Genomic DNA, 144,179 nt, shown 5'->3' with positions numbered 1-144,179 from the left:
TTAAAGAGATAACGGGACTGCTTTTCTTTCTTTCTTTTTTTTTTTAAGTTTTTGGCCACACTCCTCGGCATGTGGGACCTTAGTTCCCTGACCAGGAATCAAACCCACGCCTCCTGCATTGGAAGGCAGAGCCTTAACCACTGGACCACCAGGGAAGTCCCGGGACTGCTTTTCTTTTTAATTAAACTCTTTATATTGAGATAATTTTAGATTCACATGCAGTTGCAAGAAATAATATAGAGAGATTCAATATGCCTTTTACTGTTTCCTCCAATAAAAACATTATGTAAAACTATAGTAAACTATCAAAACCAGGTTACTGACATTGATAGAGTCAAGATTCAGAACAGTTCCATCACCGCAGGGATCCCACATGTTGCCCTTTTATAACCACACCCACTTCCCTCCCATTCTTGCTCCCTCCTTAATCCTTGGCAACCACTAATCTGTCCTCCATTTCTATAATTTTGTTCAAGTATGTTATATAAGTGGAATTATACAGCATGTAAATTTTAGGATTGGTTTTTTTCACTTGGCATAATTTTCTGGCATAAGATTCATCCAGATTGTTGCATGTATCAATTGTCATTCTTTTTTAATGCTGAGTAGTATTCCATGATGTGGATACACCATGGCTTACATAACCATTTACCCATTGAAGGACATCTAGATTGTTTCCAGTTTGGGACTATTACAAAAAAAGCCGTTATGAACATTTGTGTACAGGTTCTTATATGATAAATGCCCAGGAGTACAATTGCAAGGTCATATAGTAGTTGCATATTTACGTTTTATGAAACTTCCAAACTATTTTCCAGAGTGGCTATACCATTTTACATTCCCAACAGCGACGTCTGAGTGATTTAATTTTTTCAAGTGCTCACCAGTGTTTGCTATTTTCACAATTTATTTTAAGCATTCTGATAGATGTATAGTGATATCTCATTGTGGTTTAGGCATAATTTGGGAATGGAAATCCCAAGCTGTTATGGGTTCATGCAGCCCCATCCCCTATACAGCTTCCTTACTCAGCCCAGGGCTCACACAGAGTCCCTGGCCATGCCAGGGACACACTCTGCTCCATACAGCACAGTGGTCAGGAATCGCAAGTGCCTGTCTTGTCTCTCCTAGAGACGGGGAAGGGGTTGGGTATTGTCATTCCTTAACACCCTCTTTCTCATGAATACTTGGAAATGAGGTGGATTACACTTGTTACACTTCCAGCTAACCAGAGCTCTTCCAAGATTAAATAAAATAAAAATCTCAGAAATATGTTACACACTTCCCTGCTTCACAACATTTTATTAAGGACTCAGGATCACTCATGTACTCACCCATGCCACAAATACTTGTTGTGGTCTTTCATACAAAAGTAATCACTACTATAAAGCATAATGTAACATGATGGTTAAGATTACATTGGAATGCCAATGGAAGCCAGTCTGCTTAGGTTTAGAGACTCAATTCCCACCTTCTAGCATATGACATTGGACAAAGTACTTAACTTCTCAATGCCTCAGTTTCCCCACAGCTCATGGCATTGCTGCAAGGGTTAAACTGGAATAATTCTGATGAACAACTTAGTGCAGTGCCTGGCACATATTAGGACTCAATGAATGATAGCTATTATGACCATTTTGGGGTGCTTACTCTATGCAAATCTCTGCTCTAGCAGATTGAACTTAAATTATCTCTTTTAATTCTCACAGTGAGCACACAGAGTTGACGCCAACTTTTCATAAAAAGTGTAAATGAATCTTGAGGAGACTCTTCTATGTGCTGGATTTGTGTTAAGTGATGCAAAGAGGGAGAATAAGATGCTCTCAGTCCTGTCAAGTTTGTGGAAGAGACAGAAAAAGAACACGGCAATGATCATCCAGAGTGATGGGTGAGTGGAAGTGAAAGCATAAACAAAGTGTGTTTTGGAGTCCCAGAGCCATTTATCAACCATTTCACTCTTTCCTCCTCTTGCAATGGCCCCCAGTAGCACATCTTATGTTTCCATGGACTGTGCTTCCGTTTCTGGCTCTTTTATGTTTCATCAGTCTAGTTTTCTCTCCCTGTGGCAATATCACATTGCCTTAATGACTCCAACATTTAATGTCTTGATATTTAGTAGAGCAGAACCTTACCACTACCTTGTTCTTCTCTGACAAGAGGATCTTGGCTATTCTTGGGTTTTTATTCTTCCATATCAGCCTGTTGGGTTCCAGAATAACTTTATTGGAATTTTTCCTGGAATTACATTGTATTTATAGCTCAATTCTGGGGAAATTGACAATTTTATGGTATTGTGCCTCCCTACCAATAAACATGGCATTTCTCTGCATTTGTTAAGATATTCCTTAATACCTTTCAATAAAATTTTATCATTTTTCCTGTAGTAAGTCTTGTTCTGACAGGTGAAAATCCTGAGTTTACATGGAAAGCCTCCTTATCTTAATTTCCACAGTGATCATATAGTTTTCACTGATTTTCTTTGGTAGTGGCTGATGCTATAGGACTTCAAGAAGAGCTCTTCAGTCTAGGTTTTCATAATGAGGTGCAAAGGCTGGGAGGAAACATCATCCCCAGGAGGTTTTTAATTAGTTAATTTTCTCATCCACTTTTTCATGGGGAAAAGAATATGATCACTGCTTAAGCAGTGTTCCAGGATTTAAATAGGTTTTCAAAAGTTATATTCTTTCACTTTTCCAACCAACACTTTTACTCCATGTGCTTGGCACCATGTTGGAGGCTACCAGGGAGGAGCAGGTAGGAAACATATTGTAATTGGTCCCTGTCCTTCTAGAATTTACAATGTCTCTATATTTTTTTAATTGAAGTATAGTTAATTTACAATGTGTGTTAGTTTCAGGTGTAGAGCAAAGTGATTCAAATATATATGTATATATTCTTTTTCAGATTATTTTCCATTATAGGTTATTATAGGATATTGAATATAGTTCCCTATGCTTTGGTAAACATAACTTTGTTTTCTATGTCTGTGAGTCTTTTACTGTTTTGTAAATAAGTTCATTTGTATCATTTTTTTAGATTCCACATATAAGTGGTATAATATGATATTTGTCTTTCTCTGTCTGACTTACTTCACTTAATATGATAATCTTTATGTCCATCCATGCTACTGCAAATGGCATTATTTCATTCTTTTTTATGGCTGAGTAATATTCCATTGTGTGTGTGTTTGTCTGTATATATACACAAATACTACATCTTCTTTATCCATTCATCTGTCAATGGGCATTTAGGTTGCTTCCCTGTCTTAGCTATTGTAAACAGTGCTGCTATGAATATTGGGGTGCATGTATCTTTTCAAATTAAAGTTTTCTCCTGATATATGCCCAAGAGTGGGATGGCAGGATCATATGGTAATCTATTTTTAGTTTTTTAAGGAACCTCCATAGTGTTCTCCAGAGTGGCTGCACCAATTTACGTTCCCCATCAGCAGTGTTCATTTTTCTCCACACGCTCTCCAGTGTTTATTATTTGTAGACTTTTTAACAATGGTCATACATATCCATATAGAGACAAATCACCATTTGTCATTTTAAGTTCCACAGTCCAGAGCTTCAAGCATTCCAACCACTAATTTCAGTTTGTTCCTCCCATTTGGCCCAAGAAAAAGTGATGATGTTGCCTGAAAATATGGTTCTTCTTCATCCCCACAACATACTTTCCAAAAAGCTTTTGCCACCCCTTTTTTATGAAACCAATGGCTTCCTTTCTTCTATCATCCTATCCCTCATAAAGAAGGAGATGAGCGTCTCCTCAATACACTGGTTGACTTTTTCTTGGCATGCGTGAGTTTCTTGTATTATGTCAGGTAGTACTATCTCTATCATAAGTCTTATATCTCTAACTGGAGAATAAAAGACTTCACCTGCTGTTAGAGGAATTTTATGTCAGCATTAAAGGAGATACTTTTTCGGAGGAGGGGACTTAACAAAGGAGAAGAGAGAAGTTGAAATCTAGTGGCCATGTACAGCCCAGAGGAGAAAAAGATTGAGGCTGTCCCACTTGCACTAATGAAAAATAAGCCTAGAGTATGGGATAAAGGAAGAGGTATACACATCCCCCTGCCTGTAGCTTCCCAAAGGAAAAATAATTTGAAACTATGAAATATGATAAAAACTTACCAAAGTGTATTGCGTATACCTTTTGTAGGCAGGTAAATTGTGAAACATAAGTTACATTTCCTTTCTGCAACAAAATAGAAGTTATAAATCTTCCATCAATGTAGAAAAGAAAATGTAAGGTCACTTTGGTGTAACTCAGCCACGTACATTGTTCAGATTATGCTATCTCTACATCCCTGCACCAACTCCTTCATGTTGACACATGTGCAGTTCTCTGTTGCTTGGTTCACACACTTTATATTTTCCCTTCAGTCACTGACTTTTTAGGCATGTTTGGCTGTGGTTTCCTTCCAGCACTGCACTGTCTAATACAGTAGCCATTAACCACACATGGCTATTTAAATTTTACCTAATTTAAATTGAGGACTTCCCTGGTGGTGCAGTGGTTAAGAATCCACCTGCCAATGCAGGGGACATGGGTTCAAGCCCTGGTCCAGGAAGATTTCACATGCCACGGAACAACTAAGCCAGAGCACCACAACTACTGAGCCTGCACTCTAGAGCCCGCGAGCCACAACTACTGAGCTTGCGTGTCACAACTACTGAGGCCCTTGTGCCTAGAGCTTGTGCTCCACAACAAAAGAAGCCACTCAATGAGAAGCCCGTGCACCGCCACAAAGAGTAGCCCCCGCTTGCCGCAACTTACAGAAAATCCTGCGCTCAGCATCGAAGACCCAATGCAGCCAAAAATTAATTAATTAATTTGTTTTAAATGGAAGACATTTAAAAAATTTTTTTAATTGAGCAAAATTTAAAATTCAATTCCTCAGTCACACGACACCACATTTCAAGTGCTCACCAGCTACATGTGACCAGTGGCTACTGTGTCAGACAGCACAAATATGGAACATTTTCTTCTCTACTGTACAGTGTTGTTCTTGATAATTGGAAAAATTTGAAAATCATGTTAGAACAGAAGTCTCTCTCTTTCCTCCTGACACCTCTCCTCCCTCCCTTTCTACCACAGCCTCTTCTTACATCTGGTTCAGAATTCCTAGAAGAGATTGGATAGGATTCTCCAGGGTTTGGGGCTGTGACGAAACACTGAACGCTACAGCAATGACCCCAAACTTCTTATAAAGCACTCCATCAATAAAAATACTTGAGCTGCAATCAAAGGAAATTTTAAAAAGATGAACTGAATAGGAAATAAACATTTAATAAATAGTTTTATAAATTCATTCATTAATAGGTTGATAGTTTATTGTAATAAATAGTTATTAATATAGCATTAAAATATGCTTATTGTTAGTATTTTGAATTAAACATAATTCAATACACTTTACTTTTTTTAATGTTGATTTAACATTTTGTGATAATATTATGGAGGGTCTATTTCTTTCAACACTTGTATTTGATTACTGTTGTATCAGAAGAAGACTTCTCATAAAAAGTAAATGTAGTAAGGACATCATTGGATGTGCTCCCCCAAATTGTGATACTCATTTTTCTGTCTCTTCCACCACCAAATATGTAAAAATTCACCATATTCCCTGATGTTCTTGCAGACTAGTCAGAAGGTGCTGTATTCTTCTGTATTTAGCAAAGTGTTTCAGTACATAACCTACCGAAATACTTCATTTGGAAAGTTTTAAACAGCTCAACAGTTCTGTTCCCAAGTCCCCCCACCCACATTTTTTATTGTGGTAAAAAACACTTAAGTAAAATTTATCATCTTAACCATTTTTAAGTGCACATACAGTTCAGCAGTGCTAAGTATATTCACATTGTTGTGACTGTATCTCCAGAACTTTTTCATCTTATAAATATGAAACTCTATACCCATTAAACAATTCCTCTTTTCCCCCTCTACCCTGCCCCTGGTAACCACCATTCTACCTTCTGTTTATATGATTTTAGCTATTTTAGATACTTCATGTAAGGTCCTCAAGATTTATCTATGTTATAGCATATGATGAAATTTTCTTCCTTCTTAAAGCTGAATGATATTCCATTGTATGTACACACCACATTTTGTTTACTCTTTCAACTGTTGACAGATGTTTGGGTTGCCTCTGTCTCTTAGTTATTGTGAATAGTGCTGCTATGAACGTGAGTGTGCAAATATCTCTTTGAGATTCTGAATTCAATTCTTTTGGATATATACTCAGAAGTGGAATTGCTAGATCATATGATAATTCTATTTTTAAATTTTTTTATTCCATTTTTCCATAGCAATTGAACCAGTTGCATCCAACAGTGTACTATGGTTCTAATTTTTCCACATCCTCACCAACACTCATTATTTTCTGTTGTTTTCGTTTGTCTAATAGTAGTCATCCTAATGGGTGGTAGGTAATATCTCATCGTGGTTTGATTTCTCTGATGATTAGTGATTTTTAGCATTTTCCAATATGCTTGCTGGCCATTTCTATATCATCTTTAGAGAAATATCTATTCAGGTCCTTTGTCCATTTTTTTTCCTTTGTCCATTTTTTAATTGGGTTATTTGAATTTTTGTTGTTGAGTTGTAAGAGTTCTTTATATATGCTAGATATTAACCCTTTATCAGCTATATGATTTATAGGTATTTTCTCCTATTCCATAGATTGCCTTTTCAGTCTGTTGATTGTGCCCTTTGATACACAAAATTTTTTAAGGTTGATGTAGTTCCATTTGTCTGTTTCTGCTTTTGCTGCCTCTGCTTTTGGTGTCATATCCAAGAAAATCCCTGCCACATCTAATGTCATGAGTTTTTCCTCTAGGTTTTCTTCTAGGAGTTTTATAGTTTTAGGCCTTAAGTTTAGACCTTTAATTGATTTTGAGTTAATTTTTGTATATAGTGTAAGATAAGGGTCCAACTTCATTCCTTTGTATATGAATACCCAGTTTTCCCAACCCCATCTGCTGAAAAGACTGTTCTTTCCCCAAGATCTTGGCACCTTTGTCAAATATCCTATGACCATAACACAAGGATTTATTTCTGGGCTCTCCATTCTATTCGGTTGTTCTACTTGTCTGTCTTTAAGCCAGTACCACACTTTTTTGATTACTGCAGCTTTGTAATAGGTTTCTTATTCACTTTATAGAAGTACAGTTGATTTACAATGTTGTGTTAATTTCTACTGTAAAGCAAAGTGATTCAGTTACACATATATATACATTCTTTTCATATTCTTTTCCATTATGGTTTATCACAGGATATTGAATATAGTTCCCTTCCTATACAGTAGAACCTTGTGGTTTATCCATTTTATTTTAAATTTTTATTGGAGCATAGTTGATTAACAATGTTGTGTTAGTTTTAGGTGTACAGCAAAGTGATTCAGTTATTCATAAACATGCATTTATTCTTTTTTTAAATTCTTTTCACATTTAGGTTATTACAGAATATTGAGCAGAGTTCCCTGTGCTATACAGTAAGTCCTTGTTTGTTATCTATTTCAAATATAGCAGTGTGTACATGTCAATCTCAAACTCCCAATCTATCCCACCCCCCACACACTCTTCCCCTTGGGTAACCATAAGTTCGTTCTCTAGGTCTGTGACTCTGTTTTGTAAATAAGTTAATTTGTATTATTTTTTTAGATTCCACATATAAGGGATATCACATGATATTTGTATTTTTCTATCTGACTTACTTCACTGAGTATGATAATCTCCAGGTCCATCCATGTTGCTGCAAATGGCATTGTTTCATCTTTTCAATGACAGAGTAATATTCCATTGTATATGTGTACCACATCTTCTTTACCCATTGATCTGTCAATGGACATTTAGGTTGTTTCCATGTCTTGGCTATTGTAAAGAGTGCTGAAATGAACATTGGGGTGCATGTATCCTTTCACACCATGTTCTTCTCTGGATATATCCCCAGGAGTGGGATTGCTGGATCATATGGTAGCTCTGTTTTTAGTTTCTTAAGGAACCTCCATACAGTTCTCCATAGTGGCTGTACCAATTTACATTCCCACCAACAGCATAGGAGGGTGCCTTTCCTCCACACCCTCTCCAGCATTTATTGTTTGTAGATTTTTATTTTTATTTTTATTTTTTTGCGGTATGCGGGCCTCTCACTGTTGTGGCCTCTCCCGTTGCGGAGCACAGGCTCCGGACACGCAGGCTCAGTGGCCATGGCTCATGGGCCCAGCCGCTCCACAGCATGTGGGATCTTCCCGGACCAGGACATGAACCCATATCCCCTGCATTGACAGGCGGACTCAACCACTGCACCACCAGGGAAGCCCTGTAGATTTTTTGATGATGACCATTCTGACTGGTGTGAGGTGATATCTCATTGTAGTTTTGATTTGCATTTCTCTAATAATTAGTGATGTTGAGCATGTTTTCATGTGCCTCTTGGCCATCTGTTTGACTTCTTTGGAGAAATGTCTATTTAGGTATTCTGCCCATTTTCTTTTCTTTTTTTTTTTTGGATTTTTTTTTATTAGTTTCTGCTTTATAACAAAGTGAATCAGTCATACATATACATCTGTTCCCACATCCCTTCCCTCATGCATCTCCCTCCCTCCCACCCTCCCCATCCCACCCCTCCAGGCGGTCACAAAGCACCGAGCTGATCTCCCTGTGCTCTGCGGCTGCTTCCCACTATCTATCTACCTTACGTTTGGTAGTGTATATATGTCCATGCCTCTCTTTCGCTTTGTCACAGCTTACCCTTCCCCCTCCCCATATCCTCAAGTCCATTCTCAAGTAGGTCTGTGTCTTTATTCCCGTTTTACCCCTAGGTTCTTCATGACTTTTTTTTTTTTAAATTCCGTATATATGTGTTAGCATACGGTATTTGTCTTTCTCTTTCTGACTTACTTCACTCTGTATGACAGACTCTAGGTCTATCCACCTCATTACAAATAGCTCAGTTTCATTTCTTTTTATGGCTGAGTAATATTCCATTGTATATATGTGCCACATCTTCTTTATCCATTCATCCGATGATGGACACTTAGGTTGTTTCCAGCTCCGGGCTATTGTGAATAGAGCTGCAATGAACATTTTGGTACATGTCTCTTTTTGAATTATGGTTTTCTCAGGGTATATGCCCAGTAGTGGGATTGCTGGGTCATATGGTAGTTCTATTTGTAGTTTTTTAAGGAACCTCCATACCGTTCTCCATAGTGGCTGTACCAATTCACATTCCCACCAGCAGTGCAAGAGTGTTCCCTTTTCTCCACACCCTCTCCAGCATTTATTGTTTCTAGATTTCTTGATGATGGCCATTCTGACTGGTGTGAGATGATATCTCATTGTAGTTTTGATTTGCATTTCTCTAATGATTAATGATGTTGAGCATTCTTTCATGTGCTTGTTGGCAGTCTGTATATCTTCTTTGGAGAAATGCCTATTTAAGTCTTCTGCCCATTTTTGGATTGGGTTGTTTGTTTTTTTGCTATTGAGCTGCATGAGCTGTTTATAAATTTTGGAGATTAATCCTTTGTCAGTTGCTTCATTTGCAAATATTTTCTCCCATTCTGAGGGTTGTCTTTTGGTCTTGTTTATGGTTTCCTTTGCTGTGCAAAAGTTTTGAAGTTTCATTAGGTCCCATTTGTTTATCTGTGTTTTTATTTCCATTTCTCTAGGAGGTGGGTCCAAAAGGATCTTGCTGTGATTTATGTCATAGAGTGTTCTACCTATGTTTTCCTCTAAGAGTTTGATAGTTTCTGGCCTTACATTTAAGTCTTTAATCCATTTTGAGCTTATTTTTGTGTATGGTGTTAGGGAATGATCTAATCTCAAGCTTTTACATGTCCCTGTCCAGTTTTCCCAGCACCACTTATTGAAGAGGCTGTCCTTTCTCCACTGTACATTCCTGCCTCCTTTATCAAAGATAAGTTGGCCATATGTGCGTGGGTTTATCTCTGGGCTTTCTATCCTGATCCACTGATCTATCTTTCTGTTTTTATGCCAGTACCACACTGTCTTAATTACAGTAGCTTTGTAGTATAGTCTGAAGTCAGGGAGCCTGATTCCTCCAGCTCCGTTTTTCGTTCTCAAGATTGCTTTGGCTATTCAGGGTCTTTTGTTTTTCCACACAAATTCTGAAATTTTTTGTTCTAGTTCTGTGAAAAATGCCAGTGGTAGTTTGATAGGGATTGCATTGAATCTGTAGATTGCTTTGGGTAGTAGAGTCATTTTCCCAATATTGATTCTTCCAATCCAGGAGCATGGTATATCTCTCCATCTATTTGTATCATCTTTAATTTCTTTCATCAGTGTCTTATAATTTTCTGCATACAGGTCTTTTGTCTCCTTAGGTAGGTTTATTCCTAGATATTTTATTCTTTTTGTTGCAATGGTAAATGGGAGTGTTTTCTTGATTTCATTTTCAGATTTTTCATCATTAGTGTACAGGAATGCCAGAGATTTCTGTACATTAATTTTGTATCCTGCTACTTTACCAAATTCATTGATTAGCTCTAGTAGTTTTCTGGTAGCATCTTTAGGATTCTCTATGTATAGTATCATGTCATCTGCAAACAGTGACAGCTTTACTTCTTCTTTTCCAATTTGGATTCCTTTTATTTCCTTTTCTTCTCTGATTGCTGTGGCTAAAACTTCCAAAACTATGTTGAATAAAAGTGGTGAGAGTGGGCAACCTTGTCTTGTTCCTCATCTTAGTGGAAATGGTTTCAGTTTTTCACCATTGAGGACAATGTTGGCTGTGGGTTTGTCATATATGGCCTTTATTATGTTGAGGAAAGATCCCTCTATGCCTACTTTCTGCAGGGTTTTTATCATAAATGGGTGTTGAATTTTGTCGAAAGCTTTCTCTGCATCTATTGAGATGATCATATGGTTTTTCTCCTTCAACTTGTTAATATGGTGTATCACATTGATTGATTTGCGTATATTGAAGAATCCTTGCATTCCTGGAATAAACCCCACTTGATCATGGTGTATGATCCTGTTAATGTGCTGTTGGATTCTGTTTGCTAGTATTTTGTTGAGGATTTTTGCATCTATGTTCATCAGTGATATTGGCCTGTAGTTTTCTTTCTTTGTGACATCCTTGTCTGGTTTTGGTATCAAGGTGATGGTGGCCTCGTAGAATGAGTTTGGGAGTGTTCCTTCCTCTGATATTGTTTGGAAGAGTTTGAGAAGGATGGGTGTTAGCTCTTCTCTAAATGTTTGATAGAATTCGCTTGTGAAGCCATCGGGTCCTGGGCTTTTGTTTGATGGAAGATTTTTAATCACAGTTTCAATTTCAGTGCTTGTGATTGGTCTATTCATATTTTCTATTTCTTCCTGAGTTAGTCTTGGCAGGTTGTGCATTTCTAAGAATTTGTCCATTTCTTCCAGGTTGTCCATTTTATTGGCATAGAGTTGCATATAGTAATCTCTCATGATCTTTTGTATTTCTGCAGTGTCAGTTGTTACTTCTCCTTTTTCATTTCTAATTCTATTGATTTGAGTCTTCTCCCTTCTTTTCTTGATGAGTCTGGCTAATGGATTGTCAATTTTGTTTATCTTCTCAAAGAACCAGCTTTTAGTTTGGTTGATCTTTGCTATCGTTTCCTTCATTTCTTTTTCATTTATTTCTGATCTGATCTTTATGATTTCTTTCCTTCTGCTAGCTTTGGGGGTTTTTTGTTCTTCTTTCTCTAATTGCTTTAAGTGCAGGGTCAGGTTGTTTACTCGAAATGTTTCCTGTTTCTTAAGGTGAGATTGTATTGCTATAAACTTCCCCCTTAGAACTGCTTTTGCTGCGTCCCATAGGTTTTGGGTCGTCGTGTCTCCATTGTCATTTGTTTCTAGGTAGTTTTTAATTTCCTCTTTGATTTCTTCAGTGATCACTTCGTTATTGAGTAGTGTATTGTTTAGCCTCCATGTGTTTGTATTTTTTACAGATCTTTTCCTGTAATTGATGTCTAGTCTCATAGCATTGTGGTCGGAAAAGATACTTGATACAATTTCAATTTTCTTAAATTTACCAAGGCTTGATTTGTGACCCAAGATATGATCTATCCTGGAGAATGTTCCATGAGCACTTGAGAAAAATGTGTATTCTGTTGTTTTTGGATGGAATGTCCTATAAATATCAACTAAGTCCATCTTGTTTAATGTATCATTTAAAGCTTGTGTTTCCTTATTTATTTTCATTTTGGATGATCTGTCCATTGGTGAAAGTGGGGTGTTAAAGTCCCCTACTATGAGTGTGTTACTGTCGATTTCCCCTTTTATGGCTGTTAGTATTTGCCTTATGTATTGAGGTGCTCCTATGTTGGGTGCATAAATATTTACAATTGTTATATCTTCTTCTTGGATCGATCCCTTTATCATTATGTAGTGTCCTTCTTTGTCTCTTCTAATAGTTTTTATTTATTTATTTATTTATTTATTTATTTATTTATTTATTTATTTATTTTTTGCGGGCCTCTCACTGTTGTGGCCTCTCCCGTTGCGGAGCACAGGCTCCGGATGCGCAGGCCCAGCGGCCATGGCTCACGGGCCCAGCCGCTCCGCGGCATATGGGATCCTCCCACACCGGGGCACGAACCCGTATCCCCTGCATCGGCAGGCGGACTCTCAACCACTGCGCCACCAGGGAGGCCCGTAATAGTCTTTATTTTAAAGTCTATTTTGTCTGATATAAGAATTGCTACTCCAGCGTTCTTTTGATTTCCATTTGCATGGAATATCTTTTTCCATCCCCTTACTTGCAATCTGTATGTGTCTCTAGGTCTGAAGTGGGTCTCTTGTAGACAGCATATATATGGGTCTTGTTTTTGTATCCATTCAGCCAATCTGTGTCTTTTGGTGGGAGCATTTAGTCCATTTACATTTAAGGTAATTATTGATATGTATGTTCCTATTCCCATTTCCTTAATTGCTTTGGGTTTGTTATTGTACGTATATTCCTTCTGTTGTGCTTCTTGCCTAGAGGAGTTCCTTTAGCATTTGTTGTAAAGCTGGTTTGGTGGTGCTGAACTCTCTCAGCTTTTGCTTGTCTGTAAACGTTTTAATTTCTCCATCAAATCTGAATGAGATCCTTGCTGGGTAGAGTAATCTTGGTTGCAGGTTTCTCTCCTTCATCACTTTAATTATGTCCTGCCACTCCCTTCTGGCTTGTAGAGTTTCTGCTGAGAGATCAGCTGTTAACCTGATGGGGATTCCCTTGTGTGTTATTTGTTGTTTTTCCCTTGCTGCTTTTAATATGATTTCTTTGTGTTTAATTTTTGACAGTTTGATTAATATGTGTCTTGGTGTATTTCTCCTTGGATTTATTCTGTATGGGACTCTCTGTGCCTCCTGGACTTGATTAACTATTTCCTTTCCCATATTGGGGAAGTTTTCAACTATAATCTCTTCAAATATTTTCTCAGTCCCTTTCTTTTTCTCTTCTTCTTCTGGAACCCCTATAATTCGAATGTTGGTGCGTTTAATGTTGTCCCAGAGGTCTCTGAGACTGTCCTCTGTTCTTTTCATTCTTTTTTCTTTATTTTGCTCTGCATCAGTCATTTCCACTATTTTATCTTCCACCTCACTTATCCGTTCTTCTGCCTCAGTTATTCTGCTATTGATCCCATCTAGAGTATTTTTCATTTCATTTATTGTGTTTTTAATTGATGCTTGATTCATCTTTAGTTCTTCTAGGTCCTTGTTAACTGTTTCTGGCATTTTGTCTATTCTATTTCCAAGATTATGGATCTTGGAAATAGAATCTTGGATCATCTTTACTATCATTATTCTGAATTCTTTTTCAGGTAGACTGCCTATTACCTCTTCATTTGTTAGGTCTGGTAGGTTTTTATCTTGCTCCTTCACCTGCTGTGTGTTTTTCTGTCTTCTCATTTTGCTTATGTTACTGTGTTTGGGGTCTCCTTTTTGCAGGCTGCAGATTCGTAGTTCCCGTTGTTTTTGGTGTCTGTCCCCAGTGGCTAAGGTTGTTTCAGTAGGTTGTGTAGGCTTCCTGGTGGGGGGGACTAATGCCTGTGTTCTGGTGGTTGAGGCTCGATCTTGTCTTTCTGGTGGACAGGTCCACGTCTGGTGGTGTGTTTTGGGGTGCCTATGGCCTTATTATGTTTTTAGGTAGCCTCTCTGCTAATGGGTGGGGTTGTGTTCCTGCCTTGCTAGTTGCTTGGCATAGGGTGACCAGCACTGTAGCTTGCTGGTCGTTGACTGAAGCTGGGTGCTGGTGTTGAGATGGAGATCTCTGGGAGATTTTCGCTGCTTGATATTATGTGGAGCTGGGAGGTCTCTTGTGGACCCGTGTCTTGAAGTTGGCTCTCCCACTTCAGAGGCACAGCACTGACTCCTGGCTGCAGCACCAAGAGCCTTTCATCCACCCGGCTCAGAATAACAGGGAGAAAAAGCAGAAAGAAAGAATTAGTAGAAGAAAGAAAGAGGGCTTCCCTGGTGGTGCAGTGGTTGAGAGTCCGCCTGCCGATGCAGGGGACACGGGTTCGTGCCCCGATCCCGGAAGATCCCACATGCCGCGGAGCGGCTGGGCCCGCGAGCCATGGCCGCGGAGCCTGTGTGTCCGGAGCCTGTGCTCCGCAACGGGAGAGGCCACAGCAGTGAGAGGCCCGCGTACAGCAAAAAAAAAAAAAAAAAAAAAAGAAAGAAAGAGAGAGGGAAAGAAAGGAAGAAGGGAAGAAAGGAAGGAAGGAAGAAAGAAAGAAAGAAAGGAGGGAGGGAGGGAGGAAGGATGGAAAGAGAGAAGGAAAGAAAGGAGGGTGGGAGGGAGGGAGGAATAAAAGCAAAAGGAAGAGTGAGTGGAAGAAGGGAGGGAGGGAGGAAGGAAAGAAAGAAAGAAAGACAGGAGGGAGGGAGGGAGGAAGGAAAGAAAAAGAAAGTGGAAAGAAGAAGGGTGGGAGGGAGGGAGGAAAGAAAAAGAAGGAAAGGAGGAGCGGAGGGAGGGAGGGAGGAAGGGAAGGTAGGAAAAAAAGAAAGAGCAGGTAAAGTAAAATAGAATAAAGTATGAAATATAGTAGCATTATTAAAATTAGAAAGTAATTATTGGAAAAAAATAAAAACGGACCGATAGAACCCTGGGACATATGGTGGAAGCAAAGCTATACAGAGAGAATCTTACACAGAAGATTACACATACACATTCACAAAAAGAGAGCAGGGGGAAAAATCAAAAATCTTGCTCTCCAAGTCCACCTCCTCAATTTGGGATAATTCGTTGTAAAAAGAGGAAAAGGGCGAGAAGTCTGAAATCTTGCTCTCTAAGTCCACCTCCTTAATTTGGAATAATTCGTTGTATAAAGTGGAAAAGGGGGGACAGTCTTAAATCTTGTCCTCAAAGTCCACTTCCTCAATTTGGGATGATTCGCTGTTCATTCATGCACTCCACAGACGCAAGGCACATCAAATGGACCGTGGAGCCTTAATCCGCTGCCTCCGAGGCTGCACAGAGAGATTTCCCTGTCTCTGCTCTCACAGCTCCCGGGCCTCAGCCTTGGACCTGGCCCCGCCTCTGCGCGTAGGTCGCCGGAGGGCGTCCGTTCTTCGCTCAGACAGGACAGGTTTAAAGGAGCCGCTGATTCGGGGGCTCTGGCTCACTCAGGCAGAGGGGAGGGAGGGGCGCGCAGTGTGGGGCGGGCCTGCGGCGGCAGAGGCTGGCGTGACGTTGCAGCGGCCCGTGGCGCTCCGTGCGCTTTCCCGGGAAAGCCGTCCCCGGGTCTCGGGACCCCGGCAGTGGCGGGGTGCACAGGCCCCCCAGAAGGCGGGGCGGACAGTGATCCGCGCTCGCACACAGGCCCCGCGGCGGCGGCGGCGGGCGGCGGGCGGCGGCGGCGGCGGTGGGCGGCAGTGTCGGCGTCGGCGGCGGGCCGCGGCGGCGACGGCGGCGGCGGCGGCGCCGGTGGCCCACGCCCGTCTCCGAGGTCCGCGCTTTACCCGCGGCTCACGCCTGTCTCCGGCGCTTCCCCAAGCAGCCCTCTTAATGCCCTCTCCTCGCGCACCAGGAAACAAAAGGGAAAAAAGTCTCTTGCCTCTTCAGCAGCTCCAGACCCTTTCCCCGGACTCCCTCCGGGCTAGCCGTGGTGCACTAACCCCTTCAGGCTCTCTTCCTGCTGCCAGCCCCAGTCCTCTCCCTGCGCTCCGACTGAAAGCCGATACCCGAGCCTCAGCTCCCAGCCCCGCCCGCCCCGGCGGCCGAGCAGACAAGCCTCTCGGGCTGGTGAGTGCCTGAGGGCACCGATCCTCTGTGCCGGAATCTCTCCGCTTTGCCCTCCACACCCCTGTTGCTGTGCTCTCCTCCGCTACTCCGAAGCTTTCCCCCTCCGCCACCTGCAGTCTCCGCCCACGAAGGGGCTTGTAGTGTGTAGAAACCTTCCCTCCTTCACGGCTCCCTCCCACTGGTGCAGGTCCCGTCCCTATCCTATTGTCTCTGTTTATTCTTTTTTTTCTTTTGCCCTACCCAGGTATGTGGGGAGTTTCTTGCCTTTTGGGGGGTCTGAGGTCTTCTGTCAGCGTCCAGTAGGTGTTCTGTAGGAGTTGTTCCACGTGTAGATGAATTTCTGATGTATCTGTGGGGAGGAAGGTGATCTCCGCGTCTTACTCTTCCGCCATCTTCCTCCGGGCCCCTCTGCCCATTTTCTGATTGGGATTTTTTGATATTGAGCTGCATGAGCTGTTTGTAAATCTTGGAGACTAATCCCTTGTTGGTTGCATTATTTGCAAATATTTTCTCCCATTCAGTGGGTTGTCTTTTTGTTTGGTTTATGGTTTCCTTTACTGTGCAAAAACTTGAGTTTAATGAGGTTCCATTTGTTTATTTTTGTTTTTATTTCCATTACTATAGGAGACAGCTTGGAAAAGATATTGCTGCGATTAATGTCAAATTGCTGTGATTTATGTGTTCTGGCTATATTTTCCTCTAAGAGTTTTATAGTATCTGGTCTTACATTTAGATCCTTAATCCATGTTAAGTTTATTTTTGTGTATGGTTCTAATTTCATTTTTTCTACATTTAGCTGTTCAGTCTTCCCAGCACCATTTATTTTTTTAGTTTTTTAACATCTTTATTGGAGTAAAATTGTTTTATAATGGTGTGTTAGTTTCTGCTTTATAACAAAGTGAATCAGCTATACATATACATATATCCTCATATGTCCTCCCTCTTGCATCTCCCTCCCACCCTCCCTATCCCACCCCTGTAGGTGGTCACAAAGCACCGAGCTGATCTCCCTGTGCTATGTGGCTGCTTCCCTGTAGCTATCTATTTTACATTTCCCAGCACCATTTATTGAAGAGACTGTCTTTCCTCCATTGTATAGTCTTGCCTCCTTTGTCATAGATTAATTGGCCATAGGTGCCTGGGTTTTTCTGTGGGCTTTCTATCCTATTCCATTGATCTATTGATTTATGTTTAAATTAATAAAACATAAACATTGATTTATGTTTTTGTGCCAGAACTAAAATATTTTGATTACTGTAGCTTTGTAGTATAGTCTGAAGTCAGGGAGCCTGATTCCTCCAGCTCCATTTTTCTTTCTTGAGATTGCTTTTGCTATTCAGGGTCTTTTGCATCTCCATATAAATTTTAAGATTTTTTCTTCTAGTTGTATGAAAAATGCCATTGGTAATTTGATAGGAATTGCATTGAATCTGTAGATTGCTTTGGCTGGTATAGTCATTTTGACAATATTGATTTTTCCAATCTAAGAATATGGTATATCTGCTCCATCTGTGTCATCTTCGATTTCTTTCATCAGAGTCTTATAGTTTGCAGAGTACAGGTCTTTTTTCTCCTTAAGTAGGTTTTTCCTAGGTATTTTCTTTTTGATGTGATGGTAAATGGGATTGTTTCTTTAATTTCTCTTTCTGATCTTTCATTGTTAGTGTATACAAATGTAACAGATTTCTGTGTATTAATTTTGTGTCTTGCAACTTTATACTGAATTCATTGATGAGCTCTAGTAGTTTTCTGGTAGCATCTTTACAATTTTCTCTGTATCATATCATGTCATCTGCAAACATTGACAGTTTTACTTCTTTTTCAGTTTGGATTTCTTTTTCTTCTCTGATTGCCAAGGCTAGGACTTCCAAAACTATGTTGAATAAAAGTGGTGAGGGTGAACATTGTTTTCTTGTTCCTGATCTTAGAGGAAGTGTTTTCAGCTTTTCACCATTGAGTATGATGTTAGCTGTAGGTTCGTCATATATGGCCTTTATTATGTTGAGGTATATTCCCTCTGTGCCCACTTTCTGGAGAGTTTTATCATAAACGGGTGTTAAATTTTGTCAAGAGCTTTTTCTGCATCTATTGAGATGATCATGTGGTTTTTATTCTTCAATTTGTTGATGTGGTGTATCACACTCATTGATGTGTGAATATTGAAAAATCCTTGCATCCCTGGGATAAATCCCACTTGATCATGGTGTATAACCCTTTTAATGTACTGTTGAATTCAGATTGCTAGTATTTTGTTGAGGATTTTTGTGTCTATGTTCATGAGTGATATTGGCTTGTAATTTTCTTTTTTTACAGTTTTAGTATCAGGGTGATGGTGGCCTCATAGAATGAGTTTGGGAGTATTCTTTCCTCTGCAAATTTTTGGAAGAGTTTCAGAAGGATAGGTATTAACTCTTCTCTAAATGTTTGATAGAATTCACCTGTGAAACCATCTTGTCCTGGGCTTTTGTTTGTTGGATGTTTTTTAATCATAGCTTCAATTTCAATACTTGTGATTGATCTGTTCATATTTTCTATTTCTTCTTGGTTCAGTCTTAGGAGAATTTCTAAGAATTTGTCCATTTCTTCCAGGTTGTCCATTTTATTGGCTTATAGTTACTTGTAGTAGTCTCTTATGGTCCTTTGTGTTTCTGTGGTGCCATTGTAACTTCTCCTTTTTCATTTCTAATTTTATTGATTTGAGTCCTCTCCCTCTTTTTCTTGATGAGTCTGGCTAAAGGTTTATCAGTTTTGTTTACCATTTCAAAGAACCAGCTTTTAGTTTCATTGATCTTTTCTATTGTTTTCTTTGTTTCTATTTCATTTATTTCTGCTCTGATCTTTTTGATTTATTTCCTTCTATTAACTTTGGGTTTTGTTTCTTCTTCTTTCTCTATTGCTTTACCTGTAAGGTTAGGTTGTTTACTTGTGATTTTTCTTCTTTCCTGAGGTAAGATTGTATTGCTATAAACTTCCTTCTTAGAGCTGCTTTTGCTGCATGCCATAGCTTTTGGATCACTGTGCTTTCATTTTCATTTTGCTCTAGGTTTTTTTTAATTTCCTCTGATTTCTTCAGTGATCCATTGGTTGCTTAGTAACATATTCTTTAGCGTCCACATGCTTGTGCTTTTTACAGTTTTTCTTTTCTTGTAGTTGACTTTTAATCTCAGCACTGTGGTCAGGAAAGATGCTTGATATGATTTCAATTTTCTTAAATTTCCTGAGGCTCGCTTTGTAGCCCAGCATGTGATCAATCCTAGTGAATGTTCTATGTGCACTTGAGAAGAATGTGTATTCCACTGCTTTTGGATGGAATGCTCTATAAATATCAATTAAATCCATCTGGTCTAATGTGTCTTTTAAGGACTATGTTTCCTTACTGATCTTCTGTCTGGATGATCTCTCTGTTGATGAAAGTGGGGTGTTAAAGTCCCCCACTATTATTGTGTAACTGTCATTTCTCCTTTTGTGGCTATTAACATTTGCCTTATATATCGGGGTACTCCTATGTTGGATGCATATATATTTACAATTGTTATATCTTGTTCTTGGATTGATTCGGTGATCATTATGTATTGTCTTTCTTTGTCTCTTGTAACAGTCTTTATTTTAAAGTCTATTTGGTCTGATATGAGAATTGCTACTCCAGCTTTCTTTTGGTTTCCATTTGCATGGAATAACTTTTTCCAACCCCTCACTTTCAATTTGTATGTGTCCCTAGATCTGAAGTGGGTCTCTTGTAGACAGCATATATATGGGTCTTATTTTTGTATCCATTCAGCCAGCCTATGTCTTTTGGTTGGAGCATTTAATCCATTTAAATATAAGGTAATTATCAATATGTATGTTTCTACTGCCATCTTCTTATTTGTTTTGGATTTGTTTTTGTAAGTCTTTTTTCTTCCCTTCCTATTTTTTTCTCTTCTCTTGTGATCTGATGACTAACTTTAGTGTTGTGTTTGGATTCCTTTTTCTTTTTTGTATGTGTATCTATTGTAGATTTTTGGTTTGTGGTTACTATGAGGTTTTGATATAGCAGTCTATATATAAACAAGATTGTTTTAAATTGCTGGTCTTTTAATTTCAAATCCATTTCCAATATCATGCATTTGTTCTCTCCTCTTCTCATAATTGCTGGTTTTGATATCATATTTGTGTGCAGACGATTTTGTACCTTTACTTTGTGTTTACCTTTACAGGTGAGCTTTTCCATTCATAATTTTCTTGTTTCTAGTAGTGACCTTTTCTTTTCCACTTAGAGAAGTTCCTTTAGCATGTGTTGCAAAGATGGTCTTTTAGCTTTCTCTTGTCTGTAAAGCTTTTGATTTCTTCATCGAATCTGAATGAGAACCTTGCTGGTTAGAGGATTCTTGGTTGTAGGTTCTTCCCTTTCATCTCTTTAAATATATCATACCACTCCCTTCTGGCCTGCAGAGTTTCTGATGAGAAATCAGCTGATAACCTTATGGGAGTTCCCTGGTATGTTATTTGTTGCTTTTCTCTTGTTGATTTTATTATTTTTTTCTTTGTCTTTAATTTTTGTAATTTGATTACTATGTGTCTTGGAATGTTCTGCCTTGGGTTTATCCTGCCCGGGACTCTCTGTGTTCCCTGGACTTGGGTGACTATTTCCTTTCCCATGTTAGGGAAGTTTTCAGCTATTATCTCTTCAAATATTTTCTCAGGTCCTTTCTCTTTCTCTTCTCCTTCTGGGACCCCTATAATGTGAATGTTTGTGTGTTTAATGTTGTCCCAGCAGTTTCTTAGACTGTCTTCATTTCTTTTCATTCTTTTTTCTTTATTCTGTTTTATGACAGTGATTTCCACTGTTCTGTCTTCCAGCTCACTTATCCTTTCTCTGCCTCAGTTACTCTGCTATTGATTTCTTCTGGTGTATTTTTCATTTCAGTTATTGTATTGATCATCTCTGTTTGTTTGTTCTTTAGTTCTTCTAGGTCTTTGTTAAACATTTCCTCCATCTTCTCTACCTATGCCTCCATTCTTATTCCAAGACCTAGGATCATCTTCACTATCATTACTCTGAATTCTTTTTCCAGTAGATTGCCTATCTCCACTTCACTTAGTTATTCTTCTGGGGTTTTCTCTTGTTCCTTCATCTGGGACATATACTTTTGCCATCTCATTTTGTCTAACTTTTTTTGATTGTAGTTTCTGTTCCACAGACTGTAGGATTGTAGTTCTTCTTACTTCTGCTGTCTGCCCTCTGGTGGATGAGGTTATCTAAGAGGTTTGTGCAGGCTTCCTGGTGGGAGGGTCTGGTTCCTGTCCCTTGGTGGGTGGAGCTGAGTCTTGTTCCCCTGGTGGGCAGGGCTATGCTCAGGAAGACTTTAAACAGCCTGTCTGCTGATGAGTGGGTCTGTGTTCCCACCCTGTTTGTTGTTTGGCCTGAGGTGTCCCAGCACTGGAGCCTACAGGCCATTGGGTGGCGCTAGGTCTTGGGGAGGAAATGGTGGCCTCTGGGGGGGCTCATGCCAATGAGTACTCACCAGAGCTACTGCTACCAGTGTTTTTGTCCACACAGTGAGCCACAGCCACCTCACCTTCGCAGGAGACCCTTCAATACTAGCAGGTAGGTCTGGTCCAGTCTTTTATGAGGTTACTGCTTTATTCCGTGTCCTGGTGCACACAGGACCTTGTGTGTGCCCTCCAAGAGTAGAGTTTCTATTTCCCCCAGTCCTGTGGAATTCCTGCTATCAAACACTGCTGGTTTTCAAAGCTAGATTCTCTGGGGGCTCCTCCTCCCATTGCCAGAACTGCAGGCTGGGAAGCCTGACTTGGGTCTCAGGACTTTCACTCCTCTGGGAGAACTTCTGTGGTATAATTATTTTCCAGTTTGTGGGTTGCCCACCTGGCAAATATGGGATTTGACTTTATCACAATTGCTCCCCTCCTACAATTTCATAGTGGCTTCTTCTTTTTCTTTGGATGTAGGGTATCTTTTCGGGTAGGTTCCAGTGTGTGGGGGGGGTTGTTTTGTTTTGTTTTTTTGTGTTGGGGGGTTTTTTGGCAATTGTTGTTCATCATTTAGTTGTGTTTTTGGTGCTTTTGTAAAAAGGGGTGAGCTCATGTCCTACAACTCTGCCATCTTGCCAGCCAATCTTTAATTAGACTCCATTTTAGATTGTGGTTTCAAGGTGTTAGGCTATCTGTTGGCTTAGCTGACTAATCTACCCCTTTGATAAGACTGGTTCTTATATTTTTCCTTTAAAAATATTGAAAAGAAATTTGTTGGCAGGGAGTGTAAGGGAGGGCTGAGGTTGCTCTGCCACAGTGAGGTGAGAGCACTGAGATGGAGAGGATATGTTTTGGAATCAAGACATGTGAGCTCTCCAACTTTGTTCTTTTTCAAAATTGTTTTGGCTATTCAGGGTCCCTTGAGATTCTATATGAATTTATGATAAATTTTTCTATTTCTACAAAAAAATTACCATTGGGATTTTAATAAAGATTGTACTGAATCTGTAGATTGCATTGTGTAGTATCCTAACAATATTAAGCTTTCCAATCCATGAACACAAGATCTCTTTTTATTTATTTCTGTCTTCTTTAACTTCGTTCAATAATGTTTTGTCCTTTTCAGCATAGAAGTGTTTCATTTCCTTGGTTAGGTTTTTTCCCTAAGTATTTTATTCTTTTTTATGCTATTGTAAATAGAATTGTTTTCTTAATTTCCTTTTCAGATTGTTCATTGTTTTTCCCAATATTTCTTAAGTGTAGCAGTAGGAAATTTGGTAGATGACATTTGTATTTCTTTTATCAATAAAATAATGTAACAATGGAAACATTCACAATGTTTTCTCCATACATTTTATTCAAAAAAATATCTACTTTCGGGCTTCCCTGGTGGAGCAACGGTTGAGAATCTGCCTGCCAGTGCAGAGGACACGGGTTCGAGTCCTGCTCTGGGAAGATCCCACATGCCACGGAGCAACTGGGCCCATGAGTCACAATTACTGAGCCTGCGCGTGTCTGGAGCCTGTGCTCTGCAACAAGAGAGGCCGCGATAATGAAAGGCCCGTGCACTGTGATGAAGAGTGGACCCTGCTTGCCACAACTAGAGAAAGCCCTCACACAGAAATGAAGACCCAACACAGCCATAAATAAATAAATAAAATTAAAAAAAAAATCTACTTTCTTCCTCAGTGCTCAAACATCATCTTCACCTTGATGGTATAGATTTTGCTTATTAATTTTTATTTATTATAAAAACTCTTATGAAAAATTTCAAACATACAGAAAAGTAGAAAAAATGGTATAATGATCTGCCATATATGCATTACGTACACTTAACAATTATTAACATTTTGCCAGATTTGTTTCATGTGACTTATTGCCAAGGTATTTGTAATAAATTGTAGACAATGACGTTTTACCTCATATCACTTTCATGTGCATCTCTAAAAATAAGGACTTTTCCAACATAACCATTATATCATTATCATACCTAACAAAATGAACAATAATTCCTTTATATTACCTAATACCCAATCCATATTCGAATTTCCCTGATTGACACCAAAATATCTTTTGCAGTTGGTCCATCTGAGCTAATATCCACACAAGGACTACATATTGCATTTGATTGTTCAGTCTCTCAAGCTCCTCAATCCAATAACAACCAGACAGCACTATGTTCAGGAATGTGTCTGGACAAGACAATGCTAGCCTGGAGAAGCAGAGGGGACACAGAAGGCTATGTTCATAACTGAGGGTACTGGGACCTGTTAATAGTACTGTATATCATAAACTCCAAGAGTGATGAAGTGCCCCTGGTTCTAGTGCAAAACTAACTATTTAAGTCTGGAGCCAGAGAAGCAGGCTTCCAGAAGTTCTGATGGAATCCTCACTCACCAGATGTTGTCATCTGACACTGCATAACTCTGAAAGAAGCTTTAGTGCACAAGTTTATACCTCTGTCTGGCTCAGTTAATGTTCCTAATCTCTTTGCAGTGAATTCTGACTATGCCAATTCCTTTCCATTCACAAGATAAGTGAGCCTGGTCAATTTACCCATCCATGTCTGTTTCTTGGCTTTCTGCCAATCTGAGCCCTCTAGTGTCATTTGTCAATTCTGTTGCTAGTCATTTGTCTTCCCAGGCTCCCAAATTTGTCTTGTTTTAAAGGAAAACTGTATGATTTATCTTTAAGTTAGAAGCTCTTTTACAAATTTTGCACCAGATAACCAGTGAACTCCTATGTAGTCAAATGATTTTCATGCTCATGTTTTTAAAAATGTTCTCATGCAGTGAGCTACATCAGTGGAGCATTTCTGGTTTCCACCTCTTTGCTGAAATGCCTCATCTCTGAAACAGTGATGGATGCATTTTTTAATGGGATGTTCAATACCCTTTCTGTTCCCCTCTCAAATCAAAGCAGTTGATTCTTGGTGGCTACAAGGTTTTTGATTATTACTTTTCATTGAACAGCGGTTTTATTCAAGAAGTCATTATTGTTGAGACTATTATCTACTTCATCTTTCCTTTCATAGCTCAACAAAAAGTAGCTCTTGCATTTTATTACTGACAGAATTTAACAAGCACTACAAGCTGGGACACATTAGGAACATTTATCTGTACTCTTTTCAAACTGTAATGCAAATTTCCCATGTGTACAATTTGTTTTAATATTTCCCAAGTCTCCAGAAATATTTTCTAGGTGTCTTCCATATATTTTCTGACCAAGGACTGCATTTTACTTTTGCTACAATATTGTTTCCATATATTCTTTCAATCACTTTTATTCCAGTAGGATGAAACAGTGTTTTACACAATGGCTTTTCATCTTTTACTAATAAATAGAAAATATCAAAAGAGGCTCTGTAAGTATTTGTCATTAATGAAATTTTGTCACATTCTGAATCAGGTTTCCCATGACTTACAAAACAAAACGATGAAAAAGTATAGAGCTTTGGATTAGGCTCACCCTATTCCAGTATGACTTCATCCTAATTACATCTTCAAAGACCCTCTTTCCAAGTAAGGTCATCTTCTGGGGTTCAAGAGGTTAAGACTTCAACCTTATATTATTTGTGGGAGACACAATTCAACCCATCACAGAACTCTAAACAGTTGTTGGAGGGATAACTATGAACCCTCCCAACACTAACATCCTATATGTCTATAAATGAGATGAACCATGTGAAATTCTGTCAAATCAGGAAGCTACACATGTAAGATCACAGTGGCTACGCCTTTTGAATCTTGGTGTGGATGATGTCGACTGGAGATATCATTCTGACCTCTTGCTCTGCCATCAGATTTGGCTTCATCTGGACCCAGATGGGCTGACCTCTGGCTACTGTTAAATCAAAATGTGTAATTGTATCCTCTAGCCATAGGAGTGCTCTGTTGAAGGACATTTCTTCCTACCTGTAGAAATAATTGATGTTCACAATAAAAGCCCAGTGACACTGCAAGTTCAGGGAATATCTTCTGAATTATCAAAGAACAACTAAATTATCTTCTGAAGAGTGTTCCTGTTAAATGCATTTGAGTAATTTCTTTGAAATTTGTAGTCTCAGGGTAAGGCCCTTAAAAACAGAGGCTGAGACAGGATTTGGGTGTGCATGATTTATTGACAGTGACTCAGGAGAAGAGGAGTGAGAGAAACAAAAGGGGCAGAGGACGGAGCTGAGCAAGGATGTGGTCTCGGCTGGAGTCTAGCATCAGCCTGGTCCACAGGGAGCTCTGAAGCATGAACTGTACCACATAGTCCCATCAGAGAGCAAGGGGCCTGGCCTTTTGTGCCCCCACATCTGTCAGTCATCAGCTGTGGGCTGCCGGAGGAGTGGGGGCATAACTTCTCAAGCAAGGAAGCTCCTGGATGAGGAAAATTCTGCATAGAGGGGGCAACTGTGAGTCATTAGCTGTTAACACTCACAGCAGCTGAGAGATGGCTACACTGGCTGATAAAGGGCATCAGCATTCTGTACAACTGGTGATGTGTATGGAGTAGAAAGGATGTGTGCCTGGCATCGTTATGGGCTGAATTGTGTCCCCCTCACCACCACCAAATTCACCTGTTGAAGTCCTAAGCCCAGTACCTCAGAATGTGACTGTATTTGGAGATATGTTCTTAAAGAGGTAATTAAGGTTAAATGAGGTTATTGGGTGGGCCTTAATACAATAGGACTGATGTCCTTGTAAGAAGAGATTAGAACACAGACACATACAGAGGGAAGGCCACATGAAGACACAGGGAGAACACAGCCAACGACAAGCCAAGGAGAGAAGCCTCAGAATAAATTAACCCTGCTGACACTTCGATCTTGGACTTCTAGCCTCCAGAACTGAGGAAAATACATTTCTGTTTAAGCCACCCAGTCTGTGGTACTCTGTTATGGCAAACTAATACAGTCACCTATATTCATTAGCTCCCCGAAAGCTGGGATGATTGGCTAGCCTGGAAATCTTATCTCCCAAACCTGCTAAAAAACCTTGACCATAGTGTTTCATTATGCCCACTGTCCAGAGGCCACCAATAAACATAAACTCATCTAACACTCTACATCTGTGGCAACATGCTTACATTCAGGCATCTCATGAGTGTATTTCCCATACCCATATCAGGGTAGTTTATACAGCCGGGAAGCAGACTTTGTTTTGCTAAGAATTATAAATGTGAGAGCTCCTGCATTGGGGTGGTTTGAATAACAGTGGGAGAGAAAAGCAATTAGACCAGGAATGTTCACTGTCTTCTGTTTATAGAACGTCTTCACTCTGTAATGGTGTCAGGGGATATTAAAAAGTCCTTGATGGACAAAGCCTTTGTAACAACACAATCCTGTAACAACACAATCTTACCCAGAGACTTATTGATGGTTGGATTATGATGAGAAAGCCACGTGGTGCGGCCAAAAAACAACAACAAAAAAAATCAAAATGCCAATAGTGCTGAGGTTGAGAAACCCTGCTCTAAACTATTCTTCATCAGAAACTCCCTGCTCCAGCCTTTTATCCTACCTTCACCTACATTATCCATCTATGCATCTATCCATCCAGTTCATAAACACTCACCAAGTGCCTTGTCTATGCCTGGAACTATACCATTTACTTTCAAACACACATAGAACAAGAATGATAAAGTTTTTAATTGAAGTATATTTGATTTACAATATTGTGTTAGTTTCAGGTGTGTAGCATAGGGAACTATATTCAATATCTTTTAACAACCTGTAATGGAAAATAATCTGAAATTCTTTATATATATACATTATATACATGTATATATACACACATATTTTATATACATATATATATTCTTTCAGGTGTACCGCAAAGTGATTCATATATGTATCACTTTAAGAATGATTGTTTTAAGCTATAGATTGGTAACTAATAGGGGCAATAATTCAGAGAGTGACTTGACTTTAGATACTTGTTGGAACGTTGTGTGTGACAGATGGGCTGGGCTAGCGGGATGCCTGCTCAACATGGTGTTGCCTGGCTCCCCTCATGCACTGCGGTCAGCTCATGGTCAATGACCTCACTCACACTGTTGATGACTGGCTGTTGGCAGGGACAATAAAGGTCCCTTTGTCAGAGTATGTGTTGCTCATCCTTCAGTGGGCTCATTCACATAGTGGTTGTTGTAGGGTTCCCAAGAAGGTCATGTAAGGCAAGCTTCATTGTGCAAGCACTTTTCAAGCCTCTGTTTGCAATGTAAAGTAAGTCACATGGCCAAGCTAAATTTCAAGGGGTGAGAAATAAACTCTACTTCTTGATGGGAAGAGCTAAAAAGTCACATTGCCAAGGGGTATGGATACAAGGAAAGGAAGAATTGGAGCTATTTTGCAATCAGTCAACAAAGAGTAATTTACTAATCTTTCTTTCGGGTTCTTCTCCATGACCAAATACTGGGTTCTTCCCAGTATTGGTTAACAACTATTTCTCACTTTCACATTACTTAAGACTCACCCCAATCCCATGTGGGTTGGCTAGGCAAGTTTGGTTTGTGCCGTTGTTGTTCTTAGTTTATAAGTGCAAAACTTGAGTCTCAGCAAAATAGAGTTTTAGCCCAAGTTCAGAAGCTAGTAAGTGACAGAAGTAGACCATAATAATGGCCATCATGTGTTGACTGACCACCAGGTGTCAGGCACTAGGCTATGGACTTTCTTAATCCTCACGACATCCCTCTCATGGATCCCATTTTACATATGGGTAAAGTGAAGCTCAGAGAAGTTAAGGAACTTGCTCAAAGTCACACAGCACATAGGGTTGAGACTTTAACCTAGGACTTAAATGCAGATTTTTCTGATGCCATCTCTCAATATAACAGCATCATTGTAAAAATTGGCTGAGCCCTTGTTGAACCATTAGGTGGCCCCATATCCATGGTAGAGCAGGGCAAATCTATAGTTAGCTGGGGCCATCTCTGAACTAAAAGCAATTTCCCTACTGTCTAAGCTGGTACACAGGACAATTGAAAAGCAAGGTCCACCACAACCTCAGTGGTGATGTGGTCTGGCAGGACTTACAGAGCCAGTTACACTGCTTACACTGCTGTTTCTTCATGGAGATAGAGGCTCAGGGTAAGAACCTAGATCTCACATCTGCTGACCTTTAACAGCACCCCATCCTTTGATCAGCACCCCAGCTTAGGTGAAGTCTGTTAGTATGAATGATAGAGCCTCATCTAAGGTTGCAGGAGAGGCAGCTGAGAGAAGTAGTAGTTTTGCTCGAACAATTGAAGTCAAAACTCATGGAAACAGGAAGAAAGATAATATTATTTTTCTTGATATACTTTTCTACTTACAAAAAGCATATGGAAAACACGGAAAACACAAAAATAGAATCTTTCCAAAAACTCCAAATCACGTTCTTCTAATGTACCCATTATGAATATGGCCATGTCTACTTTCCCCATGTTTTTGTATATGTAAATATATAAAAATCATATATACAAATATATGATTTGTAAATATATTTTAAATATATTTAAATAACAAATATTTATCATTTTTATATAAATATATTAAATATTTTAACTTTGTATTTTAAATATTTTTAAATATACAAAAATATTGTGTTTTAATATTTAAATATTAAAATAGAATATTCAAATATATGATTGAATTTTGTATATAAATATTTAAATTGTATATTACAAATAAAATTTTAATATTATAAATATTTAACATTAAAATATTTAAAATACAATATTTAAATACACAAATATATGATTTATAAATATATTACACAATGTAAATTGAATATTGCAAGCATGTGTTTTGTGTATGGAATAATTTACAAATGCATTTATAATTTATATCTGCCTATATAATTTATGAAAAATCAGGACCACCTGTACCTTCTGCTTTGCAGTCTTCAATCTACTGTGAATATTTCCCCCATAAGTCAACACTCTTAATCCATCATATTGTCACACCTTGATCATGTAGCTTGATCCCAGGGTTGGATGTTTAGGTGGACAGACTTGCAGTTAGTTGCGTGTGGGGATTTTCCTCCCTTATCTTTGAGGCAAAGAGTTGGTCTGGGGTGGCCAGATGGAGATGAGGACTGAGAGGGAGAGCAAAAACCTCTGTGGCTTGTGCCCCCTCCTCACGCCTTCTTCTCCCTCGAGCCCACACAGGGGTCCACATTCCTTGAGTTAATTAGAAATGCTTGGGAAGCACAGAGTGACTGTGGAAGATTAAGTACCTCAAGGTTCCATAGAACATGAAGTTGCATGGGATTGCTAGTTTAGTTGGGACATGGAGGCTAACATTTGTATGCTAGATATTCAAGAAAAATTACAAGTGCAAGTATATGCTTGAGGCTGATTGGCAATTTGAGGCTATATGCTGATTTTTAAAACAATGAGATTGAGAGTCCTCATCCTTTCTCTTTTAGAAAACTTCCAGGAAGAAGGAATATTAGTTTCTTGTACAATTTGTATCTCGGCTTGTCATCATTCATGTGGCCAACAGACAGTATGTCTTACCCCAGATGCTCTGTGAATGAACAGCACTTTTCAGCTGTGGCTTTAAGCCTTCTTTGTACACCTGAAGCTCACTTTTGCTTGTGTGTCAGATGTAATGAAGAAAATCCTTTTTTTTTTTTTTTTACCGTTTTGTATGTTTTTTTTTTTAATATCTTTATTGGAGTAGAATTGTTTTACAATGTTGTGTTAGTTTCTGTTGTACAACAAAGTGAATCAGCTGTAAGTATACATATATCCCCATATCCCTTCCCTCTTGAGCCTGCCTTCCACCTTCCCCATCCCACCCCTCTAGGTCATCACAAAACATCAAGCAGATCTCCCTGTGCTATGCAGCAGCTTCCCATTAGCCATCCATTTTACATTTGGTAGTGTATATATGTCAATGTTACTCTCTCACTTTATTGCAGCTTCCCGATCCCCCGCTGTGTCCTCAAGTCCATTCTCTACATCTGTCTTTATTCCTGCCCTGCCACTAGGTTCATCAGTACTGTGTTTTTAGATTCCAAATATGTGCATTAGCATACAGTATTTGTTTTTCTCTTTCTGACTTACTTCACTCTGTATGACAGACTCTAGGTCCATCCACCTCATTACAAATAACTCAATTTTGTTCCTTTTTATGGCTGAGTAATATTCCATTGTATATATGTGCCACATCTTCTTTATCCATTCATCTGTCAATGGACATTTAGGTTGCTTCCATGTCCTGGTTATTGTAAATAGTGCTGCAATGAACATTGTGGTACATGTACATTTTTGAATTATAGTTTTCTCAGGGTGTATACCCAGTAGTGGGATTGCTGGGTCATATGGTAGTTCTACTTTTAGTTTTTTAAGGAACCTCCATACTGTTCTCCATACTGGCTGTATCAATTTACGTTCTCACCAGCAGTGCAGGAGGGTTCCCGGAAAATACATTTTTAAACTGCTTGCAGTTTGAGCAACAGCTCAAACTCAGAAAAGTGAGCAAAATGTGCAGGGTGAGATCTATTGTTTTGTTTAGCCAAGTGTCTTGATAGGTGGGGTTCATAGAGAGGGTAAATATCCCTGAGGGCATAATTTAGGTGAGAGGGGTGAGGATAATAAGGAACAGCTAAATCATGCTGCATAATAATTTGAGAGTTGACTGCTGGGGCCTGGGGACTGTGGGAGGATGAAGATTGTGGGAGGATGCAATCAATCCCAGAGAAAGGGGGGCCATGGAGGAAATTCATATGCTACTCAGTTCCCTGGAGGTGGCATGCATAATGGTGACTGAGCAGAAGTCAAAGAGCAGCACCTTAGGTGGGTCTTCCAGAAGCTGACCCTGGGTAAGAATCTGAGTGCAAGCAAATAGTAAATAGAATTATCATGGTGATAATTTTGTAATGTAAAAAATAGCAAATAACTATGTTGTACACCTAAAATTAATATGTCAATTACAATTCAATTTTTTAAAAATCGAAAGCAGATTATTAAGGAGGTGATCCTAGGAAACATTGGTAAGGGGAGTAGGGTGAGTGATGTAAGGATGGCAGAGAGTGGTAATGAGCAGAATGCCACTCTGGGCAACTGGGGCTCAATCTTGCTGGGAGACAGCACTGAACACACCTCAGAGCTACCCCACCAGAGGGGCAAAGGGGTTTGGTTATTTATCCACCAACTCTTACACATCATCAGCTGAAGGTGACTCCCAGGAACACTTACTCCCCAGAACTTCCAGTCTCCACTAATGTGGAAAGAAATCCTTCAGGCATACATATGATCCAGCAATCCCACTCCTGGGCACATATCCAGACAAAACTATAATTCAAAAAGATACATGCACCCTTATGTTCATAGCAGCACTATTCACAATTGCCAAGATGTCCACCAACAGATGAATGGATAAACAAGATGTGGCACATACACACAATGGAATACTACTCAGCCATAAAAAGGAACAGAATAATGTCATTTGCAGCAACATGGATGGAACTAGAGATCAACATACTAAGTGAACTAAGTCAGAAAGAAAAACGAATACCACATGATATCACTTAGATGTGAAATCTAAAATATAACCCAAATGAACTTATCTACAAAACAGACCCAGACTCACAGACATAGAGAACAGATGTGTGGTTGCCAAGGGGGAGGGAGGGTGGGGGAGGAATGGAGTTGGAGTTGGGGGTTAGCAGGTGCAAACTATTACATATAGAATGGATAACAAGGTCCTACTGTATAGCACAGGAAACTATATTCAATAGCTTATAATGGAAAAGAATATTTTTTTAAAAGAACAGGTATATATGTATAACTGAATCACTTTGCTGTACAGCAGGAATTAACACTACATTGTAAATCAACTATACTTAATAAATAAATAAACAAATTCTTCCAATCCATGAAAAAAGAAAGAAAGGAAGGAAGGAAGGAAGGAAGAGAAAGAAGAAAGAATGAAAGAAAGAAAGAAAGAAAGAAGGAAAGAAAGAAGAAAGAAAGAAAGAAAGAAAGAAAGAAAGAAAGAAAGAAAGAAAGAAAGAAAGAAAAAGAAAGAAAGGAAGGAAAGAAAGAAGAAAGAAAGAAAGAAAGAAAGAAAGGGAAAGAAGAAAGAATGAAAGAAAGAAAGAAAGAAAGAAAGAAGGAAAGAAAGAAGAAAGAAAGAAAGAAAGAAAGAAAAAGAAAGAAAGGAAGGAAGGAAGGAAAGAAGGAAAGAAAGAAAGAAAGAAAGAAAGAAAGAAAGAAAGAAAGAAAGAAAGAAAGAAAGAAAGAAAACCTTCAGGCATAAAGGCACAAGAGCTTGCAGTAGAATACAGTCAGCATGTCCTAGAATGGTGAGTGCCAACTTGGGCTGGCCACTGATGGTGTCTGCTGCAAGCAGCTGAGCCTGGGACTCACCAAAGGAACCCAGTCATTAATTGCCTTGATAATATAGCCTCGTTGAAGATTGGCCACACAAAAGCAAAAATAGAAAAAAAAAAAAACCCTAAGATTTACGAGATTAAATTCAGGATTTAGGAGCCCCAGGTCATCCAGTTCAAAACCATTATTTTACAGGAAACCATAGCCCAGAGGATTTCATGACATCTTTTGTCCATACAGTCAGATTATACATACAGCAAGAGATTAGGAGGTGAGGCCAAAACATCTAACCTTCCACGCACCTGGAAATCCATGAGGGAAGTGATTTCAGTGGCCAGGAGAGATGGTTGCTGATAAATTCATAGAATGAGCCCTTCTAGGTTCCCATTCTTCACATTTAATCTGTATTTGCAGGGCTCTTACTATGGCCCAGGCGCTGCTCTAATGATGAGGACACAACAGTGAGCAAAGCAGGCAAAATCCTTGCTCTCAGGAATCTTAGCCTCCAGAGGGAGAGATGGACAATAAACAAAGACATAAGTAAAATTTGTAGTGTGTTGGATAGTGACAAGAACTAAGGAAAATTTTAACGAAAAAAGGGGTGTAGGTGTGCACACAGTTGGGTGGGAGGCCTGATGAAGTCCAGTAAAAAGACATTTGAATAAAGACCTGAAGGAGGTGAGGGAGTAAGCCATGTGGACATCTGGGGTAAGGGCAATACAGGCAGAGGGAAGAGCAAACGCAGACCCTGAGGTGGGATGTGCCTGGAATAGCATGCTGTCCCAGGGGACAGTGTGGTTGTTACAGAGTGAATGAAGGGGACGTGAAAAGGAAATGGAGCCAGGTCACACAGGCATTGTGAGGACTCTGGCATTTACTGAGTGAGAAGAGAGCCTCTGTAGGGCTCTGGGCAGAAGAGAGACAGGATCTGAGTGAGCTGGGTCACTCTGGCAGCAATGTTGATAATAGAGTGAAGATAGGGACAGAGAAGGGAGACAGGAGGGTGGCTAATCTAGATGTGAGATGAGAGTGGCATGTTCCAAAGTGATAGCAAGGGCTAAGAAGAGGTCACATGAAAAGTGCATCATTTTTAAGAGAAAGTGTAAGTAAACTGTGCATTTGTGCCAGAAGTGATATTCTAGATATTCATACCATAAAAGCTTAAATGGCAATAAGAGAGCTAGCCATGGACATGGACTGTGTGAAGTGTGAGCTTGGAGAGAGGAGGCGTAGTGTCAATTCCTTCCTCCTAATTCCTTTTCTCATGACAAAGACCCTCATGCACTTTCACTGTTTTCTCCATGGAGGGTCCATTCCTATAAGGTGACCAAAGTTGGAGTTCAGATTGCAACTTTCCTATTACATTAATTCAGGCCACCAAATCACTCTTGTCACAGGATATTGAATTTCAGGGGGCTCTGAAGTCAGCATGGTCTTATTACTTCCACATACCTTCAGATGCTTCTGCTCTTATTGGTAGAATGGGGTGGCTGGTTAATTGGTACTTGCTATTACTATTGTTTTGAAGTAGAAGGTATTCTTAAAGACAGCTGACATGACTTTCCATTTAGTCCTTCTCAAGTTGACAGTTAAGTATCCTCGAAAGGGTCAGTGTGTATTTGGACTGATGTGGGAAGAAATATTAGCTCCCAGAACTAATTATGATTCATCTTTATGTCCACACTGAACGCCAATGCAGTGCCTTTATTATAAGCAGCCATTGCCCTAAAGACATACCGTGGCTATAAGTCATTGTTTTCTAAACTCACTTTTCCAATTTGGTATTTCCCTTAACTCATATGGCAACTTTGTGTAAATTAGAAAAAGACACATCCTTCAGACTGGATGTAGACTCCTTGTGTCCAGATGTAACCAGATTGGATACAACTCCTTGCTGGATGTAGGACTAGGTGAATGTAGCTGTTCTGTGTATTGGACCCCATCGCCCTGCACAGTCGATGTGATGTCGACTGAAAACACACACACACACACATACACACACACAACCTAAAAGCTGAGAATTAGGTTTTATTTGGCAGACAAAACTGAGGACTTAAGCCCAGGTCACAGCCTCTCAGATAGCTCTGAGGGACTGCTCCAGAGAGGTAAAGGGGGAGCCAGGATATATAGGTGTTTTTGCAACCAAAACCAGGTAGTCAGAACATCAAAAGATTACTGTTAATTAAAGAAAACCGGACATCTCAAGTTAAGGAATTTAACACTTTTCTATATATGGGAAGATACAAGAGTCTGGGCTCACTGAAATCACCCCTTTGATAGGCACCTTGACTATCTGGGGCCAGTATCCTGCTTTTCTCCATCCTGAATTCCCTCAGGGTGCACAGTTGGGAGTAACTGTTGTAGCTGAGGGCTTGGCAGTGGGCAGCCTGTTTGTCTCCATACTGAGCTCCCTCGGGGCTCACCGTCCAGGATGGCTACAGTGACCTGATGACTGCAACATCCTTTGTTTACTGATAACATTTTTGATTTCACAGTAATTTGAATCTGCCCCCATACCCAGCAAGTTGAGCCCAAATGACCCAGATATTGAAACCATGTCCCATAGGATTAACAGAAGCTGGTGACTAACAGAAATCCTTGAGCTTGTCTTACAGAATAGCAGATAAGGGAACAGCTTGTTTAAAAAAAAAACAACCAAAAAACCACGCTTGTAACCTGCCTTTACTGATTAAACTCACTTTAGTTTTTTGTGTTGTATTGTTTTGTTTTTTCCTTTAACTGCATACCCTCCAAGCTTCACGTAGTTTAAGTAATATATCACAAGACCCCTTAGCCACCCCTATAGATAACACCTTTGATGTATGAGCCACTATAGTAACAAAGGGTTTAAGTTGTTTTCCAGGAACTTGGAATCAATCAGTCCCTGTTCAGTTCAAGCCAGCTAAAACTGATTGGGACCACTGACCCTAAAACTGGCCCTGCACAGGTGTCCAATGAATGACCTTTTGATGTCAGAGGCCAAAACCTCCACCCTCAGATCATGCTAAGTGCCTCAATTTTTGAATACACATCCCACGAAGAAGCATGTAACTCAGATAAGCTTGTGTAGAACACAGATTACCTCACCTTTTCCCTACCTTCAACCACACTTTCCCACCCTAAGACCATATTGCTTGTCCCATAAATGCCCAACCCTCTCACTGTCAGAGAGGTGAATCTGAGACTTCTTCTCCTGGCTTGGCTGCCTTGATCTGCTGCAAAACTTGGCATCTAAGGATTTGCCTAGCTGTGCATCCGGCAAAACAACCTGGCTCAGTAACAGTATCAATAAATTAAAGTCAGCCAATTATCCTGATACCTTATGCATTGAATTCCTGGAAAATACTTGCCACCCCCAGCCCATACCTTCTGCAAGTCTTGCACGGGCTGGGTACAAGCCGACCATTTAAAAGGACAGAATAGTTGGATGAAATATTGATATCAGGAATTATTGGCCTATTTTATTTTTTTTTTTTTTTTTTTTTTTTTTTTTTTTTTTTTTTTTTTTTTTGCTGTACGCGGGCCTCTCACTGCTGTGGCCTCTCCCGTTGCAGAGCACAGGCTCCGGACACACAGGCTCCGCGGCCATGGCTCGCGGGCCCAGCCGCTCCGCGGCATGTGGGATCCTCCGGGATCGGGGCACGAACCCGTGTCCCCTGCATCGGCAGGCGGACTCTCAACCACTGCGCCACCAGGGAAGCCCTGTTGGCCTATTTTAGAGATGGAACTATCATGGAAATTATTTTGCTACTGTTTATAAGCTGTTGTGAGAATCTCAAACCATGAAAACTCCACAGGTGACAATGGCATCTTTTGTGTCACACATGGAAAAATCATCTGCATGCCCTCCTATGCCTTGGGTCCAGCAACCCACATCTTCCCTAAAAGCTATTGTAGCAGGTGATGTCAGTGCCCTACCCATCTCTCCCTGGCCCTCGCCATTCCTGTGCATACAATGGCCTCCTAGAGCAAGCACTTGTGACTCTGCCTGAGAGCTACCTCTGGCTGGAGGAATGTTCTCAGCCCACTGGCACAGCTGGTAGGATGTGCTGGAAGATTTGATGCCCCCAGAGGCTCTCCTCAGCCAGCGACAAAGCAGGTTGGAGGAACTTCCTCACCTCTTAGTAGTGACAGCTCTAAGGAATGTGCTCTCCATAGTCTCCCAAGTTTCTGCAGGGACATTAAACCCCAGTAGCCCCTAGCAGCAACCTGCTCATTAATACACACTTTTCTGTCTCACCTCACTGTGCCAATGCAGGTTTGTCCTTGTCTCAGGGTCTGCTTCTGGAGAAGCCCAACCTAAAGCAGCAGCTTAGTGGATTAGTTAAGTTGATTCTTCCTTTAAGTCTTCAAGTCTAGTTCTTCAGACTCTAGTGTAGACAGGAAGTATTGATAATTTTCACAGAGGAATTTAACATATGCAAATGACATTCAAATCAAGCCCACACAGTTGGCAGAATAACAAGTACTATTATTTCTGCAAACCTAATAATGCTGATGCTCACCAAATGCCAGAGAAAGAGACACTGTCAAAACAAAGATAACAGAAACAAACCTGCAAAGCAATCAGCCCTGGCCAGTGTAATCACCTCCCAGGTGAATAAGAGGAGTTCTGATTTCCAAAATGGGTAGAGGGAAAGTGAGAGATGTTTCAGATGTCTCCCCTCTGAAAAACCCTCTGCCATCTTCACCAGGTTATATTCCCACTCCCTCAAATCCCTCTCCATCTCCATAACAACCTCTGTCCTATAATAAGTAGTGAGATTCTTACAAAGAAACAATGACACCCTGTCCACCTATTGTTGGGCAAGGCTCACATCCAAGACTCATTCCTGATTCCTCTTCCCCCGCCCCCACACCGTGCATCCAACTCACCAGCAAGCCCCACTAGTCCTACCTCTAAAATATATCCCAAGGGCCCCTTGCCTCTCACTTTCCAGCCCTACCACCCAAGTCCAAGTCGCCATCAGCACCCCCACCTAGATTACTGTACTAGCCTCTTACCTGGCCATGTCTGCTCCAGGAGTCAGTTTTGGTAGTTTGTGTCTTTCTAGGAACTGGTCTATTTCATTTATTTAATTTGCTGGCATACAGTTTTTTATAATTTTCTCTTATAGTCCTTTTTATTTCTATAAATTGGTAGTGATGCCCCCTCTTCATTCCTGATTTTAGTAATTTGGGTCTTCTTTTTCTTGGTCAGTCTAACTAAAATTTTGTCAATTTTGTTGATTTGGGTTTGTTGATTTTCTCCATTGTTCTCCTGTTCTCTATTTCATTAATTTCCTCTCTAATCTTTGTTATTTCCTTCCTTCTATTTGTTTTAGTTTTAGTTTGCTCTTCTTTTTCTAGTATCTTAAGTTGGAATTCTATTTTAATGTAGGCATTTACAGCTTAAAATTTCCTCCAAGCACTGCTTTAGCTTCCTTCCATACATTTTGGTGTGTTATGTTTTCATTTTCATTCATCTCAAAGTATTTTCTAATTTCCTTTGTGATTTCTTCTCTAAATAACACACTGGTTATTTAGGAGTGGTTGTTTAATTTCCACATATTTGCAAACTTCCCAAATTTCCTTCTGTTATACTGTAGTTGTGAAACTGAGCAGGACCCTATGGGGCTCCTGGGCACAAAAGCCTTCCTGTGTCCCCCCATTTCTTGTCTGCAGGAAATAGGCTTCGTTCAGCCTCCATGACCTTCCCTGAGTTCCAAGGGACAGGTTCAAACATTTGCTAATAAGGGAAGGGAGGGGATGTGAAGACAACAGAGGGGCAGTCAAGAAACAATAGTGCAGCCTTGGGGCAGGGTCCTGGTTCCCCCTCAAGGGATATACATAACAATATCTTTGAGCTGTTTTGCAGATACTGAAGCTCCTACCAGGTGGGAGAAGTTAACTGTATGCTGTCTACAAGCACTAGACCCCAGACCTGTTAGAACCAGATGGTTGATGTTGCTGACTCCCAATTATCTCACCATCAACCAATCAGAAGAATGTCCATGAGCTGATCATGCCCTCCTCTTTGAACCATTAGTATAAAACTCATCACTACCCCCTCCAGGTCAGGACACACAGTTTTGAGGGCATTAGCCCACTGAGGGCCCCTTTGCCTGGCAAAGCAATAAAGCTATTCTTTTCTACTTCACCCAAAACTGTCTCCAAGATTCAGTTCAGTACTGGTGTACAGAGGCCAAATTTCAGCTACAGTTTGAGACATACTTTATATGATTTCAATTGTTTTACTTCTATTGAGGCTTGTTTTACCCCGAGTATATGGTCTGTCCTGGAGCATGTTCCATGTGTGCTTGAAAATAGTGTGTATTCTACTATTGCTGGGTAGATTACAGATGTCTGTTAGGTCTAGTTGGTTTATAATGTTGCCCAAGTCTTCTATTTCTTTGTTGATCTTCTGCCTAGTTGTTATATCCATTACTGAAAGTGAAGTATTAAAGTCTCCAACTATTACTGTTCACTTGTCTATTTCTCCCTTCATTTCTGAAGGTTTTGCTTCATGTATTTTGGGGCTCTTTTGTTAGGTGAATATATATTATAATTGTTATACCTTCCTGATGCATTGACTCTTTTATCAATATAAAATGGTCCCCTTTATCTAACATTTTTTACTTTAAACTCTATTTTGAGTGGTATTAGTATCACCAATCCAACTTTCTTAGGATTGCTGTTTGCATGATATATCTTTCCCCTCCTTTTATTTTTTTATTTTTTTATTTTTTATTTTTTTTGCAGTATGCAGGCTCCTCAATGTTGTGGCCTCTCCTGTTGCGAAGTACAGGCTCCGGACGCGCAGGCTCAGTGTCCATGGCTCACGGGCCTAGCTGCTCCGCGGCACGTGGGATCTTCCCGGACCAGGGCATGAACCCGCATCCCCTGCATCAGCAGGCGGACTCTCAACCACTGCGCCACCAGAGAAGCCCCCCTCCTTTTATTTTTAACCTATCTGTATCTTTGAATCTAAAGTTTGTCTCCTATAGACAGCATATAGTAGGATCATGTTTTTTTTAATCCAGTCTGACAATCACTGCTTTTTTCACTCCATTTGCTATTGTATCCACATTTAATATTATTGATATAGGTAGATTTACATTTGCCATTTTACTTTTCATTTCTGTGTCTTATATCTTTTTTGTCCTCTGTTCCTTCTTTCCTGCTTTCTTTTATATTTTGTAAATATTTTCTAATGTAACATCATAATTCCTTTATTGATTTTGTTCACTATATTTTGAGTTATTTTCTTAGCTGTTGCTCTAGGGCTTACAAGATACATCTTAACTTGTCAGAGGTACTGATTCTTCTGCACACCATGCATTGCGTTTCTTTCCTTCTCTGTTGCAAATTTCCTCATCCCCTTCTAGTTTTCAAAGACCACCTCCCAAATAAACTTCAGGCACTCAAATCCCCCTAGAACCTAGGGGAAACTCAACCTAAGATGAAAGGTTCAGCTTGAGCAGGGTTAATGCTCTCAACCTCCTGAGAACTAACGGGAATGAAGGAGAAAGTAAAAAAAGAAAAGAGTTTCTAATTTTCCCCCACTCCAGGAAGGACACCACACATGCTGAACACTGAGAAAGGAGGCAGAATTGTTCTGACATCCTGAACATACCCAAAGAAACTGGGTCCTTTTGAAACAGGAGGGAACAGGGCAGGGCACAACCTTTAAAAGAATGACGTAGGCATAGGACATGACAAAAACTGTTTAGAACCAACTAGGCCCAAGATGGAGGAATATTCTACTTCCAGTAGACCTTGAGCTTCATTATATGCTCAATGTAATACATTAGCTGAATGACACACCCACCAGTGCCATGACAGTTCAGAGCTAACCATATAAGGCCAAAAAGTGGGCAGTGGTCCAATTCCTGGAAATCCCCACCCTTTCCCTCAAAATAGTTGGAATAATCCTCCCACTCATTAGCCTATGAAATTACCCAGCCCATAAAAACTAACCAAGCCATATTTCACAGCCTCTCACCTTCTGAGATGGCCCACGCTCTTCCTGTGAGTGTATTTCTACCAAGGCCTCTCACTTTCTGAAATAGCCCACACTCTGTGGGTAGAGTGTGTTTCTCTCTAAATAAATCCACTTCTCACCTATAACTTTGTCTCTTACTGAATTCTTTCTGTGATGAGACATCATGAACCAGAGCTTCATTAAGTCCTGAGACCAGGTATGTGATCTCAATTAAAAGACTGTGGGTTCAAGTCCCAATCTGGTTTTGGCCAGATTCGAGTCCCAGTCTGAGATGCACAGTTTCACTTCCATCATTTATCATGGGAAGACAGAACTTCAACCTAGTGTGTCTCAGCAGGTGCAACAGCTGTGGCTTAGACAGGTTTGTACACTGTGACTTGGGCCACTGCAAAAAGATAACCATTATGTTTTCTTTATTTGGGGTCAGCCAATTATAGCCCTAAACCCTTCTTGGAGTGGCTGGGCATCAAAGGGGTGCTGCTCTGAGGCATAGATAGCCACCACCAATCCTTTTTAAATCTATAGCTAAAAAATGAAGCATACTCTGACTTTCAAACATGGCATCAGCACTCTGCCACCTTATAGTCAAGTGCCATTAGCCAGATTTTTCATTAAGACCTCAGGCTTCAAATAATTTGGGAGACAGTTTGATAACAAAGAAAGAGTAATTGCCAAGCAGCATCTGATTGAGGGGCCAGGACCTGTAAAGAGGATTGTCTTGAGATCCTTCACAATACACTTGACCAAGTTACTAAACCTTTATGAACCTCAACTTCATAATCTATGAAATAGGTAGAATATTACTTAGCTCATAGGGATATCATAAGGATTAAATGAAATGGTGCAAATAAAGGGTCAGCCACAATACTTGGCCTATGGAAAACTTTCATAAATGTCATTGATGATAAGCTACTGATAATCCTCCCCACAGTGTTGTAATGGTCCATTTTAAATGTCTGTCTCTCATGAATTGGGAGATTGAGATTGATGTTATATACACTACTGATATTGTGCATAAAACAGATAACTAATGAGAACCTACTGTATAGCACAGGGAAATCTACTCAGTGCTCTGTGGTGACCTAAATGAGAAGGAAATCAAGAAAGAGGGGATATGTGTATACGTATAGCTGATTCACTACAATTGAAAAAAAAAAAAAACCATGAAGTGTAATAACAATGTTGAGTAGATTAAGCACATTCATCAATATACCTCATGCTTATTAAAGATTTGTTTTCATACTAACAAGGGCAGGGAATGATTTACTTGCCCTTGCATATGTTTTTGGTGAATAAATGAAAGGATAATTCCAAGCAACTGAATTTTTTCTGACTCCTTTAAGTACTTGAGGCCCAAAGCCCACAGGATAAGGAAAGGGAAGGGAGAGGAGGGGGAAAAAAGAGAAGGAACTATCTCTGAGCCCTCTGTACAGCAACTTTTCTATTTCCCTAAATGCCTTCTGGTTATGTTCTCAGGGGCTACCACACCTCCCCCCACAGTGTCTCATCAGAATCTTAATCATCACCAATTGCCAATTTCACAATCTTAACACTTTGACAACAGAAACCAGCTGTCAGTGATGCAGAGGAGACCTGTTTTCCTCTCCCACCCCATTCCTATTCTGCAACCACCACACCACCTCTCCTAATTCAGGTGATATGGACAAGGCAAAGGAGAAATATCAGTTACTCAATGAAGAGACAGGCTTTCTGGGGACACTCAGCAAGATAACAGCAGGGTAAATGAGGGAGTTAGCCCACCACCCAGGAAGAGCCTGACAGGAAAGAAAGAGAGAGAGAGAGAAAGAGAGAGAAAGAGAAAGAAAGAAAGGAAGGAAGGAAGGAAGAAAGAAAAGGAAGAAAGAATAATAAAACCATAGATGGGCTTAATCATAAACCTCACTAGGACTAGAACCAGGTCTTGCTGTCACTGCATCCTTCAATATACCTAACACAATAGTCTTTTAGTCTAATTTTCCTTTTTTTTTCTTTTATAGTTAGCTCTTTTGTATTCTGTTCAAGAAATGTTTTCGCACTCAAAGTCATGAGGTGGTCTCCTATGTTTTCTTCAAAAGCTTTATTGTTTTACCTTTCTCATTTAGACCTAAAATCCATCTGGAACTGATTTTTTTAGTATAATGTGAGGTAATTTTTTCACATGGATGTCCAATTGATGCAGCCTATTTATTGAAAAACCACCCATTTTCCACTGTACTACCTTTGTCACAAATAAAGTGACCATATATGTGCAAGTCTGTCTCCCAGTTTTTAATTCTTTCACTTTATTTACCAATTTAAAAATTACTACCTATGTTGCTAGTTGCTTCATCTTTATGCAGCAGGTGCTTGATACCAATGGTATGCTTTATTTTTAAAAGGCAGGATAAATGCTTGATTCTTCCTCTTTGTTTACTAGTCTTAGAAATAGATTTGGCTTACTAGCATCCTCCAGTGATGATCAACTGCATTTTTTAAAGTATTGTTATGAATTCATGTATTTAAAATGTAATTGATATGTTTCAATACACTGCAGTTATCCTCACTGATGTTCAAAATGTCCCATCTTTGGGAGCATCTTCTTGCTAGCTCTGAGGCATTTTGATATGACCCTGTTGTGGGGTTTTTTTGTTTGTTTTGTTTCCTGTTTTTTGTTTGTTTGGGCCATGCCATGCAGCTTGCAGGGATCTCAGTTCCCTGACCAGGGACTGAACCTGGGCCATGGCAGCAAAACCCCAGAATCCTAACCGCTAGGCCACAAGGGAACTCCTAGCCCCGTTGTTTTTTAATAGCACCCTCGCTCTCTGGTATGTTTGCAGCAATAGATAATGGACAGGTAGAGAGCCGCTGATTGGGTGAAAAGTCCACAAGGTTGACTGGTGGCTATGGAGAGTTCAGTGTGAGCAGCAGGGAGGTCCAGACCCAAGAGTAACTCCCCCACCCACAATGGGACCATCTCCGGGGTGATATGAAAGGACCAAGCACACAGATCAGGAAGAAAAGAGGGAGAGATCACTGAAATAACAGATAATATTTATGAAAAGTTACTATGTGCCAGAAGCTTATCTAAGCTCTTTACAAGTGCTAACTCATTTTATCCTCACAATACCATGGGGTGGGCACTATTATTATCCCCACTTCACAGATGAGGAAACTGAAGCACAGAAAGGTTAAATAACTTGCCCAAAGCCACCAGGTCACACAACCAGTAAATGATAAGAGTCAGGAGCTGATCTCGGTTGCTCTCCCAACCAAAATAGCAAAGAAGACAAACCATTTCTCCTTCATGGGTTTGGTAAGGATGGCTGTGGAGGGGGATTCCAGCACAGGTTGTGAGTCTGGACAATGCCACGAAATGTTCAACCAGCATTCCAGGGTGAATTTTCATTCCAACTGGCCTTGGGGTACCTGAGGTCAGTAGACTCAGATTCCCACCCCTTCCTTCCCAAGGGTGCTCCCTTCCCTGTGTCCCTGACTTCACTGGAGTGTTGGTGCCAGTTCCTTCCCCTGCATCCCCCAGAAATTCACTTCTCAGGCCGAGGTGGCAATATTACAAATAAAAGTTGCTGATGAGTGATTAGTAGGTGCTTGGTGCTGGATAAGTACTTTGCATATTTTCTCAATTACTTCCATTTTATAGAGGAGAAGGCTGAGTGGTTGAGTGTTTCGTTCAAGGTCACAAAGTCAGTGACTGCTGGGCCAGGATTCCACCCAGGTATGTCTCACTCCAAAGCCTTGCACCTCGTGACCCACTGCTGCCCTCTGCTTGGTGTGGGACAGCACTGCCCTGCTGTACTGGCTACCAAGTTTTAACTACAGCACACAGGGTGCTGAGTGGTTCCATCTGATGAAGGACAGGCTGGGGGTGGGGAGCGGGGAAGCAGGTAGGGTAGTTCTGGTTCTCAGAGCCACTGCAGAGCCCATCAAATTGCATCAGCCATAACTATATGTATTATTTTGCTATGAAGAACACTATTCGGATAATTGGTGAAATCTGAATAAGGTTACATAACAGTAGAGGGGCATGATGTCTGCAAATTTCAGTTTTTAAAAGCGCATGTGTGTGTGCATGGAGAGAGAGAAAGAGAGATTAATTAAATAAATGTCGTAAAATGTTAACATATGGGGAATTTGGGTGAAGTATGTAGGGAATTCCTTATACTGTCATAACTTCTCTGTAAGTCTGAAATTACTTCAAATAAAAAGGTTAATCATTGTACCTTCAGAAAGCCAACCACCATAGCTCCCCAGGTTGCTGGGACTTTCTCTGGTAACTGATAGGGTCCGTGGGAGATTGCAAATTTATTATCCACAGGGGTACCTCCCTGGCTCCTCTTCAGGTTGACAATCATGACAATCTTGGTAGGCAGGGAGTATAGGGACCCTCGAGATGACAGGAGGAAAGAAGCTACCTTTGAGCAGTAGCTCTCGGGGTCTTCAGTTCCCACAGGACCCCATGTGCACCCCCTCCAAGGCACAAACATATTCATATTCACAACTACAGGCAATGGAGAACTCCCAAAAAAGATAAGCTTGTGTGTGTCCAGACACTGGTTAGCATAGCGAAGGGGCTGGAAGGCATTTCTTGTGAGGAAGAGTGAAGAGAATAAGATGAGGAGCTTGGAAAGAGAAGGCTAGGTGGTGAGGGGAGGAGCTGGCTGGGGGGCACATGAGAAACATTCTAGACATTTGTCAAACAAACGGAAAGCAGACTCAGTCTGTGAGATGCAAGACCGAATGAACACTGTGGGGAGGTACTGGGAGGCACACACCTTTCTAAACCGTGGCTTGTGGTGTGGATCATTCCAGTGATTACATCACAAGGCTCACCTCAGGACACCCTGAGGCTCTCCTCTGGGGACAATCGGGCACAGGGTGCCAACCATTGTGTGTACGTGGATAGGGGTTTTCTGAGAGGGGATGGACTCACTGAAGGGAGTTTCAGCCACTGGTTCTCAAACTTGGCTGCCTGTTGGAATCTCCCCGGGAATGTATTTAAAATACCGATCCCAAAGGTCCTGATGCAGGCTTCCCTGGTGGCGCAGTGGTTGAGAATTTGCCTGCCAATGAAGGGGACATGGGTTCGTGCCGTGGTCTGGGAAGATCCCACATGCCGTGGGGCAACTAAGCCCGTGAGCCACAACTACTGAGCCTGCACGTCTGGAGCCTGTGCTCTGCAACGGAAGAGGCTGCGACAGCGAGAGGCCCGCACACCGCGATGAAGAGTGGCCCCCGCTCGCCGCAACTGGAGAAAGCCCTCGCACAGCAATGAAGACCCAACACAGCCAAAAATTAATGAATTAATTAATTTTTTAAAAAAGATTCTGATGTAATTGGCCTGGGGTGCTGCCCAGCCATCAACATTTTTTAAAGTTCCTCAGGTGAGTCTAATGTACACCTAAGTTTGAGAATCATTGGCTTGGGATGCTTTAAGGTTCTGTGAATCTCAGAGAAATCAGACCATGTGGACAAGACCAGAGCGCCAGTATTTGCTATAGGTGTGAACAACTTCAATTACCCTGGTCAAACGGAGATCAGAATTTACCCTGCACATAGTCTCAGACTGATGGACGAATGTTTGACCCCAAAAGTGTGCTGAGATTTCTTGTTAAAATTGAGAAGACACATAAAGGGAAGTGGCAGCACAGTTTTACTTCATTTTTTTAACATCTTTATTGGAGTATCATTGCTTAACAATGGTGTGTTAGTTTCTGCTGTATAACAAAGTGAATCAGCTATATGTACACATATATCCCCATATCCCCTCCCTCTTGCATCTCCCTCCCACCCTCTCTATCCCATCCCTCTAGGGGGTCACAAAACAGTGAGCTGATCTCCCTGTGCCATGCAGCTGCTTCCCACTAGCTCTCTGTTTTACACTTGGCAGTGTGTATATGTCAGTGCTACTCTCTCACTTTGTCCCAGCTTACCCTTCCCCCTCCCCATGTCCTCAAGTCCATTCTCTACGTCTGCGTCTTTATTCCTGTCCTGCCCCTAGATGCATCAGAATCATGATTTGTTTTAGATTCCATATACATGTGTTAGCATATGGTATTTGTTTTTCTTTTTCTGACTCACTTCACTCTGTATGACAGATTCTAGGTCCATCCACCTCACTACAAATAGCTCAATTTCATTTCTTTTTATAGCTGAGTAATATTCTATTGTATATATGTGCCACATCTTCTTTATCTGTTCATCTCTCAATGGACACTTAGGTTGCTTCCTTGTCCTGGCTATTGTAAATAGAGGGGCAATGAACATTGTGGTACATGAGTCTTTTTGAATTATGGTTTTCTCAAGGTTTATGCCCACTAGTGGGATTGCTGGGTCATATGGTAGTTCTATTTCTGGTTTTTTAAGGAACCTCCATATTATTCTCCATAGTGGCTGTATCAATTTACATCCCCACCAAAAGTGCAAGAGGGTTCCCTTTTCTCCACACCCTCTCCAGCATTTATTGTTTGTAGATATTTTGATGACGGTCATTCTGACCGGCGTGAGGTGTTACCTCATTGTAGTTTTGATTTGCATTTCTCTAATGATTAGTGATGTTGAGCATCCTTTCATGTGTTTGTTGGCAATCTGTATGTCTTCTTTGGAGAAATGTCTATGTAGATCTTCTGCCCATTTTTGGATTGGGTTGTTTGTTTTCTTTGATATTGAGCTGCATGAGCTGCCTGTATATATTGGAGATTAATCCTTTGTCAGTTGCTTCATTTGCAAATATTTTCTCCCATTCTGAGAGTTGTCTTTTTGTCTTCTTTATGGTTTCCTTTGCTGTGCAAAAGCTTTTAAGTGTCATTAGGTCCCATTTGTTTTTCTTGTTTGTTTGTTTTTATTTCCATTTCTCTAGGAGGTAGGTCAAGAAGGACCTTGCTGTATTTTATGTCATAGAGTGTTCTGCCTATATTTTCCTTTAAGAGTTTTATAGTGTCTGGCCTTACATTTAGGTCGTTAATCCATTTTGATTTTATTTTTGTGTACGGTGTTAGAGAGTATTCTAATTTCATTCTTTTAAATGTAGCTGTCCAGGTTTCCCAGCATCATTTATTGAAGAGGCTGTCTTTTCTCCATTGTATATTCTTGCCTCGTTTATCAAAGATAAGGTGATCATATGTGCGTGGGTTTATCTCTGGCCTTTCTATCCTGTTCCATTGATCTATCTTTCTGTTTTTGTGCCAGTACCATATTGTCTTGATTACTGTAGTTTTGTAGTGTAGTCTGAAGTCAGGGAGCCTGATTCCTCTACCTCCATTTTTCTTTCTCAAGATTGCTTTGGCTATTCGGGGTCTTTTGTGCTTCCATACAAATTGTGAAAACATTTGTTCTAGTTCTGTGAAAAATGCCAGTGGTAGTTTGATAGGGATTGCATTGAATCAGTTGACTGCTTTGGGTAGTATAGTCATTTTCACAATGTTCATTCTTCCAATCCAAGAACATGGTATATCTCTCCATCTGTTTGTATTGTCTTTAATTTCTTCCATCAGTGTCTTATAGTTTTCTGCATACAGGTCTTTTGTCTCCTTAGGTAGGTTTATTCCTAGGTATTTTATTCTTTATGTTGCAGTGGTAAATGGGAGTGTTTCCTAAATTTCTCTTTCAGAATTTTCATCATTAGTGTATAGGAATGTAAGAGATCCTGTGCATTAATTTTATATCCTGCTAGTTTACCAAATTCATTGATTAGCTGTAGTAGTTTTCTGGTAGCATCCTTAGGATTCTCTATGTATAGTATCATGTCATCTGCAAACAGTGACAGTTTTACTTCTTTTCTTTTTTTTTTTTTTAAGGGAACACAATTTATTTATTTATTTTTTTGGCTGCGTTGGGTCTTCGTTTTTGTGCGAGGGCTTTCTTTGGTTGTGGCGAGCGGGGGCCACCCTTTGTTGTGGTGCACGGGCCTCTCACTATTGCGGCCTCTCCTGTTGCAGAGCACAGGCTCCAGACGCGCAGGCTCAGTAGTTGTGGCTCACAGGCCCAGTTGCTCCGCGGCATGTGGGATCTTCCCAGACTGGGGCTCGAACCCGTGTCCCCTGCATTGGCAGGCAGATTCTCAACCACTGTGCCACCAGGGAAGCCCAATTCTTCTTTTCTGATTTGGATTCCTTTTATTTGTTTTTCTTCTCTGATTGCTGTGGCTAAAAGCTCCAAAACTATGTTGAATAATAGTGGTGAGAGTGAGGAACCTTCTCTTGTTCCTATTCTTAGATGAAATGGTTTTAGTTTTTCGCCACTAAGAATGATGTTGGCTGTGGGTTTGTCATATATGGCCTTTATTGTGTTGAGGTAGGTTCCCTTTATGCCTACTTTCTGGAGAGTTTTTATCATAAATCAGTGTTAAATTTTGTAGAAAGCTTTTTCTGCATCTACTGAGATTATCATATGGTTTTTATCCTTCAATTTGTTAATATGGTGTATCACATTGATTGATTTGTGTATATTGAAGAATTCTTGCATTCCTGGGATAAGCCCCACTTGATCATGGTGTATGATCCTTTTAATGTGCTGTTGGATTCTGTTTGCTAGTATTCTGTTGAGGATTTTTGCATCTATGTTCATCAGTGATATAGGCCTGTAGGGTTTTTTTGTGACATCTTTGTCTCGTTTTGTCTGGTTTTGGTATCAGGATAATGTTAGCCTTGTAGAATGAGTTTGGGAGTGTTTCTCCCTCTGTTATATTTTGGAAGAGTTTGAGAAGGATAGGTGTTAACTCTTCTCTAAATGTTTAATAGAATTTGCCTGTGAAGCCATCTGCTCTGGGCTTTTGTTTGTTGGAAGATTTTTAATCACAGTTTCAATTTCAGTGCTTGTGATTGTTCATATTTTCTATTTCTTCCTGTTTCAGTCTCAGAAGGTTGTGCTTTTCTAAGAATTTGCCTATTTCTTCCAGGTTGTCCATTTTATTGGCATAGAGTTGCTTGTAGTAATGTTTCATGATCCTTTGTATTTCTGCAGTGTCAGTTGTTACTTCTCCTTGATTTGAGTCTTCTCCCTTTTTTTCCAGATGAGTCTGGGTAATGGTTTATCAATTTTGTTTTTCTTCTCAAAGAACTGGCTTTTAGTTTTATTGATCTTTGCTATCATTTCCTTCATTTCTTTTTCATTGATTTCTGACCTGATCTTTATGATTTCTTTCCTTCTGCTTACTTTGGGGGGTTTTTTGTTCTTCTTTCTCTCATTGCTTTAGGTGTAAGGTTAGGTTGTTTATTTGAGATTTTTCTTGTTTTTTGAGGTAGGATTGTATTGTGATAAACTTCCCTCTTAGAAATTCTTTTGCTGCATCTCATAGGTTTTGGGTCGTCATTTTTTCATTGTCATATTTTTTCTACGTATTTTTTTATTTCCTCAGTGATCTCTTGGTTATTTAGTAGTGTATTGTTTAGCCTCCATGTGTTTGTAATTTTTACAGGTTTTTTCCTGTAATTGATATCTAGTCTCATAGCGTTATTGTCAGAAAAGATACTTGATATGATTTCAATTTTCTTAAATTTACCAAGGCTTGATTTGTGACCCAAGACATGATCTATCCTGGAGAATGTTCCATGAGCACTTGAGAAGAAAGTCTAATCTGTTGGCTTTGGATGGAATGTCCTATAAATATCAATTAAATCCATCTTGTTTAATGTGTCATTTAAAGCTTTTGTTTCCTTATTTATTTTCATTTTGGATGATCTGTCCACTCGTGAAAGTGGGGTGGTAAATTCGCCTACTATAATTATGTTACTGTAGATTTCCCCTTTTATGGCTGTTATCAGTTGCCTTATGTATTGAGGTGCTCCTGTTGGGTGAATATATATATTTATAATTGTTATATCTTCTTGGATTTATCCCTTGATCTTTATGTAGTGTCCTTCTTTATCTCTTGTAATAGTCTTTATTTTAAAGTCTATTTTGTCTGATATGAGAATTGCTACTCCAGCTTTCTCTTGATTTCCATTTGCATGGAATATCTTTTTCCATCCCCTCACTTTCAGTCTATATGTGTCCCTAGGTCTGAAGTGCATCTCTTTTAGACAGCATATATACAGATCTTGTTTTTGTATCCATTCAGTCAGTCTATGTCTTTTGATTGGAGCATTTAATCCATTTATATTAAAGGTAATTATCGATATGTATGTTCCTATTACCATTTTTTAAATTGTTTTGGGTTTTTTTTTTTGTATGACTTTTCTTTCTCTTGTGTTTCCTGCCTAGAGAAGTTCCTTTAGCATTTGTTCTAAAGCTGGTTTGGTGGTGCTGAATTCTCTTAACCTTTTGCTTGTTTGTAAAGATTTTAGTTTCTCCATCGAATCTGAATGAGATCCTTGCTGGGTAATCTTGGTTGTAGGTTTTTCCCTTTCATGACTTTAAACATGTCCTGCCACTCTCTTCTGGCTTGCAGAGTTTCTGCTGAAAGATCAGCTGTTAATCTTATGTGGATTCACTTGTATGTTATTTATTGTTTTTCCCTTGCTGCTTTTAATATTTTCTCTTATATTTAATGTTTGATAGTTTGATTACTTTGTGTCTTGGCATGTTTCTCCTAGCTTTATCCTGTATGGGGCTCTCTGTGCTTCCTGGACTTGACTATTTCCTTTCCCATGTTAGGGACGTTTTCAACTATAATCTCTTCAAATATTTTCTCAGACCCTTTCTTTTCCTCTTCTTCTTCTGGAACCCCTATAATTCAAATGTTGTTGTGTTTACTGTTGTCCCAGACATCTCTGAGGTGGTCCTCAATTCTTTTCATTCTTTTTTCTTTATTCTGCTCTGCAGTAGGTATTTCCCCTATTTTATCTTCCAGGTCACTTATCTGTTCTTCTGCCTCAGTTATTCTGCTATTGATTCCTTCTAGAGAATTTTAAATTTCATTTATTGTGTTGTTCATCATTGTTTGTTTGCTCTTTAGGTCTTCTAAGTCCTTGTTAAACATTTCTTCTGCTTTCTCTATTCTATTTCCAAGATTTTGGATCATCTTGACTATCATTACTCTGAACTCTTTTTCAGGTAGACTGCCTATTTCCTCTTCATTTGTTTGGTCTGGTCGGTTTTTACCTGATTCCTTCATCAGCTGCATATTTCTCTGTCTTCTCATTTTGTTTAACTTACTGTGTTTGGGGTCTCCTTTGTGCAGGCTGCAGGGTTATAGTTCCCATTGTTTTTGGTGGAGTTCCCTCACCCAGTGGGAGAGGTTGGTTCAGTGGGTTGTGTAGGCTTCCTGGTGGAGGGGACTGGTGCCTGTGTTCTGGTGGGTGGGGCTGGATCTTGTCTTTCTGGTGGGCAGGACCATGTCTGGTGGTGTGTTTTGTGGTGTCAGTTAACTTAGTATGATTTTAGGAAGCCTCTCTGCTAATGGGTGGAGCTGTGTTCCTGTCCTGCTAGTTGTTTGGCATGGGTCATCCAGCACTGGAGTTTGCTGGCCATTGAATGGAGCTGGCTCTTAGCATTGAGATGGAGATCTCTGGGAGAGCTCTCGCTGACTGATATTACCTGGGGCTGGGAGGTCTCTGGTGGTCCAACGTCCTGAACTTGCCTCTCCCACCTCAGAGGTTCAGGCCTGACACCAGGCCAGAATACCAAGACCCTGTCAGCCACACGGCTGTCGAATCAACTAGCTCTGAAAATGTATGGCGCTGGAGCCTGGGGCCCACACCCACCATCGCTGGCAATAGAGAGTGCGGGAGAGAGTCAGCAGTGGTGATGCAGTGTAAGGTGTTGGGGGGGTAGGCATCTTTGTGCATGCCCCTCATTGTGTGCCCCTCCCACCACCCAATTTTACTTCATTTGAGGGCTCCCTGGGTTTTGGTTGATTTTGGAACAGGCAATGTCCTTTGGTAAGTATGGGGAGGTGGGCTTCCCTGGTGGCGCAGTGGTTGGGAGTCTGCCTGCCGATGCAGGGGACTTGGGTTCATGCCCCGGTCCGGGAGGATCCCGCATGCCATGGAGCGGCTGGGCCCGTGATCCATGGCCTCTGGGCCTGCACGTCCAGAGCCTGTGCCCCGCAATGGGAGAGGCCACGGCAGTGAGAGGCCCGCATACCACAAAAAAAAAAAAAAAAAATGGAGAGGTGATGGGTTTTGATTTAGTTTGTCATGGCTAGGCCATCAGTCCATTCTCTGGGGCTTTCCACACAACTGCCTGTCCCCTGAATAACCAAATATAGATGTCACTCTTGTGTCCATCTATAGGGGTGGGATAGGGAGGATGGGAGGGAGACGCAAGAGGAAGGAGATATGGGGATGTATATATATGTATAGCTGATTCCCTTTGTTATACAGCAGAAACAAACACACCATTGTAAAGCAATTATACTCCAATAAAGATGTTAAAAAAAAAGTCACTCTTGCTTTGTTTCCCACCCCCATCTTCCCCCAAGAGACCAAAATGGTGATTGTGCATTTCCTCCTCCAGAACTGCAGCCTCCTTCCCCAGGAGGAAGCTGGTCTGCTGTCAGACAGGAGTGGGGCCACCCGAAGACAGGATCCATCCAGGCCCTTGCCCTGGCCTGAGAGCTAGATTGTCTGAAGCTCCCTGAGGAAAGAAAGCCTCCCTGAAGGGATGAAGGGAGTGGCCCTCACTGAAAAGAACTGGATCCCCAAGTCAAGAAAGAATGGCAGGGGGTGGGGGGTTCAGCTGTGGACCTCAACTCTTTTTTTTTAAATAAATGTATTTATTTATTTATTGGCTGCACTGTGTCTTCACTACTGCGCACGGGCTTTCTCTAGTTGAGGTGAGTGGGGGCTACTCTTCATTGTGGTGCGCGTGGCTTCTCTTGTTGCGGAGCACGAGCTCTAGGCGCACGGGCTTAGTTGCTCTGTGGTATGTGGGATCTTTCTGGACCAGGGCTTGAACCCGTGTCCCCTGAATTGTCAGGAGGATTCTTAACCACTGCATCACCAGGGAAGTCCCTTTTTCTTAATATTTTTTTTTTTTTGATGTGGACCTTTTTTTTTTTTAAGTCCTTATTGAATTTGTTACAATATTGCTTCTGTTTTATATTTTGTTTTCTTTGGCCGCAAGGCATGTGGGATCTTAGCTCCCCGATCAGGGATTAAACCTGCACCCCCTGCACTGGAAGGCAAAATCTTAATCACTAGACCATCAGGGAAGTCCCTAGACCTCAACACTTCATCAATGATCTCATCCAGTATCCCGGTTCTTACAGAATAATATCCACATTGTGACCACCCCCTTGGACTGGACATCCCCAGATGGATATTTCACAGGCATGTCAGACCTACTGCATCCAAATCAAAATCCTGATCTTCTCTCACTCTTCCACCTCCCACCCCAATTCTGTCTTCCCACCACAGCCTTCTTCAGGTCAGAAAAACAGCAATGCCGTTCTTGCAGTTGCCAAGGCCAACAACATCACGGCCATCCTTGACTCCTCTTCTCTCCCAGGCCCCATAGAATCCTTCAACACATCCTGATGATCTGACCATTTCTCACTGCATCAACGGAGCTCAGCCACCATCCTCTCTTGCCCAGATTGCTGCTGCACCCTCCTCCCGCCCTTGCCCCTCTGAAATCAAGTCTGAGTGCAGCAGCCAAGTGACCCTTTGAAAACAAACATCAGATCAAGTCACTCCTTGGCTCTTAACTCTCCAACAGCTTCTCATGTTGCTCATAGTAAAAGCCAGTGGCCTTGGCCCTGCTTAATTACCTAGTCTCTTTGGGACCTCATTACCTGCCACGGCTCCCTCCCAACTCACGCTGCTTCATCCACGACTGCTGTTCCTCGAAGGCACAGGTGTCTGCACCTGCCTGGAACACCCTCCCCCACCTCCCTCAGGTGTGTGTCCATTTGCCCAAACATCACTGTGGTAGCAAGCCCCTCCTTTTTTTTTTTTTTTTTTTTTTTGCTGTACGCGGGCCTCTCACTGCTGTGGCCTCTCCCATTGCGGAGCACAGGCTCTGGACGCGCAGGCTCAGCAAACATGGCTCACGGGCCCAGCTGCTCCGCAGCATGTGGGATCCTCCCGGACCGGGGCACGAACCCGTGTCTCCTGCATCGGCAGGCAGACTCTCAACCACTGCGCCACCAGGGAAGCCCGCAAACCCCTCCTTGAGGGCCCTATTTACAATTGCAACCTCTCCTCACCAGCATTCCCTGTTCCCCTCTCCTGGCTAGTTTCTCCATCTAACATGGCTTTTTCACATGTTTGCCACCCTCTCCAAAATGAGCACCTTGAGAACAGGGACTGTGTCAGCTTTATTTTTTGCTGCATCCCCAGTGTCCAGCCAGTGCCTAGCACAGGACAGGCACTCCACGAGTGTTTGTCGAATGCATGGAGAGGGTCAAGGCCTGAGTGCGGGGGCCCTGAGGTGGCAGAATGTCAGATGCAGACAGCTGCAGGGGTGCCCAGGGAGGTGGGTGCTGACACACTGACTGGGGAGTGAGTGGATGGACCTCACAGGCCTGGATGAGGAGAGCCTTCAGTAGATGGACTGAAGACCCGGGACCCCCTTGTCTCTGGCACCACACAAGCCCGTGGGAGCAAGGCAGTAAGGGAAGACAAGTAAAGCTGGGGTTCTTATCAATCGTGGAAACTGGTGGCTTGGAGTCACATTTTGTTGGATTTAGGAAAGTAAATGCAGTAGCTTTTACACCTTGAGTGTTGGGAAGCAATTCATTCCAGAAGTCCCACCATTTAGGGTCCCTATAGGTGAGAAAGGCAGAGGCTCCTATCCAAAAGGCAAGTTATCTAGAGGTCCCACTGGCCCGAGGCATTAGCCCCCGGACTTCAGAGCCAGGGCAGCCCCCACCCTCCCACCAGGGCCCACAGTCCCACCAGGAAAGCAGTCCTGGGCTGGGGAGCATATAGGTCTCCCAGGTCGGGTGCTGCTGATGGTGGGACAGTAAGATGAGCAGGAGTTAGGCAGCCGAGGTGAGCCAGGGAGGGAGAGAGGAGGAATCAGGCAGAGGAAACAGCACGTACAAAGGCTAGGAGATGAGAGCACCTGGGACAAAGAGGGGACAGCAGGAGTGTGGCTGTGAGAGGGCAGGACCTGAGCATGGGGTCAGATCTCAGCAACAAGCCTCAACTAAGGCCACAGGAAGGCGCCAGGCAGAGAAATCTCACCCCAGCTATTGTATAAGGAATGAATGAGTGGAGGCAACGAGGCTGCATGGAGCCAACTGGCAGTCAGGATGAATCTGAAGAAAATTTAGAAAGTAGAACGGGCAGGCCTTGGATACTGATGAGATCACTCCTAGTAAAGAACTGATGGTGGTGAAAGAACACCGGATTGGGGCAGGTACAGTAGGAGGGCCTGGGTCTGGCCATGCAAAGTCCACACGAAGAGGCCTCACAGGCCCACGAGGGTTAGGAATGTGGACTTGGAAATCGCAGGATTGTGGTGACTGAAGCCCTGAGAGTAGGCAAGAACACCAGGAGAGCATTCAGTGGGGAGAAGAGTCTCGAGCAGAATGCTGCCAGCTAAGGGCAGGGCCAGCAGGAGGAGAGATGCCCAGAAAGGCAACTTAGAAGGAGCAGCCAAGGCAAAATGAGGAAAGGTGGAAAGCCAGAGAGCAGGTGAAGGCCAAGGGCAGAGGATGCCTCTAGAAGCAGGGAGTGGTCGGCAGCACCCTGGGACGCTGGTTCCATACAGACAACCCCCCACGTCTCATACCAAGTCAGCACTCCCCCCATCAGATACCACAAACGATGTAGAATTTAACAGGTTTATTTGTGTAGTAGGAAGATTCAGGTATATAAATAAGATGAATACTTTCCAATGTACAGTATATCATGATCTGACACTTCATTGAAAAAGAATCAGTTCAATACTGATCAGACAGTGCACAGAGAAAGGTCAGTTGGGGCAAAAATACATGGATTTAGTGAAATGCCAGAGGCACGGGCAGGACAAACTCGGGACCAATCTTGGTAGCACAGACACTGCAGTGGGCTACATTTGACTACCTGGCACTCCCCAGTGGGGCCAGGGAAGCCATTTCTATGTTTTGGGGAACTTTCTCACTAAACAGGTCTTCAGAGTGAACAGAACTGAGGAAGTGCCTGACTCACCCAACACCACCAGGCTTCCCAACAATCTTCAACAGAGGGGCCGCTTGTCTCTAAAACTTTGGTCTTCCCCTCCTGTTTTGGAAAGTATTAAACACCAATAAAACTTAAAACTTGGTATCAGCATCGACTCCAGAAGAGAATCCACAGTGCATGAGCGTTGAATCTCCCTGGATGGGTTTCTGAGCCCAGTTTCTGTTCCCCCACCCACAAGACACTCAGGGCTGGCCTCCACCAGCTGCAGGACTCCTGGCCTCTCCTCTGCCTGCACTTCTCCTGCTGCTGCCCCCATGGCTTCTCAACAGTCCTCTGGCCGGATGACAATAAGCCACTGTATCCTGACACTGCCTTTTGTTCTCTTGGCTCCAAGTCCTTTGGTTATGTTGGCCCTGATGTCTGCTCAGCTCTTTCCCTTTGTAATCAGCTCCCAGACACCCAGCCAGTGTGACATAGGCAGCAACACACTGCTGTATGTGTGAAGGATTCAAATGCAACAGAACACGAAGGACATCCTTATAAAAACACATTCTCAACCCCCTTTCTATTCTGGCATTCCCTGGCACAAAGCCAGCAAAACCAGCACATGAACCTAACAGAGGTAAGAAATGGGTGCTCCAGCAGCCGAGGACAGGGACTGCGCTATGGATGATGTCAGCAGAGAATCTCACCTGGGACAGAGTCACCAGGTGGCTAAACCCAACTAGAGACTCTGAGCGCTACATAAGGGTCTCCCGAGACCTGGGAGACCACTGCAGCATCTTCAGCCCAAGGCGCAGAGGGCCCTTGCCCCTGGTTTGGAGCCGTTTTCTCTACAGATAAAAAGCTGCCTGGTTCCATTAGATGCAACGATGAGGGAGGAAGTCCCCGGCCTGGCAAGCATGGGTCCAGAGGAGCGGGAGGCAGGCCCAGGATCAGTCCATCAGAGCAGCTGCTCACTAAACCCCCACAACTGTGCTCCTGGCTCCTGTCATAAGCAACTAACTGAAGGGGAGAGACTACCACTTAAACACGTGGGCCTTGGGTCTAGTCTTCATTCCCCTCAAACACTCAGGAAACAGCCCACAGTCAAGCCAGTGGTTCTAGGTCATCATTATTCTATTGGCTTGAGAACTTCCGGGATCCCCCGTCAACACCATTCCTTCCAAGTGAAGAATGAGCCACCTCAAACACACACTCCCCAACTCCTCCGTCTACATTCGGAAAACTAAACGAAATAGTTTTCATTTTTCATTAATCCGGTGCCTACTCTCCCTTCATTCATGAACCACTGAGATCCTCTGCTAACCTAGAATCCAAGAGAAACACCCCCTATCATCTATCCCCAAGTGGTCACCTGCGTCTACCCTGTTAACACTTTTAAGAAAGCAAGAAACACAAAGCCCCTGACTTGTTATGTGTAAGGACATGAGCGAGAGCTTTAGGCCTTCCCTCTGTACTATCACCTACTACAGAGCAGCTTTCTCTCTCTCCCACTCCTCTTGGGCCCCGCGATGTCTGCTCACACGGAGGACTGCTGCAGGTCCCTGAGCTGTGTGTACAGAGCACAGTTCTTGGCAGAGGGGGACATGGGGTCCAGAGCAAGTCACAGATCAGCCCTTACTGCCCAGGAAGTGGAGGCACCACCAGGCAAGAGGAAAGGGCCTCCTTCCCCATGGCAAGTCCAGACCAGGGGCAGCAGGAGGTGAGCAAAACCTCAGGCAAACCATTCCTACCAGGAACGGAGAATTCTGGAACTTGTCCACATCCTCTTTCTGGCTTTCTAAATGAAGTGGGAAGTACCCAGTTGCTGTAGATGGGTGTTAAGGTCTGGACTGCTTCTCTCAGAAGGAGAGTGTGGTCACTTTCTAGACTTTGAACACCCAGGCTGTGTGCAGGGCAGGGGCAGTGTAGTGGCTGAGAAACAGTCTCCAGCATCACACAACCCTGGGTTCAAATTACCAGCTGGGTTCAATAAAAACAACTACCATTTATCGAGAGCTTACTATGTGCCAGGCACTGACAAATACTTACATGCATTACCTCATAAAATCCTCACAACAATCCCGAAAGGGAGCTGCTATTATCAGAGCCAGCTGGGTTGGAATTGTACCTAGTAACCTGCCCAAACCTAGGGCTATTTGAGCCCAAAGTCTATCTTAACCACTGCTCTTTGCCTGTCATGGTACCTCATTTTCCTCATGTATAAAATGGAGGTAATACCTGATCAAAGGTTGTTTTCTGGATTAAAAGGGATAATGCATCCTTAGCACTGTGCCTGGCACATATTAAGCACTATTACTATTACTGCAGTTATTATTAATAAACACACTGCTGGTAACTTAATGACTCGAGAATAAAAAGGAGCCTCATCAGATAGGTAGAAGAGGGGAAGGGGGGCAGGGTTTTCAAAGAGCCAATGGATTTGAAAGCCACTGGCCATAAAATCCTGGACTTCAGATATTCTGGCATTCTGTTCTCATAAATCATCTACATGTTCTAAAATCCCAACACTTCAGCACCCAAAGTATACCTCCCAAACCACCCTCCCAGCTGAGATCTGTCTTTGAAAACACGGCAAACATATGGACAGGTGAAAGCCTTACTCTATCAAGAGGCAACCCCAGGTAAGAACAGCAGCCTCTACCCACCTGAGAGACCAGGTGAATAAGGTTACTGCTGGTCAACCTGAAAGGGGGGGGCGGGGGCAGTGCTGGGAAGAACAGAAAGATGGGGCCACCTTCAAATGGAAATAGGCAGTCAGCAGCTGTGACTCCATTCCTCACTGAGAACGGGCCCACCTTCTGCAGGCAATGTGGGTGAGCAGAGTTCAGGACCAAGAGGAGGTGGGCCTAGAAGAGCCCTTAAATTAGCCTCATTCATCACCACTTGGTCCAAGCCCAGCACCCTATGTAGGTCGTGCCACAAGGGCCCCCACCCAACAAGGGGAAACAAGTTAGGAAGTGGGAGCGGGTAATCTCTTTAAAAAGTGAAAGCTGGGTAACTGCGTGCATGGAAGGTGATCAAGGGAAAGGGAAGTTCGTTTTCACCAAGACAAGGACCGAATAACGAGGCTCTGCCCAAGAACCAGACCCTCTTCAGGAAGCTGATGCTTTGTTCCAGCCGCTCTTCCGGAGCCCCTGACAAGCACAGTGAGAGTCGGCCCATGGTCTGTTGTCTTGCAATGTGTGTATGACAGTCACCTGGACATCCTTCTGTGGAAGAACAGCACCCTGGGCCTAAGGGAAACTTCCCACCCTGACTGTGGAAGAACAGGAACCCTGGGCCTAAGGGAAACTGCTCCCTCCCCGCTCCACCCCTTCCTCAGCACATAATCACAATGCACAAGAAAGGTGGGCACAGACAAGAGTTACTCCCAAAGACAAAAGGCAATGGTGCCTAAGATATCAGTGACACAAGAAGTTGTTTCAGAGGTGCCACATCTAGTACAGTAATGCAAATCTACTTCCTTGGAAACTGACCTTGGGCAGGCTTCTTATGGAGCAAGGTCACTGCTGCCCAGTTTTCCAAGCAATGATGCTCTTTGCCCTGAGTCAGTCACACACACCCCTGCTCCTGGCAATGTCAGGGATGCTCCTGAGCCTGCCAGGGGCTCACTGACAGTCTGAAGATGTGAACTTAAGGATCCATTCGAATCAGCCTCCAGCTAACTCGGCAACTAGCTCATTCAAATCAAAGGGCCCGTTTAGTCTCTGTTAAAATATATTTTTGGAATCTTCTTATACAACATAAGTTACAGGATAAAAAGCCCAGTGGGGAAACAATAAATACCATAAAATGATTTCAGAGTCTACCTGTGTAAGGCTAAGTTACATTTTGCCCATTCTGAAAGAGACATTAGTTTCAAACATACATTACAGAATTGTACAACACTAGAAGGAAATACATCTTAAATACAGTTAAACTATACCTACTAAAATGCTCAGAATATGAAACAGGCAAGAAGTAATGAACATAAATAAGGCCCAGGCTGCCTTAGAGGGTTTCACTTTCAGAAGCAAAACATAGATGTGTACTTTTTCGACGCTGAGAGCAATTGAGAGGGTGGCACATGCACGCAAAGGGAAAAGGCGCGGGTGTCCTGCGAGCAGTCACGAGAACTCGCCAGGGAGGACGCCCAGGCCCAGCCCCTGCAGATGCTCCCTGGTTTCTTCTTCCATCAGCTCCTTATGTCACCAGGTAGGAGCTAACAGCAACTTAAGCTCCAAACGTGGCACACAGGTCGGGCCTCCTGAGCTTGCCGGAAGGAATACTGCGCTTTCCCAAAGGTGAGGAGGCCCGGGGATGATAAGTCCTTCTCCTGCTGGTGAGCACAACCACCACGTGACCCTGGGGAAGCGACCCCCGCCCCGGCCCTCGGTTTCCTCATCAGCAAAGGGCTCATGCCTCTCACCTGATGTACCTCAGAAGGCTGCTGCAAGAATGTATAGGATTCAAATTGGAAAACAAAACAAAAATCTCTAAATCAGGACTGCACAATATGTATGAACACAAAATCAAATGGGAAACATAAAACCATGCATGGGAGTTAGAAACTGAATCCACGACAAGGGAGGGCACACAATTTGTCACATTTTATTTCTCACACACAAAAGAATGGATCTGAAGCAAGTTATGCCACTCATTAAGATCTGCACAGCTGTGTGTTACAAGTCTCTGGAAATCTGGCTGTTTGGTGAAAGATTTTCAATAAATGGGAGAAAGAAAAACAATGTGCTATATAGACACAAGGTGGCATCAGTCTCCTGGCTACTGACTACGAAATTCCCCTATTTCACCAGAAAGCAGGCAGGGAATGAAAAGAAAACAAAATCCCAGCTGACCCTCAGGCTTTCTTGATGGCAGCTCTATTGAGCTTCCAGCTGCTGTTTCCCAGGACCCCCATCAGCAGCCACGTCCACAGGAATGTGCCAGGCTCCCTGATCCCAAAGGGAGACCTATTCAAAGGTGGCTCTCTGCTGCCGGGTCCCAGCTGAGACTCCCTGCTCCCAGGGATCCACCATCTGCCCACAGTGGGGCACCACGAGACAAATGTGGCGCCATTCCATCTCTGGTTTGGGGAACCAAGTTCATTCTGCAATCAGAAAACTAGATTCGTTACTAATCACCTCCACTCTTTAAGATTTATTGCTGAGGACAAGCATTTTAAGGACAAGTATTTAGAAAAAGGCCTGTAAGTACTTGCTTTTTGGGTGCCCAGGACATGACTCAATACCTGCAGCAGCCTCTGGTACATGTACTTGTTCAGCCAGAATCATGGAATATGGGAATTAGAAGACAGCTCAGAAAATGAGGACCCACAGAGTGATGTGTCTGTCCTACCTAGCGTCACAGCCAGCACTAAAACCCCATGCAAAAACACATTTTGTTTTTAAGGGGGCCTTGGACCTGAAAAAGAAAAGCCATGAAATGAACTGGAAATAAAAGTTCAGAAGAAAAAAGCTGTTGCACGTGGAAGGTCACACAGCGACTGTGAGCTGAGACATAAAGAGGGTCTGGCCTGTGCTGGACGCTTCAGTGATCTGGGCTGGCTGTGAGCATCCACGGATGCAGTGAGGCTGAGATAAACAGAAATAAAGCAAAGCAGCACCAGCCCAAGGTGCTGAAGCAAGCTGTTGCACCCCCATTTGGCAATGAGAACCAATATGGCACAGAATAATGGAACACACTTGGCCACCAAGCTCTCCCTCCTATACCCCCTTGCTTATTGTCCTGACAAAGCACGTATATTCCAAAAGTCAACCTCACTCCTCTAATTAAAAGGAAACAATAAATAAATCACAGTTGAAAAGAAAAAAGGTAGGTCCCCCTGTAAAATATAAACTACATTTAAACTGGTCACATTATACAAGTGTGCATTTAATCTTCAGAAGCTTCAAACCTCTAATTGGGTTGGGTTATGCAGAGCTGTAAGCAGGACTTTGTGGTTTCAGTGAAGAAGTCATGGTACAACTGAAATCACTGTTAAGAAATAAGTGATTTTTAAAACACACACAGATACACACTTGCCTTAAGAGTTATACATATATATATATATTATATATATAATATATATACACACACACACACACACACACACACAAGACAGCAGCTACGTGGGTGGTCAGCAAGGCCAAGGGCATGGGCACGTGAAAGAGAAGCCCTCTGCTCCCTGTCAAATGGGGAGGCCCCCAGAAAGGATTCAGCAGCAACAAGTCTACAGCACAAACGTGAACGACACCATCCCTGAAAAGACCCAGTTAACCGACTGCCCTATAGGAGCCACTTGAGCCTAAACCCTGTGGGAAAAGGCCCAATTACAGTATATCCTACTGTATACACTTGAAATAGTACAGTGTGGCTTTTCTCCAGACTATTATAATTTTTCATGCTTTCTGAAAAAAATAAAAACTGAAACCTTCTTTCAGTCTGTGATGAAGCGAGGTGAACCCATATCATAAAGCAGAGCTCATACTCCACAGGATTTGTGAACAGAATGCCTATCTGATTAATAAGCCTTCATCCCTCCAGCCTCAGGAGGCAACACTCCCATAGCTCCAAGGCAGGGATTACTGAGAAGCCCAGGGAAAGCGCTCCAGTAGTAAAGACATCCAAGCTGTGCATCTCTTCCCTGCTGGGGGTCAGCTACAAAGAGAGCTTGGGGGGGGGGCAGGGGCTAAACTGGACGAACACAGGTGAATGTCCACTCTGATCAAGCCCAGATATGGAAGCTCCAGCTTGGGAGCTAGAAGAACCAAGCAGGTGCTCCAGAGCTGGGCAACACTGTCTTCCAGGTTGTTAAAAACTTCGGTTTTAAAAACCCAAATGGTTTTACCCCCATGACTTCTTTCCAACTCAAAGCTGTAGGTTACTTACAACCCAAATCATAAGCACATAGACTGTACACATAGATTTTTTTTTTAAATCCACAAATAAAAAACACTAAAAAAAAAAAAAAGAAGACAGTGAGTTGAAGTCTTGTCTTTGTCCAGCTGGGCTTGCCCTGGAGCCCTGCCCCTCACTCAGCCCTGTTCCTGCTCTCCTGGCCCTCGGTGGTCCCTATTCGTCCTCTGTGGCAGCTGTCAGCATCCCCTTGTCAGTCAGGTGAGACTTGAGCATGTTGAAGATGTGGAGCTGCTGATCTGGCCTCAAGGTCAGGAACTGCTGAACCAGCTTACTCGGGTTAGGGCCCCTGGAAGAGGATGAAGAAACAGCACTGAGCAAAGCAGGGGCCAAGCAACTTCAAGGGCCTGATTATTCAAGTAGCTGTTCCCTCTCTGGATTCTCTACTAATGGATGGTAGGGGTCCTCAGGGAATCCATAACTAATAGCAACTGAAAACTGCATCCACATTTGTTTTTTTTCACTCAAACTGAGAAGTAGCTAAAATTCTAGAATTTCACCACACTTAAAAATCCACTAACTTGGTTCAGATGGAAAGGTACTATACCTGATAAAACTGGCAATATACACATTGACAAAGGTGGCCATCAGATACTGGCAGTCAAAGCGATCCATGATGCCTCCATGGCCAGGAATGGTATTGGCAAAGTCCTGTTAGAGGAGGGGAAGGATTGATGAGCCTGGCCTCAGCCAAGTCAAAGCCTGGCTTATGGTCCCACCTCAATGTCCAGCTACTGTACTGAATAGCTGAGAGCAACAGAAAGTGAAAAGTAAGTATTGATTCAAATGCTGAAGCTATAATAGTACACAATCTTATTAAATTACAAAATGTTTCTTTTGAAGAAAGAATATATTAACAAATATACTGAAAATCCAACCACTGAATTTTCTTAGAAACAATGTATCTTCCTTTAACCTACTTAAATTCCATGCATGGGTGAAGAAGAGCACACAGTAATAATCAGGGTTCATAGCTTGGTATTTTGAAGGGGGTGGTGGCTGATGAGGTGGGACAGGAGGAGGAAGGCAGAAGACAGGGGAAAAGGGGCCCGGCTAGGAGACAATGAGAGGACTAGAAAAGGGTTTTCCTACTTTGATTTTAAAGGCTCGCTTGAATCCACTAGCGAAGAACCCTCCAAAGGGGCCAATGAGTGAAGCAAAAGTGGAGAGGGCAATGCTGTGAATCTGGAAGGGGTACATCCGGACTGTTTTCTGAAAAGAATAAATGAAGTCAGTCGAGATGCCTGCAAGCCCAGGCTTATTACTTGTTAACATTAAAAAACAAACAAACAACAACAAAACCACCTCTTTATGAAACTATTTCTCTCCCCCCACCCCAAAAAAATTTAGGAAGAAGACTGGTTTGGGGGTTTTTGTTTGTTTTTGGTAAATCTCTAATATATGGCTTAATAGAGGACATTGAGGTGTTACGCATTCAGTCCACAGCAATATGACGTTTTGGTTGAAGTGTATGAAGAAAATCTAGCCCTACAAGGATGCGTTGTTGAAAAAAGGAAGAGTATTTTAGCATCGTCTTTTCAGATAATTATGGATGGGTGTCCTTCTCTGATACTACACCAGAACTTGAGCGGTAGTTTTCTAAAAATTTGGTGCAATGTGGAATCGGAAAGCCTATCAATGACCATTTGAATGGATCGTTTACCCGTGCATGACTGTGTTAACACCATGCACTGGCCATTTCAAAAATACTGGTTCACTGAGTTACACAAATCTTTCAAATGTAGACAAATTTTGCCATACAATGTCAAAACATCGTATGTTAAAATCACCACAGATCCCTCAGAAAAGCCTTTAAGTATTAAGAAGCTGTCAAACTTACAGTGGCAGGTATACACTTTCCAAAACTCTAATTTGTACTTGAAAGTCAAATTTTATCGTTGGTAACAACTACTGTCGGTTGTTTACTTGAAGTGACAGACTCACTTTGTTCCTTTTCAAGAAAAATGTCTGCCAAAAATCCAAATCTGAAAAATTATAGTTTGTCGGCTCTTTTCAAGTAAAAATTATGTCCCCATAAAAAAGCCGCTAGTTCAGCTCATAACTCAAGCAGGTGCACACGCAGTCTTCCTTTAGGTAAGCACTGTCCTGCAGCATTTAGCAGAAGCATTTTATGTATAATTTCCATTTTGGTACCAGAGCATTAGAAAGGTGTGTATTCAAGGGTCAAGATTTAATAAAATTAATAATTTTACTATTTCATCAAAGACACTCTTAAAGTGAGCTGGCTGAGTCTTCCTGTGAGTATGTGGCATAATGAATTCAACGACAGTCCAGCTTAGTGCCACTGCCTTTACTCATGCTAAGGTGCCAGCACTGCTTTTGCACCATCATGGCAAATGTTGACAAAGTGAAAAAGTGAAACTTTCTTCATTATGTTACGAAGAAAGCACGGACGCCCTGAGAGGACCTCAGGGTGCCCCAGGATCCAAAAGCACACTTTCAGAACCCTGGTCTTAATGATTTGAAGTGGGAGGAAATGTCTCCTCCTGTCCTCACCCTGAACTGACTTGAGCAATTCTCCAACCTGGGGCTTACAAGCTTTGGGGAGGGAGGAAGCTAGTTGTTTTTGAGGGAAGGCAATGGTGGAGAGGGGGCTCTCTCTTTGTAGTCACTATCCAGCCAAGGATCATTCGCCCCATGTGAGTGGCACATACCCAGCCAATGACCGACTGGATCACCCCAGGAATGTTGTACTCCTGCAGACGAAACAGGTCCGAGGGCTCACAGTCCACAGTGAAGCTGTTGGTATCATTGTTGTACTCCACAGGGCAGACAAAGCATCTGTACCCGGACATCACATAGGACAGCTGAGGATGAGAACAGACAGACTAAGGAGACGAGTTCCAGCCATCTTGCCTGGGCAGCACGTGCCTGGTCCAGCCAAGTCCCTCACAGTGCCTAGCACCCTAAGTGCAAGCTATGCACTAAATCAGAGGTTCCTATTTCACAGATGTGTATTTTACCTGTATCTGGAAAAAAAAAATGAAAAAGAGGCTGATGGCCCACTGAGGCCTCAATGTACTTGCTCCAACAACCAGGCCCTGAATAAACCCAGGAAAGGCCTGAGGGAATTTGGGCAAAGAACTACAAGAAGTTTCACCCCATTTGGAGGAGCGACGGTCCATTTTCCTCAGGATCCCTTAATTCAAAATGGCAGGTGGTGAGGGGAGCGGTGTAGTGAGAGGGAGACAACCAGGAGGAGAGAAGGCTGAAGAGCAGTAAGTAGGGCGTCAGCCCTGAAGGGCAGCCGGACAACTCTGAAAAGGGGAGAGACTGGCCTGAGGGTCAGAAGCAGCGAATGGTGCTCTAGAAAGGGCTGGGAGATCATTCCTCTCCAGGCAAGACACGCACAGGAGAAAATCTGGGTTAGAATGGCATATCCCACCTCACCTCTTACTCTCAGGAAAAATATCAAATGCCTGGACAAGAATGCCATCTCCTGAGTGTTGCCAGGCCTCAGACTGAGAGGAGTACAAGGTGTGCATGGCCCCCACTCCTCTACTGCTTAAAGACTGGCAGATAAAGGACAGCTGGCACCGCCCATGCCATGTTCATGCCCCACTACAAGGCAAGGTTGCCATTCAGCAGGACAGAGTCCTTGGCCTCGGGGGACATGCTCACTAGCCGTGGATGGGCTTTGAAGGTGGGTAGGAGGCCTCTGCCCATCCCCCACCCAACTGGGAGCACCACCTACCAGAAGGCCAAATACCACAGTAGCAAAGCAGCCCCCAATGAAGCCTTCCCAGGTCTTCTTCGGGGACAGCTGTGGACAGACAGCAAATTCTTTAAAAAAGGCATTTTGATAACTCTAGCTTTGGGAATAATGATTAACTGTTAAAAGTCTTTCTACTATTAAAAAAACTCCTCATTCAATTAAACCACCTCACCTTCTAAAATACCCCATACTTGGTTTCCTTGTTCCCTGCCTAATAGCCCTCAGTTTCCTTTGTTTCAATTGGCCAAATAATTTAATTATATTATAAAACAGCAAACTAATTAAATGCTAACACTCAAATTCAGCTCAAAGCCACAAAAGTGTGCCTACACTGTCTATAAAAATATTTTCCCTATTAGCTCTTTTTTTTCCTATGAGTAGTTGTCAAGTCTTCCTCTGGCTTTTCTCTTGAAGATAATTTATTACTAGCCTTTCATCAGCATGACATAAAGATGTACACACCAGCTAGATCTCTTCTGTCTCCCAAGCTGATCTACTCATACTGAAAGCACCACCCTCCCCTCATGGTGATGGTCCATGTTAGGGTGATCCACTTACCTTGATGAGTGGGGTTCGACCAAAGAAGAAGCCAAACATATAGGCCATGATGTCATTACAGATCACACAAGAAATGGGGACAATGAACCTAGGAAATAAACCAAAGTAAGAATCAACGCTACCAAGATGATAATACCTCAGAAGTCCACAAAACAATGCCATTCGTAAATTTCAGTACCAGAATAACCCATATAGTACTTATTAACCATTAAGGAATAAGTTTAAAAGAAATAAAATGCCACATAAGCCATACCTAGTACCCGGCACATAGCAGCATTCAAATGTTTACTGAGTGACTACTGAATAAATGGAGGTAGTATTCTATAAAATGTCATTTGTTCTTTTTTCATTATAAAGTAATATAAAAATTTAAAGTGTAAAGAAAAGAAAAAATAAGAAGTCACCTTGTTTCCCCTATCCCTATCTCCATTCTGCAAAATAACTACTTTTAATCATTTCTGGCTTTTCTTCTTCTAGTAGTTACCTCCATAATCCTAAGTAATACATTTATTATCTATTTCATAATTTACCTTTTTTTTTTTTTTTTTTTTTTACTTTTTATTACTAGCTCTAGTGAGCCCAACTTTTCCCCAGGACTACACTGAGAGCAAGACTAAGTACATATAGCCAGATTTCTTCTCTGCCTCCCTCTGCTGGTCTGGTCATCCCCACCATGAAAAAAAAAAAGGGACAGTTTCCAAACTTGTACCATCTCTCTCTTCTCACTTTCTGCTCTCCGACAGTCACTTTTTTCAAATTTCCTCTATTACAGTTTAACACAACATACATAAATCCTAGCCCTTCAACTACAGGCAATATTTTCTGACTTCCTGCTTGTTAAGGTAGGGATTTAGAGCACCTGTATCCACCCAACCACCCATAGTATTTACTTTGTTGAGGCTTCTAGCAACATTCTCTGCTCTACACCTATAATTAAGTCTTGAAGGTTCAGTCTAAAAACCAATAACTAGAGATTTTAATATGATTCACTCTAGAACCAAGTGGTATGTCTAGCCCTAAAGATGAGAACTTAGCATGAGCCCCTCTTTAGAATTACTTAACAACACTCTGAAAGAGAGGGAGAGTACATCTCCTCAGGCCATTATCATTATTTTAAACATAATAATGCCCTAAGGCGAACATTTAGATGAGCTAGTCTCTGTTCTAAGCACTTTACATATTTTTACTAATTTATTCCTCAGGCAGTGGGTATTAACTGTACCTTCACCCTGAGAACAGGAAACAGAGGCACAGTTTGGGATCTTAATCACAGTACTTTAGCACCTCATATACATGAGCATATGCCTTCACATTTTCACTAAAAGCATAGCTTCTTCAGTCAGCCTACTGATTTCTATCAATGATGATAGATTTCCTGCTGAAACTATTGCATTTGTGGAATAAAATCTACTAAGTATATCATTCTTTTGACACGTTGCCAGATTCCATTCGCTAATAGTTTATTTAGAATAGTATATCTATAATCATAAAAGAAATCAGTTTAGCATTCTTGTTTCTCCCTCCCTATGCTTTTATCAGATTTAATATTAAGGGGTGGATAAAACTCAGCTGCTATCATTGGTCATTTTTTCCAGGTGTAGATTCTTATGCAATTTTCAAAGTTCTTTTATAGTTACTTATCTATTCAAGTTTTCTTCTTTGTGATTTTTACTCGGTGACCTCTTGTCAGGAAATCATGATTTTTTCTTCCAGATTTTCAAATTTGTTGCCATATAGTTGCATTGCCTTTGATTCTTTAAATATCCCTACACCTGTTAGTCTAGAACAGTGGTTCTCAAAGTGTAGGTCCCAACCAGCAGCATCAGCATCACCTGGGAATGTACTAGAAATTCAAGTTCTCAGGCCCCACCCCATAGCTACTGAAGCAGAAACTCAGGAGTGGGGGTGCCCAGCAACCTGTGTTGCAACTAGGCCTGCAGGGGATTCTGATGTAGCTCAGGTGAGAACCTCTGGCTTAGACAGTTCATCAGGGTTTCTCAGCCCACCTATACGAAAACACCCACAAAATATAAGGAAACCCCCCCCCCAACATCACTCACCAGATCATTCCTTCAAACAGGTTGTGGATAACAAGATGTGACTGGGTTACAACAATCAGTAATGTTACATGGGTCCAGCCAAACTGCAAAAGAAGATAAAGGATAAACTTTACCTAACAGTTTAGCTTGAAAGGAACTTCAAATAACCCTTAATACCAAATAGAAAATTGCTTAGAAACAGGTAGGAAAGATATCTGCTTCTGTACCTGTCTTACAGGAAGTGAAAAAGGTATAGAACAGGCCTCTGGGAAGAACTATGCTCCCCAGCTACAGTTGCCATCAAAAGGAGGGCCCATATGGCCCACTAGTTAGTCCTTCTATGCTCCAAAGCCTGGGTACTTCTCATTTTCTTAGTAAGTATTTATTGAGTGCTTAGGACACTCAGAGAGGGGATGTTTTTAGGTTGAGGGAGTGATATAGCAGGCAGGATATCTATGGGCAATGCCTAAAGCTTCACCTTGAGCCTTACCTGGAGGCCACCCTCAGGTCCAGAGGGCAAAGACTACTTAGGGTGTAAATTACATAACAGTGATTGGGTCTAGGTGGATAAAAAGCCACCAAACTTCACTGGGGATGCCTCCTTCATCCTCTAGGTTCCAGGTGCATAAGAACAGACTGCATTCCAGGGTTATGATTTATCACAGAAAGGATGAGAGGCTTGTGGAGTTTCCACAGAGTTTCACTTATGCCAAGAATTTTGACACTGACGCGCATATTTCCCTTACCATGTAGAACTGCAGTCGATAATGCTTCTTGACCAGACTCAGCACAAACATGCAGAATCCTAGTTTGAGGAAGAGGAGGAGAAAGGGCAAAATGAATCACATTCTGCATTTATCTTTGTCCTAGTCATTTCCTTTAGCTGTGTTAAGCAGTCCTTTGCTAATTTCCTGGCAGCAGTTAACCAGGGCACAAATTCATAGCCCAAGGGAATAAAACCAGATAAGCAGTCAGAAGGAAAAAATGACTCCTTCAAGACAATTAAAGGAAGGCAATATTTTAAAATCTTGCAGACTACACTCAACTTAGGACACTGTTCACCAGCTAGAAATGTTTTGATCCTAGAGCAGGGGCCGACAACAGTCAGGCCAGCTGCCTGTTTTTATAAACAAACTTTTATTAGAACACAACCATACCTATTTGTTTAAATACTGTCCAGGGTTCCTTTTTTGCTACAATGGCAGAACTGAGGAGCTGCAACAGAGACCCTATAGCCCCCAAAGCCTATAATATTTATTATCTGGACCTTTTAAGAAAAAGTTTGCCAACCTCTGTCCTAAAGAACAGGCAGAAGGGGGATCCACCTGGTACGGGGCCAAGGCCATCCTTGCATCTCTCTCCTACTGACCCATATGACCGAACTCTCCAGGAAGAAAAGGGATTTTACCCATAAGTGTGCTGGGTCCCTCAAAAGCAGCCCTGCCCAGAAGAGAGCACATCACTATTCAAGACCCCTGGCCTCCCTTTGTGGGGCTGCTCCCAGCCTCTGAGGCATGCTCTCTATCCTCAACACAGCAGACCTCTTGGAAGTGGACTTCGTATTTTAATAGCCAGGTGTCATTCACAGAGCCAAGTATTACCATCAAGCTGATGAACAACAGGTAAGACTGAAACTTATTAGGTCAGAACAATTTCTCACATGCCTCAAACTGGCTTTGAGGGTAACTATGGAGAACGCATTACTAGCATTACTGTACAGTCTTAACTGAGTTTAGATCGACAGGGCACTTTACTGTTTGTCAAGCTGTAATGTATCTGATCAAATCCTCACGGTAATGCTCCTGTTTTAGCTTTAGATTACAGAAGAGCTAACTGAGATTCAAAGAGTAAGCTCCTGGCTCCTTTGAAGTCACAGGTCTTTTTAAACCCTAATCAATAAAATTTCTAATACACTGCAATGCCCCTTTTCTTAAAATTAATTTTTATTGGAGTATAGTTGATTCACAACGTGTGTTAGTTTCTGCTGTACAGCAAAGTGAATCAGTTATACATATATATATATATATATCCACTCTTTTTAAGATGTTATTCCCATATAGCTCATTACAGAGTACTGAATAGAGTTCCCTGAGCTATACAGCAGGTTCTTGTCAGTTATCTATTTTATATATAGTAGTGTATATGTCAGTGCAATGTCCCCTTTTATATACAAGTTCCTGGGCGGTTTTTGTTTCAGTCACACTGCAGAATCTCTGCCAAGAGGGCAGTCAGGACAAGACCATGCTATGCAGTCCTCCAACAGAGGCTGGAACACAAGGACAGGTGGCACAAACTCAGCCTCCACAACCACACAAGCCCCTTGGTCTCATTTCTCTTAGTAAAGAGCTGCTACAGCTCACGTAAGGCAGAATCCTTAGCTCTGCTCCCCTAAGTGGTCAGAGTTAATGTCATCAAAACCTTACATTGACCAAGAAATGTCCCAGCTCAGCAGACATGCAAAAACAAGACATACACAACAACTGGTGAGCTGCTTGACGCATACCTGTTAGATAGAGAGTAAAGGAAATGAATCGGTGGTATTTACTGAGAATCCGCAAAGGTTCCTCTCTCTGGACCAGAGTGAAGAAGTAATCTGTCACTGTTTCGCCATAGAAGAAATAATTTACACACAGTAGAAAGTACCTGTAAAAGAATACAGGTCACTGCCAAGGGGAGCACATGTGGCCTCTCCTTTAAAGCGAGGCTGTTAGAAAGCCTCGAGGACCAGAGGTCCACCTGACCCCCAAGATCCCCGGGGGCAGCTCACACAAGGACAAGAAGACCACCATTCCCTGTTCTCTGGTGACACTGCAGGTGAGACGTTTATCTAGAAATTTGTGGCTTTCATTCACTCTCCATTTATCATAAACTTGGGACTCAAGTTTTTGCCCCTTCTGTAGCATTACCAGGCCTAACTTAACACTCAAACTGTAAGACAACCCTCTGTAAGGCAGCCTTACATCCACTCTTCCTGACACAAACCTTGCACACCTATCAAAATGGACTTCTCTGGCTTTGCCACCTGTCTGCCTGGTTCCCTTCTTTTCCCGGCCTGGAACATCCTCTTCGCTTACCCAGTTTATCACTCGTTGCTCAAATACCATTTTCTTCATAAAAACCCTGCATGACCTAACATGATATCTGCTTCCCCTGCATTTATTTCTATAGTACAAAGTATTTGCTCCTTCCACTAAGCAATTAATTATGCCTCAGACTGTCTTCCTCTCTGATGCCTGGCTTTGACACACAAACCTTTCACTAGCACTAACTCTTCATTTGTTTATAACCTCTCTCCTCTACTGGAAGGAGCTCTGAGGAGGGAGAAGACATGGCTCATATACCTTTGTGGCCTCACTGGTATTTCTCAGTATGGGAACCAGCAGCCCCACTCTAAACACTCAACAAGGATCCAGACAGAGAAGAGAGGGGAGAGCTTCTCTCTTCCATTTTTTCTTTTTTTTTTTTTTAATTGTGGAAGTTCAAGAACTTCCATACTGGGTTTGTTTTCTGTTATGGGAAAAACACTTCCTTTGTACAGTGACCAGAGTCAGGGGTCAGACATCCTGAGTATGTTAACAAAATTCATAACATTGCTTTCCAGCTATAGAAGACCCACAAGAGAGACCTACATCTTAACCCAGGTGGCAAGCACAGGCCCTGTGGAGACTGCAAGGCAGCTTGTGCTGCTGGATGATGAGGAAGCATCTCTCAGAAGGATGTGTACAGGCCAAGTGCAAGCACATCAACTCCCTTGGCCATAACCAAGTTGCCGGGGCCCAAAACACTACTCTCCGGCCTGGTAAGCAATGAAATCAATGCCCGAGACCCAGCACAGCAGGGTGAGAAGAGTCTGTATTTGCCCGAAGTCTTCTCAGGACTACACAGTACTCTGCTCACATGTCACCACCTGAGAAGAGTGTGGTCAATACAGCAGCGAGTTTCAGATCAGGAAGGGGTCTCAAACATCATCTGCACTACAGGTTTTGATCCTGTTTTTGCTTCAAGACAGCCAAGCCCGGAATTCCCTGGTGGTCCAGCGGTTAGGACTCTGCGCTCTCACTGCTGAGGGCCCAGGTTCAATCCCTGGTCAGGGAACTAAGATCTTGCATGCAGCGTGGCGTGGCCAAAAAAAAGAAAAAGCCAAGCCCCTTCCTAGGAGGAGAAAGCAGAGTTCCTCCAAGGAGCCCAGATCCCCTGCACTTAGTCTCACTCCTGCCCAATGGCACCCGAGGAGCCTCCGAGGAACTAGGGCTCCAAAACCACAGTTTGAAAAGCACTGACGAGGTCTCAACCATCTAAGGATGAGGAGGTCAAGTGCCAGAGACAGCAACGCCAGCACTGACAACTCCCAGATGACTCTTGTGGGATGCTGAGGTACTAGAGCATGACAAATGCACTGATCTAGAAGAGGGGGGCCATCGTGCGGAGTCTAAGGAATCCAAATACTGATGCAAACACGGTCACAGATGCAGCTGGTCTGGTTTCTTCTGAGGAAGAGTCCAGACTCTGGGTAACTACTCAAACGCTCCTCAAAGGCCAACCATACAGTCCGGCCTATCCAATACTTGGGTCTCAAAGGCGCTGTGAAGGTCCATGGCCATCACAGCCTCCCTCCCACCATGATTGTAAATACCTACCACAAAACACTTGTCCAAATCTGTTAAGGGTTTCTGTGGGGCTAAAGAGCTTACCAGCTGAGGGTTCTGAACCAGGGCAGGTCATAGGAGTGGTAGACATTGTAGCCAATAGTGATAATCTCATGGAAACACTTAATCTGAACACACATCACCTGCAGGACACAAAAGAATTAGAACACTTGTCAACTCCCCAATTCTTACGATCTTTGGAAACAGAAACCAACAGGTCATGGGCCTTCAAGAAAAACCACTATATTTAAGAACAATGTCGGTCCTTCAGTGATTCTGCTCTCCTCCTTTCTCTCTCACACCACCCCACAGGGTAGTGAGGCCCTTTAAGTCACACAGAGTAGATGCAATTTCTCACAATAAATATATGCTTCTGAAACTTCAATTAACTTTTTATTGTAGAACAACCCCCCACCTCGGGACTCAATATCTTCCATTCTTGACTTTGAATAGAAATACATACTTGAAAAGTCCCAACTGCTCTGCTCAGCACTCATCTGTTAGTCATTTGACCCTGTCCATGACAGTGGGAAGACTAACAGCAAAGTACTGTGGACTGGGATTTCTTAACAAAAAAGTCCTAAAACCTAGGAGGGAGACTCCAGGAAAACAAGAAACAAAACCAAGAGTCACACAGAATCATAGCCAGGGTCCCAGTTTGATCAAAGAGCTGAAGTAATAAAATCAAATTTTAAAGTGATCTTTAATTCACACACAAATGGCCCTCCAGTTGGCTGCTGGAAGGTGAGAAATCACAGCTATTCTAAGGCAGATGTGGTCTGAAGAGCCTGGACCCCAAGTGATTCCCAGAACCAACCCAACACCTGGCACTTAAAATGACCAGTCCTGTAGGGAAAAGTGAAGGCAAAACTATAAAACAGCATATAAATGGCACTTACAATCATCATTAAAACCATTGGTCCCAGGTAAATGATGATGAAGAAAAATGCAATCATGGCCAAAGTCAAGATGCCTCTCACCCACCAGTTCTTCCATCTAAGTTAGAGAGGAGGGGAAGGAGAAAACATGTCAGGAGCCCAGAAAGAACTGAGGCACAAACCCAAGGGGGATGGTTCTTGCTGGGTTGAGAGGGCCCTGAGGTCAATCCTTTCCAGGAGTATGTCCTTCACCTTGACAGAGGCAGTAGCCCAGCAGCCACATGCTGGGAGGAGCAGAGATGCCAGAGCCATCACATCATCCACACGAAACTCAGCAAGTGCTCCAAGGTCCACAGAAAAGCACACCCAGCTGGTGTCTTAACGAAGGAATCAGGCAAAAGACCCAAGGGAACAATGCCCTCTACTTCTGTATCTACCTGGACGGCTTCTACGGGCTTCTCTGAGGAAAAAACTATGAACATTTTTCCTGCAGCAGAATCCTACATTGCTCTGATCCTGCATCGCTATGGTGATAACAGTACCAAACACAGTTGTAATAATAGCTACCATATGTATGTACCTGGCACTTCTATAAGGACTTTACATGTATTAATTGATTCAACCCTCAACACTACTAGCTTTTATAACAGATGAAGAAAGGGATGCACAGTTCATACACCTGTGAAGTGTTTAAGCTGAGATTTGAATCCTGGGAGTCTGTCTGGCTCCAGAACCCATGCCCGTAAACACTGCACAATATAGCCTTTCAAAGGGACAAATGTGTGGGAGGCATGCCCAGGAACACTCTTAGATAATGTTTTGGGGTCTTATAGTTTGCCTTTTTAATCTGCCCACGCAGCTGGTGTCAGAAGGACCAGAATCTCAAGGGACCAAAATTTTAACCCTGAATTCACCCAAGTTGAGATGTTTCTCAATTCTTATAGGAAAATTCAAGGAATGTCCACAATGTATGTGTGTGAGAGAGGGAAAACTGAACTCTTAACTAGGAGCTTGGGCTCCTCAGTGTAAAGCAACCTGCCCATTAGTCACAAACCCCAAGGATCATTCATCTTCATGTGCTGTGTCAGTGACCACCCCCATGTCCACACGTTCCTCCTCCTTAGACAGCACCTCCCAGACAGCCTAGAGCACGCTTCAAGGCCAGATCCACCCAGGCGGCGCTCGTAGTCACTGTTAAGCACTAGATGACACTTAACGGAGCCCTAGGCAAAGGCAGGGGAGACTGTGGCTAATGAAAGCGGGCAGGCCTGCACCTCACACTCTAACAGATGTGGGCTCCTGCTACAAGACTGTGGGCTCTCTAAGGGCTTTGGGTCTTCCATGGCACTTGGAGACAATGCAAGCCCCCAGCAAGCACTTGCATCATTAAGCCAAGCTACCTTGAAGACAAGTTGGAAAGGGCCCTGTTGAGGACCTCTGGGGTATCGTCTACAGAGGTTGGTAGGGTGACAGCTTCCACTCGGCTCTCACTGTCCGATGCAGTCTCTCCATCTGCTTTTGCTTCTGCCTCCGACTCCTACATAGCAGAAAAACAGAAGAGGAAAAGGTCACAAGCGCTGAGTGGGATACTGGGTGTAGACATCCAAACAGACCCATCCACCTTTTTTATTTATTTATTTATTTATTTATTTATTTATTTTTTCTTTTTGCGGTATGCGGGCCTCTCACTGCTGTGGCCTCTCCCGTTGCGGAGCACAGGCTCCGGATGCGCAGGCCCAGCGGCCATGGCTCACGGGCCCAGCTGCTCCGCGGCATATGGGATCCTCCCAGACCGGGGCACGAACCCGTATCCCCTGCATCGGCAGGCGGACTCTCAACCACTGCGCCACCAGGGAGGCCCCAGACCCATCCACCTTTGAGAACCCCTCTCCATCAACACCTAAGTCACACAGGGAGCAGCCCCTGCTCTGCCATAAGCTATGGACGCTCAGAACCACCAAGACAGGCCGGGCTCTCTCAGGGAAAGCTGGGTGTTCAGGCTATTGCCCCCCACAACAGGGCTCCCCAAAGTCCATGGTGTTACTTCCAGACTTCACAACAACACCCCATAAGGAAGCCAGCCCCACTCAGTGTGGAAGCCCTATGGGACCACTAACTCGAGTCTCTGCTTCACCAGGACTGGTGTGCACCACTGCCTTCTCCCTGCCACCAGGCCTGGGCATCAGCAGACACTTCGATGTCACTCACAGAGTTGCCACCAGGCCCCAGCCACATAAGGAAATGCTCGCAGGAATTCACCCTGCTCCCCAGCCTGTGTGAAGGGACCAGAGCCATGCCAGCAACAGGTTCTCCATCCAGAGTACCATGGAGCAGGCTGCTCTGCATCCTAGGGACCATCCTTCTACTCAGAGCTTTTATTTCTTAGGAGAATTTAGAATAGCTGCTGTGAGAAGAGGTGCAGGAGAAATCAAATCACTTGGAATCAGAGTAACAATACTACACAGAATTTGAATAGCCCTTCACAGTTTTGAGAGCATCTCCCACACCTGTGAACATCTGAGCAGCTCTGGGAGGAAGGGAAGGAAGACAGAAAGATTCCTGTTTACAAATGAAGAAACAGGGGCTCTGAGAAATTCGATGGCTGGCCCCAAATCTCCTACTAACCAGGTCTCTGACTTCAGTGTGTTCATCCCACTAGATTTCCTTTTATTTAAGCATCTCGGAATCCATTTTATTCTTCAGTAAGAGATTCAGAATAAAGTAAACTGAAAATGGCAAAAGGAGGTTTCACCAAAGTGTCAAAGATTTCATTACATACATGTGCAAACAAAAAAACAGTTATATCTTTCTTCAAATTGGACAATTTGAATTTCCCTGATGACTAAGAAATATATGAAACTGAGGATCCTTTCACATGTTTCTTGGCCATTTGGATATCGTCTTCTGTGAAGTGTCTGTCAAGTCATTGGCCAGTTTTCTACTGAGTTTTCTTGCTTTCCTTTCTATTGATTTGTAGGAGTTTTTTTTTTTAAATATGTTCCAGATTTAAGAACTTTGTGTCACTAACCTGTTCCTCCAGGCTTCTCTAACCCCCACGCCCCACCTCAGTCCTTCCCTTTCCTACAATCAGACCTTCTCCCTCCGGCTCAGCACTGGCCACAACGGGGACTTGGTAGGAGATTTTATAATTGTCTTCTGCCCCAACTGACCATAAGGTCCCTAAAGACAAAGATTATAACACCTTTTTCTCAGGATATCTTCATGCCTGGCACACAGATACTTACATAAAATACTTACAAATATATGGAAGGATGGTGGGAGGAAGAGAGGAATTAATTCCAGGTGTGGTAAAGCTGCTCCTGCTCTCATAGAGACAGCTGTTTCTAAATTAACTTACAACTGGGACAACACCACAAAACAGAGGCTTTAACTACTGCAGAACTGCCGATACAGGGACAGCAGGCTTTGGTAAAGAACTTACGGAGGCACTTTGCTGTACAGCAGAAATTAACACAACATTGTAAATCAACTATACTTCAATTAAAAAAAAGAAAGAACTTATGGAGGTGGCCTCATCCGTAGGATCTGAGGGGAAAGGCCACAACTTCCGATGATGGGGTCAGTGCTCCTTCCTCCGCCACGCTTAGCCAGTGGCTCTGGACGAGTCACCCAAGTGTTGTACTCTGCTTCCTCACCTAATAAAAGGAGCCCAGAAAGGACCCTCCTTATCTGGTAGCGGTTCCCTAGAAAGATTTAACCAAACCCCCACCCAGAGCTATGTCCTATTCCACTGCCCCACAAGGTTCTGAAATGCATGGATAATGTGGGATTATCCCTCTCTGATGAGACTGCGTGAAGACTGAGGCATTTGGAACAGCTTTCCATTCTTCACGTTAACATTATCATCCCCTCCCCATCAGCTACCATCAGGAATATGAGGTAACGATGCTGTGGGATTATCTAGATCTGACCCCTCAACCAAGGGGTTTCAAAATGCAAGTACCAGAGCCCCACCAAGGCTTCCCACAGATGTTCTCCAGGAGTATCTAGAAGCCACAGGGACTGAGGTGAGCACAGCAGGCCAGAGGACACAGGCACGCGTGCATGCACACACACAAGCCCTAGCACAGTTTATTTTTAACTTATCCATCCTGTTGTCAAGGAAACTCACAAAGGCTGCTGGTTCCCCAGGCTAGGAAGGGCAGGAAGGAACCCAGGCAGAGCCCCTGCAGGGGAGGGGCAGGGAGCTCCGGCTCGGTACTAAGTCTCTGGACTTTGCAGGCCCTTTTACGAACGTTAGCCCGGATATCGCCATATCCGACTCCTCTCCTTCCTTGCTAGGAAGAAGTGCAGTGAAGAGAGGTATCCTGAAGCAGAAAGTAGTAAAAGAACAGAGAGAAATGTTACAAAGACGCTGTGACTGTTGTTACTGTCAAGACATCAGGGGGCCTGGGATGAACAACTAAGAAATGAAGTAAATGCCCTAAAGAAACAAGCCTGAAGGAGATTAACTTTCCAGGTGTCACCTGCCTGTAAGCAAGTAACTCACTCCAGTGTCCTGAATAAGCATCCTCAGAGCCCTTACCTGGAGGTCTCCTCAGAGCAGGAGACAAACACCTACACAGACAGCCACTCTCCCACAAGCTGAAACAGAGCCAAAAAAGGCAGAAGGGCAAATTCCTGTGCGGGAGGAAAGAGCACAGCCTGGGAAGACATGGATCGGGGCGGGGCAAGTCGGCCAGCTCTCCTCCAGGTGGAGATGTCGAGAAAGCAGGGCAAGGAACAGAAACCTTGGAGAACCTGGAATCCTGCGGTGTTCTGGCTCCTCCCCATGCACGGGCAGGGCCTTCCCCTTGGGCTGCTCATGCCCGAGTGAGGAGGCGAATGCTGGCAGCAGCTTCCATAGTGGGCCCAGAAGGAGGCAGAAACCTGGAGCCCAAGTTTTCACCCAGGAGAAAGTGGCACACACAGGACCAAGAGTCAGAGACATCAAGCGCTTCACTGGTTTGCTCCTCCAGGGGATGGTGAGACAGGCAGACGCCACGGAAGACTTTCTGCAGGAGGCGGCGGCGGCAGCCAGTCAAATCCCAGCCCTGGTGCTCATGACACTCAGCACAGGCCTCCAGTCTCTGGTCTTACCACTGGGGAAAGGACCCCCCACACACACACTCAGACGGTTGTTGGGATGATCAAATGCAACATCAGTGAAAGTCTATTAAAACTATAAAGGGACTGAACAGCAACAGGCACCTGCTGCACCTACACCCACACCCACTCCTCGGTAGGCTGACCACGACACACAGGACGGGAGCCCAAGAACCCTAAACACCTACCCCAGGCAACCTGGGCACCCTTCTCAAGGAGGGTAGAGTGGTGAAAGAATGGTGGTTATCAGGCTTTGCTGGGGCCCTGGGCTAATCAATTCTGTGAGCTCAGCATCTGCCTGCCTTGCTTCCTCTTTGCTGTTTTCCATTCATCCAACAGGCGGCCCCAACTCAAAAATGATCCACTTCTCAAAGCTCCCATGAAAGGTGGAGGTCTGAGACACAGGCAGCAGTACACGGCAGTGCTCCCTGACGTGGGATGTGTATAGCACAGTCCACTGAGGTGTGGGAGGAAATATTAGGACTTATTTCTATTTAGCTCATGCAGCTTTCCTTTCCTGTGCATGCTTTATAAGGGCTCTATCAGCACAGGTATATAACTGAGTGAGTCTGTGCAAGCTGGGGCACATGGTAAAAGCATCACATACATGTTGGACATGGTGGTGTGTCAGTGACTGTGGTCTCCTTGATTCCCACTGCACTGAACAGTGCCTGGAACGTAGCAGGCACCCGAAGATTTGTTGGACTAATGAGCTAATTAATTCTACTTAAGCTACCATGGACCACAGTGTCTGTTTGCACTGAGCATATGACAGAACCCACTTGGATTTCCAGCTCGTGTGGCCCTTGCAACAGGGCCAGACTAGTGCCCACTCTCATCCCCTCTCCCTGCTGACTGGTGGGTCTGAGGACTCAGCTCAGTAGCTCTGGGGCCAGAACACAGTGGCGAGGAAAGGCTGCCTTGCTGCTTCAAGCTGTCTCAGCATGGCTCCCAGGCATCCCCTCCTCCTACCTTTCTTTCTTTTCAACCCAAGGGCCCAGATCAGAGGCTGAGTAGGGCAGACCCTGTTTCTCAGATTCTCTCTCAGTCACCGCCCATCCTCCCACAGTCCAGCAGCCATTTCTCAAGGGGATTGTGGTGCTGGTGTAAACAGGAAACAAGAGCATTGCTTTAAAAGGAAAAAAGCTCTCTCTGAGGCCTCCTTCCTTCTGGTTCACTAAGACTCTATAAGGAAAGGCAGAAGCACTTCAGGTGAGGGACACATGGAGAGTCTTGGGTACCAAGGGCTCAGGTTAAGACCTATCAACATTCTTAGAGAAACTCATGCATGAAAGGCTTCCCCTACCGGCCTGCCAGGGTCCCTCAACCTCCTACAGCTGCCCAGACACCAATGAACTAGGGCTCAGAACAGCACAGAAGGCTTCCTTCAACACAAGCAAGAGAAGGCAGCGAGGGAGGGCCAGAAGGAGCAGTAATGGTGGGGAGAGGGGAGGTCCCTGTGGTCAAGGTCTGGCTTCCTGGCCTGAGAAGGGACCTGGCTTGGTCCGGAACAGCATCCGCAGGACTCATTTTCACTGTTATAATCTACTCAGAAAACCCTAGAGAGAACCCAAGCAGTTTAGAGAATACTAAGCTGCATTAAAACTCATAAATTTCATTTACTGAGTGACTTCACAACTTACACAAACTATTTTTTGTACTGCTGTAGATGCAAATTACAAACCTTGTCCTGGAGGAAAATCATTCAAGCTGAGCCTAACCTTTCCACTAAGTATCATGCCTGCCATCTTCTTAAACAAGCCCTGTGGCCAGTTGCCAGGAAAATCGACCCCCCCAACTTGTAAGGAAAGAAATTACCAGAGACAGGTTTATCCTTAATATGAGTGTAAGGGACCTATGTGTCCTTCTTACTGAAAAAGCCAAGTAGGCTTTCATCTGAGTTCCTACTGGGGGAAAAAAAGTGTGTGTGTGTGTGTGTGCGCGCGCGCCTGTGTGTGTGCGTGTTTAGTGTTTGGAACAGCAAAGAAAATATTTCTAGCTTTTTCTAATGCTAACCTCATTTGACAAGTTCAATTGTCTGAACAAAGGATCAAAGGGGAAGAGCCTGGCTCTGAAAGTTTAGAATCATCCCTGGCACGGCCATATCCTGCCTTCAAAAGCCTCATATCAGTAATGTGATCCACAAAAAATGCATTCAGAACTACTCCAGATGGACTGCTTCCTTAAAGTACCTCCACACCAAAGAGCTCTCCAGAGGACACGGAAAGACACACGTGCGGGAGGTTCAGCTTTTTGAAACCTAACTGGCTCTGAACCGTTTCACCCACAGACAATACTATTTACAATGAGCCACAGGGGTCTTTGTAGAGAACACACCACTGCCAGTCTTGGGCCCAGATAGGGCTCCTGTGGGAGGACAACTGTTCCCAGGACACCAGCACTGGGAGCCTCCCACGTGCTGCCATCCCCTTTCCTCCCCCTCCTCGGAGACCTTGCTCCACTGATCTCCCCTCCCTCCCCTCTGTCCTCCCACCTCCCCCTCACCCCTGGCCCTCATTTACACCATTCAAACAGGCTCATCCAAGGAAAGCACCCTCTTCCCCACTTCACAGATGAACCTTTGGGAAGAGCTTTGAACACCCCATCCCCCTCCCTTGACTGACCTTCACCCTTGACTGGCTTTCATTCCTCCCTCAACTGACCTTCATTCCTCAAGCCACACCAAGCCACCTTCATCCCCGGGCATTCCCAGTCCTCCACCACTGGCACAGCCTTGCAGGAGCTTTTGATGCTATTATCGAGAAACACTCTTCCTTTGGCTTCCAAGCAGCACATCCTCCTGGTTTCCCACCTGCCTCTCTAGCCAGGCCTTCTTTAGCCAGCTCCTCCTTGGCAGCTTCCTCTTCTTCAGCCTGTCCCTTAATTGAGGGACTCCACGAGGTTCTGTGCTGGGCACTCCTCCTGTTCTACTGCCCACTCTCCCTGAGTAATCTCATTCACTCTGATGCCTCTAACTGCCTCTTCTTGAGCTTCAGACCCACACATCCAAACATACTGGATGTCCCCACCTTGGATGTCCCAAAGACACCTAAAATTTTCTGTGTGTTCGAAACCAAATTCATTCCCTTTCCCCTGAACTGGCAAGTGAGAAAGGTGGCCATCACCCTGGGTGCTTCCTGCCTTGGCTCCTACCAACGGGTCTGGGATCACTACCTCCAAAGCAGCTTTTAGCTCCATCTATTCATTCCCCTTGCCTGTAAACCCCCCTTAACTCAAGCCAACATTGTTCCCCCTGGATAACTGTGACAGCCCAACCAGCCACCTCATCTCCGGCCTTAGTCTATTCCTACCTCCACTCTACTCTTCACACTGCACCAAGAAGGACCTTCCAGAAAGAAAATCTGACCACGTCAACTCCCTGTGCAATACTCCTCCTGGAGCTCTCTGGGCTAAACTGAGGTGATTTTTCCACCTCTAGCAGTCTAAAGGATAGACTAAACTACAGGACAGATCTAAACTTTTTTTTAATGGTCTACAAGCCCCTTTGGGATCATGGTCTTGTATACCCTTCCAGCCTCGTCTCGCTCAGCCATTCTGCACTACAGTCAGTTCCTAGAACAGGCTGTACTTTCTTACCTTAGGCCTTTTGCTCATTCTGTTCCTACCTAGAACAGTCTCTGTTCAGTCTCTTCAGAAACTCATCTCTCTTCTGGCCAATTATAATTTACTTCAGATCTCAGCTAAGAGATCCCTTTCTCTCCAAACCTTCTGCCATGTGTCCCAGTGGCCCCCATCCTCCCTCAAGAATGCACCCCACACTGTATGGTCTCCTCCTGTAGACCACAACCTGGGTGGGGGCAACGGGGAAATGTTGACTTCCTCACCACAGTACCCCCTGCATCTGGCATGGTGCCTACAGAGAAGACAGTAAGTTTCACCACATCTGCCTAAGCAGCCACAGCCAATCATTCGGAGAGGGCCCAGGGTTTACTAGATTGGCAGATAGCCGAGCAACATACAGCAATTCAACATTTTCCACGCTCTTAAAAGCACTATATGAGGCATTACAGGGTTGCAACCCATTGTCCCACTGTTCATATCCTCTTCTTTCTTAGAAGAGAAGCCCTGATTTTTAACCGAGCTTAGAACCAAGACTGCATTTTCCAGTTCTGGTCAATGAGATGTTAGCAGAAGCGCTGTGTGCAATTCTACCATTTTTCCTTCATGCTGACTGGAATGTGGAAAGGCTAGTTGGAGCTCCGGCAACCATCTTGGCCCATGATGTGAAAGCCACCTATTACCAATGACTAAGCAACAAGATAAAAGGAGGAGACCATCAAGGACAACTGTGTAGCACGACAAAAGTGGTATGGGTCCTGGATTGCTTATTACATGAGAAAGAAGGGCACTTCTATCTTGGTAAGCTAGTGATGTTCTGGGTTTTCTGTCATTTGTGGCCAAATACATAAGTGATAGAGGGGACTCAAAGAAGCACAGGATTTGTGATAGAGGTATGTCTGAGAAGGAGTTCAGAAAAGGAAGATGCAGCCTGCTTAAATATAAGGTTTTCTAATTCAGACACTGCTGGATTAGGTCCCAACCTCCTCAAAACTGGTCTCTCATACATTAAACCAAGAGTTTGGATGACATAGGATAATTTCTGTTTGTTCTTTCTCCCAACACTCTCCTACCTCCCCCCATTAAAGCCTCCCTCTGGAGTAAATGTATTGGTTTACTAAAAGAACAAGCATACAACTCTAACCTAGTACCAATCATCATCAAAAGACATTGCTTAATTCAGGATAGAGACCACCAGCGCTGGAAAAATCACCTCTGTCTCCTGGGAGGCTCTGCCCACAGTTCTGTTCTAATGATACCACATGTTTTCCACTGTCCTCCAGAGTCAAAGCAAGACACCAAAAATTAGAAGCCCTGCTGGAGTCCAATAGGTCCTCTTATCATCAGTTACCTAGTCAGGCATCTCTATTAGTATTTAAGAAAAAATGAGTCCATCCTGGGGGAGAAAGTAATTTTTTTAAAGTTTCTTCTTTATTAGAATAAGGCTCTTACAAAGAAGAAAGTTTATCAAATATTACCAAAAGATCTAATACGATGGGAAAGAAAAATATATTTGCGATCTCAAAATTGGGCTCAAGTGTACTCCCTAGACCTCAGCCAGAAAATGAAACCAGGACCAGCTGCTGGATTCCACATCTGATGAACCCCTAAACTATAAACCGACATCCAGTACCCCCCCTCAGTGTCATGCATCTCCAACAGTTCTTACTACAAAGATTACTAAACAAGGTAAGTGGACATGAGAGCTAATGTCCCCAGTATCTCATGCCTCAAGCTCCCCTGCCCCTGTGGGTGGGCAAGCACCCTGAGCTGTTTACAGTATTGGAATAGTATAGTGTCACTTTTTTTTTAGTGTCACTTCCTGATTCATAGCCAACAGTCATAGAAATAAGTGCCAATCAAATATACTGAGGAACAAGAAATTAACAGTGTTCTCATCCCCAAATTTCCATATTAGTTGTAGAAGAAATTACGAGAGCAACAATGCAAAATAGCTTTTGATAAACCACTAAGATCCCTGGGAAAAGATGAAATAGGAAAATGAGAAAGCCTTTTAAGAAATATAATACTCCTAATGATCAAAGATGGGACAATTTGAGCATTAAAATAAATAACAAAGCAAAAGTGACTTAAACACAAAAATATGAAAATCTGAGTTCATAATGGTAACTGTGCAAAGCCACAGAGACCACCTTTGAAGGTTGCCGGGACACCAGATCATCTTTTGAAAACCGATCATTAAAAGGAAAAAAAGTGTGTTTATCGCACCCCTTCTGTACAATGGGTACAAAGAAATTGATTAAACTGTTCTCTTTTGTCTTTGAAAAGTTCCTTTAATACAAAGGTTAAAAAAAAGAGTGCCTGGTCAGCTCAACTGCATATGACTTTCAGATATCCAGTACCTCAGCAGAGAAAAACCAATGTGCCCTCAAGTGTGATGTCCCAGGCTCTGGGGACTAAAATGAGTCTAAAATTTCTAACACATGAAGTAAATAAAACAACCTCAGAGATGCCAAATCGAATGGACATTCCAGTCTTCATCCTATGCAGGTCTTCTTCACCTCTTGTCAATATTAGATCTAGCTGACCACTTCAATATTCTTCTCTCAGCTTCCACGATACATACTTTCCAGGTTCTCATTCTACCTGACTGGCTGCTCTCAGTCTCCTGTGCTATTTTCCCTCTACCTGTCCTCTAAATGTTGATCTGGCCCTGGGCTCAATTCTGGACCCACTACACTCTCTCCCTTAAGTATTACCATCCAGCCCCTTGCCTTTAATTACCAATACCACGCCAACAACTCTGATGATTGTATCACCAACCCCAACCTCTCCTCCAGCGCCAGACCCAACTGCTATATTTCCAACTACTTACTGACATCTCCACTAGAAAGTTCTCACAGGCATCTCAAACATATCTGAACAGAACTGCTGACATTACCCACGAAACTGTTGATACTCAAGTGCCTAGCTAGCCAGTTGATGGCACCACAATCTATATCCTGCCTAAGCCAGAAACCCGGGAGTCATGCTTAATTCCTCTTCTCCTCATCTTTCCCCAGGTACTGGACACTGCAGCTGACTCCCTCCTAAAATCCATTCTACTCCCCTTGCATGGTGTGTAGTAGCCTGTGCAAAATAATCATTTTAATCCCATGCTCTTTTCCACAGCGACAGGTTCATGAACAGGCATTTAACCCCAGCATAACCCAATGGGGAACATGACTGTTGTGGAGTAGGGACTTGGCCTAAGGTAGTATGATCAAATTAGAACTCTAGAATCAGTTAGATGACTGTGGGGAGAGACACTTGAGCTCTCTTTCCCCCACCAGCCTGAGGAAAAGGGGAACAGGTGGAGAGGCAGAGCCCCAGGTGCTACCGGCACTAGCCTGTATCTTCATGGGAGTCTTCAGATGATGCCAACACCTGAAAGCCACAGTGGAGTGAGGACCAAGAATGGCTTAAGCCAATGAATTGCATGATCTGCATGATCTATTATCTGCATCTGAAAAACAATTCAAGTTCTGTTGATTCTACAGCCAAAATATATATTGAACATATCCTTTCTATCTCCTCGGTCACTAGGTTCATCCCAGTCCCCATTATTTCTCACCTGCAACAGTCTCCTAATTGCTCCTTCCACCCTCCACTCTCCTCACAAATAGCCAATGATCGTCCTAAAATACCTACCAGTGCATGCGTCTCCCCCATTTAAAACCCCTTTAATGACCTCTCACTACCTTAGCTTAACTTACCAGATCCCAACCTACCTCTCCGAGCCCTTCCCTGCACCAGTGATCGCCAGGGAGGATGGACCCACAGCCACAGTAGCCTTTCTGCTGTCTCTCAATACACTGAACTAACTCCTGACTCAGAGCCTTCACCCTGACTCTGGAATGTTCTCACTGCTCAATCAGCAACCTCACTCAGTCTCCATTCAGATAGTCCCTCCTCAAAGAGGGCTTTTCTGACCATCCTACTTAACAAAAGAATGGCTCAACTCCACCTCCATCATTCACTATCTCCTTAGAATGCTTTCTTTTCTTTATAGCACTTACCAGTGCCTGAAATTTATTATCAATAAATTGGAAGGCACTAGGGAATGCATACCACTTCAACCCTTATCTGGTCTTGATAAAGATTTTTCTTAAAGTAATACATATTCCTTAAAGATAACTGGGATATGCATCTTTAGAACCTCCAAATTATCCAAAATAATTAACGTTCTGATGTATTTCATGCTAGTCTTTTTCTACGTATACATGTTTTTGGGGGGATAATAGCTGTAATCACACTGCACACCCAAGTCCTGTTTTGCTTCCTAGTCACCTCTGTCATCAATGACTTAGGTGAAACCACTGATGGCAGACTGATAAAACATGCAGGCGACACAAAGCTCAGAAAGATAAACAAACACTTAAAAATATCAATGTGCTAGAAAGACAGGCCAATTATACAAATATAAAATTAGACAGCAATTAACAGAAGACTTCAACCACCAGTTCAGAAGCACGAATTGAGGGAGATATAGCTTAACAGTAACATATACACCCGAAGACTTAAGGACTTTGGTTTGCAATTAGTTTGAATAACAAAAACAAACAAAGGGCTTCCCTGGTGGCGCAGTGGTTGAGAGTCCGCCTGCCAATGCAGGGGACACAGGTTCGTCCCCCAGTCCAGGAGGATCCCACATGCCGCGGAGCAGCTGGGCCCGTGAGCCATGGCCGCTGAGCCTGCGTGTCCAGAGCTTATGCTCCGCAACAGGAGAGGCCACAGCAGTGAGAGGCCCATGTACCACAAAAAAAAAAAGAAAAAGAAAAAAAAAAACTGATCCAATAGGTTCAAAACAAGACAACAGGCCCAAAATGGAGTCACTTATGTTAAGTTCCCATCACCAAACCGAGACTTAATCTACAGCTTTGGCTCTCCTAGAAATGGAATCTTAAACCAGTCAGTCAGGAGTTACCTAATCAGCACTATTTTGGGTAATGTGCCTGATAGATCCCTGCCATCTCCTAAAGAAAAGTAACTTTGCAGTAACTAATCTACTTTTTTGCCTAGTGTTAAGTCCCTTGTTCCCACTCTCTCCTGCCTATAAAAGTCTTTCATTCTGTACTGCTCTGGGAGCTCATTTCTGTTTGCTACACTGGATGCTGCCTGATTCATGATCATTGAATAAAGCCAATAATATCTTCAAATTTTACTCAGTTGAATTAAAAAAAAAAAAAAAACCTTAGGTTGTATTAACACAGGTATGGTCCTGCTCTACTTAGTGTTGGTCAGACCTTACCTAGGGGCAAATATGTCCAGTACAGAGGTTAAACAGTAAGGAGATACAAAAGGAACAAGACTGTAATAGAAATAGATGAAGAAACCAGAGAGGCTGAGCCTGGGGACCACTGAGAAATGAACATGGCATCACTGCATTGATAAAAAAGCAGAAACAGGTTTTATGTCCCTAACCAAGGAAAATTACTAGGTAAATTATGGTAAACCAACTTTCTGTGCAGCTATTAACAATACAACTATAAACACCATGCAGCAACACGAAAAAGGCAGAATGCAAAATTATGTCTATATGGTGTTTTAACTACATAAAGCTTGAAAACAGTTGACATATGCATCAGTTATCAATCTATTGCCTCTCGGACTGGATCTTTGGTGATACTGCTGGGCTTGGATCAATCCTGGTATACTGCGCATGTAATGTTTTAATACGCAGCTTTGGTTCTCCCTTTTGTGATAACAGTTCTTTAACTTTGTTTTGGGGTAATCCTCTCTCCACCCCCACCCAGTGTAAGCAGGTAACTTATAACTAATTAGAGCACTGTGCTCCCTAGACCACAACCACTGGGTCAGAGGCAAACACATGACCCAATCATAGCAATTCCTTGTACTTCTTCTGGAGCCCCGAAGAAGGCATAACCTTGTCAATGGTACCTTCCACCTGCTGGAAAATCCTGTAACCATGTGAAACCTAGAAATGAAGCCAACGTGAAGGAGAGCCAAGAGATGGAGGGAGACCGGGGCTTGATGACATTGAGGCACTAGATTAAACTAGGCCTGAAGCCAGAGCCTCCTTGGTCTTTAAATTACATGAGCTAATAGAGCCCTTTTCCCCTTTTAATCAAGTTTGAGAAGCTTCTTGCATTTATAACTGAAACAGTCTTATTTTCTTCCTCTCCTCACACTTCTGTTCTTCTTCCCCACACTTCCTAAATGCCAGTGTTCCCCAAGCTTGTGTTTCTGTAGTGCAGTGTACTGCACCCTTAGTACCATCAGTCTCTCTTCTATGGACCTACCTTCCGTAACACTAGATATATCCTCTCTCCCAAGCTACAGCACTACATTTCAACCCGTCAACAAGACACCTCTATGTCCAACCAGCACCTCAAAACTCAACAGGTCCAAAATGAACCACCTCCTTTACCACCCACACTAGCTCTGCCTCCTGTTTCTATCAGAACCTAATCTACCTGAGATGTGCTCCATAGGGAACAGTGACCTCATCACCACCTCCAAATCCCCCTCCCTACACCTCATCTGTCCTCAAACTGTGTGATCCTAACACTCCGGGGTTTCTCTTTATTCCCACTCTCACCCCTAGTATGCTTGCTAAAGTTTGCATGTCAACCCTTCTCTACTACACTGGCCTCCCAATTGATTTCTCCACTAATTCCTCCCTTCTCTAACTTATTCCCCACACACTCCCAAATTAATCTTCACAAAGCACAGCTCTGGTTACGCCCCTCCTCCACTCATTTTTGCCTAGTGAATTAATGACAAATGGTCTCTCACCTCAGGTCCTCCAAGATCCGTCCACTACACCCAGCACGAACCACATGCTCCAACCAAGCACAGCTACTCATTGGCCCTGATAACCTCCCACCCTGCTCTCTTCTCCAGCTTTGTTCCCAGCCTTTTTTCCTCCTTGCTCATCCTTCAGGTCCCATCTTAGGAGCACTAAGACTCCTCAAAGAACATCTTCCCTGATTTCCACCTACAGTAAACAGGAGAAAAAAAAAAAAAAACCCTCCCCAAAATAAACTGACTTCCTAGAAATCTGTGAATATTACATTACATGGGCAAAAAAGTAAATATTACCTTATATGGCAAAAGGTGTGTTAATTAAGTTAAGGATCTTGAACAGAGGTGTTTATCCTGATTATCCAGTTGGGCCCTAAATGGAATCATATGTATCCTTAAAAGAGAGAGGCAGAGGGAGATCTGATGCAGAAACAAAGGAGAAGACAACGTGAAGAAAGACCAGAAGAGAGAGAGAGAGAGAGAGAGAGAGAGAGAGAGAGAGAGAGAGAGAGAGAGAGAGAGAGAGAGAGAGATGTGGCCACAAGCCAAGGGATGCCAAGATGTCACCAGAAGCTGGAACGGGGCCTGGCATGGATTCGCCCCTAGAGCCTCTGAAAGGAGTATGGTCCTGCCAACACTTTAATTTCAGGCTTCCAGCCTCCAAAAATTGTGAGAGAATAATTTCCTGTTGTTTTAAGCCACCGGGTTTGTGGCAATTTGTTAGAACAGCTCCAGGAAACTAATACCCCACCCTGCTCACCAGTTTCCTCTTCCAATAAAGTTCCCACAGCATATTATGTGTCCTTCCTCCCACTAATTTTTGCACTTTGTAGTCATGTTCAGAGGGCATAATCTTAACATAATCTAATTTAGATTTCAAGCTCCTCCAAAGTAAGGACTGCCCTATTCATCTTTTTCTACCTTGAGTGCTCCTTGCCTAGAAGTTGGTAAAAGCTCAATGAGTGTTTTTTTAAACTCACTGAATTTTAATCAAATTCATCAACCTTTATCTACAAAACCTAGAATAATGGCTGCCACCATTTGGGTAGGAAAGACAACTTTAGAGCTACAGTTACACAATTACAAATAATGACTAAAAGGACTAAATTTTCAGCCCTTCCCAAAGATTAGAATTATTTGGGGAGGGACACCCATAAAACCCAGGTGATAATGAGCTGTATTTCTGGACAGAAACTAATGTGTTGTCAGGAATAAAGCTTAAGTTGGCAGAGTGAAACCTTTTAAGCCCCAAATGGTTCAATGCTGCAAGAACGTATAGGTACACTCATTTCCCTTGAATAATGGGAAATACTCCAGGCAGAATCAGAACACATCTGTCCTTTAGGCCAACTGGACTGAATGCTGGAAGGTCCCTTCCAATGCTCACACTTTGAAATGCTACCTTCATATTAAGAAACACCTGCTTTATTCTTCTTTGTAAGATCATTACTACCTGAAAGTATTACACATATTTCTGTCTCCTCCACTAGAACATAAGCTCCATGTGGAAGAGACTTTTATTTACTGCTATATCCCCATGGCCTACGACACTGCCTGGTACATAGAAGGTCCTCAATAAATGTCTCTGTACAAAGGGAGGAAGGGAAGAAAGAAGACAGCTTAAGGAATGACTAAGAAGTTATCCACTTCTGAGACTGTAGGTTAAAATGGCAGGCATAAATATCACACCACAATAGCCAACCGCTTTGCACAAAATGTCCCCATCTCATGCCTGCAGGTTCTATGTGGAAGGAATGTGAAAGTCTTAAGAATGTCATAAGGATGAGCCATTAAACAGGAGAACAGAGGTGGGTAGCAGAACTGAGAAGACAATCTCAAGCAGCTGCTGACTGCCTTCCCCTCCATGCATTCGTGCAAAAAAGAAATACCTGCCTCCTGCAGCTTGGGCTTCCAGAAGCTGAGCTCTCCACCAAGCTAGTTTCTGCTCCAAGCACAGACAGACAGATGCATCAACCAAAAAAGAAATTGCTCGTCACCTTAATAACATAGGCAACAGTGACTGGTGGCCACTCATTCTTCACACTGAACAGGCAGGCTGTCACCTCTACCCAACTCCATCTCAGCTGAGGGTTGAAGGTTTGATGAACAGAATAAACTCTAACATCTCTGTTATCTAGTATTAAGGAAAAACCTGCTAATCCATAGTGAAATTTCTAGGTAACCAAAACGTACCTGCTTCATCAATAAAAAATGGTTTTCTTTTAAAGCTATTTAAAAGCAAATCTTCTACCCAAAAATGATTATGCACCTCTGCAACAAGGATGTTTAACCTATTATTCTACGTTTCCTTTGTTAAAAAATAAAATTCAACAAAGTATATTTTAAAGATCTTTTTGGTTGTATTCAATCATGATCAGGCAGCATCCAACCCAGCAGAAAAAAATAAGCTCCCAGGAGCTGCACAAAATGAAAGGCTTTTATAGGAAGAAGGGAGTGGGAACAAGGAAACTATACTAGCAAAAAAGTAGATTGGGGGAATTCTCTGGCAGTCCAGTGGTTAGGACTCTGCGCTTCCACTGCAGGGGGAGGGGTTCAATCCCTGGTCAGGGAAATAAGACCCCGAATGCTGTGCGCAGTGAGGCCAAAAAAAAAAAAAGGTAGATTGGTTATTGCAATACTACTTTCCTTCAGGGAATGGCAGGGGTCTATCAGGAGATTACCCTAAATAGTGCTGATGAGGTAACTCCTGAGTGACTGGTCTAAGATTCCATTTCTGGGAGATCTAAAACAGTAACTAGGTCTCGTCTGGTGATGTGGAGCTTAGCATAAGTGACTCCATTTTGGGCCTACTGTCTTGTTTGTAACACCTTGAATTCCCATTGCTCTTCCACCTGTGCAGATCTCAGGAGCTAATGAATGAAGAGGCTGTCTTCCCCAATAATATAGACCCTGTGCTTTAGTGCTCAGGTGTGAATCCTAGAGTTTATCCTCCCTCACTATCAGGCTATTGACATACTTGCCTTGAGAGCATTTCCAAGCTGCCTCTCTCCCAGAGAACTCTATCAGGGGTAGAGCCTCTATCCAAGGCTCTGAGAACTAGGCCTGAGCTAAGAATGGACAGAGCCAGTGAACTGTTCACAGCCTGAGAGAGTGCTCAGGCTCAGTGCCCAGTCAAGGACTTCTGGGCATAGACTGTGGATATCAGCCCCAGCTGTTCTCAGAGCATTTACTCTGAGAGGTCCTGGCTGGGAGCAACAATCTCTTAACCAGAAAGGCTTGAGGACAGCTCAGTACTTAGGCCTTACAGGTAGGTGAACCTGAGAAAGACACAGGGCAGGAAGAAATCTACCCATAGGCTTCCACAGGCAGGGAGGGAAATCCAAGTCACCACAGTGCTCTGCTGCACGGTGAGAGTGGAAGCTGTGTTCATGCAGCCCAAGTTGCTTGTCACACCTGCATGCCATCACTGAGACTCAGGGCAGACTACCCCAAAATATGCCACAATGGTATATTGATTATTTTGAATTAGTTATTTAAGAAACAGCCAAGGCAAGAAGGACACTCAGACCCTCCTTGCTGTCCCCTGAAAGCAGGAAATAAATCTCTCATGTGTAAGGTGCACTCCCTGCATCTGGAGCTTTAGGAGGACACCCTTATAGCCAAGTAATAGGGAATTCAGCCAAGAAGCCCATATAAACAAACCTCGTTAACTTCTTTAATTTACTGCCCCAAGCCCAAACACTGTTTACATTCTTCACTAATTGGGCACTGAAAACCTAAGCTTCTTCATCCTGTCAATTCTTCACAAACTGTCTAAAAAGTATAAAAGCTGCCTGCTGTGGCCACTTCTTAGGTCCCATTCCTATGGGACCTCCATGCGCATGAATTAAAATTTCTTTTTCTCCTGTTAATCTGTCTTGTGTCAATTTTATTATTAGTCCAGCCACAGAACTTAAGAGGGGTGAGGGGGAAATTCCCTCCTCCCCGACAACAGTAATTTTTAGTTTAGCCTTTTTTTTTTTTTTTTTTTTTTTTTTGCGGTATGCGGGCCTCTCACTGTTGTGGCCTCTCCCGTTGCGGAGCACAGGCTCCGGATGCGCAGGCCCAGCGGCCATGGCTCACGGGCCCAGCCGCTCCGCGGCATATGGGATCCTCCCACACCGGGGCACGAACCCGTATCCCCTGCATCGGCAGGCGGACTCTCAACCACTGCGCCACCAGGGAGGCCCTAGTTTAGCCTTTTTATGCATTTAAATTTTTACTTGATATTCTGTAGCATGTCCAAATTTTGTGCATCTGGACCATTTAGTTTTACTGTCTTTTTATTTTCATAAATTCTAAACACTTTTCAACAAATGTTGGGATTGATACTAAGTACATCATGTATTAATGCAGCATGGTACTTCAATACTAAAAATAAACACTGACCTGCCAATGTTTTCTTTTTGCTCCACTACTCTAGTCACTAAGCTCAACAAATTCCTCCTGAAACCAGAGGCCTGGTTCAGACCGCCCAGCCAGTTGCTAATCTTCACAGCTGACTTAACACCACTCAACCTCCCGACCACTTTACGTCTACGAACAGCCAAGTCTGACAGCAACTGGGAGTTTATGACCAAGTAGTCATAAAGGAAAGCTGTGCCTTTGGGCTCTGCTTGCTTTGTTACCCCAGTTTTGCCAGCCTGCCAGGAACCCCCATGACGGATCAACCTGCCTTTACTGCAGCTCATGGGAACTACAGAAATTCAAGACAAGGAGCCCAACTCCAGGGACTTCATCTGCTGAGGAGATAGCACTTAATCAGGATTTGAACAGTCAATTTCCACAGAAGCATGGAGAAGGGAGGAGGATGAAGAAATGGGGTGCAGGAGTCAAGAGGGCTCCACAGAGGAGGCTGGGGCTGAGCCGGGCCTCAGGGGACAAGGGATCCATGCCACGAAGGCCTCATACCAGTGTAGCTTCCAGCCTGCTTGCAGCCTGCAGGGCCTGCGCTGGCTGAGATGTCCGGGCTTCCAGTTTGCAGGCCCCCAAGGAACTCAGTGGCCACTGTCACCAGCTCCTTTCTCACAGACTGGTTCAGAGTGAGGTAAAGGCTTCCCCACTGCCCTCCCAACAGCCCTGTTGGCTAACCCTGAGACATTCATAGATCCTCCTGTGTTAGGGACTCCCTGGCCACACCATGGAAGAAAAATGACTGAGGAAACGAGGAGGCCAAGGAGGCAGAAGGCTAAGGCAAAGAGCATGGAACTCAGATTCAGCCCACCTGGATTCAGATTATAGCTTGAATTTCAAGCCTTTTTGCTCATCCCTATAAAATAGGAGCCAAAGCTTCTGATAATTCAGCAAGCCCACTTCTAGACATGTATACAAATGGCCGGCTGGTCACTGCATGGTCAGGCCTTGTAATAATATCACAGGCCTACTGAGCACCCCACTGCCCAAATTCCTGCTAGGCTGTCACAGTGGCATGTCTGTGAAAAATGGATAATCATTTCCAAAAATCCTTTAAGAACAATACCAGTTTGGATCTTTCAACTTCTTTACTAAAAAAAAAAAAAAAAAACTTGTAATTAGTAAGAAAAATGTGAACATACCAATAGAAAATTAAGCAAAAGAGAAAGACAATTTGCCAAATACAAATAAATATTTACAAATATTTGTAAATGATGTAAAAAAATGGCCACAAGAAACCATTTTCCTCACATCAGATTGAAAGAATAGATAAAAAGCATATTCACTGTGAACCAGCGGGGGCAAAAACCAGTGCACTGGGCTTCCCTGGTGGCGCAGTGGTTGAGAGTCCACCTGCCGATGCAAGGGACACGGGTTCGTGCCCCGGTCCGGGAAGATCCCACATGCCACAGAGTGGCTGGGCCCGTGAGCCATGGTCACTGAGCCTGCGCGTCTGGAGCCTGTGCTCCGCAACGGGAGAGGCCACAGCAGTGACAGGCCCGTGTACCACACACACACAAAAAAGTGCACTCGTGCAGTACTCATGGAAATGTAAATTAGGACCACCTCTCTGAAAGGCAATGTGGAAATAGGTACAAAGAGCCTTTAAATGGTTCACATCTCCTCTGATCTAGTCATTCCATACTGAGACTGCCCTAAGTGAATGTCTAGAGAAACACAATTTATGAGGATGTTCATCACAGCATTATTTATAGGAAGAAACAAGCTATATGTCCAACAATAGAAGATTTTGCCATGATCTACTCAACAAAGATAGGAAGGAATGCCAAGCAGCCACTTTAAGACCACAGGAAAAAGATGAGCAGGACATGATGAAAATGTTAACAGCAGTTATATTCTGGGTAGTGAAATTAACGTGGTTTACATTCATTTATACTTTCCTGTCACCTCCACATTTTCCACAAAACAAGTATTGCTTCCATAATTTAAAAAGTACAAAATGGATATATCTAAGCCTCTCACTCCTCTGTGCTGACACCTTTACTGGCTTCCCCTAAACTCTGTGGCAGGGCACTCAAGGCTTCCCCATTGTACTTTGGGACCCTTGACTCATTCTCTGTCCATCCTTCCCAGCAGATTCCTGCTCCTGCAACTCAAATGTCACCACCCCTGCACCAAGCCCTTTCCTCTCCCCCTGCCCAGGTGGTGTTAAACACCTCAGAATGATGAGTGAGTGAGCCCTGGAGTCACATACAGATGAACACACGAGGCAATATGAGATTCTTCGAAGCAACCAGAAAAACCAGCCCTAAGATCAGCTTCCGCAACCACATTACCTGTGCTGAACTCATCAAAGCCAAGAGAGATTAGTGGACAACAAAGTCTGGAAATCCAGAGCCAGTTTCCCTGAAAAGGAAGGACCCTGAAAAATCCCAAACCATCCAATCTCAAACCATTCTATCCCCTTTTTGATCCCCAGGACACTAAAAATCTTTGTTTCTTCAATTTCAAATGATGGTTCATTCTAGTGTTTTGGATATCTTAAGACCAATGAGAAATGTAAGAGTCATGATAGAACACCAAACTGAATAATCAGAATAACTCTTCCCTGAGATCTAGGAAACAAGATGTCTAACCAAATCTCCCAGGACTCAGCAGGACCCTACAGAATGATGAGATGTCACTTGTCTGATGGAAAGTCCCTAGGAGAGGCTATATCTACAGAAGAAATGGTTTCTTTGTCAGAAGTTCTCAAAAAAACTACTCCCCAGGGGCACCTTTTCGATAGACCACTATGTGCGAAGTGAAAAGTGTCTGTACAGAGAATTCTGTGGAACAGACAGGAGATAGAAATGGTAACTGTTCAAGAGAAGACTGGGTGTTTGGCTGACATCCCTGTAAGAAAACAAAGCTCGTGTGGCCCTTGGTCTCCCAAAACTACAGGAGGGGAAAGACATCAGCCCAAACATAGCACAGACAGGAACCTAGTGGGAGATTCTATTCAAAATAGCCAAAGATCAGCAATGAAGGGGCTTCTACAAACACCTTCACACTCAGCGCAGGATGAGACACTATAAACCACAATGGAAGGGAACAGAGAAGATTTATACCTTTGGAGTTAAACCCATGGCAAAAAAAATGGCCAGAGGCAATGAGAACTCCAGCCAGCCAGTCTCCACATGTAACATAATGAGACTATTTCTCAATCTTATCCTTTAGTTATTTTTCCACCAAGGACCTCTTATTTTGAAGACTGCATTTATTAATAACTGATTTGTTTCTCCAAAGATAACTACTGCACTGCACATCCTCATTAGGCTCTTTCAGGTTTCAATGCCAGCCCTGCCACCTCCAGCAAGTTACTGCTCCAACACACAGGAAACATACATTTCTGCTGCAATAGCGGGAAGGTGGTGCATGTGCAATGATAACTTTTATCCAAAGGCATCTTGCTAAAGCCACACCATTTCTGGCTATTCCCACACAATTTTGTAAGAATTCAAGATCATCATTTTAAACAACAATTACTGCTCCATCCTACAGAGAGATCAAAACATACAAATTAGATGATGATAGACAGGAAGCCGAGGGCCTGGTTCTCCCTCTAGTTTTAGGAAAGTGGTGCTGGACATCCATCTTGGGAGATACTAGTACGCAGTGACTTTCTTACATGTCACTCCTTTGTTTACCAAACAGTTATGTACCACACCGTCCAAAAGGTGCCTCTGCCTCGAGGGTTCTCCCACTGAGGAGCAGGCAGCTGCCTGCGCTTGACCCTCAGCCCCTTCCTTCCTATCCCCAAACCTGCAAAACAGTCCCCCTTTTCTTGTTTCCTCACTTCCCATGAATCAGCTGCCTGCCACCACTGGAGGAGACCCTCAGCCACCACTGTTCTCCCTACTCTCTGCCCTCATTTTCCCCCAGCTTTTCTTTTTCATTGCTTAGCAGATCTGCTGCCAATTTTTGATAGGCATCTTCAGGCCTTTGGAAGTGCTCAGAGGTCACTGGTTGCCCCAACATCCATTCTCCCCTTTTTCCCATTGTAATAGAACCCCAATGCTTAGCCAAGTACATGACCATTTCCCAGTTTCCCTTGCAACCAGGCAAGGACAAGTGACAGAGTGTGGCCAATAAGCTGTAAGCAGAAACAGTGAGTGCATTTTCTAGGAATTATCTTTACAGGAAAGGAGCAGGCCTCTTCTCCTGCCCTTCTTCCTGCTTTCTGAAACATGGATGTGATGGTTAGAACTGCAGCAGCCATACTGTACTAGAGGCAAAAGTCACATACTCAGGGTGGTGGAACAGCAAAAGAAGAAACCTGAATCTTTGACACTATGAAGCTGCTGGAATGCTGACCTCTAGACTTCTTTTTTTTGTGAGAGAAATACACTTCCATCTTGTTTAATCCTCTTTCATTTTTGGTTTTCAGTCACTTGGAGTTAAACAGGGCAAGAAGCCTGAGATTTTGCTAGAATGTTTAAAGAAATAGGTCATAAACACAGTGCTAGTCATTTCGAAAAACTAGAGACTAAAAAATATCATAAAAAAGAGCTTAGCAATATCCATAAAATGGCAAATGTATGTATAAAGATATACTGTTCAAAAAACTTAGGTCCCATCACCTTGTGAGATACCATCTTCCATAAAATGATTTTTGGGTCACTGAGAGAAAATTTAGAGGCAGAGGATAAACCACATTTACTCCTTATTCTACTTGACATCTCCATGGCACTTGTTCTCTCAGACTTTGGTAGCACACCACACTCTCCTTCATTGGCCTCCTACCCTGTCTCCTCTCCTCCATCAGACAACTCCAACCAAACACAGGCACTTCCCAGGGTCAGTCATCAGCTCTTTGCCTTTCTTGCTTGTCAGAAGCAGAAGCCCAGAATTCAGTGTTCACCAATCAAGGGGAACCAATTTTATTTTCTCCACACACATAAAACAACAACAAAAACAGTGTTGCAACTACCTGCTTCTAATGTTGTAAGATGAACTTGGACTCTCAAAACTCAAAACTCCCTGTTGAAGAGGGCAGACAGAGCCCATGCCCTTTGACCTCAATATCCCACTGAAATCAATGTCAATGGGTACAGTACGTAATAAAACCATGGCCTTAGACGGACTATTAGGGGACAGAGATCATCAGTGGATGAGATTTCAACAAATTTCTGGATGACAAAGTAGACTGAAGAGCTAAGATGGATGGAATAAAACAGAAAAAAAAAAAATGCAGCTAAGAGATTATACAGAAGAAAGGCTCCAGGCAAAGTAGGAGCCCTCTGCCCTCTAAAACCCTGGAGGAGCTCTGGACTGAGGTCTGACATATAAGATGGTGGATGAGATTTAGGGAGCTCTGCTCCCCACCCACTCAACCTAAAATGAAGCCTATCAGGCAACAGACCCCATCTAAGCACACAGAGGTCAGGTCAATTCCCATTCAGGACACAGGTGAGCCAAGACTGCTGTGTGTCTCTCCCATTCTCTCCATGTCTGAATGGGGTTGTCCTGCCCACCTTCATCCTGTCCCTCTTCCACAACTGTACTTGAAGGGGCAAGAGATGACAGATAGATAATAACCCTTTCATGTATAGTCGCCAGACCCAATGAGGAGACTACTGGCTATCAAACTGCACGCGAACTATGAGCCACACACAATGACTAGTGACTTAACAGAGCTTTGTGCTGCCTGCTTTGGGAGGAAATGATTGAGTTCTGCAAGCCAGAAGAGAAGACTGGATCAAGCAAGCACACCCTACAAACCCTCCCCAGCTAATGTTTTCCTGGGAAGACATACATGGAGTAATATACACTTCATAGACTGCACATGATCCTCAACATGATGTTTCCAGTCAGTGTTTATAGAGGGGAAAAAAAGTGTATTAACGTCCCGAAGAATGCGTTGGGGAAATTTTTTAGTTACATTTAGTTACATTTGAAACAACACTGGGAGAACATCAGAATCATTACACATTTTGAATAGTATATTAAATTTCAAAAGAGATGTGTGATCTCCAAAGGTACTGATATTTTGAGAGTCATATTGGCAACACATGCCTTGTGAAGATCCGATGAGAAGCTTCCTTTTATTTTACTTTTTCTGGCCATGCTGCACAGCTTGGGGGATCTTAGTTCCCTGACCAGGGATTGAACCTCGGCCCTCAGCAGTGAGAACGCGAAGTCCTAACCACTGGACTGCCAGGGAATTCCTGAGAAGCTTCATTTTGAAAAAAGGTCCTGACATATATAGCACCATACAAAGAAAAATTTAATGTAACCACCAAGAGTACAACAAAGCTTCATTCTGCAGTTTTTCCATCCTAAAGCATGGTCCACCATGGTCCATAGGAAGATGAAAGCCTGCCAGCTCAGGAAGATCTACAGCAGCACCAAAACAAAGATAACTTGATTGCCGAGTCTGACAATTCACCTCATGTGAACCATCATTAGGGTGACCTATAACATATCCTCCAAACTGAGACACTTGAGGGCAAAAGGGCATCTCTTTTTCCCTCAAGTGTGTCACCCTATTCGTTGCCCAACTCACCCACACCCATCAACAATGACTGTTTCAACCCTTCCCTTCCTAGGTGAGTAATACAGTTCATTAAAGCAACAGTTCTTGAATTTTTTTCATCTTAGGACTTCTTCACACTCTTAATTATTGATAAATTCAATAGCTGTTTATGTAGTTTATATCTATCAATACTTGCCAATATTAGAAATTAAAACTGAGGTTTCTAAAATACAAGAATACAAAAATATGGCAGTTCCTCAAAAAATTAAACATTGAAGTACTTATGACCCAGCAATTCCACTTCAGGATATATTGCCCAAGAATTGAAAGCAGAGACTCCAACAGATATTTGCAGACCCATGTTTATAGCAGCATGTTCACAATTTGGGTTGTTTGCAGTTTGGGGCTACTACAAAGAACACTGCTTTTAATCTTCTAGAACTTGTCTTTTAGTGAACATATGTACAGATTTCTATTGGGTAGTCACCTAGGAGATGAACTACCAGATTGTAAGGTTTCTATGTATTTAGCTTTAGAAAATATTGCTGGGACTTCCCTGGTGGCGCAGTGGTTAAGAATTTGCCTGCCAGGCTTCCCTGGTGGCGCAGTGGTTGAGAGTCCACCTGCCGATGCAGGGGACACGGGTTCGTGCCCCGGTCCGGGAGGGTCCCACGTGCCGCGGAGCGGCTGGGCCCGTGGGCCATGGACGCTGGGCCTGCACATCTGGAGCCTAAAAAAAAAAAAAAAAAAAAGAATTCGCCTGCCAATGCAGGGGACACAGGTTTCAGCCCTGGTCTGGGAAGATCCCACATGCCGTGTAACAACTAAGCCCGTGCGCCACAACTACTGAAGCCTGTGTGCCTAGAGCCTGTGCTCTGCAGCAAGAGAAGCCACCGCGATGAGAAGTCCATGCACCGCAATGAAGAGTAGCCCCCACTCGCCACAACTAGAGAAAGCCCGCACGCAGCAACGAAGACCCAATGCAGCCAAAACTTAATTAATTTTAAAAAGTAGTTTTAAAAAAAAGAAAGTAAAGAAAATATTGCCAATCTTCCAGAGTGATTGTACCAATTTATACTCCCACAAACAGTATATAAAAGTTCCATTTGCCCCACACACTTGTCAAATCTTAGTATTTTCAGTCTTTTTAATTTTAGCCATTCTGGTGGCTGTGTAGTGGTATCTTATTCTAAGTTTTGCTTTGATTTTCCTGATGACTAATGACATTGGATACATTTAATGACCATTTGAAGTACCCATTTTTCTACTGAGTTTCCTTTTTTAAATTCATTTTGTAGGAATTATTTATAGATTCTGGATATGAGTCCTGTGTCAGATATATTTTTTATAAATATCTTCTCATTGTCTGTGGCCTTCCTTTTCACTCTCTTAATAGCACAGTAAATAGAATTTCTTAATTTTAATGTAGCTCAAATTGTCAATTGTTTCCTTTATAGTTAGTGCTTTTTCATAGGGACTTAACATCACTATACCATTATATCACATCTGAAAAGTTAACAATTCCTTTATATTAAATATCCAATATTTGAATTTACCCAACAATTTCATTTTTTCTCTTTATAGCAGTTTGATTGAATCAGGATCCAAATAAGGTCCAGAAATCATTACTCTGTCTTGTCTTCTAATTTGTAGGTTCTACCCTCCATATATCTATATCTATTGCTTCCCCCCTTCTTTTTTTTTTTTTTTTTTTTTAAGTGGGGGAGGTGGGTCTCCTTGCCATTTATTTTCTACAGCTACCAGGTCATTTGTCCAGTGCTGTTTCTCATTGTTCCTTGAATTTCCTGTAAACTAGCAGTTAGAACTAGAGTCTTGAAGAGTTTGGGGTATGATTTTTTTGACAAGATTCCTCCATCAGTAGTATTGTACGTATACTTCCATCAGGAAATACACAATAACTGGTTGTCTGTGATAGTAGTAGCATTGATGGTTATTGCCTCATTTCAATTAACACAATAGGGTGTGGAAATATTAATATTCTATCACTCCTTTTCCAATTATTCTATAAAGAGAAACTTCTAATCAACTATTTGGTTACTCGAAGGTACAGTTCATACAAGAAAGGCATAATGCCTCAGAACAACCCCACTCTAAGCCCTATTGTTCAGATGAGAAAACTTAAGCACATTAGTGGTAGAGTCAAGTTATAAACCAAGCAGTCCAACTTGAGGATTTGTGCTTGTAACCACTAGGCCAAAATGCCTCTCCCAAAATCAAGAAACGAGTGAATACTCAGTATTCCTTTCTGGGGAGAGACCACAAGGTCAAATACTCTCATGCAGTTATGGTGACTACAAATTACTGAAGAAGAAAATATATTATTTGTAACAAAAGCTTAAATAATGTACATCCTTTTTGAGTTGGTAGTTCTAAACATAGAACTTATCTAAGGATATGCATGTGCAGAAAGTTGTGCGTGTGTGCGTGTGTGTTAAATCGAGGGTATTTCCTACACCTTGCTTAAAACAGCAAAAAACTTTAAACAACTTAAATGCCTGATTGGTTCAATAAGTTAAGGTACAGCCTCAACAAAATGACACAAAACCACTAAAAATGATAGCGGGTCAAAATGTTTAAAGACCTGAACTATATTTAGGGCATATTCTTCTGTTAAAAGTGAGTTACAATAGTACACATAGTGCAAGAATGTGCAGTGTGTATAAAAAGAAATATTAACAGTGGTTATCGCTGAGTGGCAGGATTACGGTGACTTCTTTTTCGTGCTTTTACAATGATTACCTTTTATTTTCACCTATGCCTTTCATAATTAAAAAAAAAAGTTTGAAATACTGTTTGAAAAGAACCTTTATGAACCTTAACAATGTGGGAAAAAGTTCCTGACAGCATAAAAAGGCAAGCTATCATCTACGAGCTCTAAGATGTCATATCTTATGTTTAAGTCTTTTTTCCCCCAACAGATTTTTTTAAATTATTATTTATTTATTTATTTCTTGGCTGCGTTGGGTCTTCGTTGCTGTGCGCAGACTTTCTCTAGTTGCGGCAAGTGGAGGCTACTCTTTGTTGCGGTGCACGGGCTTCTCATTGTGATGGCTTCTTTTGTCGTGGAGCATGGGCTCTAGGCACACGGGCTTCAGTAGTTGTGGCATACAGGCTCAGCAGTTGTGGCTCACGGGCTTAGGTGCTCCACAGCATGTGGGATCTTCCCGGACCAGGGCTCAAACCCACGTCCCCTGCATTGGAAGGCAGATTCCTAACCACTGCGCCACTAGGGAAGTCCCTATATTTAAGTCTTTAAGCCATTTTGAGTTTATTCGTGTGTACAGTGTGAGGGAGTATTCTAATTTCACTGATTTACATGTAGCTGTCCAGGTTTCCCAACACTACTTCAAGAGACTGTCTTTTCTCCATTGTATATACTTGCCTCTTTTGTTGAAGATTAATTGACTGTAGGTGTGTGGGTTTATTTCAGGGCTCTCTATTCTGTTCCACTGATCTATATATCTGTTTTGTGCCAATACCACACTGTTTTGGTTACGGTAGCTTTGTAGTATTGTCTGAAGTCTGGGAGGGTTATGTCTCCAACTTTGTTCTTTTTCTCCGGGATTGCTTTGGCAATTCTGGGTCCTGTTCGGTTCCATACGAATTTTAGGATTATTCTGTTCTAGTTCTGTAAAAACGTCATGGGATCACTCCCTCTTGAGAGAGCACCGGAATCACAACTAACTGCTGAACAATCAATGACAAGAAGACATTGGAACACACCAAAAAAGATAACCCACATCCAAAGACAAAGGAGAAGCCACAATGAGATGGTAGGAGGGGTGCAATCACAATAAAATCAAATCCTATAACTGCTGGGTGGGTGACTCACAAACTGGAGAACACTTATACCACAGAAGTCCACCCACTGGAGTGAAGGTTCTGAGCCCCACATCAGGCTACCCAACCTGGGGGTCCAGCAATGGGAGGAGGCATTCCTAGAGACTCAGACTTTGAAAGCTAGCAAAATTTGACTACAGGACATTGACAGGACTGGGGTAAACAGAGACTCCACTCTTGGAGGGCACACACAAAGCAGTGTGTGCATTGGGACCCAGGAAAAGGAACAGTGACCCCATAGGAGACACAACTAGACCCACCTGCTAGTATTGGAGGGTCTCCTGCAGAGGCAGGGGGTGGCTGTGGCTCACCACGGGGATAAGGACACTGGAAGCAGAAGTTCTGGGAAGTACTCCTTCACGTGAGCCCTCCCAGTAGCCCCACCAAAGAGCCAGGTAGGCTCCAGTGTTGGGTCACCTCAGGCCAAACAACCATGAGCAGAGAAGCAGATTAAAGTTTTACTGAGCTCTGCCAACCAGAGCAACACCCAGCTCTACTCACCACCAGTCCCTCCCATCAGGAAGCCTGAGCAAGCCTCTTAGTTAGCCTCATCCACCAGAGAGCAGACAACAGAAGCAAGAAGAACTACAATTCTGCAGCCTGTGGAAGGAAAACCATATTCACAGAAAGACAGACGAAATGAAAATGCAGAGGACTTTGTACCAGATGAAGGAACAAGATAATCCCCCCAAAAAACAACTAAATGAAGTGGAAATAGGCAACCTTCCAGAAAAAGAATTCGGAATAATGACAGTGAAGATGATCCAGGACCTTGGGAAAAGAATGGAGGCAAAGATCAAGAAGATACAAGAGGGCTTCCCTGGTGGCGCAGTGCTTGAGAGTCCGCCTGCCGATGCAGGGGACATGAGTTCGTGCCCCGGTCCAGGAAGATCCCACATGCCATGGAGCGGCTGGGCCCATGAGCCATGGCCGCTGAGCCTGCGTGTCCGGAGCCTGTGCTCCACAACGGGAGAGGCCACAACAGTGAGAGGCCCGCGTACAGCAAAAAAACCCAAAAAAACAAAAAAAGAAGATGCAAGAAATGTTTAACAAAGACCTAGAAGAATTAAAGAACAAACACAGAGACGGCAGAAGCAAGAAGAACTACAATCCTGCAGCCTGTGAAACAAAAACCACATTCACAGAAAGACAGACAAGATGAAAAGGCAGAGGGTTGTGTACCAGATGAAGGAACAAGATAAAACCCCAGAAAAACCACTAAATGAAGTGCAGATAGGCAACCTTCCAGAAAAAGAACTCAGAATAATGATAGGGAAGATGATCCAGGACCTCGGAAAAAGAATGGAGGAAAAGATCGAGAAGATGCAAGAAATGTTTAACAAGGACCTAGAAGAATTAAAGAACAACCAAACAGAGATGAGCAATACAATAACTGAAATGAAAACTACACTAGAAGGAATAAATAGCAGAATAACTGAGGCAGAAGAACAGATAAGTGACCTGGAAGACAGAATGGTGGAATTCACTGTTGCGGAACAGAATAAAGAAAAAAGAATGAAAAGAAATAAAGACAGCCTAAGAGACCTCTGGGACAACATTAAACGCAAAAACATTTGCATTATAGGGGTCCCAGAAGGAGAAGAGAGAGAGAAAGGACCAGAGAAAATATTGGAACAGATTATACTCGAAACAGCCACCCAAGTCCAGGAAGCGCAGAGAGTCCCATACAGGATAAACCCAAGGAGAAACACTCCAAAACACATGGTAATCACATTGGCAAAAATTAAAGACAAAAAAAAATTATTAAAAGCAGCAAGGGAAAACCGACAAATAACATACAAGGGAACTCCCATAAAATTACCTGATTTCTCAACAGAAACTCTACAAGCCAGAAGGGAGTGGCATGATATACTTAAAGTGATGAAAGGGAAGAACCTACAACCAAGATTCCTCTACTCAGCAAGGATCTCATTCAGATTCGATGGAGAAATCAAAAGCTTTACAGAGAAGCAAAAGCTAAGAGAAATCAGCACCACCAAACCAGCTCTACAACAAATGCTAAAGGAACTTCTCTAAGTGGGAAACACAAGAGAAGAAAAGGACCTACAAAAACAAACTCAAAACAATTAGGAAAATGGTCATAGGAAAATACATATCAATAATTACCTTTAACGTGAATGGATTAAATGCTCCAACCAAAAGACACAGGATTGCTCAATGGATACAAAAACAAGACCCATCTATATGCTGTCTACAAGAGACCCACTTCAGACCTTAGCGACACATACGGACTGAAAGTGAAGGAATGGAAGAAGATATTCCATGCAAATGGAAATCAAAAGGAAGCTAGAGTAGCAATACTCATATGAGATAAAATAGACTTTAAAATAAAGAATGTTACAAGAGACAAGGAAGCACACTACATAATGATCAAGGGATCAATCCAAGAATGAGATATAACAATTATAAATATATATGCACCCAACATAGAAGTAACTCACTAAATAAGGCAACTGCTAACAGCTATAAAAGAGGAAATCAACAGTAACACAGTAGTAGTGGGGGATTTTAACACCTCACTTACACCAATGGACAGGTCATACACACAGAAAAATAATAAGGAAACACAAGCTTTAAATGACACAATAGGGCTTCCCTGGTGGTGCAGTGGTTAAGAATCCACCTGCCAACACAGGGAACACGGGGTGGAGGCCTGGTCCAGGAAGATCCCACATGCCATGGAGCAACTAAGCTCGTGTGCCACAAATACTGAGCCTGTGCTCTAGAGCCTGAGAGCCACAACTACTAAGTCACATGCCACAACTACTGAAGCCCGCGTGCCTAGAGCCCATGCTCTGCAACAAGAGAAGCCACCGCAATGAGAAGCCCAGGCACCACAACGAAGAGTAGCCCCCCTCGCCACAACTAGAGAAAGCTCGCACGCAGCAACAAAGACCCAATGCAGCCAAAAATAAATAAATAAAATAAAATAAAAATAAATAAAATTAATTACACGATAGACCAGATAAATTTATTTGATATTTATAGGACATTCCATCCAAAAATAGCAGATTACACTTTCTTCTCAAGTGCACACAGAACATTCTGCAGGATAGATCACATCTAGGGTCACAAATCAAGCCTCGGTACATTTAAGAAAATTGAAATCATATTGAGCATCTTTTCCGACCACAACGCTATGAGATTAGAAATCAATTACAGGGGAAAAAACGTAAAAAACACAAACACATGGAGGCTAAACAATACATTATTAAATAACCAAGAAATCACTGAAGAAATCAAAGAGCAAATCAAAAAATACCTAGAGACAAATTACAATGAAACCACGACAATCCATAACCTATGGGATGCAGCAAAAGCAGTTCTAAGAGGGAAGTTTATATAGCAAAACAAGCCTACCTCAAGAAACAAGAAAAATCTCAAATAAACAATCTAACCTTACACCAAAAGGAACCAGAGAAAGAAGAACAAACAAAACCCAATGTTAGTAGAAAGAAAGAAATCATAAAGATCAAAACAGAAATAAATGAAATAGAAACAGAGAAAACAACAGGAAAGATCAATAAAACTAAAAGCTGGTTCTTTGAGTAGATAAAATTGATAAACCTTTAGCCAAACTCATCAAGAAAAAGAGGGAGAGGACTCAAATCAATAAAATTAGAAATGAAAAAGGAGAAGTTACAACAGACACCACAGAAATACAAAGCATCCTAAGAGACGACTACAACCAACTCTATGCCAATAAAATGGACAACCTGGAAGAAATGGACAAATTCTTAGAAAGGTATAACCTGCCAAGACTGAACCAGGAAGAAATAGAAAATGTGAACAGACCAATCACAAGTAATGAAATTGAAACTGTGATTAAAAATCTTCCAACAAACAAAAGTCCAGGACCAGATGGCTTCACAGGTGAATTCTATCACACATTCAGAGAAGAGCTAACACCCATCCTTCTCAAACTCTTCAGTCTCTCAAGGCAAGAAATAAAAGCAAAAATAAACAAATGGAACCTAGTCAAAGGTATAAGCTTTTGCACAGCAAAGGAAACCAAAAACAAAATGAAAAGACAACATACAGAATGAGAGAAAATATTTGAAAATATTTGCAAACGATGCAACTGACAAGGGCTTAATTTCCAAAATATACAAACAGCTCATACAGCTCAATATCAAAAAAACAACCCAATCAAAAAATGGGCAGAAGACCTAAATAGACATTTCTCCAAAGAACACATACAGATGGCCAACAGGCACATGAAAAGATGCTCAACATCGCTAATTATTAGAGAAATGCAAATCAAAACTACAATGACGTATCATCTCACACCAGTTAGAATGGGCATCATCAGAAAATCTACAAGCAACAAATGCTGGAGAGGGTGTGGATTAAAGGGAACCCTCTTGCATTGTTGGTGGGAATGTAAATTGAGACAGCCACTTTGGAGAACAGTACAGAGGTTCCTTAAAAAACTAAAAACAGAGTTACCATATTATCCAGCAATCCCACTCCTGGGCATATATCTGGAAAAGACAAAAACTCTAACTCGAAAAGATACATGCACCCCAATGTTCACTGCAGCACTATTTACAATAGCCAAGACATGGAAGCAACCTAAATGTCCATTGAGAGATGAATGGATAAAGAAGATGTGGTATGTATATACAATGGAATATTAATCAGCCATAAAAAAGAATGAAATAATGCCATTTTCAACAACATGGATGGACCGAAAGATTATCATACTAAGTGAATAAGTCAGAAAAAGAAAAACAAATTTCGTATGGTATCACTTATATGTGGAATCTAAAAAAATAATATAAATAATATAAATGAACTTATTTACAAAGCAGAAACTGACTCACAGACACAGAAAACAAACTTATGGTTACCAAAGGGGAAGAGAGGAGAGGAGGGCTAAATTAGGAGTTTGGGATTAACAGATACACACTACCATATATAAAATAAACAACAAGGACCTACTGTATAGCACAGGGAACTCTATTTCATATTTTCTAATAACCTATAATGGAAAAGAATGTAAAAAATACATAGGGACTTCCCTGGTGGTGCAGTGGCTAAGAATCTGCCTGCCAATGCAGGGGACACGGGTTCGAGCCCTGGTCCGGAAAGATCCCACATGCGGCGGAGCAACTAAGCCCGTGCGCCACAACTATTGAGCCTGCGCTCTAGAGCCCACAAGCCACAACTACTGAGCCCGTGCGCTACAGCTACTGAAGCCCGTGTACCTAGAGCCCGTGCTCCACAACGAGAAGCCACTGCAATTGGAAGCCCACGCACCACAACAAAGAGTAGCCCCCGCTCATCACAACTAGTAGAAAGCCCGCATGCAGCAACAAAGACCCAACACAGCCAAATAATAAAAATAAATTAATTTTAAAAAAAGATAACAGTATAGATATATGAACCACTTTGCTGTATACCTGAAACTAACAGAACATTGTAAATCAACTATATTTCAATTAAAAAAAAAAGGCAAGCTATCAGACCATGCATGGTAGCATTACAGCCATGTAGCAATCTACACAGGAGGGATATGCATTTGAACAATGGTTGTTTCTCTGAATGATGGGATTGTAGGTGGATTTCATTCTCATTTGCACACATTCTTGTGATTTCTACAATACATACATGCCTGATGAAGTATTGAAATGGGGAAGATCTAAAATGGACTTTGAGAAAATAGGACTTAAATAGGTAGAGGTGGAAAGAGGGGTGACAGAAAATGAGCACATTTCCTAGGGTTGGAAATAGCAAGAGCCAAGATCCATGTCACAGAGGCTCCAAGCAGGAAAAGGGGCTGGTTAAGAAACAAGGCCATAAAGGACCAAATTTAAGAGATCTGAAACAGGGGCTAAAAATTTTTTTCCCTTCTGTAACTCATAGGGTATAGTTTCAGAACTGTACAAAGAAAGATCAGGTAGACTAGAAGGGGCTGAGAACAAATCCTGAAGGGAGGGAGCTCAATTAGAAGGATTTATAACAGTTCAGGCATCAAGTCCTGAACTATCTGAAATACACCAAAGCAACAGATAAGGAATCCAGGTGTTATCTGATGAGAACCTGTGACCTGGACTGGATGAGGGAGCAGAGACACAGGGACTAATGGATTTCAAGCTGGAGCAGAGCAGACGGGAGGAGGAAGGTCAACGTCTAAAACGAGAAAAGTCCAATTTGAGACAAACTAAGTCTGTGTTGACTGAGGGACGTATACCTAGGAATTTCCTGCAGATCACCAAAACCACAGGACTAGCAGGACACAGACTATGGGGACAAGGCTCCGAGAGTCGTCCACTGAGGGATCCAGGTCAGTGACAGATATCCTCTCAACATCTCACCCAAGAGCAGAGAATGTTGCCAGTAAATCCCAGGTCTCAAGGGCTCTTTCAAAAACGCAGCCAAGTCTTCCCAGAGAAGCCCCAGGCTGGCCCTGTGGTGACTCTAATATAAAAGAGCTGCTGCCAAAGGGCAACAAATCCAAAGGACAGTTCAGGTCCTTTCGCACCAGCAGCAGGTGCTCGTGAGCACCCTGGCAGGGGTGTGCTGCTGCTGGGGAGGAGAACCAGGGAGGCAGCAAGGAGGCGTTCACAGTGTACACTCTGCACCTTTCAAATTCTGAACCACGTACCCACTGTCTAGTCAAAATAACATAAAGTTTAACTTTCTTTAAAAGGTCACTCAACTGAGTGGGCCCTATGCCATCCCCACTGATGAGGCAAACAGCACAAGAACAAAGATCATGGACTGGCAGGGCAAGCTGCCTAATGGGGACCAGGTCTGCCCTGGTTGGCTCCACACCACTGCCCCAACCAAGCAACCACTGCGTGGCAAGGCCTGGAAGGCAGGAACTCAGCCCAACCCCAGGAACAAATCAGTATTCTTCCAAGGAAAGCCTGGCAAAATTAACAGTCAAGAGTCTCTTTTCCAAACCAGAGGCAGTCTGTAAGTGAAAGGCTGTGCTCTGTCACCCCCAGCAGCCTCCAGCACCAGTCAGGAAGGCTGGGGAGGCTGTCACAGCACAGGGAGCAGGTTAAGAAGCTGTGTGCATGAGAGTTACTCAGCAAGCTCTCTGCAAAACTAACGAATTCAATACACTTCACCTGTGTGGATCCCAGGAAAGACAGCAGAGTGCACAAATCAGAAATAGTGATGCACATTTTTTTCAAACAGTTTAAAGGGTGATTATTTGCACTGTGAAATTAGTTAGGAGAGTCATTTCAAAAGTTTCCTAGATGCATTCAAAGTCTCCTGAAATGCCAACCCAATCATAAATTTTAAGATGCCAATCTTTTGGCCCACATTTCATTCTTGTCTTTCCTAAGCACCACTGGAAAAACATGGATCGTTGGGAGGAAGACCACTTCCAAAGCTTAAATTCCAAGTTTCTTAGTTTGGCAACAATACTGTGCTTTGGGAATTTAAAATTATAAGCACGGTTCCCAGAGGAAAACGTTTCCTTTATTAGCAATTGGCTTTGACAATTCCATTCCAGGATGCTAAATATAACAAAATACCTTCTGACTTTTAAAATAAACACATTCCCCAGATTATTTTGTCTGCTTATTTATAAGACACTTTGCCACAACAGTTAAGCAACTGAAACATTTTTTTAAATCTTTCAAATTTGTTCCAGTTCTTTTAATGAATTGACCTAATACTGTTTTCTGAATTCTTCTACTATGAAATAAGAAAGTTCCCATTTCACCATTTATTTCCCTAACAAGATATCCTTGTTTTATTATTTCTAATTTTCCTAAATTTTAACCCAAGAATATCAGCAAAGCCAGAATCATGGAAGTTTGAAATCCCATGCATGATAATCAGAAATATTGAGCAATGGAGCAACTGTCTTGTTCTGGGCTAATGGACTACATTAGGCTTTTAACAGAAGGCAAGTAGGTGCTGTGTTTGTGGAGCAACAAGCACTTAGTGAACCTCTAAGCCCCAGGCATTCTGTCATCATAGAAGCAGTTTAAGTGCAATTGTAAAAAATTAAGGTACCTTTAGCTGGATAGTTCCTCATATCCTCCCTACCTACACCAGGGGATGGGAAAGTACTTAAGAATCAACTGGCGCTTTTGTCTGGGAGATGGATCCCCGTAGTTAGGTGGGGAGGGTAGAAACTGTTTCACCTCATAACCTCATGGTTTCTGGGCATGTGGCTTTGCTTGTTTTTACCACTGAGTAAGTCTAATTATTACAAATAGCTTTTCAAAAATACAACCCATTAGGTATCATGCCTTCTTTTTTTCTACCTCTTCTCGCACCTTCTAAAACCACAAAGTCCCATTAACATCAAGTCTGATCTCTCACCCTTAAACAGGGCTACACAGCCTCCAAATATCTGTAAACTCCCCAAAAGGCATATGCAGTGTGGCCACAAAGCTCTTCCAGGCCCAGCTAGAGTATTTAATGGGAAGATTAGAAACTTCAAAGTAACTTGTCTCTGTAAGCGACTCCTAAACTTGCACCCAAGCCCTAAATTTTCTCCAAAACATATTGTAAAAATCAGTATGGAGAGTTCTCCTTGGGTGATCCACTGTCATAACCAAAAAAATTGTTTAAAATCCCATTATCTTTCACCCAAAACATTCCTTCCAGTATAACTGCTGTTGACACCCTGACACCTAATCTTGTGCCTTCCTCCTTCCTGATACCTCCCTAATGTTCCTTTCCTCCAGTTACCAAAAACGGAAAGCTACATAAATGGGTGCTGTGGGCCTGGTGTAGAGCAACAGGGATTGGTGGGAACAGCTGTTCCTCAGTTCCAGCCAAACGTTAATCAGGTGGGAATGTGATGGCAGATCTTCCAATGATCCAAAATAGGCAATAAATTCAGATTGTTGGGAGAAATATTCTGGTTTTTAAAGCAACACAGGGACCAAAGAAAACAACTGCAGGTCACCTGTTGGCAACCCGCGAGTCAGCCAGTCTGCTTCATTCTGGTCCATGCTCCCTCAGTCCAGTCTACACATCACTGTCAGATCAATTTACCAAATAACACTGCTCCTGACCACTGCTAACCCCAGGCTCGAAATACTACCACTAAGTTTATGCTGTCATTCAACGTCCACAGTAACATAATGACTCCTCACCTTCCTCAACTCCCTTACACAAACCTTTCACTTCAACCAATTAAGTCTACTCCCCTCATCTCTCAACCCCAACCAACTACGTCCCTGCCAAGATGGCCTCTGTTCTACCCTCCTTCTCTACCCCATCAACGCCCACATCTGAAGCAGGAAACAAGCCCATCTTTGGGGAATATACCTTCCAACACCTGCTGACTACATGAATTAAGAGACTACTCTGCTTAAAGCCAACAGATTTAACTTTCGAAAAGGGGTTTAAATCTCCTAACAGGCAAATCACATGGCCTTGTCTTGTTACACCTCCAGCCCCCAAATAACATTTTAAAGATCAGAGAGGCTAAGTCACGCTCAGAGGAGTCTTCCCGGGGTCTCGACGTCTTCACACCCAGGAAGGCCTCGGGGAGGGGGATTGGCGTAGGACCCCGCAACCAGCCCTGCGAGGGCTGCGGACATGCGCAACCCCCGCGCTCTCCTTCTTGCGCCCCGGAGATACCACACCCAACTGGACCCCAGAGCCATGTCCCCGGGACCCCGACCTGCTGAACCCTGCCGCGAGCTCCGCGGGGCCCAGCACCCGAGGACCCTTCCCGCCGACCAGGCCCGGGGCCGCCGACGGCCGCGCAGAAGTGTCAGATGGCAAGACGACCCCTCTGCGCGCACCCCCGCACGAACCTCCGGGGGACTCCGCTGCCCCGGCCGTGCCCACCCGATGCTGCCGCTACCTTGTCCTCAGGCGGTGCGTCCGGCTCGCGGGCCATCCTCTGCCTTAGCTCCGTCATGCTGGAAACACCAGCGCTTCGTCGCTGCGGCCGAGTGGCACAGCCGCCGGGGCCGGCAGCTCAGCGCGGGCACGCGCGGACTCTGCTCGGCCGGCCCCGCGTCGCCTAAGCAGCGCGCAGCTTCGCAGCGGCTCCTGGCGCCACCGCAGCCCGGCCGCCAGCCCTGAAACTTGGCCCCGCCCGGTGCAGCCACCGCCCTTTCACCCGGGCAGAGCACGACCAACCTCCTCCAGCCCAGGCCCACCAACTCCTTTTCTCGGGAGGGCCCCGAACGAGCGCGCACGCGCACCGCTGCCATCACAGCCCCGGAGACACACCAATGGCGCGAACCCGTCAAGGAGGCGGGGCGGAGGCGGGGCGGGGGCGGGGCGAGCGGAGAGGAGCGGAGAGGCGTGCATTGGATAGCAGCATGAGAGGGCTGGAAAAGGCGTGTGTTTCTGAGGGAGACTAGTCAATGGGAGCTCGGGAGCTGGAGCCCGGGGTCTTAGAGATAACAGGTTGCTGGGGGCCATGGGCTGCAGCCCCGAGGCTCTAGCCGGCCTAGTGCTCGCTGCCTTCGGCTTCTTGTCTTCAATAGCCAGGGCTCTTCCCTCTCACTGATAAGTAGACGCATGTTAGGCCCTGAGCGGAAAGGCCTGGAGAACGCACCTGTGTAAAAGGAGGAGATTACGTGATAAGGAAGTGAAAGCCAAACTTAAAGTCTGCGTTGCTTTGCCAAGTTATCTTCTATTTAGTGAGCGTTAATTATGTGCTGGGTACTGAACTATGTAGTCTCTTTAATGTATCTCATTTAATCTGTACAACGCTTGGAAGTGGATATGATTTTCATTTTGCAGCTAGGGTCTTCCACGATTATTCAGCTTTGTTTTCTCTCTTCTGGACTATTGAAGGATATTTTTGGACAGGAATGCTGCCTGCTTTGTTCACAGCCCAATCTCCTATGTACCTGACGCATCCCAAGTACCCATTTAATAGATTTAAAGTTTCTCCTGAAAGAAAATGATTTAACCAAGGTCTCACGGCTAGAAAGTGCCCACTAAGAATACGAACACAGATCTGTTACCAACGTCCTCTTTAACATACTCCTGGTCTTCCTAAATTCATTGTTAATATCTGTGTTGCTCAGCATTGCCTTCAGCAGTTCCTGTTGGCTGCCTTTAAGTGATGTAAAACAAGTATAAAATGGGGCCCCTTCCCTTAAGCATATTGTAGTTTAACAAGGAGAGAAATTTGCACACATAGGAGTTGCAATTTTGTGTTAGCAATTTTGACCTGAACTGTGAAGTTTGGGGAAAGTAGTGAGAATTCTGAAAAGGGTGTTATATTTTCTTGATTTCTATAAAAGTATATTCCCAAGTGCCTATAACACTGCTTCAAAGTGACAGTAAAATAGGTATAGAGGAACACTGAACTCAGGGTATGCTTTGTTCCCTATTAATGCACAAATACTTGGTTTTTTTAGAGAAACAGACCACTCCCTTCAGGCCATAATTTATTTAGAGAAAGCTGTGCTCTTTTGTTTTATTTTGTCTTTTGTTTTAATCTTATTTATAAAAGTAAATAACATGGGACTTCCCTGGTGGTCCAGTGGGTAAGACTCCAGCTCCCAATGCAGGGAACCCGGGTTCCATCCCTGGTGGGGAACTAGATACTGCATGCATGCCGCAACTAAGAAGTCTGCACGCCGCAACTATGAGCCTGCATGCCGCAATGAAGATCCCGCATGCCGCTATGAAGATCCCGCGTGCTGCAACTAAGACCGGCCCAGCCAAAATAAATAAATAAATATTTTTTAAAAAGTCAAAAATAAATTATTTTTAAAAAGTAAATAACATGCTGATGGTAATTTTAAAACTATTTTAATCTGTTGGAGACTGTGTGACCACCATTTTGACTAATGTCAGTGATCACTTCTTGAACTAAAGACCAGACACTTCTTGGGTAAATTAAGCAAGGTTTATTATCTAAAGGATCTAGAAGGATGTCAACACAAAGACAGTCACAATGTCATCCTTTAAGACAGGTGGAAGTGTTAGTAACCAGATTCTCACCTTTATGGAACATAATTGTGAAAGGTCACATCCGAGTAAGCATCACATCAGTCCTCCTGGAACCTCAGCTGTTTGCTTTGAAACAGCCTAACTGGAGAACCAGTGCACGTAGATCAGAGTTTCAGAACGCACAGTATAATTACTAGGGTAGGTAACTCCCTACAGTTTGGCCCGAACAAACTTCTTATCTGTCATACTCAGCCCTCCCAAGCTAATGGAGCTCAGACCAGGTACAATTCTGAAGTCAGTACTGTGGTAAACAGGGATCAGATATTTAGACCTCTGGAAGTCATGTTAACAGGTATTTAGGCAAGCTTTAGAGCCTCTCCCTCAACTGTAGGAAGAAATTAAAAGTAAAAAATTTCCCTCACCTCCAGCCCAAAGAAGAACTTTGTTCTTTTACATTACGTTACACCTCCTCCTCTACCCCTGATTTTTCCCTTCAATAGAAATACCTCATAATAATAGAATACTTCATAATAGCTCTTTCCTCTAGGGCCCTTTCTTCCAGGCTTGTGACATATCTTGTATATGGTGATTCTTTTCATTGCACTCTTTCTATTGCACTCCTATACCTATACTTTAGATTAGTATAGGTAACTAGCATGAGATTTTTAGTCCCCCAGAGTGTGCAGGCTGACTGAAAGCTCAGCATAAGTGGGCAGGTATTGCTATAATTATTATCATTCTATAATAAAAACACCTCCCACCTTCTTGATGATTTGAAAACTGCATTGGTACAAGTGACAAGAAAATTCTTCAGTTCCCCGAATAGTGTTTTTCCTCTCTTAGAGGGGAAGAACTGTCAATAAATGAATTATTTAAACAATACATTTTTTTAAAAATTGTCCATAAACAAAAACAGACTTGATCTAGTCTTTTTCTTGTCCTTCATATTGCCTTTCTAGATCTTATCTTGACAAGTGTTCTCAGAAAGCTAAAACTTCTTATTCAGTTTAGTGAGACGACATGCAAAATGGAATTGAGAATGGGCTAGACAGAACTGTCTAACATCTTAAAGTTTCAAAAATGCAAATCCTGCATTCCCACAAACTTGTAGACCTATTAGATTATTAGACAGTCCATCTAAACTATAATTTCAGTCTTCTCTCTGACAAAGCATAGGTCTTACTTTTTCAAACCAATAGTCTATATGGAGGTGCAGGTGGCTTTAAGCATAAATATTCATCAATTGATCACACATGCTGAAACAGTACTTTTCAGTCCTAATTATTTATTAGAATTACCTGGGGAGCTTCTAAAAATGCCAGTGGAGGGCCCATCCTAGACCAACTAAATAAGAATCTCTAGAGATGGAACCTAGAGGAAATAGGCTTATTTCTTTCGGTTTGTTAAGCTCTCCAGATGAGTCTAATGTACAGCCAGGAATGCGACTCAGTTTAATATGTGATATCACCTTGTAAAGAAATTTGCCAGAAATATATTAAATAGTTCACAGCATTTTTTCTCTCCCACCATGCATTAACATTTTCTGACCAACAATACATGTTTGATGAAGAAATTGTGGGAAATGCAGAAAAGCATAATGAAAAATATTAAGATCATTTGTGGTAGCATCAGCCATAGATAATTACTGTTAATATCCATATTATTGCCTTTTTATTCTATTTTATGTGCACTTACACTCAGATATAATAATTTTAGAAAGTTGGGATACTATTGTTTATACTGTTTCATAACCCGATTTTTTAACATCAAATGCCCTTTGAGAATGGTACTTGAAAGGCTTTATAGTATTCCATCTTACAGATTTACCATAATTTACCTAACAAAGACCATATTGTTAGGCCTGAAGATTATTTCCAATTTCAGGGGAATTGTTAATAATTCTATAAGAAACATTCTTAAATATGCCTCATCTTGGTAAGTAACTCTGATTACTTCTTTGGGAAAAAAAAAAATCCTATAGATTGAATTTCTGTGTCAAAGACTAAATAAAAAATTCCAAGGATTTTCATACACATTTCCAAATTCCCACTGGAAAAATTATACCAATTTATACTCTCATCTTCAAGTCATGAAAGTGCCCACTTCCTTATATCCTTCCTAAGAAATGGGTATTAACACAATTTTTATTAATTTGGTAGATTAAAATTTTATCTCCCTTTAATTTATGTTTCTTTGCTTATTAATATGCTAACCATTTTTCATACATTTACTAAGACTGGACCTTAGGCACTAGAAGCCAGGGACCTCTGGATTTTGTTTAGATACATAAAGTGCCCTTTTATTCAGCTTGAATTGGGTTCTCTGTTGTGGAAACAAAGTATATTAACCAACACAAGTTTTTAGGCACACTGAAGTTTTAAAACTTATGTAGTCATTCCTTATGTTTTATGGGTTTTTTTCCTTTTATGTTTAGAAGCCCACAGCAAGATCTCTTAAATATTTACCAAAATATTTTTCCATTTCTTATTGGGTTTACATTTATTTGAATTTTAATTATTTAATCTATCTGGAAATTATTTCAGTAAACAGTTATTAGGAAGAGTCTATAGCTTTACTTTTTCCTAGAAGTTTAACGAATTGTTTGGTCATAATTTAATTCATTCTTTCTCTCACTGATTGAAATAGCACCTTTACTAGTTGTTAAAGTAATCCTCTTAAAACAGAAATTGGGAACTTCCCTGGTGGCGCAGCGAATAAGAATACACCTGCCAATGCAGGGGACACGGGTTCGATCCCTGGCCCAGGAAGATCCCACATGCCGCAGAGCAACTAAGCCCACGTGCCACAACTACTGAGCCTGCATGCCACAACTACTGAAGCCTGCTCGCCTAGAGCCCGTGCTCCGCAACAAGAGAAACCACTGCGATGAGACACCTGCACACGGCAATGAAGAGTAGCCTCCACTCTCCGCAACTAGAGAAAGTCCGTGAGCAGCAACAAAGACCCAACACAGCCATAAATAAATTAATTAATTTAAAAAAAACAGAAATTGTCTCATGCCAAAGGCCTTTTGATAACTTTCCTTTTCACTTATAGAGGGCTTGTAAAGGGCTATAAGATCTCAGCCCTGCCTCTCTTTGCAACCTCACCTTGCACCACTCTCCCCATTGTTCAGTGTGTTCCGGACACATCAATCTTTGAGTCCTATTGTATGTCAATTACATCTCAATAAAACAGGGGAAAAATACTTATAAAAAAAGCTTTGAATTTTAAAACAAACTACTACTTGAACACTTTCTAAGCATGCTGTCCTTTTTAAACATGTTATTCTTTCAGCCTAGAATACTTTCTCCCACTCTCCAAACAGCTAGTTTCTCTGGTAAACTGCTACCTCTGCAGAAGGCCTTCCCTGACCACAGGTCATACCCATTCTTAAGTCATGGGTGGAGTTTAATTGCCATTTAAAATACCTTCAAATCAACACTTCGATTTGGCATTAAACCAAAATGTTATTACGTAAGCAGAAAGCACAGAAACAGAGTAGTAGAGTATACATTCGTTATCAGTGAAGCAAATGTTTCTCACTGTTGGAATGAATACATTCCACATTTTGCAAAGGAACTGAGACACTAAAAGGACCTGGAGGGACTTCCCTGGTGGTGCAGTGGTTAAGAATCTGACTGCCAATGCAGGGGACATGGGTTCGAGCCCTGGTCTGGGATGATCCCACATGCCACAGAACAACTAAGCCCGTGTGTCACACTACTGAGCCTGTGCGTCACAACTACTGAAGCCCACATGCCTAGAGCCCATGTTCTGCAACAAGAGAAGCCACTGCAATGAGAAGCCTGAGCACCGCAATGAAGAGTAGCCCCCACTCTCCGCAACTAGAGAAAGCCTGTGCACGGCAACAAAGACCCAACGCAGCCATAAATGAATAAATAAATAAATATTTTTAAAAATAAATAAATAAATAAAAATAAAAGGACCTGGAAAGGAAAATACCTACAAATAGATGAAACCGTTGTGTTTTGATATAAAGATGTATGCAAAAGGATAGTTGATTATATATAAAGGAAGTTAGTGCTAGTATCAAAATTTACGAATGGGTGGCAGAGACTTGGAAGAAATTCCAGAGACAATAGAGGAGCACTCTTGAGAATTCTGCATCATCCACACCCTTGACGACAGAGTATGATATATGGAAAAACAGCAGTATCAGTAACTGAGTAAGAAACTGAATGTGAAGATATATTAAAAGTGCTTTAGGGCTTCCCTGGTGGCGCAGTGGTTGAGAGTCCGCCTGCGGATGCAGGGGACACGGGTTCGTGCCCCGGTCTGGGAAGATCCCACATGCCGCGGAGCGGCTGGGCCCGTGAGCCATGGCCGCTGAGCCTGCGCGTCCGGAGCCTGTGCCCCGCAACGGGAGAGGCCACAACAGCGAGAGGCCCGCATACCGAAAAAAAAAAAAAAAAAGTGCTTTAACCAATATATATATATAGTGTGTACATATTATGCACATGAGTGACATATACAAATGTTTTTAAAAGTCTAAAAGTCCTTTTGATAGTTACAAAATAGACATTCCAAATGATAAATCATATGATAGTTTGATATTTTATTTTCTTGTGCTACATAAAATAATGGGGCATCTTACAATTGAAGGTACCTTAAATTCAGTGAACTAGATACACCTAATAAAAATGCTAGAGAGGGGCTTCCCTGGTGGCTCAGTGGTTCGGAGTCCGCCTGCCGATGCAGGGGACGCGGGTTCGTGCCCCGGTCTGGGAGGATCCCACATGCTGCGGAGCAGCTGGACCCATGAGCCATGGCCGCTGGGCCTGTGCGTCTGGAGCCTGTGCTCCGCGGCGGTGAGAGGCCCACGTACCGCAAAAAAAAAAAAAAAAAAAAAAAAAAAATGCTAAAAAAAAATGCTAGAGGGAGAGAACAGAATAGGGAAAGGCAATTTTTTTTTTTTTTTTTTTTTTGCGGTACGCGGGCCTCTCACTGTTGTGGCCTCTCCCGTTGCGGAGCACAGGCTCCGGACGCGCAGGCTCAGCGGCCATGGCTCACGGGCCCAGCCGCTCCGTGGCATGTGGGATCTTCCCGCACCGGGGCACGAACCCGTGTCCCCTACATCGGCAGGCGGACTCTCAACCACTGCGCCACCAGGGAAGCCCGGGAAAGGCAATTTTTGAAGCCATAATGGTTGACAATATTCTAGACTTGATGAAATACATTAATCTTCTGATTGAGGAATACAAAATTCCCTGAACAGGAAAAATAAAACTAAATCCACACCAAGATACACGGTAGAAAAATTAAGAATTCTACAGACCAAGGTAAAATATTAGAAGCAACTAAAGAGAAATGCTGTAAACAAAGCAAAAAAGAAACAATGGGGGGATATTTATAAGAAGAAGATTATTAATATATGAAGTTCTCCTTTTAATCAATAAGACAGCGGTCAAGAACTATATGAACGATATCCAACTTGCACCAATCTTTTAATACACAAACTGAAATTTCCACACGAGCACAGATTTTAAAACGAGATTGCTAATATTTATAGAAAGAAAAATTAGGCGAAATGAGCATGCTCGTAGTTTTGGCTGAAATGTAAATTGCAATCTTTTAGAAATCAATTTAGTAACATTTATCAAAATTTTAACGTGTATGCTCTTCGATCCAGCAATACTTCAAGGAGTTGCCCAAATTACAAGCACTCTGTAAATTGGTTACATACGTAGGATATTATGCCATCTTTTTAAGAGGTGCTAATATAGAAAACATGTACCTGGCATAAAATTACACATTCTTTATTAAGTACTTTGCAGAAGTGTCTACGGTATAAATTCATTCGTTTTTTTAAAAAATATATTTGTAGAGAAAATAAAAAAGCTTATAAAGTTGCATACGGTAAGTGATACGAGTTTGGTGTGTATGTGGCGGAGGAGGTTTAAGAGCTGGTGGTCAAGACAACTTTTTTTTTCATCATAATTTTACACCTCTTAAAGCAGCACTCTTTAGGCTACAAGGTGGCTCTTCCTCCTAGCAGGCTGGATTTGCGTTTCACTTTCGAGGCCGGAAATTCCCTACCCCTCGAGAGGGAGATGAAGCACCACGAAGACGCAGTTCAACGACCCCCACCCCAAGTCTAGGCCTGACCTTCACACTCGCCCGGACTTTTCTAACGTCCGGTTCCGGAACGTGACAAAAAGGCGGGGATTCCCGCCGGTCGCCTATCAGCCGGCCCTCAGAAGGCGCAGAGCTCATACCCCGCCCCCACGTCCGCACCCTCCAGTAGATGTTAGGGGTGGGGCGGGCTTCGTGTGGAGCAGGGGCACGATTGGCTCTTCAGTCTCTCCGCCCAGGCAGCAGGCGGGGCAGCGTGGTGACGTCTCCGCGAGGGGCGCGGGGTCGTAGCGCGCGCTCGCAGACGCGGCAGTATTAAACTGCTGCAGGCGCGACGGGTTGGTTGTGGGCTTCCTCCGTCTCAAGCGTTCCTGAGTTAGTTCGCCCGCTCGCTCTCATCTCCTGAAGCCTAAGCCGGCTACACCTTCCTCCTTCCTTCCGCCAGCAGCCGTGTCGTTGCGACTCCGCCACCATGTTCGAGGCGCGCCTGGTCCAGGGCTCCATCTTGAAGAAGGTGCTTGAGGCGCTTAAGGACCTCATCAACGAGGCCTGCTGGGACATCAGCTCGAGCGGCGTGAACCTGCAGAGCATGGACTCGTCCCATGTCTCTTTGGTGCAGCTCACCCTACGCTCCGAGGGCTTCGACACGTACCGCTGCGACCGCAACTTGGCCATGGGCGTGAACCTCACCAGGTGAGCCCCTAAGCAGCGGATAGCCGGGCCCTGATCCACCCCCTCTGGCTCTTGGCGGGAGCGCCTCCGGGCCGGGCCCTCATTGGCTGGAGTGGGCCATCTGCGCCTTCTCATTGGCCTGCGGCACCAGTGGGGCGGGACCCAGCAGAACGCGCGGTTCGGAAAGCCCGCGCTGGCTGCAGCGCGAACCGGCTCTTTCCGCGCCAAAGTCACAAAGCGGGTGGTGGCGGGAAAATGACGGACTCCTTTGCGGTGCCAGGGAAAGACTGTTGCAGAGCTCTTTGGTCATTAAGTGCAGGCGGCTTCGGATGAGAAACCTTGGTCCTGGTTGACTTTAACTGCTTTATAATGTGTTCTAGTTCTTTCGCCCTAACGAGGGACAAGAGTATTTCTTTTACTACAGAGTTGCGCTGAGCACCCCAAGATCCCGGTTTGAGGAAAATTTTCTCCAGGGCAGTGCTTTCAACTTTTGACCACTACCTGTCTAGTACATACACATGTTTAAATCTTAAAGCTTGTGAGAAATGTTTACCCGTACTACATGCAGTGTGTTTTAACAGGTTTATTAAATCGTTTTTAAAGATCGTTGGCCCAGTAATTTACTTCACCCACCAAAGGGATTTGCAGTTCATAAAATACTGCTGTTTTATATCCATAAGTGAAATTGCTCTTGGTGGGGGGGGGCTGTTTAGTTTAAGTATAAATACTACCAGATTGCATTCCAAATGGCTGGACCGGCTTACACAAACCCCTTACGTTTCTCTAACTCACCAATTCGGCAGATGGTCTAATGGTTAAAAGTGGTACCTCCTGGGCTTCCCTGGTGGCGCAGTGGTTTAGAATCTGCCTGCCAATGCAGGGGACGCGGGTTCGAGACCTGGTCCGGGAGGATCCCGCATGCTGTGGAGCAGCTAGGCCCATGCACCACAGCTACTGAGCCTGCGTGTCGCAACTGCTGAAGCCCGCGCGCCTAGAGCCCATGCTCTGCAACAAGAAAAGCCACTGCGCTGAGAAGCCCATGCATGCAGCAATGAAGACCCAAAGCAGCCATAAATAAATAAAATAATTAAATAATTTTTAAAAAGTGGTACCTCCTGGTTTTAATTTGTTGATTTTAAACCCTTTGTTGTTTTGTGTTCTAGCATGTCCAAAATACTGAAATGTGCTGGCAATGAAGACATCATTACACTAAGGGCTGAAGATAATGCGGACACCTTGGCACTAGTATTTGAAGCTCCAAGTAAGTCGCACCCTTCTACTGACTTATGCTAGAAGAAGTTAAAATGTAGTGTCATTATTTCCGAAGGCTGAAAGAAATTTAAGATAATGTTTGTGATGGCTGTAAAATATACCTGATAGTTGTAAACTTACATGTTCTTCAACATTTGGTTTCTTTTGGTAGATCAAGAAAAGGTTTCAGACTATGAAATGAAGTTAATGGATTTAGATGTTGAACAACTTGGAATTCCAGTGAGTATCAGAGTTTCTGATTGAGCATACTGTACAGTCTTGATAGTTACATAAGATATATTAATATAATAATTTAAAGCGTATTTCCTAACAGAACTTTTTCTGTATATATGCTCATGCATGTTCCAGAGTGGGGTATTTAAGATTGACATATTTGTCATTTTATTAAGTTATGGTGTTCTACAGTGGCTCATTGGTTTGAATTTATTTCTGCCGAGTGAATATTTCCATTAACCTCTGCGTCTCTTTTTAAATTATTATTCCTAGAATGCTTGATTTTTTTTGTTTTTTTGTAGATCTTTTTTTTTTTAATTTATTTTTGGCTGTGTTGGGTCTTCATTGCTGCGTGTGGGCTTTTCTCTAGCTGGGGAGAGGGGGGGCTACTCTTCGTTGTGGTGCACAGGCTTCTCATTGAGGCGGCTTCTCGTTGTGGAGCATGGGCTCTAGGTGTGCAGGCTTCAGTAGTTGTGGTACTCGGGTTCAGTAGTTGTGGCTCATGGGCTCTAGAGTGCAGGCTCAGTAGTTGTGGCATACGGGCTTAGTTGCTCCACGGCATGTGGGATCTTCCCGGACCAGGGCTTGAACCTGGGTCCCCTGCATTGGCAGGCAGATTCTTAACCACTGTGCCACCAGGGAAACCCGAGTGCTTGATTTTTATTGAGAGATCTTAAAGCTATTTTAGCAGAAATTCATTATGGTTAGGTTTATCAACATCAAAAGTGAGAAGAGGTGTTCGGATGTTTAAAATGCCTAACATCATATTCTCTTGTTTTGGAAAGCAGACCTGTTTGCGCCATCATCACTGTATGCCATACCCTAATGGCCTCTTGATTTAGCCCTACTGTAGGGTGATTAGGTGGAGGCTCTTGTTCCTGGGATAGTGCATTTACTGTTAAAAGTTTAAGCTCTAATTTGTTTTCTTAGTATGGTTATTCTTACAGCATACTTGTTTTATATCTGCATTTATTTTTTGAGTGGTTAGAGTGTTAAGAAATTACACAATGAGTGATATTTCAAAGTAATCAGAAAATCTTGAATTCTGAGTTCTTGTTTAGATGCTGAGTCTTCAGAAAGTGAGGGTGCCAAATCTTTCATTTCCATGACATTTAAATTTCTTTGTTTTATAGGAACAAGAGTACAGCTGTGTAGTAAAGATGCCTTCTGGTGAATTTGCACGTATATGCCGAGATCTCAGTCATATTGGAGATGCTGTTGTAATTTCCTGTGCAAAAGATGGAGTGAAATTTTCTGCAAGTGGAGAACTTGGAAATGGAAATATTAAGTTGTCACAAACGAGTAATGTTGATAAAGAAGAGGAGGCTGTAAGTAGTTTTTAAGTAAACAAAATACTTCGAAGAAGAATATTAGGTTATATCTTAGTCTGCTAAGGCTTCTATAACAAAATACCATAGACTGAGTGGCTTATAAACAACAAAAGTTTATTATTCACAGTTCTGGAGGCTCGGAAGCTGGCAGATTTGGTGTCTGACGAGGGCCTGCTTCTTGGTTCACAGACAGCAGCCTTCTTACATGGTGGAGGGGGCAAGGGAGTTCTCTGGGGTCTCTTTTATAAGGGCATTAATCCCATTCATGAGGGCTCTGCCTTCCTAACGCTAAGCACCTCCCAAAGGCCCCACCTCCAATACCACCATATTGTGAATTTGGTTTTAACGTGAATTGGGGTGGGGGGGGCACAAACATTCAGTCTTTTTTTTTTTTTTGGTGGTACGCGGGCCTCTCACTGTTGTGGCCTCTCCCGTTGCGGAGCACAGGCTCCGGATGTGCAGGCTCAGCAGCCATGGCTCACGGGCCCAGCCGCTCCGCGGCATGTGGGATCTTCCCGGACCGGGGCACGAGCCTGTGTCCCCTGCATCAGGCAGGCAGACTCTGAACCACTGCGCCACCAGGGAAGCCCAAACATTCAGTCTTTAGCAAGGTAATTGCTAAAATTAAAGAAAGCTCTAAAGAAAAACAGACAGAATTTGCATTTCCAAGTAACTAATATTTGAGAATGTGAGAATTGAAACTTTTGAAACCTGCAAGTGATCTTAAAGATGCCATCTAACTTAAATTTGTGAGAAGGGAATGCAAATTTAGTGCAACCTTTATAAACTGTAGAACAATGGGTTTGTGTATCAAACCCACACATACTCTTAAGGATAGGCCTGGGAGGCTAGCTTTAGCTTTCTGTAGGTACTTACTGTGTTTTTACCAAATAATTGAGCAACCCAGTAGGATCTAGTTGGGGGGAAAATCTAGCTGTTGTGAGCTCTTATGTAATCCTTATATTAACTTTTAAATAAAGAGTTTAAAAATACATATATTAGTAACAAGTATATATTAGTAACAAAACTCCAGGGGCTGATTCTTTTCTCCTAAATTACATTTCACTCCCCTGCCAATCTTGATTTTTGTTCTTCTCTCAAATGTTACTTAACCCATAGGGAATTCTCTGGCGGTCCAGTGCTTAGGACTCCGCACTTTCACTGACGAGGGCGTGGGTTCTATCCCTCGTCAGGGAACTAACATCCCTAAAGCCGCGCAGCTAGAAATTTTTAAAAAAAGAAAAAATTCACTCATCAATGTTTTAATTTATTCGTAGTGTAAACATTTTATGACATCTAAGAAAATTGTATTAAGGAATTTTTCAGTGTTGCTACTTCCTTGGTTATTTCAGTTTGTTTGAATCAAGATTTTAATAAGGTCCGTACATTACAGTTCATTGAGATGCACTCCTTAAATTTCTTTTATTTAGTCCATTGGTTTTCTCTTCAATTTCATTTTCCCTCTATTACAATTTTATTTGTTGAAGAAACTAAGTCATTTGTCAATGTATATTAGAAATGAATGGGTTGCAGCTTTCTTGATGTTTTTCAGTATGATGAATCTTTTGTCTTCTCCCTAAGGTTACCATAGAGATGAATGAACCAGTTCAGCTAACTTTTGCACTGAGGTACCTGAACTTCTTTACAAAAGCCACTCCACTCTCTCCTACAGTAACACTCAGTATGTCTGCAGATGTACCCCTTGGTAAGATAATAAACTTGTTGAATCTCGTTTTGTAGGTAGTGTATGTGGTACTTCTCAGTAATTAATTATATTCCTGTTTTCTTTCAGTCGTAGAGTATAAAATTGCTGATATGGGACATTTAAAGTACTATTTGGCTCCCAAGATCGAGGATGAAGAAGGATCTTAGACATTCTTAAAATTCAAGGAAATAAAACTAAGCTCTTTGAGAACTGCTTCTGAGATGCTAGCACGTACTTAAGTCTCTTTTGTCTTTGTACCTCTGAGTACATATGTAGATACTGTTTTCTGTAAATAACTTTTTTTTTTCTCCATTCTCTACAGTTTGTTCAAAGAGTAAAGTCCAAAGTCAAATCTGGTCTTGTTAACCTAGTAATAACTTTGCCTTACCTAGGAATACTCCTTATAATTTTTATAAACAAGGGTTTCGACTCTAAATGCAGTTTTAAGTATTGTTTTCAATTTAAATAAAAGTCATTTGAATTTCAAGCATCACAGGACAGTGCCTTCATTTGTACTACGATGGTTGCAAGTATCCTAACGAATTCACAATTCAAGCAGCTCATGTAAATGAGCTTATTTTTTCAGTCTAGAGCAGGTTGATATAACATTAGATACAGTGATAAAAAGTATTCCAGATACAGCAGGTGACAAAGTATTTTGGGGGATTCATTTGCCAAACTTATTTTGGTATTCTGACTTGAGCTCAAGAAATGAAAAGGGGAGAGTAGAACAAATACATAATATTTTGTCTTTTTTGCTAGCAGAAACTAACACTTTACAGAAGCTTAATGTACCCAAAGTTCTGTCAGCTTTATAAGACTAGCATTGTTACAGGGCAGTGTTTCATTAGCCCAGGGAGCCTTGTACAGGAAGTTTCTTGGAAGTTTTTAGTAGATCTGATAGGTCCCAAGGAGTATGTTTGTGCAAAAATAATTTCTCTAGCATAAGTAGCCTTTTGTGGGGACTTATTCCCTTAAAGGATGAAGGTGGCTTAATTCCATGGATGTTGGATTCAACCAAGAAAGTGAAAAAGGCCCAGCAGTAATTGTGCTACAAGGTCGCAGGTTGACATGCTGCATATTGAGAATTCCTTTATTGTAGTCCCTTTTTCCGGTGTATTTTGTGTTTGGTGGATTAAATGACAGATTTCTATCGTACTTGGAGTGACGGTAGAACTCACTGTATCCAGTAGGTAACTATTCATTACCTTTCTGTGTTCCTGGGGTTGGGGAAGGATATTGGCTGCAAAGGAGCCTGATGGAAATTTTTGGAGTGATGAAGATATTTTATCTACGTTGTGATGATGGCTACAAGACTATATGCATCTGTCAAAACCAATCCAATTGTACTTTATCATATGTAAATTATACTTTAATAAAGCTCGATATTTTAAAAAGTTTCACGTGTTGCAAAATGTCCCTTGTGGCCAGACCTCTTACCGGGGTAAGGCCTGAAGACGAGGAGCGGGGAAACTGAAGCGCAAGAATGTGGGGCTGCTCGAGAGCAGCGCGTGGGGTATAGGGCCGCAGAGACTGCGGCGCGGCCCTGGGCATAGGGAGACCTGCCAGCCCCGGCCTTCAGGAAGCTTCGCCGGCTCGGCTTCCGCCTCTCGAGGCGCCACTGAGCTCCCTACACTACCCTAGGGGCCGGAAAGAAACACGTAGCCGGCTAGCCCTGGACCTGTGACCCAGGCGGCCCGGTTACCTAGGCACTCGCCCGCCGCGAGGTGATCGGCAGCCAGCCCAACGCACGGCGCCTCCCGAAACCCCACGGGGCGTGCTCCCTCTGCGGAGCCCTAGCACGCCGGGTACACGCCCGAAACCGGACGGAGAGTGGAACGAGGAGGTGTCGCTCCCGGTGACGCCACGTCCGGCGCGATGCCTTCCGACACGCTATTTCCGGCTCCCAGCTGGTCTGGGGCGGGTAGGCAGTTGGGGGGGGCGGGGGCGTACCGTGAGGTCTCCGGCTTGCGTGCTGCGAACCGTGAGCTAGCTGTCTGCGCGCGGGCTGCCTGGCCCGGGCTCCGGTAAGGCGTGTGTACGGCGGGGCGGGAGCGGAAGAGCTCGACTCAGGTTCGCGGCGCGGCCCAGACTGCGCTCCCTGCCGAAATCAATCCCCGAGTCCTCGGTGTGGAGCGTTCGCCCTCCCGGGGCACGGCTGGCCTTTTTCCAGAAACTGGATTTTATTTTCCTTCTAAAATCATGTTGGTCCTTATTTCTCGTTGGCTCGGTCTGGAGGCGGGCACGGAAATAGTGTGTAGAGGCGCGTAGTGCAAGGCACTGTGCTAAGTGCTTTGCTGATGCTTTCAAAATTCTTGCAACATTCAAGTGCTGAGGAAATTTTGGGGTTGCGGTGAGGCTGGTAAAAAAGTTGGGAACTTGGGCTGGTACCCGGAAAACATTGATTTACGTTTTTCCTTTCCCCTCTTTTAGAATTATTACCCTTTGCTACCAGTAAGCATTCGTCTCCCCTCTCCTTCACGCCCTGCGCTTTTTTATGTTTTGATGCGGTGTGTGACGTTAATGTCACACACACGTTAATGTCAGAGTATGTAAACTATTTTTTTCTTTTTTTGGCGGTACGCGGGCCTCTCACTGTTGTGGCCTCTCCCGTTGCGGAGCACAGGCTCCGGACGCGCAGGCTCAGCGGCCATGGCTCACGGGCCCAGCCGCTCCGCGGCATGTGGGATCTTCCCGGACCGGGGCACGAACCCGTGTCCCCTGCATCGGCAGGCGGACTCTCAACCACTGCGCCACCAGGGAAGCCCTAAACTATTTTTTTAAGACTAATACAAATCAGAGGCGATTAAATGCTCTCAAACCCCCCACTTATTGGTAGTTTGGACTTAAAGTTTTATAGAATTAAATTTAGATTATCGTGTAGTCGGGATCGCAACACCTAAAAACATAGTATTTGACGGAATTTGATCTAACCCTTTTAGAAAAGCATGTAAGTAAGCATACTCTTATTTTTTCAATACTTGATTTCTGCTCCAGTATATAATTACTAAAAAAGGGCATGAGCATTTAGCACCAATTCCTTTATAATGCTAGTTAGTTTAGGTTGACTGCGGGCCACTTAAAACAGTGCATTAATATTCAGTATTAAGTATATATAAAGCACTTAAAACAGTACCCGTCACTTAATACTAGGTAATTGTTAACTGCCATTATAATGATGATGATTATTTGCAAATGTCGTACCAGAGGAAGTCTGGTCTTTATGTTTTATGTTTTTTTTTTTTATGTTGCCCTTATTGAAATACTTAATCTTCTTTTTTTAAAGATATGTTTCACTTTTAGAAATCAAATAGCTTCATGATCAAAATAGATTTACTTGTTTCATTCACATAACTTTGTGATTTTATGGAGAAAAAGTACACAAATTACAAATGTTTTTCAATTTAAATGTCATTGTTTTTTAATCTTATCTACTGTGTTTAAACTAGTGACATAATAACCGTGATTTCATTACTGTAGTCGCTTTGACTATTTTGAACAAAAAACAGGTATTTATTCGGGGTTTTTTGTTTATTTGTTTGTTTTTAATGTAGCTGTAGGAGTAACCTGGAAAGTGCAATCATTGCTTTCAGTGCTTGGGGTGGAGCAGAGAGGCAGGCAAATCAGAGGACACTGGTACAACACTGGTAGCCAGTAGCTTATCCAAATTTACAACAAGAAGTTTTACAGATCCTTTGTGTTAAAAGGATGATATCTATCAGAGGGAAATAGGCAAAATGCTGATGTGAATGTATTCCATTTCCCACCCTTTTTCCTCTCTCCCTGACAAATAAGAGAATCACTTGAGTATATGCTCCTCTTGCTTTTTCTGGAAGCAGGGACGGGGGACAGGCAATACTATACTATAGCAGAATGGTTGAAATGTCAGATGGACTTGGATTTAAGTCACCACCCTTTCACCTACTCACCGTGTGACTTTGGAAAAATTAGGAGGCAGAGAAACATTGGTGGCAACATAAACATGAGGTCTGGTTCTTGGCAAATGTCTTGATTCTTATTCTACCAGGACAAACCAGAGTAGATGCATAATGAGAATGCTTTCACTTGTCAAAGGAATATCAGGTTCTAAGAGCAGTGGAGCCTAAATTGCCAGTTGCTAGTATGACATTGCAGCCCAGAGCTCCAATACGTATAACAAACACATTGTTGTAGCCTGCAGACAGTAATACTTTTCTTTGTTTTCAGACTGTAGCTGTGTCAGCGTGTTATGATGCCGTCTCGTACCAACCTGGCTACTGGAATCCCCAGTAGTAAAGTGAAATACTCAAGGCTCTCCAGTACAGATGATGGCTACATTGACCTTCAGGTAAATGCAGAAGGGACCTGATGAGATTGGCTGGCTCTGTTTCTGCTGAGTTAGCAGGGAAACCTTCCAGGTAGAGGTTTTGCTCACTGTCCCTAGATATTAGAGGGAGCAGCAGGAAAGAAACTCTGCTCTGAGATTTTCAGCCATAGCCTGCAGAAGGAAGGACCTTGGCAGAGCAGTTTCGAACCAATATAAATATTGTCTAAGAAATTTTAGTTGTAATGCCAGGGTTCAGTAGTTGCAAATTCTATTTAGTTTATCTGGAAATAATCAGATTGTCTTTTGTTAAGTAGAATTTTTAAAAGACTGTGTCATCAGTTTGTTTACACTTCAGTCAAACCCAGTTCATCTCCTTTAAAGGAGAAACTAACTGCTAAAGCCAGCAGGTTGTGGGAATCTTCCTTCTTTCCTGATGTCATGAGATCCAATTTATTAAAGGCATTCTTTGTGGCAAACAATAAGTAAAACAGAATGTTTATTAAGTTTGTGTCCTACCCTGATCATTGTTTATAAAATAGTTAATGGTGTAGCATCTCCTTTTGCCCACTTCCCTTTAGAATAGAATATTTTAGGTGGAACCAGGACTGAAGAGGAAGTGGCAGGAACCCATCCTTTTAAATATAAACAAATCAATTATTCTTTGTACTTTTTGGACCCACACTTGAAGAAGAGAGTTTTGGGGTTTGTTTTTTTTTTTTTTTGCAGTACGTGGGCCTCTCACTGTTGTAGCCTCTCCCGTTGCGGAGCACAGGCTCCAGACGCGCAGGCTCAGCGGCCATGGCTCACGGGTCCAGCCGCTCCACAGCATGTGGGATCTTCCTGGACGGGGGCACGAACCCGTGCCCCTGCATCGGCAGGCGGACTCTCAACCACTGCACCACCAGGGAAGCCCTTGGGGGGTTTTTTGTTTTGTTTTGTTTTGTTTTGTTTTTTAAGTGCGTCTGGAAAGCTTCCAGTCAGTTAGGTCAGACACAACCATGAGCCAAACCTTAGGAATTTGTCTCTGAATCTTAACCTTGAATTGAACTTGTTTATAAGGCAGGTTATTTGCCTTGTGGGACAGGCAACTAATGCTTTAGAAAAAGTTTTTTTTTGAAACCTTTGACTATATGCCAGCTTAACTTTGAATGCCAGAAATCACTTATTTTCTTTCTTATTTTCCAGAGCATGATGTACACTCTTAACCCCTGTAGATTAGTACAGCCTTCCATGTGCCAAGACATGTTTATTAAAAACATGTCTAATCAGTGAATGACCATGAAGTGTCTTTTGTTTTTGTAAGAAAATGATTTTTTTACGGTACAACGAATGGTCTGTGGAATGAGACTAAAACGAGAAAGAATAACATTCTGGGACTCCCTCCCTCAAGTTATTGTTAGAGCAATAACTAGAGCTTCATCTCCTGCCAGTCCTTTTCCTTTCTCTCCCAGAGCTGCATTGGGTAGTAAGTAGGACTTCAAGACACGCCAGGATTGGTTCCTCTTATCCTCTCTGCTTTAAAGTGTCTGAGCCCTGGTGTATTCATAATGCTCTTCCTTGTCTTTTTTTGTTTCTCTTTCAGTTTAAGAAAAGCCCTCCTAAGATTCCATATAAGGCCATTGCGCTTGCTACGGTGCTGTTTTTGATTGGCGCCTTCCTCATTATCATAGGCTCCCTCCTGCTGGCAGGCTATATCAGCAAAGGGGTAAGCTGAGGGGCTTGTGGGATTGCCATGGGATGTTTAAAATGTGAGCCAGGACTCACATTTTTATATTCAGTATATTCCAGCAGAAAGGAGAAAAGGGTTTCTTTTTTTAGATTTTGTTCTCAGATAACAAGAAATATTTCTTCCTTTGAGCTTCAGGAAACTTCTCCCACAGTTCCTATGAGGTGGGTGTGGCAGGTAGGCAAATTTTCCCTCTGAGATGTTGGGCAGTTTTCCCACCATCTTAGTTTGGAACAGCAAAACTGAGCCTAGCGTTGAGGATTTCTGACTGATAAAGGCTATAACTGGAGTAGAATGCTGTTATTATAACTTTGCAGTTATACTGCTGTACTTAGTGTTTGGGGAGAAGCAGTGAGGCTTCTGGGGCCACTGACCAAGCCAGGACTTTTGGCTCATGGATCAGATCTTTCTTAAATTGGATTTGGTTGGAGTTCCTATTGAGCTTCAGTATGATACCTTAGTAACCTAAAGTAGTTTTTGCTAAAGTAGTTTTTGGTGGTTCTTTCTTTTGGATTGTATACAGATGCTTATACACAGTGTCTAAATTGTTCTAAAGTAATACTGACGATAGTTCACATCTGTTCTTCAGCACACACCAGGCCAGGGGATGATGGTCACATTGGTCTGCAGAAGGAACAAAGCCAAGAGCTAAAACTGGGGGCATTATCCTTGGAACTGGGAATATTAAACACTGTCACAATAAAATGGCTACGTTTGCCTTTTGAGACCTGTATCCAGTTTGCCTCGGGTCCTAAACTATTATGTGGCCACCAGAGGCATACTTGGTGCCATCTAAATTTGAACATCTAACTTCAGGACTGTGCCTTCAGTTAACTTTCATTGCAGCATGCATTGTTAATCCCAGGGGTATAGTCAAAATTCTATTAATGATGTGAAAATTGAGAGTGGAGGTGAGATCCACATGCAACAAATATCACTTCACCTTCTGTGGTTTATAAAAGACTACTTTATAAATAAGGATAAAGGTGTTAATAAGAAAATCACCTAATAGATTGTTTTGGTTTCTAGTTTGGGTTTTTTTTTCACTATTATTGCAGACATTTCAAACAAAACAGAAGTAGATGGAATAATATGAACCTCCACCATGTATCCACAACTAGGCATCAACAATTATGAATGTTTTGTTTCATCTATCCCCAAGTTTTTTTCCTGTGTAATAAATCAAATACCAGATTTACATTTGCTGGTAAATCTGTAAGTGTGCATCTCTAACAGTTTTTACATTAATCTAGGGGTGTTGTCTTGATACCGTTTACTTGTTTTTCTATTCCTCATATTTCTTGCATACTGTTAGATTTAGGGACTTGCTTAGATTTAGTTCTACTTTAGCCTAGCTTTAGAAAGAATATTTCATAGGGGTGCTGTGTATTTGCTATTGCACATGGGTTCTCAAACTTCAGCATCTGTCAGAATCACTTGGCAGTCTTGTTAACACACAGGTTCCTTGACCCTGCTCCCAGAGATTCCATTTTTTTTTTTTTTTTTTTTTTGCGGTACACGGGCCTCTCACTGTTGTGGCCTCTCCCGTTGCGGAGCACAGGCTCCGGACGCGCAGGCTCAGCGGCCATGGCTCATGGGCCCAGCCGCTCCGCGGCATGTGGGATCTTCCCAGACCGGGGCACGAACCCGTGTCCCCTGCATCGGCAGGTGGACTCTCAACCACTGCGCCACCAGGGAAACCCGAGATTCCAGTTTTGTAGGTCTAGGGTGAGGCGTGAGAATTTGTATTTCTAACAAGGGATGCTGGTGTTCCATGGACCACATTTTGAGAACCATTGCTATAGCATTACATTAGGAGGCACAAAATGGTTGTCCTAATTTTTAGTTGATATTAAGATTGATTACTGGGTTCAAGTGTCTTCAGCCTAATTCATTTATTATAAAATGAATTACCCTTTTCACTAATGAATCCAGTTCTATCATTTTCCACGTTTATCAGTGAAAATTCTTCTGGAACTTTCTCAAAACCATTATTTGGTTACCCTGAAATACAATGTGTATAGTGAAGGTAGGCAAAATGTTTGATTATTTCTCTTTATCAAATTTTTATAAAAATACACCTAGCAACCTCAAAAGGTAACCAAAGAATTGTTAGTATCACTGTAAGGTCATCATCTTTTTACATATTTGTGCTTCAGTCAACTGTAGTCTATATTCTTTTTAACATATAAATTGTCCCATATTTGGTCAGTAGGAGCCTCTTCAGGTTACTCCTGTCTCCTTTTTTTTTTTTTTTTTTTTAATATTTCTTTCTTTATTTGGTTGTGCTGGGTCTTAGTTGTGGCAGGTGGGCTCCTTAGTTGTGGCAGTTCGTTGCATCATGCATGTGGGATCTAGTTCCCTGAGCAGGGATCAAACCCAGGCCCCCTGCATTGGGAGCGTGGAGTGTTAACCACTCTGCCACCAGGGAAGTCCCCTACTCCTGTCTTTTAAAGCTGACCCAGGTTAGCCTTTGATAGCTTTCTTGTTTTCTGGCTCAGCAAGTTATCCCAGGCCCATCTGTACATTCCCTGCCCCCTCAACAGCCATTTCTCTAAGGAGCTCTGGTTTCTTTATGGGAAGTAGATATCTATGGTTGAACATGGATAATTTCTTTATAATTTTTAGTACTTTGTAGTTTTTATGAAATTGATAAGGAGGCAAAGAGATGTAAATCTTTTGCCTTGGTAGTGTATTACCAAAAGAAAGTGCTCTGAAAAGTATATGATAACTGATCCATGGATTGGACCCATGGCTTTATTTTATTTTAAAATTTATAACTTGCATGGTACTGATGTGTTTGCATCCTTCTGCCACCAGGGGGCAGACCGGGCCGTTCCCGTCCTGATCATTGGCATCCTGGTGTTCCTGCCAGGATTTTACCACCTGCGCATCGCCTACTATGCATCCAAAGGCTACCGGGGATACTCCTACGATGACATTCCAGACTTTGATGACTAGCACACCTCAGCCCTGAAGAAAAGAGTCACAGATGGGACTGAGCCCAGCTTTAAGACATTGAGCAGATACTATGGCTAAGGGCTAAGGAGTTCTGCGATTTGCAGATGTTTAACAAAACAGTGGCCAGATTTTATGGATCCATCCTAAAGATGTTACCTGAGCTTACAACTATCCATGTCATCAGGACAGTCTCTATTTTTCATCTCCTGGCCCTGGCAAAAGCTCCTGACAAGTTTTTCCACATGAATATGTATCATAAAAAGTAGCAGTGTTAATTGTATGGGAAAGTGGGAGGTTATTCTGTAGTGGAATGTGTTGCTGCCACCACCCTTTTTAGAGTTGAGCATTTTTTAAAACAGTCCTCATTGTCAATATGTTCTTGTGGCAAATGGAAGAACGCAGTATGTCAGATTTCTTATTACTAAGTAATTTATTTTGAAAATATGTAAGTGTCTTATCCCCATACTCTAACTTTGTGTTCTAGTGGAAAACCGTGGCAAAATCAAATATCAGTGTGGTGCATCTATAATATTTTTTACTTGCTTTCTTATTAACAGCAACTAGGAATTTTTTAAACCTCAGAGCAAATATTCAAACTGTAAACACATTTTCTGTTCACCAGTCCTTGGCCAGCTCTGATCTGGTTCACTGACAGGTTGGCCAGCATATAATTTGGATCATTCTGTCCTTTGTAAATCTAGATGTTCTGTATATCATACCTTTAAGGACGAGACTTTTGGCTGTTTCCTAAGGAAAAAATGTAGATAAGTGGTTATTATTTATAGTTTTTAACCCTGTTGTTAGCACCTCGTATTATGATATCATTCTGCTGAAGACTGTAAGAACTGGCCTGGATCTCTAGAGGACAAGACTGCCTTAGTTTGATTCTGTTTCCTAGCTTGCAAAAAGTGGCTTGTATTCAAAAGAAATTAAAATGTCAAAATCTAAATCCTAGACTTAAAAAATAACTTTAAACCTATTTTAGAAAACATTTTAGTGATTATATGATATCTTTGATCCCAATACCTAGGTCTACCTTCATTTTTAGATAACTGGCATTGTGCATTAGACTGTTTTCCAGTCATTCTTTTTTTTTTTTTTTTTTTTTTTTTACGGTATGCGGGCCTCTCACTGTTGTGGCCTCTCCCGTTGCGGAGCACAGGCTCCGGATGCGCAGGCCCAGCGGCCATGGCTCACGGGCCCAGCCGCTCCGCGGCATATGGGATCCTCCCAGACCGGGGCACGAACCCGTATCCCCTGCATCGGCAGGCGGACTCTCAACCACTGCGCCACCAGGGAGGCCCTCCAGTCATTCTTTTACTCTGAAGTTATGAACTTGGATGATTAGAAGCCTGCAAGTGCCATTAGCTGAGATTTGGAGGGCCGTGGGTAGAGCAAGGTGATTGGGGAAGATGACTTCAACTTTGGATGTATTAAATTTAGATGTCTACTTGACATCCAAGTGGAGATGTTGAGTAGGCAATTGCAATGTGCAGTTTGGAGTTCAGGAAGGGAGTCTATGCTACAGTTAGAAATTTGGGAGTCCGTGCTGGGGCAATATCTAAGGGCCATGGGACTGGATGAGATTACCCATGGAGTGAGTACAAATGGGAAAAAAAGCTAGGCTAGGACTCAGGAAGTGAGAGACAAAGAGAAGGTGATCGGAAGCAGCCTTCAAGGATAGGTGCATTTGGTAATGGGAGGGTTGGCTGGGGAGTCCGGTAGTCTAATTAAAGTTCTTGGGCCTTGACAGTGAAGATGTGAGGAAATATATAAAGCTTTATCCTGGGCAGTGTTTGCAAAGCAAAGCTAAGACCAGAAGGTTTTGGCCAAACTAAATTATTTGGTCCTTTTTTTTTTTTTTTTTTTTTTTAATTGTGGTACGCGGGCCTCTCACTGTTGTGGCCTCTCCCATTGCGGAGCACAGGCTCCGGATGCGCAGGCTCAGCGGCCATGGCTCATGGGCCCAGCCGCTCCGCGGCATATGGGATCTTCCCGGACCGGGGCACGAACTCGTGTCCCCTGCATCGGCAGGCGGACTCTCCCTGGCGGACTTCCCTGGTGGCTCTCCCTGCGCCACCAGGGAAGCCCCTATTTGGTCCTTTATAAGGGTAATGATGCTGCTAGTAAGGGGGAAAAAAAATCAAAATGGAACGGTGGGGGGAGTAAACAGTCCATTCCCAAGGTTGTCTAATTAAGTTTCTTGTATACCCTTCTAGAAATGTTCTAAGCACATATCTATCCTTTTTTCATAAAAACGAAAACTCGGACTCCCATTGTATAGCTCCATAATTGTTTCCCACTTACTCTATTTTGTGTATCTTGCCATATCCACAGAGATGAGCCACATCCTTTTTGTGTGTGTGTGTGTGGCTGCATCATGTGGCTTGTGGGATCTTAGTTCCCCGACCAGGGATTGAACCCGGGCCCCCTGCCTTGGGAATGCAGAGTCTTACCCACTGGACCACCAGGGATGTCCCTCTATTTCATTTTAATACTTGGAAAAACCCTGAGTTGGGTAAGATTCTTAGGTAATAAGTTGATATTTGGGACTCACATTTAAGCAAAGCCTGAATTTCCCTTACCAAGTATGAAAGCCAAATGCCTTTAGGGGCTGGACAAGTAAAGGAATGGAGGGCAGAGGGATGGGTAGGATTAACGGGAACCAAGGTCAATTGTCAAATGTATATTTTATCCAAAAGCAGCCTCCCTGCTCCCTCTAAAGCGTTGGCCAAACCATGTGCCCCAGCTTTATAAAGATTTTCTATTTATTTATTTATTTATTGGCTGCACTGGGTCTTCGTTGCTGTGCGCGGGCCTTCTTTAGTTATGTCGAGCAGGGGCTACTCTTCATTGCAGTGCATGGGCTTCTCATTGCAGCGGCCTCTCTTCATTGCAGAGCACGGGCTCTAGGCACACGGGCTTCAGTAGTTGTGGCACAGGGGCTCAGCAGTTGTGGCTCGCTGGCTCTAGAGCACAGACTCAGTAGTTGTGGCGTACGGATTCAGTTGCTCTGCAGCATGTGGGATCTTCCTGGACCAAGGCTCAAACCCGTGTCCCCTGCATTGATTCTTAACCACTGCGCCACCAGGGAAGTCCAATATAAGGATTTTCTTATTTGCAACAATAATTATGTCTCTCATTAGTCATTTCCAAAGCTAAATCCTCCCCAGTTGCATCAGGTATTCTACATATGATGGCAGTTTCAAACTCATTTCTTCTGGATAAGCTTCGCCCGGTCAGTGTGCCAGAAGCATATTGATTTCTTCCTTTCTGCCCAGAATTTTAGGTGCTGAGGGTACAATAGGAAAGGATAAGACTTGGTCGGTGAGGAGAAGAGGTTGCAAACTAGTGGCCACAGATGTTGGCCAGAATTGTTTTTAAAATGGTAAAGTTCACCTGATCTTGATTTGGGGCTTTTCCTGGAAAATCAATGATTTTTCTTGCTGAGAGGCAACCAACTGGAGCAAAGAAGTAGTGAAGCAGCTTTGATCAGAGTTCTCTAGTTCACTGCAGGCCCCACCACTGCTTGATTACTTTTGTACCAAACCTTCTAGTTTTCTTCATTAAGGGCAAAGAATGTGTCTTACAGTCCCACAAAGTCTAGCACAGTGCTTGTGGGGATTTAGGTTTATTGAATGAAGAATCAAAGTCAAGAGTGTGTTTGTGTCCCAGGACACAGTGTTCCTTTGAGGTACAGACAGACGGGCTGGTGCCATTTGATTCAGACTTTCCTAAATGACCCTCTGTCAGCTGCCTGGGAGGGCAGCTACTCTGTAGACAGATTTGGTGCTGCCTGGTGAGACAACTCTCTTCGTGGCACCCTCTGCTCAGGCCATTGAGCCCAGTTCACAACCACCTGCAAGTCCCCTCCTCCAGGGTCATGCAGTGTCCCTGCTGGCTGGCACAGAGGAGCGTCCATTACTGGTGCAGTGAGGGAAGCTGGTAAAGGGACAAGAACAGCCTTGATTTTCTGCTCAGCTTCAAAGGGCCATAAGCCAAATCAACAAACCTTATTTGCCTTGCTTTGTCATCTAATTTCCCATCCCGAGGCTCCTGGCCTCACATGTGTGGTCAGTTATGGCTTAGTGCCAGGGTGGGAAGGGCATAGACTGAGTCTTATTTGCCACAAGGTATTGCACAAATTACTTCTGGAGCCTCAGTTACCTTGTAATGGGATAAACCAGTTCCTACCCCGTAGGGTAATTGTGAGGAGTAAATAAAACAACGTGGGGGGCTTCCCTGGTGGCGCAGTGGTTGAGAGTCCGCCTGCAGATGCAGGGGACGTGGGCTCGTGCCCCGGACCGGGAAGATCCCACATGCCGTGGAGCGGCTGGGCCCGTGAGCCATGGCCGCTGAGCCTGCGCGTCCGGAGGCTGTGCTCCCGCAACGGGAGAGGCCACAACAGTAAGAGGCCCGTGTACCACACACACACACAAAAAACCCCACAACGTGGGAAGGTGCTTCACACAGAGCCTAGCACTCAGTAAGTGGAAGCTGCTGTTTGAGAGTGAAGAAGTTCACTCCTCTGGCTTCAGGGAGTAGTGCCTGGGGTGAAGCTGAGGAGGAGAGGAGGGAGCCCATCTGTTATCCCTGATGCCAACCTGAAGAACCTGCTGTTCCATGGTGGAGCGACCCCGGAGTCAGGGGCCAGAGCCAGCACAGCAGTCAGCCCCGCCAAGGCAGGGCTCCCTTCCCTGACAGCTGCCTGTGGCAGGGGGAGAGGAGGTCTCCAGACCCTGCCCTTCTCCAGCATGCAGCTGCTCCAGTCGTTCTCTGGTTGAACAAGAGAGGAAGGGGAGGACCAAAGCATCCCACTGTAGCCAACACGTGGGCCACCGGAGGCCCTGCAGGGAAGGCTGTGCAGATGAGATGACGTAGCTGGAGTATGGTCAGACCACCTCTCCCTGGAGCTCGTTCTTCCCTCCCCTTTCTCCCACGGACCCTGTTTGCACCTCTTCTCTTCCTGCACTTCCCCTTCTCAGTCTTGCCCCTTGCTATTCAAAGTGTGGTCTGCGGACCAGCAGCATCAACAACATCCTGCAGCTCGTTGGGTAGGCAGAATCTTGGGCCTGCCCCAGACTGCTAAACCAGAACCTGCATTCCAAGAAGACCACTGGGGGACCATTGCCTGTCAGTGTCTGAGAAGCACTGATCTGGGGTATCCCGTGCCTCAGTCCATTCCCTCCCTTTAGGACTGGACCTCCTCTGGTAGCACCAATGGCTAGGAGTAGGGGCACCCAGAAAGTTAGGCCCTCCTCCTCCATCCACCATTATTCTCCAGCTAAAACAGTAACCCCCAGTGTCTTGGGGAAGCTTCATAGACATGGCACAGAAACAATGCAGGAAAGCTTTGTGAAGATCCATTTTTGTGAGCAGTGAGAAATCAGAAGAGAAGTCCCACAGATGGGGAAGGTCTGTGGCAGGAGTGGAAGCACGCTTTGGTGCTCTGAAGGCCAGGGGAAGGGACAAAGTGTACTTTATGACCCAATGAGAGACAGGATGTTTTGTCTCGGTTTCTGAGGGAGGCAGACCTGGTGGCTCAGGAATTTACCCTGAACACTGAGGTGCTGGCTTTCCTCCCTGTCTCCATGGGTCTCTAATGCCTCCAGTATTTCATTCCTCTCACTAACTTGGGAAGAGCCAACTAGAAAATGCTCCAGTCTGGGAGATAAAGGTTCTTGGCCAAGGTGCTAATCCTTTGAAAGGGTTTTCTCTCGGATTGATGGCCGCCGAGTTTGCTCTGAGATCACCACCCACAGGACCACTATCCCCTACAACTGAAAAGATGGCAGCAGCAGAATCACCAACACAGCCTCGGAGGGTTTGTGGCCTGGCAGAGTTGAGAAGATGACGCGTCGCAGGTGGGAGGAATGACCTTGCGGAGCTGGGGCAAGTCAGATCTCTGTGGACATAGCTCCCAGCTCCTGGCCCTGGACTGTGATCTGAACATTTTAACTTAAGAGGTTACTGACAGGAGACTTGCTGAGAGCTCTAAGTTTCTGCATCTTGGGGATGTCAGAAATTGCCAAGTATTTTCCCCATTTAATGGAGTCTGAAACCACAGTGAGACCAAAGG

General features: G+C 43.0%; 3 protein-coding genes across 3 annotated transcripts; 2 read left to right on the top strand and 1 right to left on the bottom strand.

Annotated features, from left to right (window-relative positions):
- Positions 1-56,646: 56,646 nt before the first annotated feature.
- CDS2 (CDP-diacylglycerol synthase 2) lies at positions 56,647-116,063 on the bottom strand. The gene is made up of 13 exons (XM_082643404.1): positions 115,762-116,063; positions 77,140-77,276; positions 75,761-75,857; positions 74,907-75,004; positions 72,719-72,858; positions 70,962-71,020; positions 70,237-70,319; positions 68,177-68,264; positions 67,598-67,666; positions 66,558-66,710; positions 64,975-65,094; positions 64,430-64,533; positions 56,647-64,171 (listed from the first exon to the last, which is right to left on the bottom strand). Exons 1-13 carry the CDS (start codon positions 115,816-115,818, stop codon positions 64,039-64,041), a joined length of 1,338 nt encoding a protein of 445 aa, XP_082499530.1. The 5' UTR covers positions 115,819-116,063; the 3' UTR covers positions 56,647-64,038.
- An 8,103-nt stretch (positions 116,064-124,166) lies between these two features.
- Positions 124,167-130,504, top strand: PCNA (proliferating cell nuclear antigen). Its single transcript, XM_082600488.1, has 6 exons — positions 124,167-124,607; positions 125,750-125,847; positions 126,010-126,077; positions 127,205-127,399; positions 128,984-129,107; positions 129,195-130,504. The coding sequence occupies exons 1-6, from the start codon at positions 124,387-124,389 to the stop codon at positions 129,272-129,274; spliced, it is 786 nt and encodes a 261-aa protein (XP_082456614.1). The 5' UTR covers positions 124,167-124,386; the 3' UTR covers positions 129,275-130,504.
- Positions 130,505-131,015: 511 nt separating this feature from the next.
- TMEM230 (transmembrane protein 230) lies at positions 131,016-139,049 on the top strand. The gene is made up of 4 exons (XM_082645588.1): positions 131,016-131,134; positions 133,314-133,434; positions 134,996-135,118; positions 137,960-139,049. Exons 2-4 carry the CDS (start codon positions 133,336-133,338, stop codon positions 138,098-138,100), a joined length of 363 nt encoding a protein of 120 aa, XP_082501714.1. The 5' UTR covers positions 131,016-131,134; positions 133,314-133,335; the 3' UTR covers positions 138,101-139,049.
- Positions 139,050-144,179: the final 5,130 nt, after the last annotated feature.

The sequence above is a fragment of the Mesoplodon mirus genome (assembly GCF_964341445.2).
Source record: "Mesoplodon mirus genome assembly, chromosome: 15".
NCBI lineage: Eukaryota > Metazoa > Chordata > Mammalia > Artiodactyla > Ziphiidae > Mesoplodon > Mesoplodon mirus.
This window is presented reverse-complemented; position numbering and strand designations above follow the sequence as displayed.

What these genes read in the sequence shown, in the direction of transcription:
- PCNA (XM_082600488.1), top strand. Translation starts at nt 124,387, where the DNA reads ATGTTCGAGGCGCGCCTGGTCCAGGGCTCCATCTTGAAGAAGGTGCTT. An exon ending in ATGGGCGTGAACCTCACCAG is followed by an intron (nt 124,608 to 125,749) that starts GTGAGCCCCTAA and finishes TTTGTGTTCTAG; the next exon opens with CATGTCCAAAATACTGAAAT. An exon ending in GTCTGCAGATGTACCCCTTG is followed by an intron (nt 129,108 to 129,194) that starts GTAAGATAATAA and finishes GTTTTCTTTCAG; the next exon opens with TCGTAGAGTATAAAATTGCT.
- CDS2 (XM_082643404.1), bottom strand. Translation starts at nt 115,818, where the DNA reads ATGACGGAGCTAAGGCAGAGGATGGCCCGCGAGCCGGACGCACCGCCT. An exon ending in TCCAGTCGGTCATTGGCTGG is followed by an intron (nt 65,095 to 66,557) that starts GTATGTGCCACT and finishes TATTCTTTTCAG; the next exon opens with AAAACAGTCCGGATGTACCC. An exon ending in TATATTGCCAGTTTTATCAG is followed by an intron (nt 64,172 to 64,429) that starts GTATAGTACCTT and finishes ATCCTCTTCCAG; the next exon opens with GGGCCCTAACCCGAGTAAGC.
- TMEM230 (XM_082645588.1), top strand. Translation starts at nt 133,336, where the DNA reads ATGATGCCGTCTCGTACCAACCTGGCTACTGGAATCCCCAGTAGTAAA. An exon ending in ATGGCTACATTGACCTTCAG is followed by an intron (nt 133,435 to 134,995) that starts GTAAATGCAGAA and finishes TTTCTCTTTCAG; the next exon opens with TTTAAGAAAAGCCCTCCTAA. An exon ending in CAGGCTATATCAGCAAAGGG is followed by an intron (nt 135,119 to 137,959) that starts GTAAGCTGAGGG and finishes TTCTGCCACCAG; the next exon opens with GGGGCAGACCGGGCCGTTCC.